This window comes from Sceloporus undulatus, chromosome 2 (genome assembly GCF_019175285.1).
Source record: "Sceloporus undulatus isolate JIND9_A2432 ecotype Alabama chromosome 2, SceUnd_v1.1, whole genome shotgun sequence".
NCBI lineage: Eukaryota > Metazoa > Chordata > Lepidosauria > Squamata > Phrynosomatidae > Sceloporus > Sceloporus undulatus.
This window is the reverse complement of record NC_056523.1, coordinates 285,246,410-285,379,203: the sequence shown is the minus strand read 5'-3', so window position 1 is coordinate 285,379,203 and position 132,794 is coordinate 285,246,410. Positions and strand designations below refer to the sequence as shown.

The following is a 132,794-nucleotide window of genomic DNA, read 5'->3' as shown; positions in this document are numbered from 1 at the left end:
CCTTAGTAAAAAAAATTGTACTAATTTTATTCAAAAAGTATAATTCCCATATATCACTGAATGTATTGGCAATAGTTGTGATCTATAACAACTAACAAAATTAAAGTTAGACCTTTAAATTACAATATCATATGCACCGTCCAAATGCCTTTACATGTGCATAGTTTCATGTGGTTAAAGTGAAAATTTGGTAAGATGTGATGTTTTTAAAGAAAATTTTAAAAGAGTAAATTTTTAAAAAAAAACATCTTGAGGTCTCTCTTTTCTCCACCCAGCGAGTCTCGCTCCACTCACATCATCTATTCTGCTGAGCTTCAGGGTTTTAAAAGGTTCTGGGCAAATGCTACAATTCATTTCATACAACTCAGAAGGCAGACATTTGGGGAACAGTGATATCACCCTTAGAGTATCATCCAGTTTGGCCTACACCTCACAAGTGATGCCCCTGTGTTCAGGAAAAAGGATGTACATGTCACATGACCTGTTTGGCATCTCCTAAACTACCATAAACTAAACTTGCATTGGTGGACATTACAATATTAACATTACTTCACCACCTGTAAAGATTCAGCACATGGGCCAGTCCCTTTCTGTATGTGTACTTTGGGAGTGAACTTTCTTACCTTTTGCCTCTGGGTTGGGTTGGTCCAGTTGGACTAAATCCAGCCATTAGTCTCAACCCGAGCCATTAAATCAACAGGAATTTGTTAAGCCAAGCCTTATGTAACTTCTTGTAAGCATTTGTATGAAACATTGGCATACTGCTGATTGAGTGCCAAGAAGGCCAGTGACACATTTGAAGAGGCCAACATTCATGGCGATGAGTGCATCAAAGCATGGGTTTGTGCATTTGGAATACTGAAATACGCAAGGCTTCATTTGTAGCTCACACCCTCTAAAAATGATTTCTGTGTCGTAAGAGATATCTTGCAGCACCTTTGAGACTAACTGAAAGACTAACTAAAAGAAAAAGCTCATGGTGTCACTCATGGTTCTTTCAGTCTCAAAGGTGCTACATGATATTTCTACATACTGATTCTCCGCACTAACATGGCTATATCATTGAATTCTGCCTCTATGTGGTAGGTAAGACATGAGCTAAGAAATAATATGTTAAAAAGTGTGTTCATAGAGCACTACACATAGTTCTCTAGGACTAAAAACGCAGAGTTACAGACATTAATGTTAATTTACCACCACTACTACAACAGTAGTCAAACTACAAGACAATAGCCTTTTGGCTGAAGAGTGGGGTATAAGTAAATAAATATTATTTTTATATTATTATGGGAACTTGGACTAAGTATGAAAATTAGCTAATTGGGCAAGCATTAGCCAGAAAGTTCTGTGTTACTTTTAATCATCATTTTTATCCTAGTCAAGTTCTGTATTGAATGACAATATCTTTTCTGCCTTCCTACATGGAAATTTGAGTGTAATTTGGTATTCAGTTTTCATACACCTTTTTCTCAATTAGGGATTTTAAGGTATTTTTATGCATTTCAGTTACCTATATTTGCTTGTGTATAATTCAAAGAAGAAAGAACATATGGAGGAGCTATGTTGTATTTGACCTCATGTTTAGGTCAACATTTTGTTTACATACTGGGCATCCAGATGCTCCAATAAGAGGCTTGGAACTGACAAACATGGCCTCTGATACTGAGGGGGGTGGTGTTGATATAGATTCAGAATAATAAAGTTGGAAAGCACCCCAGGGGCCATCCAGTCCCAACCCAACTATGTGGGAATACACAGTTAAAGCACTCCTGAATTATCGTCATCCAACTTCTGTTTAAAGGCCTCTAATGAAGGAGAATCTACCATCACCTGAAACAGCCCATTCCACTATCCAATAGCATTTACAGACAGGAGGTTCTTCCTAATGTTTTTGGTAGAGCCACGTTTTTGAAATTTGAATCTATTGCCTCATGTCCTAGTTGCTCGTGCAGCAAAACTGACCTTGTTCCATCTTCTACACATCTTAATAAGTTGCCACTGGCAGCCTTGTCCCCCAGGAGTTTATCCACTCTCCTTTAATGACATCCAAATTGGCCGTTCTAATTGCATTGAATTTCATAGTTTAGCTAGGCACCATGCATCTACTTATTTTGAATTTCCTACTATTTACTTTCATTTTTAAAAACTCAAAGAAATACTCCTCTTACAAGTCTCAAATCATGGCAGAGGTAGGGCTTTTATATATGTCTCTGTTTCTTGGAAAGATTTGTGCATACTGAGAATCCAGATACTACTTCACAAACCATGGCCTTCTTGGCATTTCTATCTTCCACTGTCATATTTATATGTATAAAACCTTTCCTTGCTGTATAGTTAAACAACATTGTATTACTTTCAGGACTTAACACATAACTTCTGTGAATATCCATGGGCTTTGGCATTATGAGAAAGGAAACAAAGCAACTTCTTCTCCAATTTCTCTAGACCATGCATTATTTTATAAACCTCTATCATGCCCTTCCTTTCTCACCCTTGTGTCTAAACTAAACTGCCTCAAACACTCTGACCTTTCCTCATATGAGAGCTGTTTCCATTCTTTGAGTGTTTGTCCTTTTCTACACCCTCCCCTTTTTTACAATATCCATTTTTAAATGAAATTGATACTTGTGATTCCTTCCCAATTAAGAAACTAGTGCTTTTGATCCCCACCACCACCACTAAACTGCAGGAAACCCAAACAAATACACAACTAAAACCCTGTTCAGCAGATACAAATTGTAAGATAGGGCCTGTAATCTTGGAACCACTAGGGATTTGCACTTACAGCTGTGAATGACTGAATGTGACCTCAAAAACCTGCCTTTACAGCCTAGTAGCATTCCAGCTGAAGTGTTTCTGAGGCACTGTAGATCAGGGCACTGGAGAAAGATGCTCTCCTCATCATGGGGCACAAGAGAAGTAGCTGTGGCAGCTGCCTGTTATCAATGTGCCCCTCAAACAAAAGAGCACTTTAGACACCATTTTCCAGTATCTCGATCTTCAGCACCTTGGAAACACTTAGATCAGAGTGCTGCCAGGATGCAAAGCTAGGTTTGAAAAGTGTGTGTATCATTAGGTGTAACTATGACAATGATGCTCCGTTCTCATAGTTATGTTATGATGCAGGATCTCAGCTGCACATATACTGGTTAGTAATCTCATACATTATTAGATAGCTTTGTTAAAAAAAAATGAATAGTGCAAATTTCTTCTGTATCCTTGCCAAGAGGATTCTAAATTACAAAAACAAACCCTGAATCTTCCTTAGTTAACACTAGGGATGAGTAACTGCTGCAGGTCCAGGGGACAATTTTCTGCCTCTGGAGTATCAACCACCAAAAAAGCCACAAAACAAAAACAAGTGCCAGAAGTCAACTTGTGTGTGTGTGTGTGTGTGTGTGTGTTAAAACAGTATGGGGTGGCTGTAACCTATTTAAAAGGAGAATTGCCACTTTCAAGAGGTTTACAAGAGAAGCAATCTATCCCCTGCTCTCTCTGATTAGAGGGTCTGGAAAGGTTGTGATTATAAAAACAACCTCTGTGGGCCACCTATGGCCCTTGGGCCTCACTTTTCCTGCCCCTACTCTATGCTGTTTGGCTTTCCCTCTTTCCCTCTTTATCCTTCTACTTTTGTGGTGCCCCTTCCAGGTTGCTGTTCCCTTAATTCACATTTCCCTTTGTATCAAGTTATTCCTCTGTGACAGCTTCTTAAACCTCACAATTGATGCAACTCACAGGGATAGACATCAGTACATAGAGAGATCTTGTAGCACCTTTGTGACTAACTGAAAGAAAGAAAGAAATTGGCGGCATGAACTTTTGTCTACTTCCTCAAATGTAGACTGAAGTCTACAAAAGCTCATGCTGCCAATTTTTTTTCAGTTAGTGTCAAAGGTGCTACAAGATCTCTCTACGTACTGATTCTACAGACTAACACGGCTATATCTTTGAATTCTACCACTAGGGATAGACATGTTGGCTTTAAGAGCATTTATTTGCAACTGAGTAGTTGATCTTGTAGAGAACATGGAGAGACAGCTAAACTCTAAAAAAATTAAAACTGTAGGAATGCACATTAACAAAGCTACTGCAAGCCAGCACCAAAGGGCAAAAATACAGGCCATGTTTTACCAGGGCAAGGACCAGAATAAATAGCAGTCTCTCTCTCTCTCTCTCTCTCACACACACACACACACACACACAGAGAGAGAGAGAGAGAGATGTTCAGAAGAAGTTATTTGTGTGATCCAGTGACAATTGCTTCCATTTACTAGGTATTGTCTGTTTCTTAGAAAACTGCAAAACTGAACTAAGTATAATGATTATGTAAGTTCAGACCAGGACAAACCCAGCTAAACGACATCTTAATGATGTGACAGTCTGTTGAAAATAAAAACTGGTTTGTTAGAATCTTTTTGTTCACATCTGATCTGAAGATTTGACATTAGCTATTGCATCCCACATATTTTACAACAATGAGAGGTCAAACATCTCTCCATTAATGGGCATTTACACTTGAGTTTTTCCATATTATGTGTTAAGTTATGAAAGTATTCCAATGCCATCTTGCTGTTTAACTAGACCTCAAGGAAAGGTTTTGTATAGATAAATATATCAGTGAAATACAAAGAGTGCCATGGTTTGCTACGTAACATCTGGATTCTTAGTATACCCAAGTCTTTCCAAGAAGTAGAGACACATATAAACCCTTCTTCTGCCATGCTTTGTGATTTGAAAGGGATTTTTTAAAATGTAAAAAAAAAAAAAAAAAAAAGAACCATGAGATGTCTAAACTAAGAGACTTTAGAAATTATTGCTCTCCCAGTAGCATATGCTAGGTTCAGTTCCACTGCCTCTCTCAATAGCCTAAAGGCTGGCACCTTGTTAGTGACATATGAAGATTTAGCTCCAACCTATGGCCTTTTTCTTTGTCAGAAGTCTCTTCCTAAACAATCCTGACAGAAAACCCACCTTTTTAATGCTGCCCTCCTCCTCCCCCCACCCCACCCCAGCCCAAGACAGGACCTGATAGAAAGCCAAGCATGTCCTATGGACTGTGGACAGAAGCATGGCAATGAAGACATTTTCTGAGACCTTGTAAGTGTCCTCCTGAATTCCTAGAGGTTAACATCATCATTGTATGTCTCTGCACAGAATGTGCCAGGAATGTCTCGGGCATCCCTCATTCTCTACCCAACATTATGAGTCACCGCACTGGACTGCCTTCCTGCCCTCCTAGAAAGGCCTGATCGGGCCCAATCTGGCTAGGAAAAGGGGGCGGTCTGTCGAGCCCCTATGATAACATCTTTTCCTCATCAGCAAATTGCTGTCAAATGCATTTCCCATCAACAGTCTTTTTCTCCCTATGGGGCTCTAGAGGTATAACTCACATAAAATATATCTTCAGGCCTGTAGCAAGAAAAACAGTAGGTGAGGAGACTCTGAGTTGACAAACAGTTAATAGAAAAATAAACACAAGGATCTGCCATTCCCTAAGGTTTCAGGGCCCAAACTGGGGAAAAAATGATTCCTTTTACACTACACAATTATAGCACTCTGATTCCACTTTAACTTCCATGGTTACACCCTGTGTAATCCTGGAATTTGTACTTTGGTGAGATAGCAAATCACAGGGTTCTATAAGATGTTGGCATGGCAGTTGAAGAGGAATCATACGGCTAGAAATGTGTGGTTTGAAAGTTCCCCAGGGACTGGTTCTTGTGGTGTCATGGGAAGAAAACCTCATGGCTTCATAGATGATGGATGCCATAGAGGTGCAGTAGGCATGGGTTGGGAGGTGCTTTGTTTTTGCTCATGGATTAGCTGATTATGGAAATGGGCATGAGGGTAATGGGCCCAAATCTAGGTAGAACCCAGTTGATCAGATAATAAGGCAACCCATATGTTCTGGGGGTGGGAAGCATTTTTAGTGGCCAAGCAGACAGCAAGATACAAGTTACTAAGACTTGCATCCCTCATAGCTTTACCTACAGCACATATAACACAGATAATTTTTTCTAGGGTTCCTGTTGATACTGGGGATTACAGAAGTCTTTCTGGTAGCCCAGGCCCTTTCCCCCTTCTTTCTTTTTTTTTAGTGCTGTGATACTGCACAAGCACAAAACACATGGGGACATGTTTGTGCTGACCTACAGAGCCCAAGAATGGGTGAAGCTTGTTGTATATGCTTCAAGGCTAATTCACATAAAGAATCCAAACAAAAATCCATCAGTAATACCTTTATTGGCCAACCAAAGTGCACAATATACTTGTTGCAAGCTTTTGAAGCTCCATGGGCTTCTTCATCACACAAGAGGTTACAAACCAAACAGGAGAAAAATTAATTGGAGATGTTAGTCAGATGCCTGCATGTTCTTTCAGGCCTTAGTAAAGATCGGATGCTGGGGAGGATATCTTTTGCAGGCAGGCTCATCCTCCTTCTGGTCATGTGGCAATAGGGAGTTTTTCAAAGTCCAGGAAATTTAAAGTCCAACAGGGACCCCTTTTTTTTTTGCAATCTAATATGTCTCCATTCCATGGACCTCTTTATTGGCAGAGAACAATGGATTCCTCAAGAAGTCTCCATGTTTTTGCATCAGGAACATTTTGGTGGTACAGAGGTAAATCATATGAATTTAGTTGAAATTTAAGAAAAAATTGTTTTATCTTGGTTGGAGGTCCCAGTCCACAGGCTACTCTTCATGGTTTCCCTGTTGCATAAAGAATTACATTAAAAATCACATAAAGAATGTAAGCCCGTTGTTGTTGTTGTTGTTGTTGTTGTCCACCCTCGAGTCAATCTCAACCCTGTAGCTCTTTTACTTCTGTGCAATTCATTCTGAGATTTGTTTCCCCTCCTAGAGACCAAGAGGGAGACAAGTATGGTGTATTGGTTTGAATCTTGGAATGGGACTCTGGGAGACTGGAATTCCAATTCCCACTCAACCAGGGAAGTCCAATCTTGGGCAATTTACACTCTTTCAGCCTTAGAAGGAGACAATGCTAAACTGCCTCTGAATTAATCTTACCAAGAAAATCTTATGGCAAAGTCATAAGTCTGAGTTGGCTTGAAAGTACCTAAGAATAACAAACTGGACATGAAGAGAATCAAGCAATTCCCTGACATTTCAGATAGTTTGCCAGATCTTGAGATCTGGTAAACCTTAAGCTGGAACCTGGAGCAGTCTGCATGCAGAACAATGAACTGCCATTTTGTAAAAGCAAGTATTTATTATATGACTTTATGTGTGCCTTTTAAATTCAATCCCACCATAGTTTATAATATAAACTACTATAGCTTAACTTAATAAGACATTGTTTTTCACTCATAGCATAAAGCATGGGAAAGTAAATTGTATCATTTCTATGCTCTCTCTCTCTCTTTTTTTTAAAAAAAAGTTTGTTGCAGTAAAAGGAAGGGGGAGCCAAGTTTAATAAGGAAGTTTTCAAAGACATTGATGGTGTTTTGATTTATAGTGCCAAAGTCTCTTCCAAATGTAATCTCTTTGCATCCAAGGCAAAGAGTGAAAGCCAAGAAACCCTGTAGCATATGGTTGTCATTAGTGTTTAAAGAATTGTGCTGTACAAGTGATGTTTTAGATTTAAAAAAAAAAAAGATCAGCTGCCGAACCATGACTATTAGAAGAATGGTTTAAGTGACCAACTCCTAGCTAGGACATGCTCCAGGAGCTTTTCTTTCAATAGCTTATAGACAAAGGCATATGGGGAGTCACTAGAGATGTTCCATCTTGTCCCCATTCCAGGATACAATTGATTCTTTGGAGCTGCTGTCACCCTTTGCCTAAGGTTTACTCTTTGCTTAAGCTGAGGGGCACTGACACTTTCCAAGCTAATATAAGATCTTGGGCTACATGTGTTTTGGGATAAAGTTTATAGAAGTTCCTCTTTTTTTGGACCAACTCCCAAAATCTGTCGTGGTTGTACTGGCAGGGGGAATTCTAAGAGTTTTAATCCAAACAAGTAACATTTCTAAGCTCTGCTAAAGGGTGTTGTTCGCCATGATTTGGAAGTGATGGATGAAAATAAGGGCTTAGCTAGTGCCTTCCTATACATACAGGCCATGTAGAGCAGGGGAATTTTCACCAGTGCACTGGGTCAGGTTAAGGCGCACCCACTGAAACCACTTTTCACACAGTTGTTAGAAGCATCACAGCCGTTCTTTGCAGGCAGCCATCAGTCTATTTTCCAGCTGGGTGGATTATTTGAAAAGCTGTATCAAAAAGGAGCAGTTTTGGGGCTGGGGGGAGGACAGTGGGATCTTATACATGCCAACATCAACCTTTCCCTGGTCTGTACAATACTACACTTATATACCCTGCAGTTTTTCATCTACAGAGACCTGCCCTGTCCTTTCCCACCTGTTATCTTTCTCACCTGCCCCCTTCTCCAGCTGCCCGCTGCCCAGCCAGACCCAAAAAGGCCTGTCAGGCAGCAGTGAGGGGTACTTTGCCCTGCTCCCCTCCTCACACTGCCTCAGCTGCCCGCCTGAAGCCACTAAACACCCAGATGGCCACTCAGGGCTGCTGGGAGCTGGGAAGGCAGCTGGGCAAGTGGAAGGCAGTGGGAAGAGACAGAAGGGGTGTGTGCTGCCCTTACTACTCCAGTATTTTGTTTCCCTCATCTGAGCGACCCACAACACCAGAGAAGGTGGGAGGAGTGCTTGCATGTTTGCCTCTCCTCCTCCATTGTTTTGGCTTGCTCATCTGAGAGAGCCACAACACCTGAGAAGGTGGGAGGGGTGCTTGCACATGCATTTGGCCCTTTTTCTCCAGTACCTGGGCTCCCTCATCCAAGAGAGCCACAGCAGTGGTGAAGGTAGGAGGAAGGCCCGACTGGTTGTCACCCCTCCTCCTCCTCAGAGGTGTGAGCTGGTGTGGTCTGCACCACCCCATATGCCACTGCAGGTATGTAGAGGAGGGTTGCTCCTCTTCATGAGCAGCATCCTGTGACATAGGTTTGTCTAAGTGTGGCCTGTGCTTTAAAAGGCCTCTTTTTGAACGTGGAGCATGGAGTTATTCTCTAAGTCTTTGTACTCAGTCCAAAGCCTTGCCCTGGCAGCTCTCAAGCTCTGGTGGGATGTGCTGATACTCCTTACTGTAGGAAGGGAAAGGAGGAGGATGCAGTTTGAATGACAAAGGGCTCTGAGGGAAAGGAAAAGAAGGATGTGCGCTATCTGTGTTCCTTCCTTCCTTCCTTCCTCACTGCAAGTTGCAGCAGCAGCAGCAGCAGCAGCAGCAGCAGCAGCAGCAGCAGCAGCAGCTGCGGCCCACCTGGGATTTGTCAGCTGCTGCAGTGGTTTGATAAAATTGAATTGTACATAGGCAAAGGCACACTCTGTGGCACAGTGAAAAAGCCATTAATGCAGTGAGGTGATCTATTGCATATTTTCATTTATTTATTTATTTATTTCCCGCTCTTTTCCCAGGACTGGGACTCAGAGCGGCTTCACAGCAATTAAAAAACAAACAAACAAACAAAAAGTACAATTAAAACATTTTAAAAATAAATAGATAAATGACATGCATTAAACAGAATGATTAAACTAGTCCAACATTCCTGCCTGTTCTTATAGTGAACTCGGGAGTCCTCCCTCCCACTGCTTCCTTCTAGAAAAAATGATTTTGAACAGTATTAAGCTAAGCAGGGTCCATCCTGGTTAGTACTTTTATGGGAGACCACCAACAAATGCCTGGTGCTGTGCTGTAGAGAAAGGAACTGACAAAACCACCTCTGAGTATTCCTTGTCTAAGAAAACCTATGAAATTCATGACGTGCACACATGTGCACATGCACACACATATACACACACTCCACAAACACATCATTCTTCTACAACTGTAATTTGAACACACTACCAGTAGATGTCAGACTCAGGTAATTTATCTGTTGGGAGATCTGTTTCGAGATGTGTGTGGCAGCCTTTTTCTACAGAATGCCTACAGCCTTTTTCTACAAAAATGGTAACACTTTACTGATAATGCTATTTGTAAAGTGTCAGCTATCTCCCATTAGACTAGATATAACATCTTTTGCTAGTTATAAGGGGACTGAAGTCTATCCCTAACATTCCTGGAACCCAAGAAACAGACTATTAGATTCCATTCCCTTTGCAATATCTAGAACCAGACTCTTTCTGGGACCCAAACCTAAGCTTTCAAAATAATACTCTTAATGGGTATAGTTTGCAGCTAGGAGTCAGAAAAAAAAAAAAGAACACTTTTGCACATTTCCCTTCTTTTCACCCCACTTTTGTTACAACCATAGTGGTAGCTCTGTTTATTATTTTTTGATCAGTTGAAACGTTCCAGTGATTAATATAGAATAAAGTATGTTATTTTTGAATGTGGAAGAAGTATTTTAAAAAGTGAAGTCAAAACTAATTTTGTGTCTGGAATTTGAATTTACATGGGTACAAATGAAAAGGGCAAGCTCAGTATGTGGAACATTTTATTCTGACATGATTAATTTCATATTCCATAGCAAAAGAGTATAAAGTGGTTAACCTATAAATCTGATTTTGTATAGCCCTATAACCTTACACAGTTGTGACATAAATGTGTGTGTGTGTGTGTGTATGTGTGTGCGAGAGAGAGGAGATAGGGCTCCATTAATGATGATGTAACCTTTAGCCACATGCCTTTATGTGTGAATATTAAAAGGTTATGTATAAATTATCCAGTTGTGGAGAACAGAGTGAGGCATTAATGGCCTTTGCCTGAAGGTATTGCAGAACAGTATCTCTGTCAAGTAAACTTATAAAATAGCTTTTTAATCAAATCAATAATTTACTGCTGGTGGATAATGTTACAAGAACAAGGAAGCCAGGCATTTTAAGAAGATGAATAGCACTAACTGCTAGACTACGGCTGGTGCTTCAGATGTCATCTGAGATGGAGAAATATAATTTACAGAAAGGTCCTTATTTTCATCCAGATCCAGTTGACGCCCAGTATGAGGCACATTGCTTTTATTTTCAAAGTTAATGCCTATAGAAATGTAATAATTGATTATACAACTCTTAGAGGCCATCAAATACGTTTGCTAAGACATAAATCCCACTGATCTTTCTTTTAAAAAGGAAAATAAATACAGCTAGCATTTTGTTTAATGTTTATGAAATGATAAATCAGACTTAATGGCATTGTAAATATTGCCATTCACATTTACAGTTGTGGCACTATTGTCACGACTGAAAATTTCACCCCAAACCCAGATTAGAACCAACTGAAGGAGTTCTGACATGATGGCCCTCAGTGATGACATGTCCAAGCTCTTCCCACCAGATAGGAGCAGTACAAAAAAATCAGATGCAAAGTGATCCCTGCCACTACTTTTTTGCACAATGCCTTGCTGGTGGGGATGTGTCATCATACTGTGCCTATTTTTCAGTGTCTCAGAGCTTTTTCAATTGGTTCAACCACTTGGCTTATGAAGTGATTTGTGGGGGTGCTGAACTGGGACATAGAGTGGACCACCACCCACTCCCCATGGATTCCAAAATCTGTGGATGCTCAGGTTCCATTATAAACAATGGAATAGTAATGGTGTCTCTTATGTAAAATGTCAAGATCAAAGATTGATTTGTGGAATTAGACAGAGATAGATAGATAGATAGATAGATAGATAGATAGATCGATAGCTAGACTAGCTAGAAGGGACAGACAGCGCTGATTTAGGACCGACGACAGACAGACATTTCAGGCCATGGATGGTTGAATTTGTGGATGCAGAATATGGTGCTGCATTGTTGTAGCTATGTCTGATGATGCAGGATCTTAATATTCCATTCTTGGGCAAGGTTCTGGAGTCGGTGGTGACCTCCCAGCTGTAGCAGTTTCTGGATGAAATGGATTATCTAGATTCATTTCAATCTGGCTTCATACCTGGGACAGAGACAACTTTGGTCATCTTGGTGGATGACTGATGCAGGGAGCTGGACAGGAGGAGTGTATCCCTGTTGGTCCTGTTGGATCTCTCTGTGGCTTTCAATATCATCGACCATGGTATCCTTCTGGGCTGCCTCTCTGAGATGGGACTTGGGGGCACTGTTATGCAGTGGTTTCAGTCTTTCTTGGAAGGGAAAACTCAGAAGGTGGTGTTGGGGGACCCCTGTTCAATCCCCTGGGCATTGGCCTGTGAGGTTCCTCGGGGTTCTGCTTTGTCCACCATGTTGTTTAACATCTATATGAAACCGTTGGGAGACATCCAGAGTTTTGGGATGAGGTGTCACCAGTGTGTGGATGACACCCAACTCTATCTCTCCTACCCTTCTGATTTCAAGGAAGTTGTCTCTGTACTGAACCAATGTCTGTTACCAGTAATTGACTGGATGAGGTCAAGCAAATTGAAACTTAATCGAAACAAGGCAGAAGTGCTCCTGGTCAGTTGTAAGGCAGATCAGGGAATAGGGACCTTGCCTGTGCTGGATGGGGGTACACTCTGCCTGAAATCTCAGCCTTGCAGTTGGGGTGTTCTGGATTCATCTCTCAATTTTGATGCCCAGATCTCAGCAGTGGCCAGGAATACATTTGCAGGAGGAGTGTGTGCCAGCGCCATCCATTTCTTGAGATGTCAGATCTGGCTACGGTGACATGCCTTGATTACATCCCCTTTGGACTACTGTAACATACTCTATGTGGGACTGCCTTTGGAAACTGTTTGGAAACTTCAGCAGGTTCGAAATGCTGCAGCCAGAATGCTGACCAGGGCCAGTCATAGGGAGCATATAACTCCCTTGTTGAAATGGCTTCATTGGTTACCAGTTCATTTCCAAGCACAATTCAAAGTGCTGGTCATGACCTATAAATCCCTATATGGCTTAGGTCTAGATTATTTGAAGAACCATATCTCCCCATATGAACCTGCCAGAACACTAAGATCATTGGGGTCAAGCTTTCTCTTGGTCCCACCACCATTGCAGGCTCACCTGATGAGGACACAAGAAGCTGCTATCACCCTGTGGAACTTCCTTCCATGGGAGGGTAGTTTGACCCCCTCCCTGCTTGCCTTTCAGTGACAGGCTAAGATGATTTTATTCAAGCAAGCATTTAAAACATAAGTAATCCATGGTGATTTTTATATTAAACATGTGCATTGCCTTTTAACCTCTGTTATATTTTAAATGTAATTTTATATTGTTGTTTTAATTATTTTAACTGTTCTAAATTTTATTGTAATGTGTTTAAATTTTTGACTCGCCTTGGGTCCCTTCAAGGCAGCATATAAGTGAAATAAATAAATAAATCATCAGTTTTTGAATACTACTCCCAGTATTCCTTAGGCAGCATGGTCACTGTTCACACTGACTGGGATTCTGGGAGCTGTGCTCCCCAAAGAAATTTTCCCAAGCTCCAGTTCTTGTCTCACATTTCTTTCCATTATGCTTCAGGTATTGGTAGATCTTTGTTCTGGTGTTGCTGGTAAATTGTTGCATATATGTTTGTTGTGTGCCTTCAAGTGGCTTCCGACTTATGGTGACCCTAAGGCTATCATGGGGATTTCTTGGCAAGATTTGTTTAGAGCAGGTTTCCCATTGCCTTCCCCTGAGGCTGAGAAAGTGTGACAAGGTCACCGAGTGGGTTTCCATGACTGAACTGGGAATCAAACCCTGATCTCCAGAGTCACAGTCCAACACTCAAACCACTACACCATGCTGGCTCTCTCATACACACATACACACACACCTCAAGATGAGGCATTCAATTTGTAGCCTGCATAACTTGGCCCAGATTTTATAGGTTCAGAAGCAAGCATGAAGCAAACCCCAAATATAGGCTGTTAGTCCCTCCCTATTTAGTCATATCCAGATCACATGGAGATTTAAGATGCCATATGCAAATAATATTCTGCAATGGATTTTCTTCTTCATTAGAACACACAAAAACCTGCCAAAGATTTGCAACATTCAAAATAGTTCATTACCATCTGATTGCATGAGCAATAAGAGATATGCATGGGTGGTGTTTTAGGTAGTAAATTGGGAACTTTGTCTGAGTTCCTTGGCAAAAGGAATCTTCTTTTACTGTTGTAGCAAAAGCCCTGGGTATAAGTAAGCTGCCAATATGCCATAAATGTAGTTTATGGGCAAATAAAAAATTGTGGACACATAAAGTAGTTTTTTCCTTGTATATATATTTTTATTTTCCCCGTGTTTGCAACTTGTTCTGCATTTATTTATTTTTTTGCTCAACTCCAACCTTTTTTCAGATCAGCAAACAAAGTCATGGAGTCTTATTTAAGAAACATTCACAAGCTTAACATCCTGTCTTACTTTGCTTTTGTGGAGATATTCTGGAGGAGAAACAGAGGTGTATTGTGAAGACAACATAATTTTTTGATTAATTGGTTTTGCTGTGTGGCCATGTGCGCATCATATAAAACCAGCTACAAATGCCAAGCCAAACCATGATGATCACAGCCAAAAATGTCAAGGGAAAGTGTTTCAGCTCTTTTTATTTCCTACCACAGTTGGTCTGAAATAGTTATAGAAAAATGTCTCCTGAAAGTAACTGCAGAAATGTTCTGTGTAAATGTTTTATTTAAGGGTGTGGAGAGGGAATCACCTTCTTCACACACCCTAAAAATATGTTGAGGAAAGTAGTACGTTATTTTGGATGCTTGCTTGAAAATGGAGGACAAAGACACACTGTTACTTTATTTTGCTAGTTGGCTAACTAGCTGGAATAGCTTTTGCCAAGAACAAGTTTATGTAGCTTATTCACTCAATATAAGAAAGATTGTGTTTTCCTCTTTGCTTGAAAACTGTAGGACTCCAAATTGCTTCACTGTGGCTAGATGACTCTCTCTGAAAGTAAGGAAAAACAGGCAGAGATAGAAAGTAACCTTCAAGACAATTAATTTTTGCCTTATCAACACTGAAACTTCTTTGATTCAACTATAGATTAAATGAATATTTTTTTCATGTGTAAAGATGGCTTTTCTGAATTTTTCAACAAACATATATGAAAACATATGAACAGGAAAAGGCTTGAGGCATGTTCCAGAGTTCAACATTCTCTTTATTCATAAATGTATTCATAAATAAACCATACTACACAGATCAATGGCGTTCATAGTGATCACCCAACTAGCAGAGTAATCATTAGCAAGGCAGAGGCTGAGCAATCAGTCCCAGACACATCCACCTCATACTTAAATATTTATCCATATCCGAATACATGGAGGAGAGAGGAGGAAGAAGAACAAAACGTCTTAAGGTTAGAGAGATGCAGGAAGGGAGTGAATGTGCAAAAGCAAACAAACAGGAAGTCCCCAAATATGCACACCAGCAGTTAGAGAGTATAGTTATGCAAAAGTTGCTAACTCTAACACATTTTTAAAGTTTTAAAGTTGGGGGAACTGACAGCTGAAATTTTTTTGACACAGATTGGCATTGTAGTTCTGTGAAAGATGATTTTGTGTTAGAATCATGGTATGCATGCTGTTTGACACCAATCATAGGGCAATAATGGAGAGGAGGGTAATGTTAATAATAATAATAATAATAATAATAATAATAATAATAAGGTATGCAAAATATTCAAAATTTGTAATTTGGACCACCAAATCCTGGCATTTGAACTCTCCCCCCCTTCTTTAATATGAACCCTGTATATGTGTTGGGAAGCCTTTCCTCTCAATCTACATACTGTGCAGTTCATTTATGATAATTCATTGAGAAAGAATGTTATGCAGCACAAATTCAGAAGAACATCCCAAGACATGGTCATATAAAAGTATGTAATGCAGCAGCCTGGGCCATTGCCTGGATGGGAAACTGCCTCTAAATCCTCTCATGTTCCATGTGGGAATAAAGATGCGAGATAAATGAAACTACAAGCCAAGTCTTTTTGGTTTTTGATTTTGGGTTACTTTCTGGCTGAGATTATGCAGTATCCATCTTGTCTGCTTTGGTCAGAATAGTGCTGATACATGCCCATCAGGGCTTTCAGACCCTGGCCAGCTATTTCTGAGCATGACCAAGCAAATCTCTTCAATTTTTGCACAGCCAGAGAGCTCTGTATGGCTCCATTCCCCATCTCACAAGGATAGCTTTTCAGTAACTGCAGCTGAGTTTGGGATCCAGTTCTAAGTCCTGTCCCGTTATGTTTTCATAGGAGCAGATTCTGTGTCAGAGAAACTCATAAAGTTGTTTGGCTTGCAGAGAGGGCAAGATCATCTGTAAATTCAAATATTTGTACTCTCTTATTTTGCCTGCAGCTAGTAATAGAAGAGTCTGGAGACAGCAGCATAGTCAGGGGAAAACACACACATACACATATGATGGTGATGGTGGAGGAGAGACAGATAGACAGACATAGTTGTGACTGTGCTACTTGCTGGAGGGAAGGTGGCTCATTTGAGCATGCACATTGGATCTGTCACTACTTTCACCAGTTTCAAAACTGAGGTGAAGACTATACTGTTCAGGGAAGCGTTCCAAGCATTGTGTGATTGTTATTTGATATTTGATATTGATATTTGTCATTTTTTAATTTGTTGCCTGCTTTTTTATCAAATTCTATCATGTATTATTCTGTTTTATTCTATATTATTTTATATGTATTTTGTTATTATTCTGTAGAATGTACAACACAGGCAGGTTTATTTTTATCTGTTTTATTGTATGTACAGTGCTGTGCAAATCTACAGCGCTATATAAATAATAATAATAATACTTTGCATATTCTCTAGCTCTGGTTTGTTTTTGTTCTTTCAGAAAGCTCTATCCTGGTCAAAACATCTACAATCAGAAAAAAAGATAGTCTGGCATCTGTGTGATTAACAGTCAGTGTGTGTCTACGTATGAGAGAGAGAGAGAATGAGAGAGAGAGAGATTCCATGGTACGGCAATGTACACTTCTGGAGCCAGCCAGCTCACATTGGGCTGGAAACAAGATTACTGGTGTTTTTTCCGATCCTTCTTCCTATCTCATGATACCCCTGTTGAGACTTTTAAACAATACATTATTCTCTTTTGTTGAAATTGAGAGGCAGTACCTCAGCCACTGATGGATTTTATATTTTTGACCATTCTGGGGAAGCCTTTCATGGAACGAGGAGACTTTTCTAATTTTTCAGGTTGTGGAGCATTATAGGTGGTAAAGTGTGGAGCCTGTGAAAGGTAGTTTAATGATAATAATAATAATAATAATAATAATAATAGTTTTTATTTGTATCTTCCAGCCTCTCCCAATGGATCGAGGTGGGATCACAACAGAGTTAAAAACACTTGTAATATTACAAAATTAATTACAATTAAAACTACAGCTAAAAACATAAAACATCAATCATCAATCTTCAATCATCAATCAATCACGGGGTCAATCATGGGGTCAGGTGCTCTCAGTCCGTACCAATGGTCTTCATAAAAGGTCAGGAGGATATGCGTGGAGGAAGAGCTCTGTCTTTACCACCTTCTTCAAAATCTCTAAGGATGTAACAAGGCGAGTCTCCTCTGGGAGTCCGTTCCATAGTCTAGGAGCAGTTATACTGAAAGCTTTTGGGGAAGTGAAAACATGTTTGGATGATGGCACCTCTAACAGGTTCTTCCCACTTGTTCTAAGAGTGTGGGGTGGATTGTATGGGGAGATACATTCCCGTAAGTAGGATGGCAACTCTCAGAATTCCCAGCCCTCCTAGATGTTGTTGCCTCAAAAACTAATGTCTCGGAGCTCTGTTGCAGCAACAGTCATGTCTTTCACACTACACAGCTATACATCAGTTTGGTTCCATTTCAGCTGCCATGACTCCATGCCAAGTTAAGCTGTAGATCTGTGAGGTATTTAGACTTCTATGCCAGAGACCTCTAGTACACTGTCTTTCACTCTTCAGATCCTAGAATCTGAAGAATATCTGTGGGCGGAGGTTATTAAAACCACCGCCTTGTCATGGACGGATCATTTCCTGGTCAAGATGGAACTAAGAGCCTCTATCTGCCCCTCCGGGGGTGGTGGACCCATTAGAATGGTCCGCCCTCGAAGGCTAATGGAACCAATTGGATTCCAGAAAGCCTTGGAGGGTTTAATGGTTGGAAATGCCGGTGACCCTGTCGAAGCTCTGGTTAACACTTGGAACACCGACCTTACCAGGGCTATCAACACGATAGCTCCCAAGCGTCCTTTCCAACCTGCTCTTAACCATAAGCCATGGTATACACCAGAGCTTCAGAAAATGAAGCGGATTGGACAACGAATAGAGTGCATCTGGTGAAAAACTCGACTCTTATCTGACAAGACTTGCCATAGGAACTTTCTTTGGTCCTATCGGGAAGCAATACGTGCAGCGAAGAGACATTTCTCCTCTGCACATACTGCGTCTGCAGAGCCCCGTCCAGCAGAGCTGTTTAGGGTAGTGAGGGAACTGACGCAGGTACCCCCTGCGCAGAACCCTTAACCCAACAACGGCCTACTGTGATGCGTTTAACAACTTCTTTGCAGATAAAATTTCTCAGATAAGAGCCAACTTAGACACCAGTATTGTAACAGAAACAATGGACGAGGTGTCCAGTGATTCCGTTAATGAGATTGTACTGGATCAGCTTCAGTCTGTGAGTACTGATGACGTGGACAAGCTCCTTGGTAGAGTGAGGAAAACAACTTGCCCTCTCGACCCTTGCCCATCATGGCTGGCCATCCGGGTGGGGGGGATGCATTGAGGAAGTTCCTTACAGATATCATCAATGCATCCTTCAGGGAAAGACATATTCCATCTTGTCCGAAGGAAGCGGCTGTTAGGCCGCTTCTGAAAAAACCTTCCCTGGACCCCCTGGATATGAACAACTATAGGTCAGTCTCTTTGCTACCATTCTTGAGCAAGGTAATCGAGAGGGTGGTTGCTCTTCAACTCCAAGCTGTCTTGGATGAAACTGATTATCTAGACCCATTTCAAACTGGCTTCAGGACAGGCTTTGGGGTTGAGACTGCCATGGTTGTCTTGACCGATGATATGTGTCTGAGCATCGACAGGGGCAGTGTGACCCTGTTGGTGCTTTTAGACCTCTCAGCGGCTTTTGATACAATAGATCATGGCATCCTCTTGGATCATCTGAGGGGGCTGGGAATTGGAGGCACTGCATTGCAGTGGTTCTGTTCCTTTCTCTCGGGTAGATCCCAGAGGGTACTGCTCGGGGACAGTTGCTTCAGTAAAAGGGAGCTCACCTATGGTGTCCCACAGAGTGCTATTCTGTCCCCGAGGTTATTTAACATCTATATGAAGCCACTGGGTGAGATCATTCGGAGTTATGGAGCTGGGTGTTATCAGTACGCTGATGACACCCAAATCTATTTCTCCATGTCTTGTTCATCGGCCTTGAATTCTGATGGCGTCTCCTCTCTCAATGAATGTCTTCGGGCAGTAATGGGCTGGATGAGGAAAACCAGATTGAGGCTGAATCCAGACAAAACGGAAGTGCTCACGGTAGCGGCCCCGAAACCAAGAATTGAGTTGCAACCTCCAGTCCTGGACGGGGTCACACTCTCCGTCAAGGACTGCGTTCGCAGTCTGGGGGTGCTCCTTGACTCGTCTCTCCTGATGTCAAACCAGGTAAATGCCAGTCAGGAGCACCTGTTATCAGCTTCGGCTGATACACCAGCTGCGCCCTTTTCTGGAAGTAAGGGATCTTGAGACTGTTGTGCACACGCTGGTAACCTCACGTCTAGACTTCTGTAATGCGCTCTACATGGGGCTACCCGCGTGCTTGGTCCGGAAACTGCAACTAGTACAGAATATGGCAGCCAGAGTAATTTCTGGAACATCCAGGAGGGACCATATTACCCCGATTCTAAAGTCCCTCCACTGGCTGCCCATTAGCTTCCGGACCCAGTACAAGGTGTTGGTTATCACCTTTAAAGCCCTAAATGGCTTGGATCCAAACTATCTTTGGGACCGCCTTCTCCCCTATAATCCTTCCTGTGCACTCCGCTCCTCTGGAAGAGGCCTACTTCAGCCACAAAAATCTAGGCTTTCGACTACCTCCCAGAGGGCATTTTCCATCATCACCCCCAGACTGTGGAATGGCCTGCCGGATGAGATCCATCTACTTACATCCTTAGACAGCTTTAAAAAGGTTGTTTAGACGGATCTCTTCTGGCAGGCCTTCCCAGAATAGAGAACCCGGCCTTAGAAAAACGTCTGGGAAAGATACTGCTGCTCCCACTGATAGTTTGCTGGTGTGATGTTCTTGACCTTCTGGTCAGTTTTTAACTTGTATGTTTGTTTGTTTGTTGATGCTTCTTGTTTGTTTTTTTATATATTGCATTGGATTTAATACTTTTTTAAGGAGGAGAGGGTACCAGGGATTTTATATGTTTTGTATTTTTAACTTTGTTAGCTGCCCCGATTGTTCTCCGAGGGGCGCGATACAAATAAATTTATTATTATTATTATTATTATTATTATTATTATTATTTATTGGCCATGCTGGTGAAAGCTTCAGAAAGCTAAAGTACAAAACAGCTGGAGGATCAAAGTTTGAGAACCTCTTCTCTAGTGCCTCCCCAAACTACCATCCCCAGGATTTCATAGGATATTGCAGTAGCAATTAAAGTGGAATCAAAGCGCTATCATTGTGCAGGGAGAAAAGGGCAGTGCTAGAACTAGGGAGCACTAAGGAGATTCCCTGTGTCACTGGACCCTTCTCTCTATCCCATAGCAGGTCACGGTATCTTAGCTGTCCTTTTAACAATGGAACCATAAGACCACAATGTCAGGGATGATGGGAGTTGTAGCTCTTCACCTCTGGCTCTAACTCACCACCTTGTTATGCACCGGTGCTGACCAGTTTTGGCCAGTGGTTAAAGCTTTGCTCTAAAGCAGCAGAGTTTCAGAGAATAGGCTGAAGACCCTGACAAACTCTCCAAGCCTTCTCACTCTTCCTCCTCAGAAGTCTCCACACTTCTCCAGGATCCTGCTGGCTCTTGTATCTTCACTAAAGACACCAGACAACTCAGTAGTCTTATATAAAAGATCTACTTTATTCTACTATATACAATACTCAACAACTATCCACTCTACTCCACAACTACCCACAAAATACATTGGGAATCATAGCAATTATTATAGCCATTTGATAATTACCACCCACTTAGCCAGTTTCCACCCAGTGGGCGTGTACATCCATTTTGATTGGTTTTCATAGTTCAGCCCATAATTAATGGTTTCATCATTTCACCTTGTCCACTTAACAATTCTCAGGTGCTTTCAATTATACTCTCTACATTTCTGTCCTTGGCATTTAGGACTTGCTAATTACATTAGCTTTTACACCTGTGTGGCTTCTTAATTGCTTTTGCTTAGTCATACTGAAACTCACATACATGTTTTATTTCTCTCACTGTATATCCCATGTTGCATTTTCCTTAACACACAATACTACCATAGACTTAATTTTTTTAAAGACATGCTGCTTTTTTAATGTATGAAGCAAGTAATAAACAAAACAAAGAATTGCTGTAATTTGGCACAGCATTTCTACAAAAAGCAATTGAAAAGAGGGAACTCCCTTTCCAGTAAAGATTCCAGATTCATCATCATCTGGGTTACATCTGCATTTAATATAGCTTTCAAACATCAAGATTTGCCTGGAATCTTACACAGTATATTGTACTGTATTGAGACCTCTGCTTAATTGTGGAGATCATGAAGCCAATGGTCCTTAAACTTATTTCCTAGGGAGAAAACCCCATTAAACATATTGAGAATTATTTATGAGTAAAGATGCATAGGATTTCACCTTAGATAAAGCTAGTCATTTTTAGCAGCTCAGGCAACATAGAATCAGTGGTGTTGTTCAAAACTGAAGCAGGATAAGATGACACATGCCATTTCACAGCATTTGAAGAAAGAGTGGATTGTAAATGGGATAAATAAAGGTATTTGAAAAGCACATGTAGGCATTTCTCAGAGAAAATTCTGTAAACACTTATCACTAGGAGGAGACTGAGAGTCATTTCATTTTTAACTAGAGAAAGACACACAGTAATATTAATGTAGTTGATTATAAAGCGTCTTCTCTTCTAGCTCATGCTTACTTCCAGTGCTTGGAAAAAAGCAGTATACCGCCATTTCCAGATGACTCTAATGGAATACCTAAATAATTTATAAAGGCAGAGCTATGATCGGAAACACTGACATGTGTTGAGCACAGCATTCCACAAGCGTGAAATGGATAGGTAATGGGATATGCTGTAACAAGATTCCTGGATGTAAGATTTCTAGGGCACTAGAAGGGTTATTACTTGGGTAAAGTATCTTTATAAAACACATGAGAGAGAAAAGATTTGAATTAATTTCTCAGAAATGCAAACCAATATTCTAAGGCGGGTTACAAACCGCCATAAAATACGTATTGACTATGTATTAGGGTTAGGAAGAGGCGGTGCTTCCGCACCCCCCTAACCTTAGTACATAGTCAATACGTATAATATGGCAGCGGCCGTTCCACACGGCCGCTGCCATATTGACGTAGCAGACGCTATGCGTCCGCACGTTGCGAGGCACTTATGACATCGCGAGTGCGCCATTGGCGCCTCGTGGCGTCATAACCACGCTGCAGGAAGAAGCTCCATTTTGGAGCTTTTTTTTGCTCCGCAAGGGAGTCACACGGTTTGGCTGCTGCGGCTCCCTCGCAGAGCAAACAGCAGTGCCGGCAGACCGCTGCAAAGCGGTGGTCTGTAACGCTCCATAGTCTCCTGGAATGTAGCGTTAGGAGGCAAACTCATACGGATAAAATAGGCGATACCAGAGTCCAGAGTTCAGTGGGTGATACCATTGTCCAGAAACATTTTAGAATTAATTTTAGGGTGTTAGCCCATGGAATAGCCTTCCTTTACTCCTAGTTGATATCAATTTAATATTTAAAAGGATGTTTGGTAACATATCCACCTAAGGCACCCCAATGCGAGGACAATAGCCTGCCCAAAAAAGGAAATCTGGCAGATCTGGCTTGGATGCACTACCACATATCGACAGGATAGGACCTTTGAAACTGGACTCTGCATGGTCCTTTCACACAGCAGTGTGATGGTGGCCAATACACTGGGTGCTTCCCAAAAGATTGGGAATCAGAGGGCACTTCCCTCTGGAGGTGATACTTCTTTGTGTGAAACTTCCAAATTGATTGCCGTGCCATTTCCACACAACTCTGGATACTCTTTCTCCTGGAATAATCCTCTCAAACTCCTGAGAAACTGCCTCAGCACATGTTTCTTCCTATAAATATGCCCACTTGGGCAGTCCACACACACACACACACACAGGCCCATGAAGGTCCCAGGATGCATGCCAAGCCAGACACTACATCCCCCATGCTTGAATCTGGTAAAGTATCATCCTCTGCTAAACCCTCTGGAATTGCTTTACACTATTCGTTCTTATACATGTGTGTATATGTGTGTGAGTGAGTGAGTGTCTTTCAGTGAAAGTTGATTTCCCTTTGCAGTTATAAATAAAATTAATCTAATTTGGAATCTGCTGTCTGGAATTCTTTGGTTTGAAACTATTTTACCTAGGCTTGAATCTCATCTTTTTAGCGTTACATGAAGCCCTCTTGCTGCTTCCTACTGAACTAAATTAATTGCCCCACTGAATACAATTGTGGGACCTGGGACCCCAATATTTTGGGTAAGAAGTGCAAGTCCACCACATAGATGGATCATCTTTACAAAGAAGAGTCATTTAATAAAACACCCACATCTTTGCATACAAAATCTTTTTCTCCTGTTTCAGTTCAGCAACAATCCTATGAAAAAGGACCACATGATTGCCATTGGATACATGGAGAACGCTGGCTGAAAAGGAATGATTTGGTCAAATCTTTTTGATTTTCTAAAACTAACCTGCTACCTTAATACTGGGTTTTTTTAGTTGTGAGTTCAGATGGCAATAATACAAAGAAAGAGATATGAAACCATCTGCAATGGAAATAGGCAACCTGATGTCTTCTAGTTATTTTTTTGAAGTACACCCACATAATATCTTGCCTTGGCCAATGGTGACTGTCAGTGATGGGAAATGTAGTCTAAAACATGTGGAGGGTGCCAGGTTATGTGCCCTTGACTACAACAGCCTTCCCTGCCTGGTATCCTCCAGATGTATCCAGCTACAACTACCAGCCCCACCAAGAGGACCAGGTCACATGCCAGCTGAGGAAGATTGGAGCAATCCAGGCTGGACAAGGCTGGTCTACCATTTGTTTAATGCAGTGCTTCCCTTTCCCTGGTTCTGATGAATGCTACTGAATCCTGACCTTTGCTTGACTTGCATTAACTAATACGTTTTGATCATTTAAAACTTACAGAAAGATGCATATGAGTGTGAGTTTTCAGAAGGCTGTGTCAAGTTTCATGAAGCACATTTGACTATTTCTTTTTTCAAAAAAAGAGCACTTTGATTATAGCTACAGTAGACTATTTACCTTATCCCGGATTCAAAGAGCTCTCTGTCTGAAGAGAAAAGTCGTCTTCCACATGGCCCTGGAAGGGCCTGGCCGATTTCCTCTTTCAGCTGCTGACATTCTGGATTGCCTCCTAGATTTCTAGAGCAGTTTATCAGTCGGCTGCCAGGGACTGCAGTCAAAAGTCATGACACTGTAGCACTATCAACACTCTGTGTGTGTGTGTGTGTGCGCATGCGCGCGCACGTGTGTGAAAAAAATGGGAAAGAAAAGGTTAGAAATGAAAGGCAAAGACATTCTAACCCTTTGTAAAATTCTATGAAATAATTGTTTAGTTGTATCTGTGGGAAGATGGTGGGATATAAGTAAATGAATTGAGGCATAGCAATTGCACAACCTGCTTCATCTAGAACAAGTAACACCCTGCTTCATCTAGACAGAAAAGCTACTCTAGAAATCTAGGAGGCAATCCAGAATGTCAGCAGCTGAAAGTGGAAACCAGTATAGAAGGTTGGATCTGGTAAATAACTAGCTGTGTAGACTGACATCTGCCATTTTCTCAGCAGATTCATTATACGTTTAGGCTGGATTAGGTTGTTCTGTCACCTGCTTACACTAAAAATACTTCAGTTTCAGATAAGAGAATCAGATCATTTTCACATAAAACCATCTACATTTTCACAGTATGTTGGCTTTGTTATACCAAAGATGTTAGGAATTTGTGGCATCTTAAAGATTAGTGGATTTATTGTGGCATCAGAGGTTTGGAGCTTGAAAGTAATGAGTTACAAATAACCAGTTGCTTTCTCAATAACAAAGGTATAACCAACTTACCTAGTTAAAAACTGCCCTCCTTCTTATAGTTAATATTTCAAAACTAACTTTTCTGGTCTCATCATTCAGCAGTAGAGCATTCTTTAGAAACTCTTAGCATGATAGCCAGTGTGGTATAGTGGTCTGAGTTCTAGACTGTGACTCTGGAGACCAGGGCTCAAATCCCTGCTCAGCCACTGAAACCCACTGGGTGATCCTGGGCAAATGACACTCTCTAAGCTTCAGAGGAAGGCAAAAGCAAAACTATCTCTGAAGAAATCTTGCCAAGAAAACCCTGTGATAGCTTTGTCTTCCAGTCCCCATAAGTCAGAAAAGATTTGAAACACACAACAACAAACTCTTAGTAACTTTTTAAAATATTGTAAAACTGTAAGCCACTGCCTTGCAATACAAAACACACCTAAATAATCAGCTTCCCTCTTCCATAACCATAAAGGCAACTTCAAATTAATCAAAGCAGTTACACTTATGGTTTCAAAAGTGTGATTCTATTCCTCTTTATATTGAGATTGTAGTGTGACTCAGGCTGCATCTGCACTGAAGAAATAATCCAGTTTGACACCACTTTAACTGCCATGGCTGAATACTATGGGATTCTGGGAACTATAGTTTGCTGTGGCACCAGAATTCTCACACAGAGAAGGCCAAATGCTTCACAAAACTAGAATCCCCAGAATTCAATAGTTTTGAGCCATGGCATTTAAAGTGATATCAACTTGGTTTAATTCTGCATTACAGATGTTGCCTTGATGACAGCCTTAGTTATTTGGTAAAGGAACAAATTAGTAACTAGGGCCCGTTACAGACGGGCCTAAAAGTGCGTGCTCCGCGCGTGCTAGGGTTAGAAAGGGGTGTCCTTTCCGGACGCCCCCAATACTAGGACGCGCGGAGCATGCACAAAATGGCGGCAGCCGTTCCACACGGCCGCTGCCATTACAGTACTAAGTCACGACCGCGACACCTCTAAACGGGGCGGCATGGTTGTGACGTAGTGGGGCCGTGCGAGGGCGCCTAGTGCACCCTTTCCGCGGCCCCAGAAGGAGCTCCGTTTCGGAGCTCCTTCCAGGTTTGCGTCGCTGGGCGCAGCCTTTAGATGGCCCCTTTCTCCTCCTCCCCGCTGCTGCGGGGTGTCCTTGGAGCTTGAAGCCCCAAGAACACCCCTTTCCAGGCCTCAGGGAAGCAGCCTTTTGCCTCTTCCCCGCGGCCTGGAAAGCGGCGGATCGGGGCCTCAGCGGCTGCCACTCTGACTGCTGAGGCCCCGATCCGGCGGGGAAAGGGGCGGGTGCAGGCCGCCGCTTTTCGGTGGTCTGTAACACGCCCAAAGGAACTAATAAGGAACTATTTGTAACCAGTTCCAAGCTCTGTCATTTCCTTGTGTTATCTTCTGTTACAATGTTGCAATTCGAGGCCTTCTTCTTTGAGGCAGAAAACACACCTATCCTATGACCTAAAAATATATGCATTTTTAATGCTAGGAAAATTCAGCAAGAGAGTCTGTGCTTCATTAATAATGGAGAAAGTCTTGTCACTGATTTTGTGTGCCTGGGCCATGTGTCAACATCAATTGCCTGACTTGTCAGGTTTGTGTACAAAATCTTATTTTATTTTATTGATGCTTTCTTTAATAGTGCCTATCTGCTAACCTTATTCTTTGTTAAGGCCATTTATAAGATTCCTACAAAATCCCTTTAAGAGGTAGCTAACCTTGCTTTTCAATAGATGCTTTTTTGTTTTGGTTTACATCTCAACACTGGACCTCAAGGTTGGGTTCTACATCACTGAATGTCAAAGTGCATTGCTATGCTCATTGCTTGTAAATGCTATATGCAGTGCTTGTAATTTTACCAGGGATACTGAAGTAAATAAAAGCCCTTACACATGTGCAAGATCCATCTATGAAGTGAAGATCATCTTCAGAAGTCCTGGCATTTACTTCATTCAGATCAGTAGTGCTAAGTGTACACAGCTCAGTGTTGGATTGTGTGATAATGGAGTTTCTGGGCAACTCAGCTCTCTAACAGGAAGTTACACACATATTTAAGGGACACTCAACTCAGTCCAAAGGATGGCCCCAAAAAGGTTCACAATGAACATGATGGATAAGAATAACTGCAGAGAACTGAACTTGATCACAGTAAGGATGAAGGAATTATTCTGCTGCACACATTCTGCAAAGAGAAGAGCAGAAAATGTGCTCATATTTTTTCTCTAGTAGCTGCTGTTTTCTTGGTGTCAAAGAAGGGTGGGGGAAGGAACAAATAAAGAAAACTTGACCAAGGCTGGTTGACTGTTGCCGTTTGAGCAGATGATCAGTTAGGCACATCTTTCACAACCTTAATGTAGGTCATTTGGGGCTAGTTTGTTTTCTGCATTTGCACAATGCCCTTGACAAAAATGGGATGTGATATTTTGTTACAGAATATTGTTCCATGCCATGATTGCTTAGTTTTGTGTTGAATGCTGTATAAACAAATCCAATAACAAATACTCAGGAGCAAATGTTTGGCCCACATGACCTTTTCCAAAGTAATTTACCTTTAACAACTGTCAACTGATATATATTTTTATTACCAGAATGCTGTGAAGCATCCCAATAAATGGATAGACAATTAAATTAATAGAAAGCCTCAGTCAGTATGCCTCAATCAGTTGAAATGCCAATGGCTTAAGACTACCTGTGGCATTTTGTTGATCTTGTTGCTGTTACTGTGTTTCAACTCTAAATTCAACACAAATTATGTAGCTGGGGGAAATGAATATTGCATTAATAAATGCAGGCTTGCAAAATAAAATACATGACTTTATTTAGATATTATCACACAGTTGCAATAAAAGTATTGCTCAAAGTGGTTTAACATGGGAAGTCTGTCATTTGCAAGAGTTAATCAAATTCATCAGTGATCTGTCCTGGCTCCTTCTGGAATAGAACCGGGGATGATAGCTTGCCATATACTTCCATCTACTATCTTTTTTGGTAAATAAGGGCTGCATCCACACTGCAAAAATAATCGAGGTTGACACCATCTTAACTGCCATGGCTCAATGTTATGGAATTCTGGGAATTATAGTTTCATGAGATATTTAGCTTTCTTGGTCAGCATGCTCTGGTGCCACAACAAACTACAAATCCCAGAATTCCACAGCATTGAGCCATACCAGTTAAAGTGGTATCGAACTGCATTATTTCTGCAGTGCAGATGCAGCCAGGATTTTCCCAGACTAGGATTTTACTGTGACAATGCCCTGCCCTATTCACATTAATTTCTGGTGTGGCTGTGTGTGTTTCAATGTGTGTTGAGATTACATCACTCAACATTCATAACCTTTATGTGTTTTCCCACTTTCCCATCTCACTCCTCTCACTACAGAAAAACTGAAAAAGAGATTTTTAAAAAACCCATAAGGATATATGATAAAGCTCCATAATTTCCTCTGAATGGGAGCATTGAAAGCTGTCCATCTGGAAGCAACTTCTTTCAGTGCTGTGAACTAGACATCTCATATATTTTCACAGATCTAGGACAGGGACAGGAAAAGTATGGCTTGTGGGCTACAAACTGCCCTTAAATCCAACTTTTTGTGACACCAAAAGCTCCACCACAATTCCCCCACATTTGAGGGTGTAATTCCTGCTGAAAAATTAAAACTCAGGAGAAGTCAGGAAAACATGCTCCCATACTCACAACCCCCAATCTCTATTTTTCTTAGCCACAAAACTAGGGAGAAAAGTGCCTGAAAGCAATATTGCATTATTTCTGGTCATTATTTTGGCTGACATTTGCAGGGTGGATAAAAGGTGCAGCCATGGCAGGAGAGAGTAAATTGGCTCCTGCTCCCCGTGAAATTGCCTCTGCCCAGTTTAGGAGATGTGGATAGACTGCCTTCCACCAGCAACTTTATAATTCTTTACTTTGCTTTTCTTGAATCCAGGACACTGGCCAATATTGAGATGCAGACTTCAGGGTTAGCTACACACCAAAGAATGCCAGGAGGAGGTTAGGAAAAAGAGGAAACATCTGCATTGCAGTGGAGGTCAGAAAATGGTGCCAGCCTCCAACACTATTCAGAGCACTTAAATGCTTACATCCTGTTCTGTGTGTAATAACTAGCATTATATCAAGGGCTCAAAACCTGGTGTGTATTAGAGTCTCTCACACAATTCACTTAGCCAGCCATCCTTTTTGTTCTTGTAACAACACAGAAGCAAAGAAGAGGAAGAACTTAGAATACAGTTGCCCTCAATATCCACAGATTTTTTTTTTATCCACAGATTCAAGCATTCATGACTTAAAAATATTTTTAACTTACATATAAATTCCAAAAAGCAAACTTTGATTTTGTCATTTTATTTAAGGGATCCCATTTTACTATACCATTGTATATAATAGGATTTGAGCATCCACAGATTTTGGTATCCACAGGATGTCCTGGAACCAAACCCCAGTGGATACCAAGGGCCCATTGTATATCCAGAATCCAGTTGGTTAACCCCAGTTAGAATACATCCATTGAATGAATTGCTGAATAGTGAGCCAACACTTTGATAAATCTAACTTACTGTCTGGATCTGTCCTGACCAGAACAAACAATAGGGTTTAGGCTGATATTGACCTGAAGTCTAGTGAATTATTTCCAACTAGAGTAGACCCACTGAATGAAATATTGAATGGTGAGTCAACACATAAGTCAGTTCTATATGGATCTTCTTCAGTTGGGTTAAACAATACAATTCAGGACATTGATGCTGGCTATTTGTTTTTCTTATAAATTCAAATTAAGGGCAACCATGACACAGATAAAGATTGCATTCCCATTTTAAAGAAAATATTGTTTGCCCATAAAGAAAGAGGTTCTCTGTTTTGAAAAGATCGACATGATTTAATTGTTGCCATTCAAGGACATTAAAATTTAGATACATTGTGAAATACAAGAAAAATGACACAGTGCATTAATCCATTCTTATTATATGGTAATCATTTCTTTCTTTCCCGGAACAGTAACATTGACATAAACCAGTTCTTAAGCATTCCCTTCGGACACCGTCCAAGCACCATTTCCTCACAAAAGAATGCTCTGTAAGTCCCAGTTACATTGTAAAGCTTATGCATTATCATTCATATTAATAACTGTATAAAATAAATATTGTTTTTCTTACTTTGTGTTCATTTTCTTTCCAATGACACTTTTTAATTATTGTTCTCACCCAACTACTTAAGTTGCTTGTTGCAAACTTATATATCAATACTATTGCATCTCTAAGGATACTCATACTTCAGTTAGAATATTTATGAGAAAACAAATCTTCTCTTAAATAATGAGATATTTCCATGGCACAGAAATCACAGTAGTGGTGTTAGTTGGATGGGCTGTAAAGTTGGAAACCACTAATTAAGGATCAAAAGACACTGCAGAAATAATCCAGTTTAAGACCACTTTAACTGCCCTAGCTCAATGCTAGGGAATTCAGGGAACTGTAGTTTTGTGAGACATTTAGCCTTCTCTGTCCAAAAGCTCTAGTGCCACAACAAACTACAGTTCCCAGAATACCCTAGCACTGAGCCAGGGCACTTAAAGCAGTCTCAAACCGGATTATTTCTGTGGTGTGTTTTGGTCCTAACTGTATCTAAAACAGGGGTAGAAGCTGCAGTCTTCCAGCTGTTGTTGGATGGCAAGTCCCAGCAGTCTTAGCCAGCACAGCTTGTGGTAACAGATGCTAGGCATGTCAGTCCAATAATATCTGGACAGATGCAGTTCCCTGTGTTTAATATAAAAGGCAGAACTCAAACAAAATGGACTACATTATTATGCAGTTATTTGTTTCAATGAATACTTGATACTGTAGTCCCTTTACCACAGAAAACCTGAAGACTTGATCTGCAGATTTATCTGATGATGCAATATTGATTTGGCCTAGATGTTCCCCTCTAAGTCCTGTCTCTGTGGCATGGTCAGGAAAGTGCCACTTGGTGAAAATATGCCATGTTCAGTTATGGCTATATATTGGAATAGCCCTGAGTGTCTGTCTAGAGGTTGGTTGGCTTTAGAATTTTGCACTTTTTGCGATAGTGACAGGTTAACAATGGCTGGACAGATCTTACATGCTGCAGACCTTGGCCAAACTCAAAATTCCAAAGAAAGTCAATGTTAGTATTTTTCTAAATGTTTTGTATCTCATCAGTGGAATAATTAGTTTAGGTCGGATAATGCTACACTATAAAATAAATAATATTCTTATGAGAGAAGCTAATCAAAGTTATACATATTATGTTTTCCCCCAGTCTAGTTAAATGTAAAAATTCCACATGGGACTAGATGATTTAGAATTTAGATAGAAGATCATTATTTAGATGCCACCCTACATCAGAAATACCCGGGGGGGGGTAGTGCTACCATAGGATCCCTTTATGACAATGCTGGCCTTATGGGGGCAGCTGCAGACATGACAAGACACTGAAAAATGTAATCTTCTTCAAATTAGTACAATCTAAGCAATTTGCATTGTATGTTAAGTGTCCAGCATCTGAGTATATATTCAAACAGCAGCAGCAGAAAGCTGGCTGTTTTTTCTGCCAGAGGGTTGCTCTTATCAGAGTGTCCAATTTGATTCCTATTCTGTAAACTTGGGGAAAAGAAAAGCCTCAGGCAAGCCGAGATGGAAGATAACTCAGTGTGTAAAAGCTCTGAATGAACCTGTATCTCCATTCATCTTTTAGATAAAAGATTTCACTTCCCTGGCGATTGTTTTACTGAAGCTTGTTAAAGTGTCTAACGAGGCCTATTGCTCAGATTTACAGAGCACCTGGTTCGTGTACCTACCATTTGAACTCAAAACAATATTGACAAACATGCACATATAATCTCATCAAGGTAAAATGAAAAAGAAGGAATACAGTGCAGTACAGGTGCTGGATACTTTGTCATGCCCTGAATATTTACATGGATATCCAGGATGGACAACCTCCAACAGTCATAAGGCCTCATTGCTCTTCCCTGGAACCACCAGGAGCTGTATCCTTCCACTGCTGTCACTACACTGCTTTAGTAGCAGTGCAGTAACAACTCTTATATTTTAAAACAAGACATGCAGTGAGCATGCACATTGTTTTAAAGCTGAATTTAGATTCCTGGAGAAAATGTCAGCTTAAAAATAAGGGCTGAGATCCCACATCATGGGCTGTGATGCATACATTTTGCAATGACAGAGATACTTTGCTGACATGATATGCACCCATGCTTCAGAATTACAGAGCACTATGCTAGAAATCCTGTTGTGCAAGGGATTCTGACCATGCAATGGGGTACCAGGAAAGGTGGAGCCATTTTTCTGGCAATTTCCATGACTTTCCGCTGCTCTTCATTCTGGATTCCCAGTGCCCTGTAGTTCATTGTCCTTTTGCATAAGGCAGCCTTGCTGTGTAAAAGCAGCCACTCCTGCAAAGTGCCTTACTGTTGTGTATAGTAAATGCTGTGCAACAACCATGATGCTTTCTCTACTTGTGCAGTGATCTCAAAAGCACAGCTATGAAAACTCTCCCCTTCTGAGACTATGACTGTTGCACATTGCTGCTATTCTAAACTGTGCCACCCTAAGTTGCTTTGTGATATCACACCTTCCCAAATGGATGCCACATACCTTGTTTTACAGTCAAGTCAGTTAACAGTCTCTGAAATTTCAATTTAAATCAAGCATGCAAAGAACACACACACATTGTTTTTCAGTCAAACCTGGCTTCCATGAGTCCAGGAGTTTAAGCTCAAGATGTGCACTCCCCACAGACCTTGTTCTAAAGTAAAATCATTTTTTTCTTTTTGCTGTGTAATCAAAATTTGACAGCAGTGGGAACTATGAGGAGGAGACAGTGTGTATCCTCTGGACCACATGAGGCCCATTCTTCTTGTAATCCTATATCCAATGTTCGATTCAGTGGGAATTATTCTGAGAGTTACATTGCACAATATAGCCAGATGACAGCATGCAGGTCAGCTTCTCTTTCTTTTCAATGTAAAAGTAAGTACTGGTTCTGACCTGGACTGGGACCACCACACACACATGGGGAGAATTAAACCTTTTCCTTCAGCTGCTTTCTCTCTCTGAATCCCTGCTTCCACAATGTGGGGCTGGAAAAAAAAAAAAGGAAGAAAACCTCCTTTGGAGGTTAAACATTCTCTTTCTTTGGTGTTTGGGTCCATGATTACTGGAAAATAAAAAGGAAAGATATTCATCTTCATGCTACATATTTAATACTTTATCTTTAGCCTTGAGGACTCTGAGTAGACTTATAGAGGATTGTACTGTTCCAGTATAATTATATGTATTTATACTGTGAGACTGAGCAATACTGAGTTCAATGAGACTGAATCCCAGGTAAATGCATATAGAACTGGACACAAAGGGTCATAAAGCTGATGCATTTCCACTAACAAAAACAAAACAAAACAACAAAACAACAATAATAGTTTCTGCCAAATTATTACTGGACCTGCAGAAGATCCCTCCCACAAATAAACAAATGATCTGAATGGGAAAAAATGTGTGTCAAAAGTCCTTATAGTGCCTTTCCATGACATGGACTAGATAATTCAGAATCCCAAAATCTAGGATAGCATTTGAACAGGATATTTCAATCAGTAATATAAGTATGATGCAAACACACCTTGAAACTGCTGCTCTTAAGGAAGTATATGTACCTTTTTCCTTCCCATGACCATCATCTTATAACCGTATACATGCTTAATGTTTCAAGCTGTTGCAAGGATTTGGTATTAATCATTTGTTTGAAATCAGAATATATATATTCTAATGCCTAATAAAATACTTTCACAGCACAACACGTTTCTAATCTACTCATCATTACCTATCCTAGTTAACAGGTATTTGGGTAAGCACCAACTTTCATGAAAAAGGTTAATTTAGCTATTCATCTGTAAAAACTAAAGCTATTATCTTCATACATTTATGGAAATATATCAGGTCTGACATTGCAGAATATCATGCTGTCCCATTTAAATGTGGCACTATTGGCAAATGGAAATGTTGGTCTTCTTAACAATTTGAAGTCACCAAGGAAGGTGCCAGGCTACCAATGAACACTACTAGTACATGCCCACTAAGTAGAATAGAATAGAAAGGAATCCAAAATCACATCAAGGTTCATGTTTTTAACTGTATCTTAATCAATGCAAATTCCTGCATTAATTATTTATTTTGTCTTTCCTCGTTCTCTCTCTTTATTCATAAATCACTTAAAATAACATTCTAATTGGCATGTATGCCTAACAATATCAATATTCTATGACTTCTGTTAATGGAGTTAGGGAAAAAACACTTCTGTGCCAGTGTATTTGTATCCTCTGGTGCCTTCCGGTGAAAGCAACCATGGTCACAATCAGTTAACTGCATTCTTTCCAGTTATTCCAAGGTCATGTTATATGAACATTAAGATCCATGCTCCCAAAAGAAGTATAAACCTGTTGTAATTACTGAAAACTGGTTTAAGTCACATTTATTGTTGTTATCTGCATTCCAACTCATGGTGAACCATCTCCAAGACTTCCTCTCCTCCACTGCTCTGCTTAGGTCCTGCAAGTTCATCCTCATGACCTCTAGACCTTACTCTAGAGCAAGTTAGTTAGAAAAAGAATCCAATTCTATAGCCAATTATTTGAGAGCAAGTCTCCCCTAAACTCAGTGTGACACACTTCTGAATAGTTGTTGAGAACATTTCACTGTGTCCCACTGAAATCAACAGGACTTGAATTAACTGTGTGGTGTTTAATTAGCCGCCTTCCCCAATAGAATGCTTCCTCATAATGTCATAGCACTGCACAATCCATAACAATCTGCTCTGAGGATGATATGGAGGGGGGGGGGGGAAGAATTACAGGGTGTAAGAGGAGAAAGTCCTGTTGCACAAGCAGAAGCTCATCATGATGAACTTCATGCAATAATCCAATAGATTCAATAAGCACTTAGTCACAACTATTTTTGTGGCATTGAAGTCCAAGGCTTCCAATAGCTTCATCCATTGTGCAATATATGCTGCTTTATAAAAAATTTCCATCAGGAATATGTTGGACCAGATAACTTTTCTTGTAAAGAACTGTACATAGTTGGATATCACAGTTGACAAACCGGCCACAGTTGACAAACTAACAAACTCCCAAATCCCAAAGACTGGAAAAGTTCAATTTTTGAACTACAACCCCCGGAATCTCCTTGTCTCCATGTCTGCTGGCCATGCCAGTTGAGGGATCCTAAGAACTCTAGTCCAAAAATATAACTCTGCAGAACCCTAATAGTAATATTTCAAGAAATCAAGACTAAGATGTTGGTACAGTTGATCTTATGCTTTCTGATGCTTATAGTGATTGCTAATAGGCATGAGGACGTCAACATGGGCAAAAATCTCCTTGACTTGCAAGGGCAACCTTATTCACTTCTGTGGAGGCACAACTCCATAGGCACAAAAAGTGGCTGTCTCCACTAAAATGAATGGTAACACTCACAGAAGTGGGTGAGTGAAAACTGGAGTTTACAGGTAGCACTAGATCTGGGGCTACTGAATACACAGACATTTGCCCTAACACATTTTTTCTCCCCTCTTTTAATCATAAGGTGGCTATTATGTTTCAAGATTCATCAAATGCTTATCTTCCACATGAATAACTAAGAAAGAAATATTAAATATTTAAATGTTTCATTTATAAAGACAATAATATTTTAAAAGCTATCATGAAATCAAGCTGCTATATTTAATACATTTGTGTGTGTGATTCTGTCCAGCAGTTCATTTATATATAACTGCCCTGAGTAGATGCTAAATGCTGCTTAGCAAAATGGCCTTTAGGAATACCTTCATAAAGCTACTCAAAGTAATACAATAATTTCAGGTATATTTACTTTGTGTTAAAAACTAGAAGAAATTAGGGTCCACTCTTTAATTATTCATACACACATTTCTACTGCATACATAATAAAACCAGGAATGATACTGAGAAGACTTAACTGTGCTTGTTGGAATGTTATGGGATTACTGAGCAGATCTTTGCTGAAAGGCATGATTTTTAACAGTGAAAAAATTCTCATGTTGTAGACTATAAAAGACTATTGGTTTAAATTGTGTTCACATCTTTGTTTTTAACTGCTCACAAAACCACATAGAATGGCAGTTAAAAAGAGATCATCATAGTTAGGACCTAGAGATCTCAGTCATTATTCTCTGGTCCATTCTAACATGGTGCAAATATGTAAACGTATTCCCTTGAAAAAGGTTTTTGCTTTGAGTAGCCTTACATTCCTTAACTTAGTCCTAGCAATCATCAAGCTATTGCATGCCCCATTCATGGACAAAAAATAAAATAAAAAATGTTTTCTCAGAATGATGTAGCTTAATACGTACACTTCAAGCACATCTTTACCTAGAGCTTCCTTTAAATTATATTAATTTAAAATATCTATTGGATGATTTTTCTGTTTTTTAAAAATAACCAAAACAAATTAATGGGTTGGTTTTATGAAATTGACTCTACAGTAAGTAAAAAAGATTTATCACAGTTTTGGTAACTTGCATGAGTTCATACTGAAACAAACCCCTTCACATGTTCTTGATGAATTGGACATCGTTGTGCTCTAGGTACATTCACTGGTATGATCTGAAGCAGTAGACACCATAGAGCTTGTGCTTTTTATCTGGAAAGCCCACAAAGCGCACTGCTGCTTCAGTAGGACTGCAGCGTTTTCTTGGCCTGGAGATCGGGTACCGGACACTGCCATCAGCCAGCCAGCCAGCATCACAGCGATCATATCCTAGGAGTTTCCAGGCTGCAAACATTTGGCCTACTTTAGCAATCTGTGCACCGTCTTTGAGGCAGGCTTGCACTGCTTCATCGTAGGTCAGTTTGGTTGGGTGAATTAGGTAGTAAAAACGGCCTAAAACAGGAAGAGAAAAATGGGCATGAAAAGGTGGCTAAGGCAAAACTAAAATGCATCACCCCTTGATTTATTAAAGGAATCATAGCTGTACAATTTTTAAACTAAATGTTCAGCTATCTCTCTTTTTTAATTAATATAGTCTTGTCAGCTTCTGTTAACTCTCTCTGTATAACCATTTTGACTCAGATATTCCCTAAAATCAGAGATGTCATAAAAAGCTACATTGTTTCTGTAAAAGCTAATATGAATTATGACTCATAATAACAGAATCATAGTTGGAAGAGACTGCAAGGGCCATCCAGTCCAACCCCCTGCCATGCAGGAAATCTAAATCAAAGCATCCCTGACAAATGGCCATCCAGCCTCTGTTTAAAGACCTCCAAGGAGGGAGATTCCACTACATTCCGAGGGAGTATGTTCCACTGTCAAACAGCCCTTACTGTCAGGATGTTCCTCCTAATGTTGAAGTGGGATCTCTTTTCCTGTAGCTATGTGGGGGTTGTATTTAAATAAAAACCACAAGTCTCTATTCATATGAAGTGATGGGACAGTGTACAGAGATCAAGAACAATTGTAATATGCCATGCAAATATTAACTGCTGTTAATTAAGTATTGCTGTTTTATCTGATTTACTGTACACCCCCTTGGTACTGTACATCCCCTTGTGAAATAGTGGTTTAAAGTAGTCCAAATAAATAAATATTATACGCACAAATTGCACAAACCAGTTTTTCCTCTCCTTTTGCCACTCCATGCTGTGTTTGCTCAGTAACTTCAATGATCTAAATGTTACTATACATATCCTCATTTCAAACCTTGCTGGAGCCTGTGCTATCCTGCCCCTGGTGCTCATCTGAGTCAGTCCCTGGGTTGATGCAGGGTCCAGTGGGTGTTCACACAACCATCCCTGCTCCTACCCAGGACCCACAGCTGCTCCTTACCTTCCCAGGGCACCTGGATGCACCATGTGGCCATGTGCTCTGTTTCTGCATCAGGTGGATTGACTGGGGGGATTCTCAGATGGATCACCCATCTGAGGAGGTGAAAGGTAAGGAGCAAAACTCTATTTTACTACATTGTAAAGGCTCGTTATGAGCCCAATCCTGTCACAGGTGTTTTGGCCTGCATTGTTTGAACTAGATGATGCAAGACCAGGGGAGAGCCAGGCCATTTGGCCCATGTGGACAACCCCTGACTCTGATAGCAAGAAAATTATCTCCTTGTCTGATTTTTGCACTTTTTTCAGGTCTACTATTTGCTATTTTGATTTGACACAGACTCTAAGAACATCTATATTGATTATCATACGTAGTGTCATGACTGTATAGGTTGAGAAGAAGGAAAGCTGTTACAGTTGTGGACATATGATTATGGTATGTTGTGCTCAAGAGAACATTGGATATTAGCTCACATCTATCTTGTCAGGTAGCTGAACCTCATGGTGGGCAGGTGAGTATGTATAAACACAGAAAATTGCAAATATCCAGTCAGTGGATGGTAGCTGGTGATTCCCATGTCAGGTGACAGCAAATCCACTCCTGATTTTTGTATGAACTTTAAGGGGTAATCCAGAGTGATGAATCCACTTTTGGAATAAGTTTCAGCAGTTTGGATAGCTGCTTTAAGTTTGGATAAAAACCAAGAGCATACTCAAAACTCCATTGGCATGGCAGCCATCACCTTTCACTATGTCCAATGTCAATTTCTTCAATTATATAATACATATGTAGGCATATAACAAGTGTACATGGGTATGGGGTATGAAAGAGACAACTCATGAGGTGATATTAATTTTCATTAATGTAAGTCAAAAGCATAGCTTGATAAAATTATTTCAGGAGTACAAATGCCAGAACCCACAGCAATCGTGGCTGGAGTAAATACTGGATGAGGTGTTATGGGAGCTGCAATACAAAATGCCAGTGTTTCCATGCTGCAGAAATTGGCTAGCCCTGTTTTATTCCATGGTGTTTATTTATTTCCTTTCCACAAATTACAGAAAAATGCTTAAGTGGCATAAAATGTGTATGTATCAGTTTAATCAGCCCGCTTTGCAAGAATCAAGCTGGATCAGGATCTGATAAACATTTGCTCAGTGTTTTGGAAATATAGTACAAACTCAGGATTGTCCAAAGCAAAAGAAATGTTTACTTTTTGCATGTTTTAAAGCAAATAAATTTTGTTGTGAATAATGCCCCAAGCATGTATAAGCAAAGAATGGGAGTATCTCTTAGTCTGTGGGCTGGCGGCCAAACATCTGCTCTGTAACATGCATTCAACTTAAGACACATGTGAGAGACCCACAACTGAGTTTTCATATTTAAGAAGAAAGTCTGTTGCCAAAAAGGAGTAGTTTGCTGAACAATGGTCCTGGCCCTCCCTTTTGTACAGGGTAGTCATTTGCAGGCATTAGAGCACGTCAGTTTGTCGAATGATGACTGTGCTATTATTGCATTCTAATACTGAGAAAGAAAGAAAGAAAAAAGCAATTTCCCATCCTTTCGTACCCCACCCTTTCTTGTTAAAGTGAAACTTTCTGCTCAGGCTCTAAAGGTCATACTTTTCCCACCCTTGTATTAGCCCCAAGATTAGGCATGAAGCAATTCAGAATTATGTTTCTTGCTATCTTTCTCTGTTATCTAATGTGCTGAGGCTGCTTTATACCTGCCCCTTCTTTTAATTAAGTTTTGTTTTATTTTAATTTTGTTTTACTTTGAATTTTGTTTTTAAAATCTGGTAACAGCTTCCTGGAAGATGATTATTTTGGCTTAAGGAATTTAAAAAAAAACAAAACCCTGGCTGGAATTCATTTTAATCTGGTTTTAATTTTTTAAATTGTTTAATCTTGTTTTAACTTTTGTACCATGTGAATTTTTAACAATGTGTTTTTTTAACTTGTTGTAAGCCATTGATTTCTGAAATGGGAAAAATATGGGATAGAAATTATAGCAACAAAAACAACTTTCATGATTGTTTTGTATTCACAATCCTTACCTATTCTCTAGTTTAGGGCATACATTTAGGGATCATGAAAGTCCCTCAATACCCACTTACCAGGCAGCAGCCATTGTGATCGAAGGTGGTCTGCTTCCCTATCATTGGAAAGCAGTAGACTGATGTTTTCAGATGAAAAATCTCCAGTACAAAGGGGAATAGCAAAAGGGACCTACTTTTGCCTTTTCCATCAGAGATCACTCATGGAAGAGTTGGGAATATCAGCGAGCTGTTTCCAGATCAACAGGCTCTAATTGATCACAGTGGCTGTTGCCCAGTAAGTGGAAATGGATGTGTATGTCAGCCTGAGAGTCCTGTGTAGCTACTTAAATATGGTGTTTATGCAGCCATAACTTTTTGTTGTTGTTGTTGTGTGCCTTCAAATCATTTCTGATTTATGGTCACCCTAAGGCGAACCTATTATGTTTTTTTCTTGACATGTTTCTTCAGAGGGGGTTTGCCATTGCCATCCTCTGAGTCTGAGAGAATGATTTGTTCAAGACACCCAGTGGGTTTTCATGGGGTTTTTCATGGGCTTTCCATTATGGAAATGTTTCTTCAGAGGAGGGTTATCATTGCCATCCTCTGAATCTGAGAGAGTGTGACTTGTCCAAGGCAGAGCCAGGATTAGAACTGTGGTCTCTAGAGATAGTCCAACCCACAAAGCACTATGCCATGCTGGCACCCATAACTACCTAAGTGAATTCTGGCCAGATATGTTAACTTAAAATGCTAGGGATTTAAGCTGAGGCCTTCTCCACACAAAGTGCATACTTTACATTTACTTATGATCAGATCTATCAAAAGTTACTTTGTTGGATCACAACTCCAGATTGGTTTCTGTAGTCTAATCCAACCTCCCCACCTCAACCCCACAAGTCCAGTTATGATTCCTCTTGAAATAAATAAATATCTGAGGGTTGTGCTGTTCCTTCCCTAAAACACCTAGTTTAAAAAGAGGGAGTCAGAGTTCCTTACCATTAAACTTGGATGTAAAACAGAAGACATCATATCTGCTTAGGTCCTTATTTGAGAAGCCATAGTTCCTGATTCCAGGCACTGTGTTCTTCCCACCACAAGGTTCCCTGGGATTGGTGATGGGATATTGTACCGATCCATCACTGAGCCAGCCTGCATTGCACCAGTCCAGGCCTAATCGCCATGCTTCATATAACTGGTCAAAGGAAGCTATAACTGCATCTTGATCGAGGCAGGCTTGTTGAGCTTCATGGAAGTTTAAGTTGTAGCGACCCAGTCGTGGAAAGTAAGGAAATACAATGCCTAAAAGAGAAAATACAAGGGTGGGACGGGATGTAAACGTCTACTGATTATCTAAAAAATACAAAGATTCCTGTCTGAAAGCTGTTCTAAGTTTTAAGAGAGAGAGACAGACAGACAGACAGACAGACAGACAGACAGACAGGGAGAGAGAGGCCACATAAGAAATATTTCACCAGAAAATGTGTTCACAACTTAGTATCTGAACTGATTCAGTGTCAGTCACTTACAGATTAGAGAACAAAGGCCGGTTTGGTTTGTACAAGAAACAGACATAGCTTCTGAAACACTGAATTCCTACTGTAAGATCTAATGAAGGTTGTTTCCTACATTTCCTTCACAAAACGGAAGGAGGGAAGGCTATGAATGAAAGCAATGAACAAATACTAAAGGAGCAGGCTTCATCTCACTACCACCTCCCATTCATTAGCAGGCCTCAGATACTGTTGGGAATCCCAGATTCCCAACAATATCTGTCCCCAGATTTCCTGACCATCAGCCATACTGGCCAGGGATTTTGAGAATTGTAGTTAATTAGCACTCACAGAGGGGGAAAAACATACTAGAAAGTGACTGCCTTCACACTACGATTTGGTTATGCACCACAGACTATTATGAATCACACGTGCTTCCCTAAAACATATCCAGTATTATTGACATCAAAAGTTAGAACAACAAAACAGGGGTGAAGCAGATGGACATGAAGGAGCCGCTAGAGGCCGCTTCAGCCCTGGTTGTGCCAGGATGACTGTAACCGGCCGCCTTGCTCCCAAAGAGGTCCACTTTTGCAGTCCCCAGCCACGCTGGCCAGGAGTCAATCTAAATCAGCCCCTTTTTAGGCCAGCTTTTCATGGCTTGGTGCAGCCTCACCATGGGGCGGTCATCTGAATGCCACACCTGCGAAGCTGCCAGAAGCTGCTTTATTTGGTGCATCTACTTCATGCCACAGCTTGCAGAGCTTAAAGACATAGAATAAGTAGATATTGCCCCCCAAAAACAAACAAACAAACAAATAAACAAAAACCAAAAAAGCTAAATTAAACTAAACTAGACTAAACTAAAAGGCATGCTCAACCTTTGGGGTATGTCTCCTAATTCCTTTTTTTTTTTAATTGAATCTTTTGTGTGTGTGTGTGTGAATTAGGGTGCAACAGGCATTGTTATTCTTTTTGCATGAAAATTTTTATCTGATTAGAGTGTTTTGTATATGCTTTTAATGTTTTAGCCCTTTGCATTTTACATTTAGCTTTGTGTGTCCAGTATTTTATTTCACCAAGGTAAGGAGCAATCTAAATGTAAAGTCGAAGGCTTTCATGGCTGGCATCCATCCTAAGGCTGGCCATCAGCACAGAACATACACATGCAAATCACTCCTGCATTCCCAGGCTCACACAGTATATATACACCCAACTTTTTCCAGGCAGAGCATTCTCTGAAGATGTCAGCCACAGATGCTGGTGAAACATCAGGAAGAAACTTTTCTGGAACATGGCCACATAGCCCGAAAAACCCACAAAAAACTAAGGAGCGATCCTTGAAAATGTGCAGATTTCTGAAGCAAGAAAGGTCTTTACCACACAAGCAACATTCTTGCAGTGTTGTGCTAGGAAAAAAAGGAACATAGGTGCCAAGATGTCATCATATGTCGGACACATCATGGAAAGCACAACTCATTGGAAAAAACAATAATATTAGGAAAGGTGGAGGGAACTAGAAAGAGAGGATGGATGAGTTTACAGGAACTAAGCAGAACAGTGAAGGACTGGGAATCTTATCCCTGTCTTATCCACAGGGTCGCCATCAGTTGGGATCGACACAAGAGCAGTTAACAAAAATAAATATGTCTTTTAAAAATACTTTTAACTTGCATAATTTTTATTGTTTTACTTGTGTTTTTAAAACAAGAGTTTGATTTAGTTGTTTTAACTTTTGCACTAAAAGCAGTTTTCTGTTTGTAAAAGGTTACATTGCTACCTTGGATCCCATTCTGGAAGAAAGGAAGGATATAAATAAATAAATAAATATCTGGTCACTCATTATTTTGGCCAAGAGCTGCTATTCGTCGATGACCAGTTAAAGATAAGCTATTCTGTATTGCTTTTCCACACAAATGATTGCTGACAGTTAAGTAATGCTAATTACAACTGGAGAGCAACATCAAACATCTGGTTTTCAATGCAGAATGAATACAGGCCTACAAAGCCAAAGACTTAGCTCATACATATTCATGTGCCCTATCCAAAGCCATGCCAAGATTTGAACATTGAGGGATGCTGATGTTCAGCTTTGGAAAATCCGGCTAACACAATGGGTTATTTCATGTAATTCTATCTTTATTCCTTTGGAGACTGAAGTTGCCAGCTGCATGCTCTGACATCTATTTATGCTTCTCAGCATACTGGCAGAAGATTGCTTAAAGACAAAGATGAGTTTTTGTTACTCATGTTGAATAATTAGGTGAACATCTTTCCCCAAATAGGTCTGAAAACATTTTTCCGTATTAATTTCTGTCTTGCAGGAGCATGCGATTTGGTGGAATCCATATGGTTTGGACAACACAGTTTTCCAATGACCAATTTTACTTTTACAATAATCAAGGCCTGGTACAGACCACCCAAAAGGGCAGTCTGTCAGCGCCTTGTTTTGCTCCACGAGGAAGCTGCAGTGGACAAAGCGCGCAGCTTCCTCACAGAGCAAAAAGAACATGCAAAAAGCGGGTTCTTTTTGTGGTGCGATACTGGTGCTGCAGTGCGCCAATGGCGCACTCATGATGTCATTATAGCTAAGCGTCCATCACGTCAAAATGGCAACACCCATCTGTACAGGGTGCCACCATTTTGACTTACGGAATACATGCTAAGGTTGCGGGGTGTCTGTAAGTGACGCCCCGAGGCAACCCTAGCATGTCATCAAGACGTGCCACGAGGCCCGTCTGTACTGGGCCCAAGTTTCAGATTCTAATTGTGATTTTTGTAAAGAGCACTTGAGTGTGATGTTAACACTGTAGTCAATTATTAAGTATAAGAGCAACCACACTGTATTTACAGTGGGACTTAAATTTCCTGTACCATAGGTCCGTGTGGAAAAAAGTTTCAGCCAGAGTAAAGAAATTGGCTTCCTTCAGTACTAATCTAAATAAAAAAATCAGACTCATGACAGCCAGAGTCAACATGGGATACAGAAGAACTTGCTATACACTCTACCATAGTGGAACCATCTTAACCTGGCACAGATATTTGCCCTGACAAGTATTTTCCAACTGATGTCACCTTAATTTTGACAAAGAAAATTAACACATTTCTTCAGAATGTATCACTGTTTCCTGATGTAGATTATCCTTAACCTATAGCCAGGAAATGAGGTTAGGAGCACAGGAAGCTGTCTTACATTAAGTCAAACCATTGGGTGATTAGAAATGGAATAAATATTGGAAAAGTGTAATCCTTGATGTGAATGGATAATAAATCCTGTAGCAAAAAATGATTAACTGCAGTGTATTTTTGTCTCCCAGAAAAAGCAAAAAGACCACTGCTTTTTTTTCATTCTTTTTGTATGTGTGTGTGTATGTGTGTGTGTGTGTGTGTGCAAAAACATGTATTTTGTGGAAAGATATTCTGCATAAAATGTTTTGGCAAAAAACTGTTACATTTTGTACAAAAAATGTCCTGAAATGCAAAAATATATTGGAAAATTCACAAACACTACTGCAATCTCACTTATGAGGGAGAGAAAACTTTTGAAAATTTTCATTTGCATACATGAATTTAAAATGTACATGAATAATTATATCTCTATGGATGACTTGTCTCAGGCCCAAAACAAACTATGCACTTAGCACATAACTAGAAGCATACCTCCTTTAAGAGATAAACATTGCTTGAGAGAAGAGTTTGCTCCACTGCAAATGCTGTTTTTTGTAATCAGTTATCCATCAGTAAGTAAATGTGAGCTTCTGTTTCAAACCTGTTTTCTAAGACCCTGAGCTTTTAAAGACTTCATGGCTGTAGGAAAAATGTTGTAGTGGATATTTATATTAACGTGTCATTTGACACTCAAAATACACCAACTATAGCTCTCCAAATTTTCTTATCTTACCAAGAAATGCTACTGTTTGAACCTGGGGCACTGAATTCAAAGTGTATGCTTTGCTCTACTCAGCTATAGCCCTTTCTCATTCTCTGATATTATGCCAAGTCTCAAAGGCATTTGTTGTTGTGTGCCTTCAAGTAATTTCTTGATGCTAAGGTGAACCTATTATGTGGTGTTCTTGGCATGTTTCTTCAGAGGAGGTTTGCCATTGCCATCCTCTGAGGCTGAAACTGTGGCCTGTTACAGACTGCCAAAATAAAGCTGCTTCGGGTCTCTTTGGAAGTATGCTATTTAAATGATGCATGGGTCCTAAGAGTCTGGAGGTCGCACCAAAGCCACACTCCATTCCTAAGCACGGAGTGCAGCTTTGGTGCAGCTCCGGATTCTTAGGATGCATGCATCATTTAAACAGCATACCTCCAAAGAGACCCGAAGCAGCTTTATTTTGGCAGTCTGTAACAGGCCTGTGTGACTTGCTCAAAGTCACCCAGTGGGTTTCCATGGCTGAGCCGAAATTTGAACCCTAGTCTCTAGAGTCAAACCACTACACCACACTACAACTTTTCTATGTGGGGATGCCCTTGAAAAGTATTTTAATGCTGCAGCTAGTGCAAACTGCAGCAGCCAGATTGGTGTTAGGTGTGTGTATAGGAGAACATATACACGTGTCCTGTAAGAAGTCTGCTGGCTTCCAATTTGCTTCAGAGCTCAATTCGAGGTACTGGTGTCGACCTATAAAGCCTTCCCATATGAACCTGTCAGAAAGCTGAGGAGGAGGCACTGTTGTGTGTTACAACACAATATGAAGTTAGATTGGTGAGTAAATGTAACAGAGTTTTCTCTGTAGCAATGCCTCAACTGTGGAACTCCTTACTCAAGGAGGAGGCACTGTTGTGTTTTAAGCTTCCAGCAGGCTGACAAAACGGTGCTGTTCCACATGGTATTCAGTATCTGAAATTGCTGTTTTAACTGTTTGAAAACTGGATTCTAGGATTGTAGACTGCTTTGGATTATTTTAATTAGCTTTTATTTGATCATTCTCTGAGGAGCCCTTATGGGCTGGGAAGTGATACAGAAATACTATAAACAAACAAAACAAACAAAGATTAATATATGGTTTGGCTTAGCAACACACACATCGTTCTGAAAAGTGAGCTCACTTAGGAATGATCAGTTATTGTGTCCAATTTAGAGCCATTTCTGAAAATAAATGGTTTTGTCAATCTGACAAAAAACATTTTTTTTCAGTCCCAGTATCTAGAGAAACTGAATATTTATTCACACCTTTGTTCCTGGTTTATATTTACTCCATCTACCAAATGAAAGCCTGTATCACATACGTTTGAATGTTCCTCAAAGAAATGGAGGCAATTTTCGAAGGGATAGTTTTGCATTTTGTAAAAAATCTTCATAAGCATGATGAACACACAGTGAAAAGATTTGGGGAAGCATGACCTAACTGGTGTGTTTTTTTCTTTCTTTCTGTACTACCCTGGCTATACTTAGATTTTTTTTTAATGACCATATTTTTCATTTTATATGAAATTAAAAATATTTTACAACATTAACAGTAAATTATATAGCAATGTCTCTTTTCTGTAACCTACTTAATACTCTTACGATTTCTTTTTAAAGTGCCAAAATACCTATGAGATAATAGTGATCCTTGATTCATGTTAAGTATCAAATCGAAGATTTAAATGGATTCATATCTGTGCAAAATTATTGCCAATTTTTCAACTGGAAGAAGCCTAGAGCAATCCAGCCAGAGCTGCAGAGTTAATTCTTTGGCATTTTCTCAGGATCTTGCTATTTGGCCTTAGCAGCTCAAATGAGAATTGACATTAGACTTTATGTGGCACTTTCATTTTTCCCATTCAAAAACTGTCCATTTTAATAAAGATTATGAGACAATGACATTTGCTCTATCATATGTTTAGAATTTGTTCTAAACAGTTTGAAACTTTATCCAAAAATCCATAACTTTAGGGTAAAAGGCCGCAATGTTTCAAGAATCATACACTCCAACATGTGTCCAACATTTTATGAGATTACATTATACATTTCTGTAATTTTTATTGCTTAAATGCTACCTCTGGATTTGTTTTAATTATTAGAGTAAAAGTTGATTCATATGCTAGGGTAGCCCAAATTTTCCTCCAGTTTTTTTTGCGGGAGGTGGGCATTTTATCTCAAATATTACAAATTTGTCTCTTTTCCCAAGTATAAACAAAGTAAAAAAAAGTAGTGAGCCTTATATGCAGAACACAAAAATAGGATTAAGCAGGGGGGCATAAACCATTAAAGTGAACTATGGCGGGATACACACCGCCATTTAGTACGTATAGGATACGTACTAGGGTTAGGAAGGGCGGTGCTTCCGCACCCCCAACCCTAGTACGACCTATACGTACAAGATGGCGGCGCCCCTCTACATGGGCGCCGCCATCTTACGTACTGGACGCACAGCGTCCAGACGTGTTGCGGCGCCTATGACGTCGCGAGTCTGCGCCAGGCGCCTCCGACACTCATAATGCGCCGCAGAAAGAAGCTCGAAATGGAGCTTCTTTTTTGCTCCGTGCGGGAGTCGCGCGGTTTGGCTGCTGCGGCTCCCGCACGAGCAAATGGCGGCGGCAGGGGAGCGCCGCAAAGCGCGGTTTGTACCCCGCCAATATTTTGTAGTCAATTGGGTCTTGTAAGCAAAAAGTAAAATCTGTAATTCTTAGCACCGCCATGGTTGCCATATGGCAGATGATCTAATGGGGAAGCCAAGCTTTATGCACTAAATTGACCAACTCAGCTTTGACCATGGGTTTCCACAATATGGTCTCAGCTATGGAATTCACTGCTATAAATTCATTGATATGGTCACCAATTCAAACACCTTTAAAAGAGATTTAGATAGATTGATGGAAGATATACCTAATAATGACTGCTAGTAGGGAAGGACTAAAGATCTCTTTCTCTTTCTGTAACACTTACATTATTTCATACACAAGTTCATTCTGCTCTCTTTCTGTAGTAGTTTGGCATTTTCTCAAACAAAAATCATCATGTCTATAGGCCATTTCCAGAGTCAGAGATGGCAGGCCTTTGAAGACCTGTTACTGGATAATAACAGTAGAACACTATTAGCCTGCTTTTCTCTAGGCTTCCCATATGTTTTTAACTCACCACTGTGGGAAACAGGATACTAGACCAGAAAGGCCTTCATACTGATCTAGCATGGCTCTTCTTACCGAGTTCTTTTTCCAGTTCTTTTAATAATTAATAACATGTCTGGTGCAAGCAGCTCAAGGAAACCATTTATAGAATCAAAAAGACTGTTTCCGTGCCAGCATGAAGGAACCACATTCCTTCTACTTTGCAGCCACACACTTCTAATCATAGCCTCAATTTTATTCAATCACAGTCCCACCCAACAGGTGGGTCGTGACCCATCACAGCAGTATTGTTGCTACTCTGGGGCTGCATCTGCACTGCAAAAATAATCTAGTTTGACACTATTTTTAACTGCCACGGTTCAATGTTATGGAATTCTGGGAACTGCCATTTGTTGTTGCACTAGAATCCTCTGACAGAGAAGGATAAATGTCTTGCCATACAGTTCCCAGAATTCCATAGCATTGAGTAATGGAAGTTAAAGTGGTGTAAAACTGGATAATTTCTGTAGAGTGGACACAGCCTAGGAAAACTGTTATTCAAGCACAGCACCTTAACCCTTTAGTTCCCACTATTCCACATCTATTGGTATTTTTTTAAAAAAAATTCAGAATCAGGAACAATAGCACAAATTGTTCTTGCACTACATATTCCTTGTAAGGTAGACTGTTCTTCTGGTGTTTTTATTGAGGACAAGCCTAGCATCTGAAAAATCTCAGGGTCAATTCCTGTCACCTAAATGCAAGGCTGGCAAGACTCCTATCTGAAATCCCATGTGGAATACTGGATTATGGTCCACATAGAATCTACACTAACTATAGGTGGGAAACTGGTTTGGGGTGTCATGTAAACTCCCCTCTACCACAGCTCAGATTACATTTGGGTACAACCAGAGATGGCGATTAAGAATGGTGTGTTAGCTCCCTCTGATGACCCTGCTCAAGACCAGATGGCATAAGAGTGCAATCAGAGAATGTCCACGGGCCAAACAGGGCACCCAGCAGACTCACTTGGGGTTGTGAATTGGGCTTTCTCTGATGTACAGATTATTGATTCACATTATCTAATAGTATGATTTGGTACATGGCAAGTTCTTATGTTTTTGTTTCTGTTCAGTTTATTTCATCCTGGTTTTATGTTTGAAGATTAAAGTTACTTGGACATCTGTGCATAGCTGACGTTTCATATATTTTTCCATTTCATTAAAAAATACACTTCGTTTTATAAAATACAAAAATAGCAAGATCAAATCTTCATCTTATTCAGAGTCAAATAAAATATTGCTGCACTATTGATTTATAGTTAGCTTATGCTATACTTACAGAATTGAAAATGAAATGTGTCACACACATGCACTTACGAATAGCTTCCCCCTCCTTTTGTAGTTTCTGTTCCTTAAAAGACATTAGGCAGTGATATCATGGCTAGATGGAACAAGTCACTTCAAGTTCACTTCAGCTTTAGTGAAATAATATGATTTAGGCAGCTAATTCAGAGACTCCAATTCTGTACTTAGTTACCTAGGAATATATCTCATCAAACTCGTTGGGGCTTGCATTTGAATCATATTGAGAATTCCATTCTTACAATGGTAGATATATTAGGTCTTTAAATAGTAGTGGATGAGAATACACTCATCCCTCCATATTTGCAGCTTTGATATTTTCAGATTTGGTTATTCACGGATTTGATTTATGTGTTCTCTCTAGGAATATCTAGGTCCTCCAGTGCAACTCTATGGTCAACTTTAACTAAAAGTCGCACTGAAAGACCTAGAGATTCCTAGAGAGAATATTCTACTATTAGGCCTTTGTAGCTCCACTAGTGCAGTTCTATGGTCAGTGTCTGTCAGACGTTGGCCACAGAGTTGCCCTGGAGGAACTAGAGATTCCTAGAGAGGTGTCCTCTCAGGTAAAAACATGGTGTGTTTGTTATTTGCATTTTTTCCATATTCACGGGGGTCTTGTCCCCCTAACCCTAGCGAATATGGAGGGACAAGTATACTGTAGCACATGTGAAGTGGCCTAGATTGTTCTGGCATGAGTATTTGTAAGCAATGGCCTACTTCAGATGTCCCTGATAAAGTCATCAATTCCTTATCAAAGCTCTTACAACAATAAATGCTTATCTGTTAATGAAGGGGGCAAAACATCTTTTGAAATTCAAGAGAGGAATGAGATCTGAATGGACTTAAATAAGATTCTCAAGATTAAAAATGACAAATTTCCTTTTTAAAAATAGAGCTATCTTTCTGTGCAACGACAGCCTCAAAATTTTCATGTCATATTAAACCATTCTTCCACTGCTCATGTAGCAATCATTCTATTAAGTATTTTCTTTCAAGGCAAGACTGCTTACCTTCTAAATTTAGAGATACAACGGCTGTGTCATCTTCTAGGCCTTCAATAACTTCACATTTATATTTCCCATAATCTTCCAGCATTATATTTGTGATTACAAGAGAAACATCATTTTCAGTGCTTTTCTTTAAGGATACCCTTCCTTGGTAATTTCCATAGCTCTTTTTGTGGTATCCCATTTCAACATAGACGTCCACTTCCTTGAGGTAATCTGAGGTGAGTTTGGTCCACTTGACCCGAATTTTGTGGATGCCTGAGTCAGATGATGCATGTTCACGGTAAAATTTACATGGCAGTGTAACATTGCCACCTCGATGTGAAAAGACTTTATTTTGTTCTGCTTCCACAAGAAGGCGAGGTCCATTTTCTGATCACATATTGGGAAGAAAACACATATAAATTACTATGGAGTGCTGTCCTACATTTCACAGGTGAAAATAGGAACAATCCTGTACACGATTAAGTGGGTGGGTTACAAGTAGGAAACAACAAAAGCAGTGAAGCAGTGAAGTGGTTATCATTAACAACTGATCACAATAGACCTTTGTTATGGATGAGGACATGGAGTTTTATGTCTGCATTTTCATGCATTATTGCAATGACAAATTATGTGAGACAGCAACTTATGGAACTCTTATGCTTATTTGTATTTAAAGTTTAATGAAAGCAATACAATAGTGCTGTTGCCTGAGGTGGAACAACAAATTACATCCACTCCCTGAAGGCAAGGTACATAGTATCAAAAACACCCGAGGCAGAAATATAAGCACTTTTTCCTTTCTTTGGAAGTAAAAATACACCAGTAACTAGCACAGCACTCCTGAGACCTAGATTTTAGGCTGCAACAGGTTAGAAGAGGTGAAAGTGGCCTTCTTGTGTCTGGGAAGGGCTCTGGTTTGAGGAGCATCTCCAGCAGTAGCCTCCAGTATGGTCAGTGAAAACTCCATAGACGTGGCTCTATCACTGCTTTTCAATTGGAGCATGCAGGAAATGTTCTGAGGGCAAACTAAATGTTCTGATGACAAGCTAATATCAAAAGAAATAATTATAACTGTATTTTGATTTCTCAATCATCTTTACATGGAACACAGGAACCTTTCGATAGTCTAAGCAGTAGTGTCAGTACTAACTGGCTTCACTCTCATGGAGGTGAGTTGTGCTTAATTAGGGCAGACCATAGGTTGACAATACAGCCATATGCTCAACTAACAACTTATGGCCCTGTCCTAATTAGGCACAACTCACCTCCATGAGAATGAAACCAATAAGTAGAACATATACGGTTGTCTACTATTCTTGGTATTTGCATGTAGGTTGGGTTTGAAAAGCAGCACTAGGTTCAATGGCCTTGATAAATATTGCAGCAAGCCTTAAACATGTTGAGTTTATTTTCCATTTTTGTCTTCACTATATTACTGTTATATTAACAGTAGATTAATGTTATATATATGAAGATCGCTTATGTTTTTGACAGCTGTTGGTCCAAATGAATAGGCAAACAGAACTGTAGACTTAATATTTCAAATGACCATGTAGATCCGTGGTGACATATGAAGCCAGAGATGGCATGTGTAACCATTTTTCAGGTCAAGTGGGGAAGAGGAGGAACAGGTGCCTGTTCCTCCTCTTCCCAGTTGTCCTGGGCCTTCAGCTGTCTCCAGAGAGGCAGCTGAAGGCCCGGGGGGGGGGGGGGGGGAGAAGTCCTACTCCAAAGTCCCGTCCCACCCCAGAACCAGGTAACATCTGGTGCCGGAATGCCTTTTAGTTTGGGCACTCAGTGCCTAAAAGGTTTGCCATCACGGATGTAGATGGTCTGAACATTCATGTCTTCATTTGTGTAACCAGGGCTGCTGCCCCATCACTCTCCCTTCCTGCCTCATCTCATAACCCTGTGTTCCTTCATTTATAGCCTACCCAACATGCCTTTAGTATTTTTGTATGTTTATTTCTGGTTTTTGTCACAATTGCGGAGCTCTGGAGCCCTGATTTAAGCTTTTTAAAATGATTTTTTGAAACTATGAGATTTCAGATCTCATAGAGACAATGTGACTGTCAAACACGCTAGTGCCCGAGAATGGCTTATCACACCCAGAGTATTGCATGACTGGCAGTTCATTCACATGTTTCCCCTGGAATCAAAGGCCTGTTACAGACTGCCAAAATAAAGCTGCTTCGGGTCTCTTTGGAGGTATGCTGTTTAAATGATGCATGCATCCTAAGAATCCAGAAGCTGCACCAAAGCTGCCCTCCAGTGCTTAGGAATGGAGTGTGGCTTTGGTGCGACCTCCGGACTCTTAGGACCCATGCGTCATTTAAATAGCATACCTCCAAAGAGACCCGAAGCAGCTTTATTTTGGCAGTCTGTAACAGGCCAAAAAGAATGCATCTGGGATGGGGCAGATTCATGCGATCAGCATCACTGATGCCGCTTTCCTCTCAATAAAATCACATTGTGATAATCTCCATAGTGATTGAGAATACTATGACTTGAATGATTGTAACTTTGGTGTCAGTTGTATATCTTTACTCTTTAGGATCTTTTCTAGCTATGATTCTTTCATGGCTGTCACTCCCATTCCTAGTCTTCTTCTTATGTCTTGAGTGCAGTCTCCATTCTGGGCAATGTTTCATCCCAGGTACAAGAAATTTTTGACTATTTCAATTGCCTCATTATTTAATTGGAATTTATGTTGGTATTCCATGGTCATTATTTTTGTTTTCTTTATGTTATCATAGAATCAGAAAAAACCATAAGGGCCATCCATTCCAACTAGCTGATAGAGTAAATCTCTTTTCTGGTAACCGTCTGGTCCCTGTTAACCCACATATTTTTCAAAAGTCTGGGCTACAGATATAACTATTTCTTATAATTACAGATAATGAGGAAGTGCATTACCCAACATTCACACACTGCAAAATAATAATAATAATAATAATAATAATAATAATAATAATAATAATAATAATAATAATCCATCACTTACTGAAGCCTGAACATAACTGAAAAAAACAGTATTTTTTGGCTTTTTATTATTTATTTAAGGGGGGGGGGGGAACTCTGACACATATGGCTCACACATGTTCCACCTAGAAGCTGATTCAAACTGATGTTGAGGGAAGTTTCTTCATTGATGACCTGGGACAGGAATCTAAAGCAGATAGACACTCAATGGGTGTTCTGTATTCTGTTGCAGAGACACAGAGATTGGAGTTAGACAGCCAGATTAGCAAGGAAGCAATAAAAGAGGGCAGGAAAAGGAGTCTTGATGGGAATGAGGGATGAAAGTAGCCTGATTTGTTTGAGGCTTAGATTACAAAGAGTTCAGAACAGTTTCTAAAAATAAGAGCATTCCACAATCCTCAATTCATTGTACCAACACATAGCCATGGAAATCTTACATTTCTGGCCATGATGGCAACTTTTCAGGAGAGAAACAGTAAAGTGACACACATTTACATACTACACTTCTTGCAATGAAAATAGTTAGAGCAATGAAACTTTAAAAATATAGAAATGTATAATTAAAGCCTGACTGGAAAACTGTGCCTGAAGAATCCTGACAAATTAAAGACTGGATTACTGCATCACATTAAAACCATTTCAGTAGACAGTTACATTCTGCATATATAAAAGAGACACTCTGATATGAAAAATCTGCAATCACTTCACAACTTTATATATAGTTTCCCCTGTACTTGTAGATATTTAGTTGGGGAGGGATATGGAGTGAAACACACCCATCAATAGTATACATATGGAATGCATACTTTTATTTCCATAAGAACTCTCTTAATAGAAGCTTTTTTCTTATGACCCTGAATTCCAGGCAAAGAGACCTTCCATATCTTTGGGTCATCTGGATCTAATCTACCTTGGTAGAAATCTATTTCCAGAAGGCACAGAAAATGTTAATAAGCACTAAGAGTAGTATGTCTGTCTTCTAACTCTCTATTCAATGCAGTGGCATCAGTAGAGGTGTGTATGGTGTGGACCACACTTTCTGGGTCCTGCATAGCCATAGCTACATGGTAATCAGAAGGTGGTAGGGGGGAGGTGGTTGCCTTCTTGGTCCTGCATATCAATGGTCCCACAGGATTTGGAAGACAAAGGGCGGCTGAGAGGGCCAATCACATTTTTATATTTAGCTGCTGCAGCAACAAGGTGGGGAGAGTGCCCTTTTGGTCCCACCCCATAAACCCTCCATCCCTGCACTAGGTGACAAGCTTATTCAAGCATTACTCAAATATACGTTCTATGGAATTTATTTGTAGATAAGTATGCATAAGTCTGATGCCTTGACTTGGTTTAATGAAAACATCTTTACCCCATGAAGCTCTAGGGTAGTGATCTCCAAACTTTGGTCCTCCAGATGTTTTGGACTTCATTTCCCATAATTCCTGTCTGCTAGCCAAACTGGTTGGGGCTTCTGGGCATTGAAGTCCAAAATACCTGGAGGACCAAAGATTGGGAACCATGTAGGGATATAGTTCTGTGAATGGGCTGAGAATTTTTAGCAGAAAAGTCTCTACACTCTCTTCAAATCAAAATTGCCAGAATTCTTTGGTAGATGTCATGATAATCAAACTGATGTTAGATATTCACATTTACATTTACAGTGGAGATGTCTTTTATTATGATTGTTTGATGCATATAAATATGTAAAGTAAAATAAAATATATTCGTAGATATTTTTAATTTTGATTTCAGAGAGACAGCAACCATAGCAGAATTTGTGCATTAATATTTTTGCAAGCCAAATTGAGTATTTCAATGATTTTATTTCTCTCTTGAGAATTCTGAAATAGTGTGTATTCTCCAAAACACAAAGTTGTATTATGGAGATGCACATAGTGCCGGAATATTTTAAATTCATAGGAAATAAACTTATAATCTTTGAATCTGAGACATTTTTGTACAACAGACAAAAATAAATATAAAAATAAATTTATTGTTTTCTAATCTTTTTAAAAAAATAATTATAAGCCTGTTGCTAAAATATCCAGCTACAACTTCCATAACAATGTAAAATGCACTTGGGATTGATCAATGATATTTGTTACATATTATAGAATCATAGAATTGGAAGAGACCACAAGGGTCATCCAGTCCAACTTCCTGCCATGCAGGAAATCACAATCAAAGCATCCCCAACAGATGGCCATTCAGCCTCTGTTAAAAGACCTCTAAGGAAGGAGACTCCACTACACTCTGAGGGAGTTTGTTTCACCGTCGAACAGCCCTTACTGTCAGGAAGTTCCTCCTAATGTTCAGGTGGAATCTCTTTTTCTGGAGCTTGCATCCATTGATCTGGGTCCTAGTCTCTGTAGCAACAGAAAACAAGATGGCTCCCTCCTCAATATGACATCCCTTCAAATATTTAAACAGGGCTATCATATCACTTTTTAACCTTCTCTTCTCCAGGCTAAACATCCCCAGCTCCCTGAGTCTTTCCTCATAGGACATGGTTTCCAGGCCCTTCACCATTTTAGTTGCCCTCCTTTAGACACACTCTAGTTTCTCAATGTCCTTTTTGAATTGTGGTGCCCAGAACTGGACACAATATTCCAGGTGGGGCCTGACCAAAGCAGAATAGAGGGACACTATTACTTCTCTTGATCTAGACACTATACTTTTATTGATGCAGCCTAAAATTGCATTAGCCTTTTTAGCTACCACATCGCACTGTTGACTCATGTTCAACTTGTGGTCTACTTGGACTCCTAGATCCCTGTCACATGTAGTCTCCTTGAGCCAGGTGTCCCCCATTCTATAGCTGTGCATTTCATTTTTCCGCCCTAAGTGCAGTACCTTTCATTTCTCCTCGTTCAAGTTCATTTTGTTAGCTTTGGCCCAGCTTTCTAGTCTATTCAGGTCATTTTGAATTTTGATCCTGTCCTCTGGGATATTTGCTGCTACTCCTAATTTGGTGTCATCTGCAAATTTGATATGTATGCCCCCAATTCTGTCATCCAAGTCATTGATAAAAGATGTTGAATAGCACTGGGCCCAGGACAGAACCCTGTGGGACCCCACTGGTCACTTCTCTCCTGGATGAAATATTTGCTATTTAATGTTGTAAGTATTTATTATCATCTACTCTCCAAAGAGGTTCAAAAAGCACAGTTGGTTTACCCCGCGTTCTATTCTGATTTCCATTTTATACTCATAAAATTTTTATGAGGTAGTTTGTAGTAGGACAATGAATGACCCAACATCACTTAGGCCCGGGACAGACCACCCCAAAAAGGTGGGCTGGCGGCAGCCTGTTTCCCTCTGGAGGGATGCTGTGCCTCCGGAGAAAAAAAGAACCCGGAAAAATGGGTTCTTTTTATAGTGCACGGAGCATGTCATGGGTGTGCCAATGGTGCACCTGTGATGTAACAGATGCTCAGCAACGAGCAGCACCCATTTGGATGGGACGCCGCCATCAGGCCGCCACCATTACATACTAGGGGTCTGGACCGTGTGGTTGCTGCGCGGTCTGGAACACTAGGGTCACCAGCGCCACGCCCCTTTCGGCCCGTTTGTCTTGGGCCTAAGTGAGTTTTGCTGCTATTTAGAATTTTCAAACAGATATTGTAGTCATTCGTTAATTTATTCATTTATGTTTATAGACCACAATAGATATTCCCAGTCTTTGACCAGAAGTAGACAAAATGAATTTTTGTTCCTGTGTGCTAACAGGCTAAGATCTGCCAGATTTGATTCCCATGTAAGATTTCTGTGGTTTTTTTTTTGGGGGGGGGGGGGGGGTTTTTTTGGGCACAGTACAAGGTGTTGGTTATCACCTTTAAAGCCCTACATGGCTTGGGCCCAACCTATCTAAGGGATCGCCTGCTTCCATATAATCTGCCCCGTACACTCAGGTCCTCTGGGAGGAATTTATTACAGCCCTTAAAGACCAGGTTGACGGCGACCTCCCAGAGGACATTCTCTGCAGCTGCTCTCAACTTATGGAATGGCCTGCCAGACGAGATCCGTCAAATCACCAATCTAGAGAGCTTTAAAAAGGCCATTAAGACAGATCTCTTCCGGCAAGCCTTCCCGGAATAAAATGCTCAGCCACAAATAAGACTTACATTGTTTAATCTTGTTTTAAGGGGCATTATGTATATATGGATGTATTTTAACCTGTTGTACGCCGCTTTGATTGCCTGGCAAAAAGCGAGATAGAAATAAAAAAAATATTTATTTAATTTTATTGTTTTTTTTTAATGGTCGTGAGGTTATTTAAGTCAATCTATCCCTTTTTGAAGCCTCTTTTGGGGAGCCGTCCTCATTTTCATTTGGGGAATATAGGAATGTGTGGGACAGAAAAAGACTTGTGAGTTGTTTGCATGCCACAGGTTGTACTTGTTATTTCCTGAAATGGCCCAGTAAGGCTTATTAACATGGTGAAAACTGTTCCCCATATCCCCCTGGAGGGCATTCGGGGGCAGAATTTTTTTTTTTGAATTTTGTGGGGTAAAGCAGGGGTAAGGCTCCCAAGGTCTTCTCAGAGACTAATGTGTCCCCCAGCCTTCTCAAGTTGCCAACCCCTTTAGAATATTGATTCCTATCTTTTAGCAACACTATTAAGTTTAGACAAGCCAGTACTGCTGACCCTAGAAAAAATTCCCAATGGTATGACCAGCCTACCACAAGTTTCAAAAGCAGCATAAGGTCTGGAAAAACACATCACATGTAATGTATGCTGTAGATAAGTCTTCTGCTTCCATCTTTTTTCCAGAAGCAAGTAGGCTAGAATAAATGTTCCTTATCCTGTCTTCTTAATTAACTGAGAAGAAATAACACCTCATTTTACCTTGATCTGGAATAACTCCATTCACTATGATTTTGTCTTAATTTCCAAGCAGGAATTAATGAATGAGTGTGTGTGTGTGTGTGTGTGTGTGTGTGTATGTTTGTGTGTTTGTACGTGCTTGTGTGTGCCTTTAACGGTGAATATTTGTGGTTACTATTTAATGTGTAACATTTAATGACATCACCAGAAGTTGTCCTGAGCACTCAGTTTTTGGCGTGGAAACCTCAGGGTCTGGGATGATCCTGTTCCGGCAACACTACCCCCACCTCTTTGGTGTAGCAAAACTGCCTTCTAAGATCAACATTGATACTTCTTCCCAGCTTTAGCATTATGTACAATAACTAATTCTGAGTGAAATGAGACCAACAAATCTCCTAAACTCACTTTCAGACTTTAGGTGTTTAACACACTTCTATGCATGTTTCTAATAGAAACCTACTATAATTTAACTGAGTTCACTTCAAGGTAAGTGGTTGTAATTGCAGCTTTAGTTATCATTCTCGAAAGTCCATGAAGGAGCATGTCTAGCTTGATTTTAATATATGTGTAAATGGTGCTTATATAATGCTGAACCTAGGTAGAGGTATGTGGAGAGAACATGTGGCTTATTTGGTACAGATGAATGGAGGCCACATATGATCTTCCAGTTTGCTACTGATGTCTAAACTCCCAGTTATTTATACATGTCCCCTGGCTCAAAGAATTAGCTGAACAGTGCAAAACATCTAAAAAAGAAAGATTCAAATTCTCCTTCTGGGAACTATTTCAAGAAAGGATGAGATGATAATTTGTTCGGCTGTATTATGTAGAGTCTATTAACCGAAGACGGAGTGATTCAGATACAAGATATATTTATTTCGGGAAAGGTTAATGAATGTTGTAAGTGAAAAGCTTAGAACTGTTTTGAACTATACAACCCAGAGCAAATTTTAAATGACAGTCCCAGTAACTTTTTCAGGCTCTGGTTAAATAAGACAAATGACTCAATCTGCTAATGATTTTGCTACAGATGGTGAATATATGGTATTCAGTCATTTGCCTTAACCATAGAACACACATGGACTGGTTGCAAGATGTTAATTCTTGTACCTCACCTGAAATGTAAAAATCTCTAAGGTGGACCATATCTATGGTTTTCACTTTTTTCTTTGGCCTTCTTTTCTTCCAAAACTGAGAATATTTTGATATTAATTGCATGGTCATTGACAGCATTTTGTTTTCATTTGGGGCATACACTTGGCTCAATTCATTTTTGTCATAAGAAAGAAAGAAATAAAATGTCACAAAATTCTACACCACATTCTCTAAACATGTCACATACAAAAATAATTTTCTCTACAATATTATCATAGATTAATGCCAGATGTGGCCTGCGATAAACACTGTCTTATTAGCTGGAGACAGAGAGGCCAGATGGAAGTTTAAATTAAACAGATCCTATCTGTAAGAACAACTATGGATGGAATATGATAGAAAAAAAATATTACCTTTTCATAGGGTATATTTCATAGGGGGCAAACGGTTAAATTGTTTTAAGTGCTGGGCTATGTTCAACATATATCTTTAAATCTCTTTCTTTAAAGGAAAGTGTACGTATGATTCTCATTTTTTAAATAGTGAAAGATTAATGTGTTCAGGAATAAGATCTTCCCAAGTCAATCTTCTCCAGGGCAAACAGGCTCAGTTCCTTTAACAGGGAATGTGTGAACATTAAGTTTGATATAGAAATTGGAAGGTTAGTATTTTGCACTACAACTCCCAGAGCATCCTGATAATATGGTCATTGTCTATGCTGGCTGGAGGATTTTGGAAGTTACACTCCAAGGAAGTAATATTCTTCCAAGCTCTAGTTTTATACTATTTTTTTTTTTTTTTTTTTTGCATTTGAACTGCAAGCCTATCATTGCCTTATTGCTGAAAATGTTGTCACATGAATACCAGCAGCTTTAAATTTGTTCTTGACTAGCAGCTCTGGAGTGCTAAATTACTACTTGAAGTTTCAGTTCTAGTTTACTGTTTTCTTTTTCTGGGTTGTTTAAACAAGATATTATCAGTGTGTGGTGTTTAGACGCCGCATGCTGTGATGATGCCAGGAAGCCAGCTTGAAGCCACCCGGCTGACCAGATGTAGGCAGCTTCATGACACTCTGAAGGTGTGGCATTTACACACTGCACACCGCCAGAGCACCATGAAGCTGCCATGGGGTGGCAGTGGGGCTGACAAAGCCAGCTTTTCCCTGCTCAAAAAAGTAGCAGATCTTATCCACTCCTTTCTCAGCCAGGTTGGGTGGCTTGGGGCCACGGCATGGGTTTGCCATGGCCCCATCCCTCTTCAGAAGGGGCAGCTTGAAGCCGCCCCTTCTTGCCATTCTGTTTCCCCCATGTATGTTAAAACACAAACACTTTTGTCTTATTTACAAAAACAGTTGTATCCTTTAAAAAGATAACATCCTTTATGCTGCTTCATTAATTCAAAAAATCATAGGATAGCTATTAGTTTTCCTTGTCACAAACTGTAGGGAAACAGTAGTTTACTTTCCACTGAAGTGTCAGTACATTTCAAATAGGCAAAAGTAGGTTACAGTTACAGTTGCCATTTAATTAAAGTACTGCTGTCTGAAAAAGAAGCTCTAGTGCAGTGATGGCGAACCTTTTAGAGACTGAGCATCCAAATGCAAAGGCATAGGACTTCCAGGGGGCAGGACTTCCCCGAACACAGCTGAAGGGCCGGGGGAGGGGAGAACCTCTTCTCTCTGCCCTCCCATGCCTTTACTTGTCTCCAGGAAGGCAGCTGGAGGCCTAGGAGGGTGGGGGGAAGATGAGGAACAAGCACACACCTGTTACCTGCCCTCCCAGACCTTTAGCTGTGCCCAGAGAGGTGTGAGCCTATTCCTACTCTTTCCCAGCCCTTCCATTTCTCTGATTGCCCTCAGAAATGCCTTTAATGTCAGAGAAAGCGCGTGTGCCATAGGTTTGGCACCAAACCCTAGTGTGTTGCGTCTGTCTCTATTGGTTCCTGAAGGGAAAACCATTTTGTAAGTTATGATGAAACATGTTCTGGGCCAAAGCAAAAGTTACACATTGCCATTAACTTATTTTTAAAAAGTCCTGGAATTAAAAAAAATATATTCATGTATCAAGCAATCTTTTATCTTTTGCTGTTATGAAGTACCAAAGTATTGCTCCAAAGGGGCCAATATCAACAGACAATACCAACCAAATCAAGAGCTGAATTCTTAGAATGGACCCCTTAATAATACTCATGCTTTTACAAAGTGAATTTGTTTTCAGTCTAATAGTCTTGCCTCAAATAAACAGTATGAATTTTTTTCTTGTGTCTACCACTCCTACACCAATACATCCCAATTTCATTTTTGACCTTGAAGACAGAATCTGTTATCTGGAGGTGCTAGGCTTTGGAAATCCACACTGAGAGAACTGAAAATGCTGAACCCTTATTTTTATATCAAAGTCTAGCATAGCACACATTTTTGGAAAGTGCACCAGAAAAGTGGCATTGAATGTTCAAACTTCATATGGTACCCATAGGCTGCATAATTTAAGTTGTCAAAATGTAATATATACAACTGGGAGAAGCTCATTGTCTTTTATCCTGCCTGTCACTTTTGCATTAATAAATGCTTTGGCTTGCTTCATACTGGATGACCCTCAGCTGCTGAAGCTGCCTGGAACTGAAAAACAGCTGCATTACACTGCAGCCTCAGAGCTTCATACAGCCAACCATAACCTTAGGATTGAAATGGATATACAGGATTATGCAGAGAGGCTACATATCTTTTTATACCAATGAAAGCTTATCTGGAAAGGCATCTCTTTAGTGAGGTAAGCTACTTTTTATATTGCTTGGGTTGTCCACTGATTTTTTTCAACACTGTCTAATCGGTTATCACTATGTGATATGAAAGGCTTCTACTATATGATATGCTGCATATAATATTAATTCTGCAGTAAGGCAAGTATATCTCATAAACCAATTGCTTATCTACTGGTCTCAATATGCATGCACTTTATTTTTTAGCATAGAGTGTTTCTGAGTGAAAAATCATTGCAGGATTGCACACTGAAGAACTGCAGTTAAAATCTTAAACCACTGCAAGTTTCAGGGTTCAGAATATATGAATGCAACATAACAGCAAAGACAACTAATCTTTAAAGAAAAAGTAGCAAATTTACAGCATCACAGTTGCTGTTTAAATCTTTTACTTACCATGGATGTGAATAATTCTGTCATGCTCCAGTGTGAAGTTGGCAGCATGATCGTCAGCCCAGCAGAAAGAAATCAGCACCAGAAAAAGTAGACTCTTCATCTTTTGTAGTCCAAGAATCTTCTTCACTGTGAGAGCACCACATACAAAGTAGCTGGTGAAATGTGGAAATCTTAACAGTGATGCAGTGCACAACTTGTTACAGCCCCATGATTCTCTCATTGCTCTATGATGATTTAACCCACTCTGCTAGAAAACTTAAAGCAATGAGTGACTTTCAAGGAAAAGTACATTTAAAGATTAGCTTCTTTATCAGGGTGTTTTGCTGTACAGGGTATTAACTGACAATCAGTTGAGACATGCAATAAATTACTTTGCTCATTAAAAGTATACAAAGAGAAGACATGCAGTTGTCTTCTTCAAATCATAAAATGGAAATAGGCAGTCCCTATGGTTCTTAAGTGTTAAATGGTTTTTGGTCTGTTTGTTGGTTCAGTACTCTGAATTTATTCTATTTCTGCCCAACTAACTATCATGGGCCATAACTCAAATACTATATGTATTATAATAATATAGGGATGTTCAAAAACATCCTAGTTTACTTAGCAAAGAAGTATGATGCCTTCATCTGTCTAAGAAGCATAGGGGCTGACCAGCAAAGGCATACTTTATTTGAATACGCTTACCATTTTAGAGTCTAGTCTACAGTAAATGTTGAAAACCATGCACAAAGTAGGTTAGGATTGCATGTGCTACCACTGCAGTTGCCCTGATTGATTTTTCATTCATTTCTATCTAGAATGCTGACGCACTAAATTGTGTGCCAGGTAGGGTCTCTGCAGTCAGCATAGCTGCTGAGCGCTGCAGGGAGAAAACTCTGCCAGCCCTCAGAGTATTAATTAAGCAAATGAAGACACACAAAAAAGATGACAAAAACGAAGGAAATGTTAAGCAGAAGGTTCAGAATATCGGATTCTTTGGAAACGTCATTTTTATTTCACTCTATCTCTCTCTCTCTCTCCCTCCCTCTTTCTTTCTCTCTCCTTTCAAAATGTGCATGAAAATAATATCTTGTGAACAGAGGATACACTGCAGACAAGAATGAATAGGAGTGATATAGAAAATGCACTCTTCCTTCCCCACCACCTTGTTTTGTATTGAAATGTAGGGTGGGAACCAAGCAAAACCAGAGAGCAAAATGGGACCTATTTTTGATTTTACAGGCAGTGTTTATTTTAACCATCATCTGTTCTGCAATTTAATCCATGAGCTGCTGCTCTCACAAGAAATTACTTGCTTAGGAGTAGGTGCAAAAGCTATTGCAGCCACAGCCTCTGGCACTGCATCACCATCCAGAGTCACACCATGATATTGTGCTGCAGCAAGAGCATGCCAGCAGCATTGCTTCCCAGGTAAGCATCACTATAATTTAGGCTAAAAGGAAATTATTGATCCAGGACTATTGGCAGCTTGGCACATGCATTTCCAGCAATGTAAAATAGAGAGACCGTGTGGTGTAGTGGTCTGAACGCTGGACTGTGACTCTGGAAATCAGAGTTTAATTCTCTGCTGCAGCATAAAAATCTGCTGGGTGACCCTGGGCAAGTCACACTCTCTCAGCTCAGAGGATGGCAATGGCAACCCCCCCCCCCCCCCGAAGAAACTTGCCAAGAAAGCCCTATGATACGTTCACTTTAGGGTCACCATAAGTAAAAAATGACTTGGACGCAGACAACAACAACAACAAATACAGATATCAGCATAACCAGTGACGGTACTTAATTTTGGTACTACATGATCCTCTTAAATTGCAGGTGTCAGGCAATGTAATGATATGGACAAACAGCCAACTTGCTATATCATCGTTGTCGTCATCATCATCATCTCCCTGCCTTTTTGCCAGTCTAAGATTGATAATGGCTTACAAAAGTTAAATCAGATACAGCTGGAAAAATATACATCATATAAAATTTAAAAATATAATTAAATGATCCATAAAATTAAAAGGAGTTAAAAGTATAACCAATAAAAAGAACAAATATAAACAACACAGTATTGTAAATGAAAGGCCTTTGCCCCCTGAGCTGTCAGCTCTTAAAGGCCTGCTGAAACCAAAAAGATCTTCACCTGCTTAAGAAAGGAGAGTACTAAGGGAGCTTGGGAGTAGCCATCAAGTAGGCGATCAAGTAGGGACATTTCACACTACACAGTTATTCTTCTATGATTCCACTTTGATTGTTATGGCTGCATTTTATGTAATTCTGGGTATTGTAGTTTGGGAGATATAAGAGCATATACCTCTCACTAACCTGCAAATCTATGATTCCCTAGGATGGAATCACAGCTGTTAATGTGGAATAATAGTGCTATGATTGTATAGTGTGAATTCACCTCTTTTTGCTTCATTTCAGTCTATTTGGGGACCTTTTTCTTTGTTTTCTATTTAAAAATTCAAAAGTAATACATGGCCAATGTAACTTTTTTTTTTCAAAATAACTTTTTACTAAATAGAAAAAATAAGTAGGAATTATCTCTGTCTGTTTATTTGTCTATACCTATGGATGTGAAATAACTTGTTAAATTATTTCTTGAAGACAGTTGCAGAACAATTCTGATGCTTGATTTTGTTTAGGGTTCCAAAAGTTTTGAGTAAATATATATCTCACCTCCAGTTTGTTTTACCACAATGCCTACCTTACAATTTTGTAATGGTTTTTCAGTCTGTAACCCCGCTTCGATCCAATGGGAGAGACGGGGAAACATAAATAAAATTTATCATTGTTATTATTACCTTTCCCTACTCTGTCAAAAGAACAGGAGTGGTCCTCTCAAGACTACCATATGCTACTCAACACTAATTTGTCTTGCGTGATGCTGGTCATATTTATTTTTCCCATTCTCAACTGACTGCTAGTCTAGGAATTGAAACAGAACTGAGAAAACATATTTGGTGGCATACACTGCAAAACATCCTTTTATCTGAATACAAGAGTTCTAAGTCAAGATTCTCTTTAGGAAATGTTTGTTTTATAAATTTGTGTATTGGCTGTAATTGGTTTTGCTTTTCCAGCAGGCACAGTGTTTGTAAGACTTTTTGGTTTCCATTACAGTCACTGATTTTTATGCCAGTGATGGACACAGTGGGTTTGGAACCCAGGAAAAGTTTTGGCTTCATGGACTAAATGAAACATGCTGAGCTAGATTTGTGACAACATATGTTAGTTTAGCATGGTACTGTTCCTGTTTGGATTAGCAATGGATAAGAGCTGTCCAGAGAAATACAGCAAACCTGTCTCTTATTTCTTCATGCCTTCCTGCTTTTCCTCACCATACACTGAAGTATATCATATATCCTTGGTTTTTCAAAACAACCCCTTTCTCTCCTGAAAATACATCTAGTTTGTTCTTGCACACCAGAATGAAGCATTTCAAGTTTTCTCATCACTTAATGAGATTATATTGGTTTTTTGGGGGGAGGAGGAAGAATTTCAGGACTTTTTTGGACAAAAATCAGCTGGTCATTTTAAACAAAGGCAAGCTTTTGTGCAAAAGAATCATTGCACAGAAAACCACTTTCTGCAGAGGTTTTGTACAAAACATGGGAGTGGGGTGGCAGTAGGCTTCCACAAAATAGACCTGGGGCTTCCCACTTACATTTAACCCAGTGTATGATTCGCCTTCTCTACATATGTAAATCGTTTCCACAAGGTCTGTCGTTTCCACTATGAAAGTGGATCTTGTCATCCCCACTTGTTTGCACTGCTTCAAAATGCATGTCAATCATCTGTGCATCATCAGTGATGCAAGTGGCAGCCTGGGCAGCCCAGCTTGGGAAGTTTATATAAGACTTGATTGACTGATTTTGCAACTACTTGCAATCAGTGAGGCAAGTAGTTGCAATCAAATCGTCTATAAGTGTTATTTTTTTAAAAAATCATGTGCCCATAGGTCACACCACAAGCACAAAGGCAGTGCTGGTGGGGGGGGGGGATGGTATATCTATCAAAAACTGAGGAGGGATGGTAAATACCCTTCAGCTATTAGTCCCTCCCCTCCCAAGAATGATGTGATTCAGATCCTTTGCTCCCATTTTTTGAACACACTTCAGAGTTGATTCTCTTCAAAAGAACTGCTAGGAAACTAGTGTCTGAAACACTTGTCTGGGTTTGTGTGTGTGTGTGTTTGCCTTGTTTTATTGTCACAGAAATCGATCAAAGTAGGATCGGAACTGGTTTCAAATGGGAACGATGGTCATATACAGTACCTGGATCAGGAATTCACTTTAAATCATAGTGATTTTTACAATTTTTAGATTGTAAGCTTGAGGGCAGGGAACTGTCTTATTAAAAATAATAATAATTGTAAGCCGCTTTGAGAGCCTTTAGGGCGGGGTATAAATACTGTAAATAAATAAAAAATAAAAAATAGTGGGAACGTGCCCCTGAAATGCAAACAAACAAACAAACCCTTGCTGTGGTTGATTATTTTCTCAATAAGTTATTGCCTGTCAAGAAATCCTTTCTCATTAAGGAGAATAAAGTTTGGAAGTATTCTTTACACATCTAATGGACACTCAAACAGTGGCTTGTCACTATAGGCTTGGGTGTAATATTTGAGACTGCCCATGAATTCAGACCAGGGTTATAATAAAAGGCGGGGCCTTATGGGCTCAACCTGCCAACAGGGAGCAGACCAAAGCTATTTAATCTGTCTTGTCCTCATCAGCCTCTTTTGCGAGATTGCATCCCACCCTCATGGCAGTATGGAAATGTTTGGTCGCTTTGGGCCAGGTAGGAATTTCTCCCCTCTTTCCTGTTTTTTTTTTTTTTTTTTTGCCTACCTCATACTGTTTCTAGGGATGGGTAATGGGCTTAGGGCAGGATGTTAAATAGGTTTCCCCTGGCCTAAATGGGGGTGGGGGAACAATCGGTGTGCACCCAGGCACCCCACTGAGGTGAAACATCTGGATAGGGGCAGCTTTTACATGTCAAGGGCCATGGAGGCTGCTTGTGAAACAGCCTTTGGGGAAGATATGGGGGGGGGGGTTGCCTTCTCTTACAAACTCGAGGGAGTTTGGGAGGGCGTGCCTCATATCTACCTCCCTATGACTGGCTGAGGGTACAATCCGAGGATTTGGTTGCCCTCAGAGTCTGGTGTTTTCACCCTATGGGGAAGGCTGAAGAGCCAGTCTAGGTAAAGACAGCAGAACCCGCATCAGGATTTCACCCTCAGTTGAAGTCTCAAAAGTTTACAGTTATCAGTTGGAGTTTAAATAGGTTTTAGGTCTAATAAAGGCCCATTTATTTACATCCAATTTATGTGTCTGTCCTCTTTATTTCATGGTGGGGGATCAAAACACATTTTCATTTCTATTTATATCTTACATATAATAAAATAGATTTGTCTCAAGTACCTGCTTACATCACATAAGGGGACAGCAGTCCATCACAACCAAGGGACACATTCATATAGGAACAAATAGGTGGTCCATTTCAAGATACAGAATAACAAGTTCACTATCCTTGTAAACAAGGTGATATTGTACTGTCCTATGCCTGTTAATGACAACTGTTATTTCTGTTTACTATGGCAAAGTATCGTGGCACTGTTATTGAGATGTTGGTGATGGGATATTTTGTATACAGAATAAAGCTAACAGATTTGTAGGCTTTCTAAAAATCAAAATTAATCAGGAAGAGGACATTTTGAAAGTGCAAATGGCACTGGATCTTTGCTTTGAAAGGGCTTCTTTCTCAGCTGAGGAGAGTGTGGCTGCCTCCTTGCTCAAGTCAGAAGAAAAGGATTACAATACAAACTAGACAGTCCAATGGGGAGGGGGCATGGGGTGAAGGGGGCATGCATGGGGGGGCCTCCACAGAATCATAAAATTGTAGAGTTGGAAGAGACCACAAGGGCCATCCAGTCCAAACCCCTGCCACGCAGGAAGTCAGAATCAAAGCATCCTCGACAGATGGCTATCCAGTCTCTGCTTAAAGACCTCCAAGGAAGAAGATCCCACCACACTCTGAGGGAGTATGTTCCACTGTTGAACAGTCATCAGTATATCACTGACACACTGATGAACCAATGCAATGTACAGTGGAATATTGCACATGCAACTGTGTGGCCAACTAATGTGGCATCTAGGCAGATATGGGAAATACTTGGAGGTCGCAGGCAGTGTGTTTGTGTGACAGTGCACAGGCAACAAAAAAGTATTAGCCAGCTGCTAATACACTGCACTTGCTTTTTCAATAAATATCGTTTTTTTCCCCTTTTCACAAAACTAAGCATGGATTTTTTTTAAAAAAAATAACTTCATGCAAATTCTCTACATATAATACTTGATTCATAGGTCAAACAATACAAAGGTAAAAGGACGAAGCCAGTTTTTCTACTTATGAGCAAAGTAATTAATACTGACAGCTTTGGTTTCATTTGATGGCCCTGTTATCCCACATCATGATTGTTTGGGGATTTGCCTGCTTAATTATTGCATAAAATGCAACATCATATTGTCCCTGTAAATTTAACCATAGTATGGTAAAGGTAAAAGCCATCCTAACTCCAATATCTGGAGCATATTGTGGTGGAGGCTTTCTCAAGTCCTTTTCTACAGTGAGATTTTGCAATCAGAAAATAACTTTTAATAGCTCTCAGAGCAATAAATCCTTCTTGTGAATTTGAGTAAATAGTTCTAGGACAAGTCATGATTAAATTTAAAGTTAGTTACAGTTAATGGGTTCACGAAAGAGCAAGTTACAGGGATGATCCATTTACATGGAATGTAAATCAGTACTTAGTGTTGCAGCCAGACTGATCCTTCTGGGAACCATTTCATCAGTGTTAAATGTTCTATCAGAATTGACTCTCAGTTCTATAATTGGTACTAGGAGGAAACTGTGCTATGTTTTTATTTGATAGTTTGCATTGCTCTTGGGAATAATAAAAACAGCAGTTCTTATAAAGAATGGGCAATTTTTAAATGATAGCATCATGAGGAATCAAAATGTCAGTTTGGGGTTAGGTGGGAACTTTATTTGGCTACTTAAAAAAAAAAAGGAACCAAGAACTTTACAATATTTGCAGATGTCTTCATTCTTTTGACGGAATAAACTTGAGATTTAGAACAACAAATGTGGGAGAAAGTGAAACTGAAAAATTAGGTCATCCCGGCAGAGGGATTTGAGTGCTCACATCTATATCTTCAGTTTTGTTTGTGGTGCTAAATCCCACCTTTCTCCTGACAGGCTCCTCATCCATATGGTAAGCAAGTAACACATGGGTGTTTCTGATACTAGTGGATTTTTTTTTAAAAAGTTTTCAAAATGTTTGCAGTGTATATACCTGATTGCTCTGAAAATAAAATAAAAGAACTTGTAACATAGTGCAAAAGCTCTGAGAACCAAACATACAAGCAAACAATAGTATCAGAAAACAAATACTACCACCCATCTTTTACTTGGGCATATGTTCCACTGAATATGTGTGTGGGGGGGGCCTTTTGCATAAAAATCTAGGAACTGTAGTATACGAGGTATGTCAGATAAGCTTATTTGCCTTCTCTAGGAAATGCATATCTTTTCAGATTCTGATCTCTGTATTTTAATGACTTTCCTAAGGAATACATTCCATGAAGTGTCTGTCAGTGAAACTGTTGTGTACTGTGTCACTATAGTAACAGCAAAATTAAAGTTGTGTTCAAGGCTGTGGTCAAGTGAGTGAGATCAGCAGAAGAAAAAAAAGATAAAAGACTGTGTTCTGAGCCCCTTCTTTCCATTATATTCAATGACATTCAGCAATACTGCAAGCAAACCATAATTCACTACTCAAACACACACTGGCAATACTATCTAGAATTACATGTTCACTGTGTGTGCCAAGAACTAAATTACGCAAAGAGTTAAAAGGGTTACTTAAAAAAACTTCCATGCATTTTGGAAAATACAGCCTTGCTAATGCTGGTTTGAAGTGTAAATGTTACAGAGCATAGTTCTTTTCCTGCTTATTTTTGTATTTATATCTGCTGTTTGAGTGACTTCTTTATATTTATGAACATTAAGGATCCAAATATCACCATATTGGCGAGATATAGACCGGCGCCATTTGCTCCGTGCGGGAGCCGCAGCAGCCAAACCGCGCGGCTCCCGCGCGGAGCAAAAAGAAGCTCCATTTTGGAGCTTCTTTTTGCGGCGCCTTTATGACGTCGCGAGGCGCCTGGGGCGGACTCGCGATGTCATAGACGCCGCGCGATGTCCGGACGCACAGCGTCCGATACGTAAAGATGGTGGCGCCCGTATGAACAGGGCGCCGCCATCTTGTACGTATTCTATACGTACTAGGGTTAGGGGGGTGCAGAAGCACCGCCCCTTCCTAACCCTAGTACGTATAGAATACGTACTAAATGGCGGTCTATATCCCGCCATTGTCTAATACCATTTTATTGTTGCTAACTGCCATTAAGTTTACTTTGGCTTATGGTGACCCTATGAAAGACTTCCAAGTTAGCCTATCCTCAACAGCCCTGCTCAGATTTTGCAGACAGAGCTGTGGCTTGATTTGCTCTAGGAACCATTTACTATCTGTCTTTTTTGCAGCCCATGGTATCTATAGAATGCTTCTCCAGCACCACATTTCAAATGACTGGATTTTTGTGTCTTTCTTCACTGTCCAGCTTTCACTCCATATGCTTTATATAGCTCTTTTCCTATTTACCTAAGTTGTTTTCAACATTGTATAAGGGGAATCAAATAGTGAATTGAGATTCCCCCCCCCCATAAAATGAAAATTATCTTCCTAATTCTTGTTTTTCAGGAAAAGAAGACCAATATCTCGAATGTTCAAGGAAGAGTTTGAATCATTTAAAGCTTGTTCAAGCTACTAATACACATCCCATTCTAATAAGCTATTAAGCACGTGCATGGAGGGGAATCTTTGTGATTGGATCTCATCTCTTCTGTGTGAAGTTGGAGGTGAACGAGGAGGAAAAGGTCTGCTGCATCTGTGTCATCATTCCCATTGTCTGAAATTCCCTCTAGGCTCTCTTGACAAGGCTAAGACTGCGCACATGGGGAAGGAAGTTTGTAGGGAGACAGTAACCCCACCTCAGAAGACCACTGAGCTTTTACAAGAGGGGCAATACAGCCTGAAACTGTGGACCTTTTCTGCTGTTGTCTTTTGTGTGGTGCAGGCTCCTAAGAAAGCAGTGGGAGAAGGCCATAATGCAGATTCAGAGGAGATGCCTTGCCAGGAAGAAGGAAAAAGCCACAAGGAGATTTGGTGCTAAACAGAACTCAATTGATAAATAAGATAGAGAAGGTTCACTGCATGCCTCATTTCTCCATTTTCATACACCATGACAAAAAAAAATTCAGGCTGTTTTGTACAATATAAACAACAAATTATCTAAGATATATCATTAGTGAGAGAAATCAGTGTCATTGACTTTCATGCTGAAGCTAAGGTGTATAGGTGCGTATGTCAGGGAGGGGGGTTGCAATGTCTGTGGTAACTTAGATTAGTCCGAGCTGCTGTTGAAAACAAAGCTTTCAGGATATTTATTCACCTGATACAAGACTAGTCACCAAATAGTGTTGTCAAGGATGCAGAAAGGTATTTCTTGAGCAAGGAAAAAAAAAACAAATGAGGCAACACAACCATAAAGAGTAACATGTTTTATCTAGCATAAGCTTTTGTAGACTCCATCCCACTTGATCAAGAATTCTTGACCAGGAATTTCTCTTGAATGGCTGTCCACATCTTAGTAACCTGCAGGAATGGCCCCTCTTAGCTTTGAAGAACAATAACTAAGCAGAAGTGTATCTGCGTCAGAGTGAGTTACACTGAACCACAGTATGTAATATTCTGATTAATTCTCTATCCCTGCTCTTGCATAGCTGATCCACTCCAACTTTTTTTTAAGAATAAAGGAAGAGTTCATTTCAGTGGAGGATGCCTTACAAGTTAGTTCAAAACTGGTCAAATGTAGCAGAGAACATGGCACTGATAATAGAGCCTCCATTTATATCCACAGTATAGGAAAGAAAAGTTTAACAGACTCAGCAGTCTTCACTCCCTGTTCATTAGTAAAGCTCCTTTTGTAATCCTGGAAAAATTTAATACCAACTTCGACATTTAGGGCTTGTCATTCAAATACCCCTAAAAAGATATTGCTAACCTAGCAGCAAAAATCAGCATGAATCCTGAATGAAATTTGGAAACATGCTGAACTTTTCTGCACCAGCTGTTTATTTAACAGCTCCTCAATTGTTCATCAGACATCCTAGTCTGATCTTCACATGGTGCTTTAAATCTTGACCAGTAAAGCTAAGCACAAACAAGCATCTGTATTCTAAGTAAATAAAACAGTGACAACCGGGGGGGGGGGGGGAGCAGGATTTGGGGAAAGCAGTGTTATAAGTTGTTGTGTGCCTGCAGGTGAATTCTGACTTATGGAAACCCTAAGGCAAACCTATCATGGGGCAAATTTTGTTCAGTGGGGGTTTGCCATTGTGCTCCTCTGAGGTTGAGGAGCTTAGGGCCAGTGAGTTTTCATATTAAAGTGGGGATTTGAACTTTGGTCTCCAGAGTTGTCATCCAATGTTCAAACTGCTATACCACACTGGTTCTGATATATATGCCTTAATGCTTTCTCTAAGTTTCCTGGGATTCTTTAGCTGCTTGAGTTCTTGGACTCAGCTAAAAGTCAGATTTAGGCTTACTATGAAACCCACACTAATAACCCCCATCAATGCTGACTTCAGAACACCCCACTGGTTCAACAATCTCTATATGAAAATACTGAAACCTTGATTTCTGCTACCTTTTAAAAAGTGAGCACAATCTCAACATTAGTCCTGCTTTCTTAACATTGCATCTTCTGCTATCTGGACCAATACACAATGCCTATAGAAGAAGAAAGTTTGGTTCTCTGGGTGTTCAGGCAAGAACCCCCAGAAGATCTCACATTTGGTGATGCTGTTCGGGGCTCCTGGAAGCTGAAATCTAACATATCTGAAAGGTCAAAAAGGTCTCTGCTCCTGCCATATAGAAATGTATTGATACAGGACTGCCATGATTGTGTTCTCCTAGCATGTTGTGCAAGCTATTACAACAAACCCAACAAAATGACTTCCATCTTCATGGTTAATCTGGGTTCAGAGCTTCATTTTTAGTTACCACAAGTCAAGCATAAGGTCTATTAAAATGAAGCCATCTTGTTTGATTTTGTTATAGTAAAATATATTTGCAAAGAAATATATGGGTGATGATTTGTCAAATTAACAGGATTCAGATTAACAATGAAATAGTCACACAGCTCTGCTATGTCAGATCTCAACTTTTCATCTGAATTTCTGCCTAAATTTTTTCTGTTTCTATAAATTTCCTATGGGATGCTGGCACCTTAAAATGTCTGGAAAATGGAACAAACTCTTGAAGCTCCAGAAGTTTTTTCAGTATTTTAGGCAAAGATCCTCATGTAGACATGTCTGTAAAGAGTAGTTATGTTCAGGCACTAAACGTCTATTTGGTGGATGCTATAACCTATGAATGCTTCTTAGACTATATAAATGTAGCCTACATGCTACATGCACAATCTAAGCATCCTAATGAATGTATATAGGGAAGAAGTAGGCTCTGCCACTCCATCACATGTTTATTAGACATCTTGGAAAAAATACTTTTTTGATTACAGCTCTCATAAACCCACAACTGATTGAAGGATTCTGGGAATTATAGTCCAAAAGTAAAATTGTCAAGCTTTGGTTCATTACATGCTTCTTGAATGCCTGGTAAAGAGCTATTATAAGATATGATTGATAAAGTAGGTTGGTTTAAACATGAGAGAGATCATATAGTGTTGGTGAACATTGTGATGAGAACATTTAAGCCCTCAAGATGACTATTCAATGTCCCACATTAAGGTTTATCACAGGCCACAGGATAGTTGATATTGCAAAAGTTACTGTGTGAGACCAGGATTCTGTCATGGTAAATTGCTCATGCAATGGACCCTGACATGAGTAATTTTACAACCTTGGTGATCATACAAAGAGGCATCCAATACTACTTTGGGCAAATGGAAGGGCAGCATTGGTAGCCATGGTGGCAAAAGGAGGAATCTCTCTTTGTGTAGCCTGTTTCTTGTCCATTTGGTAGAATTCAAAGATATAGTCATGTTAGTCTGTAGAATCAGTATATAGAAAGATCTTGTAGCACCTTTGAGACTAACTGAAAAAAGAATTGGCAGCATGAGCTTTCATAGACTAAAGTCTACTTCCTCAGATTAACTTAAAGGGCTTCTCAGGAATAAGACAATTGGGGTGGAGGGGCTTGGAAAACTGCCTGTGCCTCTAGAGAAAAGTGGGCAGCCCCTTCTTCATTCTACTGCTTGCACTTCCACCTTTTTTCTTGTCACCATGCTCCACTGTGTACCATCACTCTTCTTCTTCCTACGTAACTACACTGGCAAAGAAGAATTTTATAGAATCCAGGTTTAGGTCTTTAGGTGATCAATGGGTCACATTATGTGAAAAGTCGCTGGTGCTGTTCAACTGCCACCAGCAGAATGTTAAGTCTAACATTATTTTACTTATGCAGTCTTTCCCAGAATATGAGTCAAACTGGTTAAAGATGCATCAGAACACCTCAGCTGGCAAAGATCACTGAAGGACAGTGCATCTGTACTGTGTGAACCTCCTGCTGTGGTTTTAAATACTTTTACATGTAGCAAATGGCACCAGCATGAGAAAAATTATAAGGCCCATTTTTGTGGGGTTTTTAGGTAAACAATTCGGTCATACAAAGTTCCACTGAGGGGGAAAAATAAATAAATAAGAAATTTCCTGTCTAGATGTGTCAGACAGAAGAGGACTTACATAAAAATACTAAATGGCTAAAATGAATTTGTGTCCTTGTGTGACCAAAAAGGAGCTTGTAGAAATATCTATTTGAATGTTGTAGCTTAGCCTTAAGACATTTTGAATAGTAAAAACACCACAAATACTGTAACAATATAACAAATTCCTCACTTTTAACTATGCTGTACTGTCAGTATATCTGCATGCTAAACTTTAAGGGGTTTCATTACTATTTTGTCACATTTCCTTTCAATCATAGCAAGATTATACTGAGAAATGATTTGAATTATATGGTGTTCAGTTATTTTCTGTAAAATGTTGTTCATTCATCTCAAGTCTTTTTGTAAACTTTTGTGTGTGTGATTTTTTTTTACTATGCCAACTCAATAAATGCATTCTCTGAAAACCCATTTTCAGTCTTTTGGGTATCTTATAAAAAAATCTGACTTCAATGAATTTCTGTTATCATTTTAAATGTATGCTTCACAGGAATGTTACAAAGTTCAGTGGAAGAAATTAGGATGCATTCTAATTTAATCTAATTGACTCTAGACAACAACTTTTTATCTTAGCGGCTCAGGCTCACCATGTCAAGCAACAATTGCCTCTAGAAAACGAATAGCAAACTTTTTGTATTTGTTTCCCTGTTGATATTGCCCTGCTACCCAAACAACCTATGCTGACAATTTATTGCTGGGGTTAGAAATGTGAATCACTTGCTCTAAGATATTAAAAACAAAACACAACAGGAGAATTCTGTGCACACTGTTTTCTTGGACTAATAAACTCTTTCACTTTGTACTAAAATCTTGGCTAGACACTGGAATGCTGAATACACAAAAGAAGATGTAGGATTAATCTCATTTTCTCTGCCTTAATTTGTCTTCATTCATTTACAATTATGTATACAACCAATATGTGTACAAGATGTACTGGCATATGAGCAATCTGATGTGATAACAATCACACCTTATGCCTTTTCAAAGAGTTCTCAGTCGATGAAGAACATGAGTGGAAGGCATTTGGATCTTACTGGTGGGCTTCCTATAGGCATTCAGTTAGCCACTGGGAAGAGAATGATGGACAAGAACTGCTTTTTGTCAGCTTCAGTGTGTCACTTCTTATGTTCTTATGCAAAGGCCAAGGGCCCTTATCATACATATGGGATATTTATACATTCAGCCCCACCATATTGCTATGGAAGTGGTTTTTAAAAGGGTTTGTGACTTAAATTGGGCAGTATGTATATAAAGCCCAAGTTTTTTCCCCTGAAGTTATTTTGAGAAGAATGAAAGGTAGGACTTTATCTTACCTGGTCATATAGGTATTAATGCTAAAAGGAATTTCTTCTACAAAAACAAACAAACACATTGTTAAGTATTGCATGCCTGCCCCTGTGTGAGTACAGGTGCATTCTCTGATTCAAACCCAGCATGATATTAGGGAGCAGGAGATGCCCCTGAAACAGAACACATGGTAAAACAGAGTTTCAAGGCAAAATATCAAAGAAATTTTGGAACAAAAGACAATGCTCCAGCTTGATGCTAGAGGTTCCCACCAGATGGTTTTTAGGGATGAATTCCAAAATCCATTGGAATGCCTTGAGTCATAATGGCTACATTCCATAATGCAGTAGAAACTATACTTGTGCTTACTCCTGATCAGTCTGATTGGAATCAGCATGACTAACAATTGTTTAAGTACACCTGATTGAAAACTCTGTGGATCACAGTTTTGGGTTCTATATTCATAGTCCTCTTTCTACATTGTTTTAAACCTGGGCACACAGAAAGCGAAGGTCTCTTGCTCAGTGATAGAATGCATAATTTCAATACAGAAACTCCCGAGTTCAATCCCTGGCTTCTCCAGTTAAAGAAAACCATTCACCTGAAAATAGGAAATGCCTCCAGTAAAGACCTGCTTCCAGTTAGACTAGACAGAAGTGAGACATATAGAGCAGTGGCTTCTAGTTCTGCACTCCTAAATAACTAGGGAATAATTCAAATAATTTGAATAAACATCCATACAATTCTGCTATTATTGCAGAATAAGTGGGTCATGCATTTTATTTAGTTGCAATGCATGTAATTAAAAAAAATAACCTAGGGTTTTTTCTGTGTATGCTATGATTAGTTAGCTATATTTCTTGCATTGGTGTCTGAAAAATATTTGTTATTGTAAGCTTGTACAGTGTAGCACTCCGTAAACACTGAACTGAAAGCAGGCAGAAAAGATCACACTGACTGGCCCTATCTTCTGCCTGGTGCAGAAAACATAATAGACTTGGAACAACTACTAAAGAAAATTTAAGAAGAAAGTGCAAAGGCAGGCAGGAATGACCACAGTGAATTTACACAAATTCAGCCTAGACAATGAATAAATCAAAATAGTAAGAGTTCCCATGCCTTGGATCAGACATTGATCAGAATGGGTACTGCAGTCAAGAGATCAGAAGAAGACTAAGAATGGGGAGAGCGTCTGTGAAAAGAACTAGTAAAGATAATACAACTGAGCATGAAAGTGAGAATAGTACAAGCCATTGTATTCCCCATATACCATGTATGGAAGCGAGAGCTGAACAGTGAGGAAAATGGGCAAGTGGAAAATCAATTCATTTGAAATCTGGTACTGGAGAAGAGTGCTAAGGATACTGTGGACAGCTCAAAAGACAAACAAATGGGTCCTAGAACAGATCAAGCCTGAGATCTCCCTGGAAGCCAAGATGATAAAGTTGAGGTTGTCGTACCAGGGACGTAGCTAGGATTTTAGGAAGGGGGGGGGGTGTCCAGACTAAGTGCCACTATTATAATGGGGCTTGGGTGTGGCGGCGCAGCAGCACACACCATTCATTTTTCTAATGGAAGGGGGGGTCCGGACCCCAAGAACCCCCCCCCCGGGCTACGTCCCTGGTCGTACTTTGGCCACATCAGAAGGCACGATACATTGGAAAAGATAATAATGCTGGGAAAGGTGGAGGGAAGCAGAAAGAGAGGAAGACCACATGCTTGATGGATGTACTCTATTAAGGAGTCATGGATATGAATTTGTAAGACCTAAGCAGAGTGGTGGAGGATAGGGTGTCTTGGAGATTTCTCAGCTACAGGGTCACCATGAGTTGAGATTGACTTAAAGGCAGCTAACAACAACAAGAAGCTCCCTTGTTCAATCTTGTTTCTCCAATTAAAAGAGACACTTAATTTGTAGAACTGGGGAAGGCCTCTGTGTGAACACATTGTTCATGCATTTAAAACAACAACAACAGGCAACACCTTTATTAGGACCAATGGAAGTACAATAAAAGCATGCAAACCTTTGAATTCTTCAAAACCGATACGGAGCATTTGAAAGCTCAAAAACCTCTCTCTCTTGCCCAGTTGTAGATTTTCGTTATTGTTCTTTTTCATGGATCAACATGGCTACTTTTGTATAGGAATAGGCAGTGATTCCTGAACTAGTTACCATGTTATGACAAATTTAATTCTCAGCATCATTTGTAAGCTATGTTGATTACATTTTTGAAAAGTAGAACAGAAATTCCAGAAGCACATAGAGAGAGAAAGAGAAACAGACAGACAGACAGGAAGTAAGGAGGGAGGGGGAGAGGAAGAGGGAAGCTAGGCAAATTGCCAGTATCTTAAAATTGTCAAATAACCAAGTGATAGAATCTGATATACCATTTGTTCTTCCTCCATCACAGTTAATGTTGATTGCATTGAAGAACAAGCTGCCCTTTTCTTTAAGAGAATCACCTATTTGCTGGAGGCTATCATAGGCCTACCCTCAAATACATAGATAGTAGTTAATTGGGCCCACTGCAACCCATTTCTCTTCCCCCTTTCTTTGCTGCTCATGACTGAAACCTCAAGGTTCATCTGCTATCTTAATTCAAAGCATAGACATCAAATGTAGCAGAATGACAAACCAAACTTAAGAGGTGTGCAGCAAAAGCAGGTGTGCTTAACTGAACCATCTCCATGTCCAGAGGGTAATGGTGTGTTGCCTTTTTGATTTTGTTTCCCTCCTGCCTTTTCTTGCTAAGAAGGTGAGTACTGCTGCTGCTATATTTTTTCCTCCAGCAATGAAATGGCGTAGTGGTCTAGCAGAACCTAATTTGTCAGTGAATTCCATACACGTCTGCTTTCTTCTACCTCATATTGTTCAGGGAGCTTCCTCTGCATTTTTGCTGATTTTACATTAACCTTGCTTGTTGCATCCACTGCTTCAAGGTGGTATAAGAGATTAGCACAGGTGGAAAACACTGTATCAGCCAGATGTGTCCCAAATGTAAAGAAAATATTAGCTACACAAATTTTCACCATAGAGGATGTAGGGAATGATCCACACTCTGCAAGAGCTGTGCCATATTCCTGCTTGACCTTGAGCAAGTTTGCTCCAAAAAGGAACAAGGATTCTGCAGTGCAACTTTGCACCATTCCTGCTGAATGGTCTTGCCTAAGGTTACAATTTGTAATATGCAGATATTATGGAAATAACATTTATTTTAAAACGAAAGACTTAAATCCCAGTTCACCTCTTATAATTTTTCTATTTATATCCACTACATTACATTTTATTGAGGAAAATTTATGTTGATGCACACACATAGAATAAAGTGTATCTTTCTATTGTGGAATCACTTTTCAGGTTATAGATTCCATTTATAGAAACTCCATTGTGGAATTTATTTTTACAATATGTTTTGTGAAGTATTTCGCAAGTATTTGGAATCAGGAGGTAACCCAGTCGGCCCTTTGCGGATTCTTTATCCAAGGATTCAAACATCCATGGCATGAAAATATTCAAAATAAGTATACATTCCAAAAAGTAAACCTTGATTTTGCCATTTTAGATAAGGGACACCATTTTATCATGCCACTGTATTTAATGGAACTTGAGAATCCACAGATTTTGGTATCTATGGTAGGTCCCCAGCAGATAACAAGGGTTCACTGTATTTGCAGTTCTTCATTTGTCTTACTTGTTAGTCACTACTCTCGCTTGGCAGCAATTCAGAATATATGTCCAGCTCAGCTCTACTAATGTAGATACTTCAGACATTATTTATCTCCTAAACAGAAAACTTCTTCATTTGGGGTCTATATCACACCAGCAAACAGAGCATTTTTCATGCAATGTTTCTCATCACATTCTCAGTGGGGCTCCTCTCATTTAAACTGGGTACAGGACTGAAGGGGCTATACAGACAGGCAACATGTAGCCACCTCTTTTTGCCCCAGATTGGGACCATGGCAATTGCATGCCACGGTCTCCAGAGGACAGAAAAAGAAGCCACGGAAAGCAGCTTCCTTTCAGCATCTTGGAAGGGGCATCATAGGTGCGCCAGCGTGCCATGATAACACCCCTTCCACGCTGCGCCATTTGGGTGCTGCGCCGCAGTGGCATCATCATGGCACACACCGTTTAAATGGGCATGTGCAAAAATGGCACTATGGGGGCAGGGTCACAGTGTCAAGTGTGCAGATGCTATGCCGTGACTCCACCCACAGGCCGGCACAAAGTGCCGGTCAGTATTCCCTCTCAAGTCTCAGCCAACATTCAGAGTATGGCATGAAAAAAGCTTTCAGTTTAAAAGAAATTTAGCTATAGAAACGTTCTCAAGGACCACATTCCATCAATACATAAGGCCAAATTAAAAATGATGAGAACTAAAAATGCCAGTATATTTTAGCTTAAAACTTTTACTGCCTTGAGGCATTTCAACCTTTTACAATGGGGGAAAGACATACAAAACCTGGGACACCATCAAATGATGACAGCATGAAGAAGAGGACATAGCCTTCTGGGAAATCCTTAAGGGGTATGTATGTTGAGACCTTGGGAAGGCTGGATTTTGGCCCAGGGCTGAGGTTCCCAACCTTTGATTTTGACTGTGACACTAATCAGTAGTTTTGTAAAGTATTACAAAATGTGTATTTGTTTATTTAGGCTGCACTTTTGCCTTTCAGAAATGCAAAGTGGCTACCTATTTATTTATTTATTATCTTACCTTTCTCCTATCATGTGACCCATAAAACAATAAAAACAGAAATCCAAGAAAAATGAATTAAAGTTTGATTAAATACTCTGGTGTGAAATTAGGAGCTAAGCGTTGATTCTGTTACTGTTATAGTATCCTTTTTGCAACTGCAGAGAAAGCATGGTTTCACAGTACCCTGTGCCAAGCTAGCTACTAGCATTGTTTTGAAGTGATTGCTTTACATGTTGTTATTCTTATATATAAAGAAAATGTGATGATTTCAGAAGTGTGCACCTGCAATTTTGAAATTGTGCTTGGACATTCCTTGGCAATGCAGCTCCCTTTTGCTCTTTGCTGATGTAGCAATTTCTGCTCTAAGAATGCTTAATCCCACTGGCAAAAGGTCAAAGGGCAGAAAAGGAACTGTATTTGGAATATTACTACCACAACCTGATAAGAAATGCTGCCATAATGTATACTAGCAGTTAAATGGAAATCTGTACTTCAGTGATATCATCATGACCTTTCTAGTCCTGGAGTTATCTATTACATGCAGCCGCATCTCTCTTCCTGCATCATCTGTAATTTAGGAAGAATAAAGGAGGCACCTACACCAGAATCATTGCGAACAGGCTCATTCATAGAATTTCTTTAAGCTGAGCAAACACACCAAGGAATCCAAATGGGTTTGTAGCCATTCTGAACTTAATCCATCCTTGTAAGGAGAGATGCTGCTTTGCCATAGAACAACAACACTGAAGGTCCAAGCCAAAACATATCATTTCAAAGTTGTATGCTAGGTATTTCATGAAATCAGATTCTTTCATGCTATCAGCTCTTGATTCAAAATAAAGTTGCTCATTTGGGCTTTTAAGACTACTATGCATTGCACACCATTACTGTCTCTGTTTATTTTTTTTCTCATGAAAAAAAATACTTTATATACTGTGACTACGACTTTCAGACAGCCAGCATAGTGATATGAGTGCTGGACTCTGGAAACCAGGGTTCAATTCCCAGCTCAGCCATGAAATCCACTGGGTGACTTTGGGCAAGTCACATGCTCTCAGCATCAGGGGAAGGCAATGGCGAACTTCCTCAGAACAAATCTCCCCCTGCAAAAAACAAAAAAACAAAAAAGGGAAAAGGAAAAAAAAAAAGAAACACCAGCCACAACCATGATAGGTTCACATTAGGGTTGCCATAAGTCAGAAATGACTTGAAGGCACATAACAACAACCTGTAATTTTCACATTAGTATCACTAACATGAGGCATAGGCCTAACTCCAAGCTGACATTCACAGTAGCACTGGATTTTCAACCTCTCCCCCTTCCCAGCACTGAAAATCTGTTCTAAAAAGTTTCACCACCCTTTCAAACAGGTTTTTAAGATATTTAGGATTCCGAGGAGGAGGTGGAAGAAAGGAGAGATTATGGCCCTCCTGCTTGCACTCAAGGGTCGAATAACAGCACTGAATTTCAGCCACACATTTCTGAACAGCAGGATCTTTTGCATACTTTCTTTTGATAGAAATAAGGATTGACCATACCCTCTATCCTATACTTCAACTCACTTCATTACAGTCAGCACACCTTATCCATTTTTTTTATCCACAGCTTCAAGTATCCACAGTTTGAAAATCTTGAAAAAAGTATAAATTCCAAATAGCAATCCTTGATTTTCTGTTTTATATAAGGGATGCCATTTTGCTATGCCATTATATTTAATGGCACTTGAGCACTTGAGCAACCCCCAGTGGATAACAAGGACCCACTATATCTGAGACACATTTTCAGTCAGCAGCAGAAGTGATGCTCTTTTCTTTTTCTTGCAACTGTGCTATTGCGCAAATTGTATTTTCACCTGGTTCTTTGTTCATTAATTTGGGGCCTTTTTCAAGAACACTATTTTGCTTTCTGGGCAATTCTGACATTTGTGTCTCTTGTCTTGAAACACCCTTAAGTGCCTTTTTACTAACCAAAATAAAAAAACACACTGTGATGGGATCAGTGATTTCTGCTTTGAAATGCTTCAGCTTTCTTTGGATAGCATCTCCTTGTATCAGATGGTCCCATTCTTTCCCTGACACTGGATGACCATTATCCTGTGTAAAATGCTCAATTCATGTTATGCTACCTCCTAATTACTGGCTGTTGCTGTTGTTGACAGCAGTCCTCTTTGAAGTATTGATAGCTCTAATTTTTCATTTTTCTTTTCCTAGGATGAAATATAATGATGATTTTTGAAATAAAACAAATAATAGAATCGTTTATAATAATGGTGCAATCCAGAGCTAAAAAGTAAGTGACAGAGAGAAGTAATGGTCCATAGTGATCAATAATGCTGTCAATATTGTTGATGCTGAGCTGTTTCCTCCATTTATTGATCATATGATAATAAGTGACCTGAAAGGGCCTTTATTAAGTGAGAGTCTCTGAAGACCCAAATTTGGGAACATGATCCTAGATGTTATTGTAGGACAACATCCATCATCCCTAGCCAGAATGATTTGCAATGATGGGCAATGTAATCCAAAAACACCAGGGGAACTAAAGCTGGGAATCATTCAGTACCTAATTTGAATTTACTATGCTGTCTGAAGGGGAACCTTCATGGGCCTGAAAAATTATAGCTCCAATTCTGTTATTTTCAAGGTTCAAAACAAGGCCTATTTTTTAGCAAGCAACATTTGCAGTCAGCCGTATTATTGCTTTGTTCATCTGTGTAAATAAACAACAAAAAGTATACAGGTTTGGTAAATATTGCCAAAACTAGGTTGAAATGTTTCATACATTGCCAGAAATAACTGGTGAGGGAAATTTAATGGATGGGGAGGTCCTGACTGAACATACTACCATATGTCCAAAGAAATAACTATAGTGTCATAAACAACATTTACAAGAAACTCAGTGGAATAAACATAATGGCAAATGGAGCATGAAATGGGTTCTACCCATGCCAAGTCTTCACTATAATAAAACCTCAAGTACAAATTCCCATTAGACCAATTTACTTTCAAGTTGATTAACTGGTATAGTCATTTCATGTAAACAACTTTTAAAGATTTTTTTTTTTTTTTTTGGCTTCTTGAAGTAAACACATGTTGACTTTTTCCAGTGGATACATTTGTGACAAATTGTTTCTCAAATTAGTCAGGCATCCAGAATGTGAAAGAATACTTTCTAAAAATTCTAAAAAGAAGAGACCAGTAGGTATTAAGGTATTCAAAAGACATATAAATCCTTCTATGTGCTGTTTTTGTTGGTCTACATAGATGGTCCTTACCTTTCATATTTGGAACTAGTTCATGTATATATTTGTTATACAGTGGAAAGGAGAAGCTAGGCATAGTCAGAGATGCGTTCTAGACTTTAGAAAAGTTGATTCAGTAAATTTAGGGAAATATTGGGGGTGATCCTGTGGTCAGGAATACTAGAAGAGAAGGGAGTTCAGGATGGAAGGGAGTTTTTCAAAAGGGAAATACTTAAGGCACAATTTCAAACTGTTCCAATGAGGTGGAAAAGGGGGAGATGTTTCAAGAAACCAGGATGAATGACTAAAGAACTTTCAACTGAGCTAAGTTTTAAATGGGAGATGTATAAGAAATGGAAAAAAGGGGGAAATCACCAAAGAGGATTTCAAAGAAATAGCTAGCATGTGTATTATTATTATTATTATTTATTTATATGTGTACAGGTAAAGTCAGAAAAGCTGAAGTGCAGAATGAGCTCAGGCTTGCTAGAAAGGTTAAGAACAATAAAAAGGGGCTTTTGGGGGTATTTCTGTAGCAAAAGGGGACAGAAGGAAATGGTAGGGCCAATGCGTGGAGAAGACAGAAAAATGATAACAGGGGACAGAGAAAAGGCAGAACTATTGTCTTCTCAGAAAAGGAAAAGGGACCTCAAACTGAGGAAAATGGAGCAGAGGAAAATAGAGGAAAAACAGCACAGAATAAATAAAGAGGTAGTGCAGGAATATCTGGTTAATCTAAATGATTTGAAGTCTTCGGGACCAGATGGGCTATATTCAAGGGTAGTGAAAGAAATGGAACATGTAATCTCAGAGCCATTGGCAATACTGGAGAACAGGAGAAGTCCCAGCAGACTGGAGGAGGGCAAATGCCGTCCCCATGTTCAAAAAGGGGGAAAAAAGAGGATCTCAACAATTATCACTGCATTGGTCTGACATTAATACCAGGAAAGATTCTAGAGTAGCTCATTAAACAGAGGCCTGGTACAGACTGCCCCAAAGGGTTGGCCTGCACCCGCCCCTTTTCATGCTGGACTGGGGCCAGGGCAGCCTCACTGGCAGCCCGGCAGCCCCAAAACATCGTTATCTGGGCCACAAAGAAGCAGCAAAATGCCACTTCTCCATGGTCCAGAAAAGGGGTGTCCTTGGGGCTTCATGCCCCCGGACACCCAGACAGCCAGGAGGAGAAAGGGGCGTCCCCTTTCCCCTCAGGATCATTCCCGTAGCTGTGTAGTTGCTGCGGGAACAAGCCGCTCTCGGAAGGAGCTGCAAAATGCAGTTCCTTCCTGCAACATCATAAGGGCTGTGTTGCAGTGGCCATGGGGACATTGTGCGGCAGCGCCGGCATCATGGTAGCCCCTGTGTGGGCGGGAAGTTGCCATGATGCTGGTGCTGCCATGGACTAGGGTTAGGGAGCGTGTGCTTGGTGTGCACTCCCTAACCCTAGTATCGCTGGCAGCACGCTGCTTTACTGTACTGGCCCAAAGAGTCTGTGAACATTTAGAAGGGGATGCCATAATCACAAAAAGTCAGCATGGGTTTCTGAAAAACAAGTCATGCCAGACTTATCTGATCTCTTTTTTGATAAAATTACCCGTTTGATAGATGAAGGAAATGCTGTGGATATAACATATCTTGATTTTAGAAAGGTTTTTCACAAGGTCCCCCATGATATTCTTGCAAACTGGTAGGTAAGTGGATTAGTAACTGGTTGACCGGCTGAACCGAGTCCTAGTAGATCACAAATTGAACATGAGTCAACAGTGTGATGCAGCTAAAAAGGTCAATGTGATTCTAGGTTGCATCAACAGAGGTATAGTGTCTAGATCAAGGGAAATAATAGTGCCACTCTATTCTGTTTTGGTCAGGCTTCACCTAGAATCCAATGTCCAATTCTGGGCACTGGATTCAATTCAAAAAGGATGTTGAGAAGCTGGAGCGTGTCCAGAAGAGGGCTGTTTAAGTATTTGAAGGGGGTGTCATATTGAGGATGGAGTAAGCTTATTTTTTTGCTACTCCAGATAATAGGACATGGAACAATGGATGGATTCCACCTAAAAATTAGGAGGAGGTTCTTGACAGTAAGAACTGTTTCACAGTGGAACACACTCCCTTGGAGAGAGGTGGAGTCTTCTTCTTTGGAGTTCTTCAAACAGAGGCTGAATGGCCATCTGTGGGGGGGGTGTTTTATTGTGAGTTCCTGTATGGCAGGAGGTTGGACTGGATGGCACTTGTGGCCTTTTCAGCTCTATTATTTTAAGTATATTTTTACCTGGAGGCAGTGCTTGTCTGATCAGTAACCAATGGACACAGTAATACTTAAAACAGGAGATCTTTCTTGTGCAGTGCATCTCTAAAAAGTGTTCAGGGGAAGTTCTGCTTGTGCATGACCTGTAGACTACCACCTGTGGCAGGACTTTCTTGATACATGTAAACCCAGTTCATCACAAAACCATCAGAGGTCTCATTCACACTCACTTTTTTGCATCGAAAAGCTCTGGGGTCTCCTTGGTGATGCCCCACCGAATGGATCAGGGTAACAGTTCCCACTATGTTCAGTTCGCACTGATAGAATTCCTCCTTGAAGTTCACACTGAAAGCGACTTGGCAGCACTGGCAGCAAAGGGAGATGTGGAAGGGGAGCAAGAGGAGGGAAACGGTGGCGGTAGTGAGGGGGGCAAGGAAAAGGAGGAAGATGAAGGAGGAAGAAGAGGAGGAAGATGAAGGCAAACAGCAGCAGTAGCAGTGAGGGGCCAAGGAAGATGAGAAAGGAGGAAGATCCGGGGAGGAAGAGGAGGCAAACAGCAGCGGTGGCAGTGATGGGGTGAGGAAGATGAGAAAGCAGGAAGCTCGGGGAGGAAGAGGAGGGAAGCAGCAGCGGCAATCAGGGGGCAAAAGGAAGAGGAGGGATGAGGATAAGGAGGAAGAGGAGGAAGGAGGAAGAGGCGGCGGTGTAGCAGCGGTGTGGGGGGAGAAGAGGAGCAGGAAGGAAAAGGCTGCAGCATGGCAGCAGCCACACTCTCTCAGCCTCAGAGAATGGCCATGGCCAACCCCTCTGAAGTCGGGGTAAATATGAATGCCTATGAAATAATCTGGGTTCCACACCAGGTTATTTCGTAGTGTGAATGACCCAAGGGTATCTACACATTTATCTTTGTAGTATCATTTGAAAACAGCTGTTTGCAAAATGTGTCAGGGATTAAGCCAATGTTTAATTTGTCTTTGACTGGTACTGTTTGTTTTGCATTTAATGTATTTTAGCAGACATCTGTAATTTATTGTACTAGATGTTTGTAGTTCTTGACTTTGTAATTTTTTGATTTTCAATTTTATGTATCTGTATTTGTTATTTTAACCATGTGTTTTTAAATAGAACAGCACCGCCACCAGACCTTTCGTGCGGCGGTGGTGAGGAGGCAGAGCTGCCACGCCGGAGGCCTCCTCGAGGCCTCCACCGCCGCGGAAGAGCCAGATACTGGTTTTAGAGGCCAAGAGGCCCCAGCACCGATATTCAGCCCTTCCGCGGCAGCGGTGACAAGGAGGCTGGGTGACAGTGCGGGAGGCCTTGAAGGCCTCTGGCACTGCTGCTCTCCGTGCCTCCTCTTCGCCACCTCCGCGCTTTTCCTTTCGAAGAGGAGGCATGGACAGCAGCAGCACCAGAGGCCTTCAAGGCCTCCTGCACCGTCACCTGGCCTCCTTGTCGCCGCTGCCGTGGAAAGGCCAAGTGTTGGTGCTGGGGGCCTCTTGGCCTCCAGCACTGTCACCTGCCCCTTCCGCGGCGGCAGAGGCCTCAAGGAGGCCGGATGCTGGCGCTGGAGGCCTTGAAGGCCTCCGGTGCGGCAACTCTACCTCCTCGCCGCCGCCACAGGAAAGGCCAGGTGGCGGTGCTGTTCGGGGCCAAGAGGCCTCCAGCACTGCCATCGGGCCCGCTATGGCGGTGGCATAGAGGCCGAGGCTTGGCCTCCGCCGCCGCCACCTGGCTTTTCCCGCGGCAGCAGTGGCGGCAAGCGGAGGCCTTCAAGGTAAGTAACAGGGAGGGAAGGGAGGGAGGGAGGCAGGGAGGAGGGAAGGGAGGGAGGGAAGGGAGGAGAGGAGAAGGAAGTTGTCCCTAATGGCGGCGCACGTGCACGCGCGCCAGCACTGGGGACAACTTCCCGATTTGCCATCAGCGTATGGTCAAATCCGCAGATGGCAAATCCACCTATAAGAAGGGCTGACTGTATTAGTTATGATGATTAGGACTGTAGGGAGTGACATGAACATTTAGAAGGTTACGGGTTTTCCTCCCATCATCTAAGTAAATATGTAAATTATATATAAAATATTATTGACTACTGCCCCCTACTTCTTTGCAACTCATTGCTCTGACTGCAGAAAGAAAAGACTGTACAAATAATTATTTGAGAGAAAAGTGAAACAAATTTTAATATTTAATTTTAATACAAGCAAAATAGTTATTTTAAAAAAACAGTGACATAAAGATGTTAAGTACTCATGAGTATGTAGAATTATCATTATGTCCTAAATTGTAATGCAAATGATCTTAAAATTCCCAATTATTGTGCGTGAGGCAAGATGTTCTTTTCCTATCAATTTCTATATTGTGTGAGGCAACAAAAAAGTATGCCACTGGGTGGCAGCACAATAAACACCATTTTGTTGTTTTGTGCCTTAAAGTCATACTATGAACATTAAATGTTCATGAGCTGTAAGAAATACTGCAGTTTTAAACAAGAGACAGCAAGAATTTGAATTTAATTATCACGTTGCCTAAAATCCAATGCCTTAAATCAGTGGCCTTAAATGTGTCTTGCATTACATTTGGTCATACATGAGTGGAGTTTGGCCTGCTGGATTCACACACTTGGACTTCCCATTATGTCCAGGCAGCTAACATTCATTCAGCACTCTATTAACTTTTTAGACATGTGCTTTCTAATCACTGTTGACTTGTGGTTTTTCTTAAGCCATGAATACTCAGATGTGTATTTTCTACTTCCTTCCTCTGATAGGGTATTATTGATTCCTGAGGGGATCCATGCCTCAGTGTATAATTCTGAAAGCTGTGCATGCTGGAAATATTTAATAAAGTTTCTTAATTTTTTAAAGCAAGCAAACAAACAACCCCATCCTCCGAAAACCACTTCTTTTTTCAATTTTAACATGACTTTATCTAATCACCCACTGAATTTATCCTTCCACTTATTATAAAACCCATTTCCATTCCAATGGCTTTCCTCCCATTCGCCATCTATTCCCCAACTTCTGGCAAACAATACACACAATTATGTTTAACTCCCAAGTATAGCTATACAAAATCTGATACTGTGACTTGCATTATTATTCATGAGACTGGTGGTTAAATGAATAGGTTTGCATTGTGATGTGAGGTTTTCGGAAATAAGCTTCAAAACAGTAACAGTTGGTACCAGCCTCTAGCCATGCAAACAATGAGGTACCAGTTGTGAATCAATGGGAGATGATGGCCACTGTGCAAAGAAACATAAGCCAACAATAGTGTACAGCCCATAATAATGAGTTATCAATCAGGGAGAACAGCAAAAACAAACTCCCTTTTAGAACAGTTTGTTCGCAGATAAAATCAATATGCATTTTGTATGTAAATATATGCACATACATGCATATGGTTGGATCATGTATCACAAATGGAACATTTTGACAGTAAAAAACAAAAATGTGAACTGCATTACAAGGATATCAAGAGGCAGAATATATATAAAAGGTCCCATTTCCTTTGCCATCTCCAGACAGAACTGGGAAACTTTCCTGCTTGAAAGTCTTAAGAGCTGATGCTAGGGAAGGTAAACTATAGCAAGCTAGTGCCCCAAATGTCTGGCTCAATATAAAGCAGAATCCTATGTTACTAAGTAGCAGCCAAAAACCCTTAAAATTCTCCACTGCTGCAAACTTGTTTATTCTGAACCCCTTGAGCTCAGAAAAAATGTGGGATGCTACATCTACAATCCTAGTTCTCATTAGATATCCCTAGAAAATGCATGCTTTTTTAAATACCATCCTTTCTTAGCCTTTTACCCTGGAGGAGGCCTTGAAATTATTTTCAGATCTCAGGGAACCCATGCATAAAAATTATATCTACAGCTTGTGTGTGTATGTGTGTCTTGTATAGGAGGGCAACCCTGTATTTTCAAACTATTAATAAATAACCATCTATCCTTCTATCAAGACAAATATAGAGAAACCAATTCCTAAATCCACATCAGTCCCTCCAAAAGGAAACTTGCTAACATAACACTGTGACAAGATCTCTTGCTATGGGATAAAATACCAAGATGACATTTATTTTCTAAACAGGAAGAAAACTTTTCTGTTAAACTGTGACATGTAAGCAATGAAGATTATATCTGCTATAAATATAATTGTTTTGTGTGCATTTAATGGAAAGCTTCATACTGCTCCAGGCTTTTTGGCCCTACAAAAGATCTCCATTCTGCCAGGTAGGAAACTGAAGTACAGCACTCTACATCTCTCACCTGTGAAACCAAATCTCTTTTCTCCACACATGAAATCTGAAATCATATGTGTTGGCTTTATTATCTGCTGAGCTATTTTATCAAGTGCAATTTCAATTTGTAAACTTCACTTTTCTAATGACAGAGGAAATTATTGCTCGCCTCAGCCATTAGCTCATGCATCAGACCAACAGGTTATTAAAGTAATATTTCACATCATTTGGTTAAACAAAATGTTTTCCAAGCACTGTGAACAGTCTTCAGGCAGACCATTCATACTGCCTTTTTTATATGTTTGAGTTCACTGCTGTCAGTCATATTCAGGATTTCCACCCTGTTGTATGAATTAAAGGGAAACAACCTGTTCTGAAGCTGAGTGAAGAAGGCAAAGGAAGCTTTCCACACGGTGTTTCATTTATTTTTTTAAATGAACAGTTTCATTCATTTTTCCCAGCATGGCCTAAATCCAGAATAGATCAGACTTGTTGTGCCATGTGCTTTGAGCAAAGTATCACAGAATTTTAGAGATGGTAGGGACCCTTAGCCTTTGATCTGATCCAATTTCTTTCCCAGAAATGAGAGGCAAAGAACATTTCCTACAAAGCAGTAGAACTTCCATACTGCCTTACCAGCGCTTTCTATTACAGTATTTTCAAAGAAGGCATATTCAAAGAGATAAGCAGGTTCATTTGTTTTAATAGTGAAAGAATCCAGTAGCAGTTTTGAGGGACTGAACAGACTGGCCAAAAGGGCCGATGTCTGGGTGAAGTAGGGGCGTGGCAGCTGCATGATGCACACCCTGACTCCAGCCACAAGCCACCGTCACGCCAGCCAACAAACCAACTGCACGGCAGGCAGCATCACAGCACTACTTTGGTGCAGCGTCCAGATTACACATACCAAAAGGAATGCCAGAAAGTGCCACAGTAGTGGCAAAAGAACCCTTTTTCTGGCTCCAAAAGGAGCAGCATTTTCCTGCTTTGGGGGGGGGGGGGGGGCAAAAAAACACCACGGTGTGCGGTTGCCACACCTCCAATCACATTAGCTTCAAATGGGATTTGCCCATTCTTGAAAAGATGCGGGACAAGCCTGGAGAAGCCCGGGTTGCATAAAGGCTGTATACTGCCCAGCGATAGGTGAATGCGATAAGATCTGCCTTAAGAAAGTTACATCCCAGGTATATGCCGGAAGTGGAGGTAATGCAATAATCTCCTGAGTCTCACACTTGCTGCTGGATTGTTTTATTTCTTTTTATTAAGGGCTGATGATTCTCAGCCAGAACTCAGAAAGGTTACATCTTTGAACTACAAGGTCCAGAATTCCCCAGCTTGTATGCAGGGAATCAAAAGCATCATGATGCAGTTAGCTGTAGAAATTGTGGCATGGTTCATGAACAATAGACTAGAATCACAGAATTTGAGCAGGCTTTTTAAGGATATCTACTTCAACTGACTGCTCAGTGCAATAAATCCAAAACTACAGAATCTCCAACAGATGGCTGTCCAATTGCTACTTGCAGACTTCCAATGAGGGACACTTTCCATTCATTTGAGTGACTGGTTCTACAGTTGAATTTCTTACACTGTTAAAATCCTCCTAATATTCAACCATAATTTAAGCCCAGTAGAATGAGTCCTGCCCTTTGGGGGAGCACAGTGCACTCCTATGGGATTGCCCATTAGATATTTGAAGACTACAATGCCTTCTTCATGTTTCAAGTTAAGCATTCCCAGTTCCTGCAACCTCTTGTATATAGGACTTACTTTTCATAATCTTGATTGTCTTTCCTTTATGCCTGCTCCAGTGTGCACTGTGCATATGTCAAACTGGGTAATTAAAAAAATCAAAAATCAAAACTAGAAAATTGTTAATCCACATACCAATTGTTATCCTGTATACAAAATAGCTAATATGTACTAAGCCAAAGGTACCATTATACTATAATGATTATAGAACATAAAAGGGGAGATGAAATAGAATAATAGAAAAATAGAGATGGAAGGGGCCTCATTGCCATTGAGTCCAACCAGTGGTGTCCTTGAGTGGGTATGGGGAGTGTGGACCACACTAGGTGACACCACATAGGAGGAGGGACACTTTGGTTGGGACCTCCTACCACTGCAGCAGAGTGGTGAGCGTGCCACTCATGGCTTTGCCACAGCCCTGGCTTTCTCCCTCAGGAGGGAGCTGAAGTACTAGTGAGAGTGAGCACAGCGGAGGGGCTAGTGAGCCCCCTATGGCTTTGTCATTAGCCCAGCTTTCTCCCCAGGAAGGGAGACAGGCCACCAATGAAGCCCCAAGGGGCAAGCAGTGGCCAGGTGTGTGTGTGTGCAGGCCTCTGCTGCCACTCCTCCTTGGCAGCCCCCTCCCCATACCAGGTATCACCAAGCCTGGTGATGCCACTCAGTCCAACCCCCTGTTCAATGCAGGATCTCCTGCTAAAACATTCCCAGCAAGTAGCAGCCCAGCATCTTTTTGAAGACCTCCAGAGAAGGAGATCTCATCACCTGACTAGGCTTCATTGGTTAGTTTGGTTACATGTCTAAGTTACATTGCTGAACTGCCGTTACTGTCAATAACTTCCTTCTAATGTTCGATAGAAATCTATTCTCTGGTAATTTAAAATAGTTAGCTCTGGTCCTACCTTCTGGGTCAGCAGGGAAAAGGCTTGCCCCCTCCTCTCACACGACAAGTCTAGAGGTATTTAAAGAGTGCAACCATGTCATCCCTCAGTATTTTCTTCACCAAGCTGAACATTCCCAGATCCTTCAACCTTTCCTCATAACTTTTATCATCACAATATAGCAGCTGAAAAAAAGAAGGAACCAGAAATGCCACCATGGGAGAGGAGCGGAAGAAGGAAGATAAGAAATGAAGAAAGAGTAGGAGGAGTCTAGAGCATGAAAGTTCAGAGACTGAAGGGTCCCCTCCCCACCTCCATTTTGCGCAATGTAGTTTTGAAAACCCTATTGGTATTGGCTGTAAGTGTTGTCATTTTTAGATAGCTGTATCTAAAACCTGATTTGTAACCCGCTTTGAGAGCCTTTAGGGCTTAAGAGCGGGGTATAAATACCATAAAATAAATAAATAAATAAATAAATAAATAAATAAATGCTTCAGAAACAACAAAGGCCAATCAACTGGCTGATATGGTCAACTAATACTACAGTGATTTTTAGAAGGAGGATTAGTTCTTGAGATAATAAAGCTACCATTGGCTATTAATGTTTTCTTAGAGTTAACTGAATGCAAAATTGGCTACAAATGTGTGTATATGTGTGAATGATAGCAGCGAAATACTGTCATATCCACTAGGTGGCATATGATGACCATAGTTAATATATCATACAGCCACAAAACCTCCCATTCATGGCAGAAAGAAAGACTAGCATTATTAATTTATACCATTGCATCCACTCTGCCCCAATATTTGTTTAGCCAGCTGTTTCCTCTAATCCTGCTTAAACACCATTGATTAAAATCCCAAATACATTCAGATTCTTTTTTACCCCAAAGAACATTTTGTTACTTAAAAATTACAAGCTGCTTTTTCAAGTACCTAACTCTACTTGAACTGCTAACTGTGGAGCCAGAATGTCTAATAATTCCTTAGAAGAAACAAGAGAAGTTTGTGAACTGAAAATGATCCACTAAAACATCTTCAGAATTTCAATATTTTTCTGTATATTTTGATAGACTATCTTTCTGATTTTCACAGGAAGACTCCCACACTTTAACAAACTTAAATCAACAAACACTGCCCAAACTGGGACCAGAATTCCTCCTATGTAACAGAACTTGCCATGCATAAAATAGGATGTAGTGAATATGAAACAGCCCTCAGCTGGTGGGGTCTATGTTATGCAGAGCTTAGTTATACTTGATTATTGGAAAAGGAATTAATTTCAAATACTTCACTATTTGCTAGTAGTTAATTACAAGTTCTGCTAGTAGTATGTTGATTTTATCAGAGATGAAGGCATGATCTATTTCTGCAATGGTGATAGGCTAGTCCAGATTCAACCTAGCTGTGTCACCATTCACTCACACACCCTTTTCTCCTCAGTGCTAACTATAGGTGGTCTTATCCCCTGCTCAATATGCAACATTCATATATTGTAGTTCTTGGCTCGGATATCTGCAACAATAGACTTTTGTATAAATACTTTCCCATCTATGAGTTACAGACTTTCTCACAATGTGTTTCATTGATATCAGTGCTGGGAAAAAATCTGGTGGGGAATCTGTCATAATTGTATTGTGTCACCATGGCCAATAACATAAGCTATCAAGTCTGATAGAATCCAGATCCATTAAAATGCTTTGGGATCTGCAAAACCCCGTACCAGATTGCCCATCCCTATCTGATAACTGAGCACCAAACAAGTCACTGCCACATAATTCCATACATTCCACATAATCAGAAAGGAGGTTCACTGCGCTGAGCACCAAAGATAAAAAACAACAAGGGGAGAGATGTAATTACTTTTAGCACTATAGTAATGAAATGCCATCATGTTTCTAATCACAGTCAGCCACACTCTAAATTCTAACTGAATTAGGTCCACACAACTCCTCCTGTTGTTCTTCTGAATGCATCTGAAGAACCCATTACTAATAAACTATGAGAGACCCTCTCCTGCTTTTTAAGCATGTTTTTTTCTCTTGCTTACTTCACACCCTGCAGCTGCTCCAGTCTGAGTGGGGCAGTCACACTTTATTTCTGCCCTGCCTCTTTCTCAGCATTTCAGCTCCCCCAACATCTAGCCCAAATTCCAACCTTTTCCGCCATTTAGAGCTCCGTGGTTCCTGTTATATTACCAAGGCTCTGTAGGCAATTTACTCCATTGGTTTCCCTACTTGCCCTAACTTCTGATTTCTATCAGTCGCCTAGCCCACTCACAACCCCAGGTTGCCAGGGGATCAGGAGAGGAAGGGAAGGAGCATGGATATGGGCAGCAGAAATAAGCAAGCAATCTGTAGGACTAGCCAGAGAATCACCAGTGAGTGAACCAAGCTTGGTGGGAAGCCAATATCCTCCCTCTGGCCAAGATATCAAGCTACTCACCCAAACAACACCAGAGCCCCCTTCACTCTTCCAGTGGTAACTTGCAAGGTGTTTCTCCTTGCTTCTCTACTGGCAGCAGATACAATTACAACTACAGCCCTTTCTCCTCCTTTTCCCTTCCTACTCCTCCCTGTCTTCCTCTACTCTGGAGCTGGTCCAATCCTGCTCACGCTTCCAATGTATCTGGCACTCTACCCATGTTATCCAATTCTCCTGCTGCCAACTTGGATGGGGAGCAACAGTTTGACAGTTAGGGTCACACCCAGCTGGTTTGATTCTGCACCTTGGAACCCAGCAGCAGGGGGGGGGGGTAGGAGGTGTAGTGAGCACTCCTTCTGTCCCTCATACATTTCAGATGTGAAATGGTATGTTACTTTGGCTTAGGAGCCCACTCTAAACAGTCTCATGGATCTTTTCAGTCATGTCTATTTTCACAACTCACCCCCATCAGGTAATGGTGTAGCATGGACAAACAGGATGGGAGTGGTCTTCACTAGAGGTACCAGCTCAAGTCATGCGTAGTTTTTGGCTAAGATTTTGCTGGATGAGCCTGATTACGGATAACATTGGAAAATGTGACAGTGTGGGATTCACCTTGGCAGTTACAGCAGCATTAAGTGAGAGACAAAGAGTCCATTCTTGCTCATCTTGACTCAGCCCTGCTTCTCTTGAGTTTGCTTTACAAATGCCAAAGAAGGTGAAGGTCAGAGGCGTTAGTGCACAACTGCTAATAGTATTACTGTCCAGCCAAAGTCTTAAAAAATAGAGACTTAATAAGGGTTACCAACTGAATGTCAGCAGTGCCACTTTGACTCTGTCTTGATTCCGGTTCCAGATAACCTGGCCCAGATTTGCAGCAAGAGTACCCCACATCCCTCCATTTCTTGTCACAGTTCTAACAAGGATTCTGGACCAGTTCACACACCTACTCTTCTCAGCCCATTCATTGTCATACCTCACATTTGAAATATTAATCACACCTGAAAAATGGTTGTTGTTGTTATTATTATCATTATAGTTTATTTATATAGCACCGTAAGTTTACACCACACCTTCCATAGTCATCAACCAAGATACAGATAAACCCTGCCTACAGCATACAATCTAAAATCAAAATCAGCAAAAATGATAAAATAACAACTTATAATAATATAACTTGTAAAAAATACATAGCAAATGTTCTGGTGTCCTCTCATATCAATTTGTTCAATGAATCTTCAACATGATGATGCCAATTTTATCATCATTACTAAAGTCTTACAGAAATTAAACAACTTACTAAATAGCAATCTTACCGAAGGACAATGAAGTAAACCTAATAATATTGCAAAGGGTGCTACCTTTCTGGTGGGATTTTAATTTATATTCATCATAGCTTATTTTTTAAAACAAAATTATTTGCAACAGTAAACAGATTCCATTACAAGTTATATAACGGAAGTATTATTTATAATAATTGTCTTCTCAGTAGCTTCTGGTTTGTCTTTTTTATAATTTTGATCTCTCCCTCCTGAATCAGAACACACCCACATGTCAGTGAAAAACTTTACAACAAGCATGTTTTTCTCATTAAAACCACAAGCATAAGAACATTATATTTTGTCTAAACCTTGGGCATAAAGGCTCATTAGTAAGACAGACTCTTGGCACACATGTGCCACAGAGCAGATGTTTCTTCATTGTATCACTGAAGGTTTTAACTTTTATTTCTTTGAAGAGAGCACATATTCAGTAATGAATTTAGGCTTATTGTTTATTTTGCAAGTCTTGTCAGTTTAAGAGTACGTAGTTTAATAGACCATGTTCACTGAACTAAGGAGAGCTGTGCCATTTGATGCTGGCTGGATATCTGCCTCCACTAATGGTTCTGAGCTTATGCACATTAACACCGCAAGCTGATTTCACCATCACCCTGATGTAAGATCATTGCTTGAATGTTGCTGAGTGAAAGAGAGAAACCAGGGAGTTTTATTTTGTGTCCTATGTCAGCTGCTTTGAAAAGAAAGGTGATGGAACACAAATGCCTCCTGTTGTTCAAACACTGGATGACTTCCTCACTGCGACTCTGACTCTCTTCTTGGAAAGAAGATTTCTTCAGAAAACTGATTACTTAGAAAAACCCAGCATGACTCAGTGACAAAAAAGTTCCACTTTTACCTGGACAGTTTTGGAGAGTGACCACCTGGAATGTACAACATTCAGAATTTACTGATTTCAATGGAAAAGTCAGGCAAGAAACAAAGGTTTCTTTCCTTTGAAACTAATGGGACCAAAAAGCACTTCATTATGATCAAATTTACACATGGTGTGTTGTTTTGAACGAATGAATTACAATTGTGGGACTGAACAAGAAAAATATTGTAAAGCACTTTGCAATTAAAAAGTGTTTTATGATGCTAATATACAGAACTAAAGGAATTGAGCAGCTGTGACACTGAAGGGACTAACACTGGTTTAAATCCAGGTCCAAAGGTTTAACAGCTTATTCTGTCAACTTGTCACTTTCTAATCATGCAAGATTTAGTTTTAGAAAACACAGTTATCAAAAGTACGGTACATAATGATACCAATTCTTTTGTCTTCTTGGAATGTGAATTATAAGACATACTGTGCCACATCATACAGATTTTTTCCACACAAGAATTACTAAAACTCATTTTGCTACCACCTTCTTGTTTTGATTTTTTTTACATTCACTGAAGTACTTACAGACTGAACATATTAAACTTACAGATAGTTTTCCATTAAGCTTTTGTCATAAATTGTAATGCATGAATAAAGTACAAATATTTTTTTCAGTTATATTTAGAATTTAGAAAGTTCACTTTTATCACAGCCTATTGAAGCTATAATACATGCCTTTCCAACATGGCAAAATCCTTCCAAAACCATCTAAAATATTTTCCAGATACTTTAGGAACATTAACATCATGGTACACATTACCTGCCATGTCTAGCAAAGAAGAATACCACAACTACTTCCCAGGAAAAAGCTGTAATACATTTAACCCATTCTTAAGAAAACGTGCATTTTTAGGATGAGAATTAAGAAATATTTTGTTCTATTTAAATAAAAAAGTCAGGAAACCAGCTCATTTTAGAATTTTGAGATAATGCTGCTGTGGGTTTACTATTATCATCTGTAAGTATTGAAAAATATGTAACATTTCCCCCCCCAGTAAGACCAAACATTGGAGGCTGTGATCTTTTTATGTCCTGTAGGCAAATAACTGATATTACCTGCATGAAGTAGACTGACAGCTGCCAGAAGCACTTGATTCCCTTTGAGCATGTGCGCAAGAGTGTTCATACAGGTAAACCCTGTTTCTGATCCCATTAAACACTCCCAACTACTGGAGACCAACTGATCTTATTGACAGGTTATGCTAGAGCAGCATTTCTGAACTTGTGGGTTGCAACCACTTTGGGGGTCGAATGACCCTTTCACAGGGACCATTGGAAAACACATATTTATGAAGTAGCAACGAAAATAATTTTGTGGTTGGAGGTCACCACAGTATGAGGGACTGTACTAAAGGGTTGCAGCATTAGGAAGCTTGAGAACCACAATGATAGAGGCTCCTATTTTTTCCAAGTTTTTCCTACCCCTATTTCTCTCAAGAGGACCATTATTAGAAAGAATTTATCTGAGAATCATGGTCTCTGTAGCAGATCCCTTTGCCAACAACAAGTTTCAAGAATTGGCATGGAATGGATCCCCAGTCCTTTCAGCCCTTCATCGCGTATCTCCATATGAAGCAAAGGGGGAAAAGAGGACCAGAGGGATGTTATTTTGGGACTTTAGCAAAGCAACTCATCCGGCATAGGTGCAAAATTCCAAATATCCCTACTAACATTTGGCAGTTCTTGTGGTCCTTGCTTTTTCCTATTTCTTTCAAGTCAGCCACTTGGGCTGTCCTTGGTGAATCTAGTTCTTTTGAACTACTCTTCCCCTGCTCTATGCTGTCTAAAGGCCATTGGACGTCTACCCATACACTTTGGAAGGAATCTGGGTTGGGGAACTTGCTCTCCTTGAATAAAGATGCCTCCAAAGATCTTCCTTTTCATTTAAGGATGCTCAGAAACATTATTGCTTCAATTGGTCACTTGTATTTTAATAAATTGTATTATTATTTTTTAAATTGTAAATACTTTGATTCCTAATTTTTTCAGGGGGGGACAGGATAATGATGATGATGATGATGATGAGTGACTAATAAATTTTAGAAATGAAGAATGAATAGGAATTAAGCAATTTGAGAGCCAGTGTGGTGTAGGGGTTCAAGTGGAGACCAAGGTTCAAATCCTGGATAGAGAAACCCACTTGGTTACCCTGGGCAAGTCACACTCTCTCAGCCTTAGAGGATGGCAACAGCAAACCTTTGTTGAACAAATCTTGCCAAGAAAACCCTGTGATAGAAAGGATTTGAAGGCACACAACAATAACAATTTAGAAGGGGAGAGAAGTGGGAACACTTATCACAGAGTTCAGACAGTATCCTGTTTTCACCTCCAAACTCCACCTTGGAGTTACAAAAGGTAACCTGATGCATCAGAGTTATGTATCAAGTGAAAGGTTCCTCAGAGCAGCCATGTAGGGAAAGAAAAACTCAGCTGTGGGAAAAAGAGAGGAAAGCCCTCTCTTTCCAAAGCCCTCCTCAGAGCTTGAGAAAGTTACCTTTTTTGGACTACAGCTGCCACTGGACTACAGTTGTGCCTACCCCAAAGTAACTTTTCCAACCTCTGGGGGCTGCAGTGAAGGAAAAAAAGTCTGTTTCAAGGGGAACAAAAAGTCTGTTTCCAGGATCCCCTCACAACTGAAGAGCATCCCCCAGAAGCTTATTGGCTGAGAGAGTGGCTGGAGGGGAACCCCTCACCTTTGGCTGCCTTTACCTTGCTCACACTGCTCCAAAGCGACAAGTCTCAGGACTCTGGTCCCTCAGTCCAAAGAGAGGGGCTCTCAGCTTCGTCCGCCTCCAAGCTTTCTTTCTTTCTTTCTTTCTTTCTTTCTTTCTTTCTTCCTTCCTTTCTTTCTTTCTTTCTTCCCGCCCGGCTAAAGGTGCAAGAAAAGTCCCGCTCCAAGGCAAACTCTGGAGAGAACGAGAGAGCGCGGGCGCTGGAGTCCTTTCCCTTTGCCAGAAGGAGGAGGGCTCAGTGGTTACAGCTGGAGGGCAGCTCTCTTCCCACAACCGTCCCCCTCAGAAACGAGGGAGGAGAGCTACACACACACCCCCAACACACACACACACACACACCCAGCCAGTGCCCAAGAGCGTCTCTCAGCCGCCTGTCAAGCCCCGAGCCCCAGTGCCTCCCCTTCCCTCAGGAGGGTCTTCTTGCCAGGTGCCCTGCCCTCTTGGCTCAGGCAGGGGAGGACACCCCTCACGCCACTCGGCCCACACCCCGACCCTCGCCCCCAGGGCAGCCAGGGGGCACACCCTTTCCCCCTCTGGGTGTGTGTGACTGTGGAAGGGCTCCCTGGCAGCAGGGCAAGGAGAGAGCCACACCTGCGAAGAGGACATGAGCCCCTTTCCTCAGGCTGGGCTGCTCTGCCCTCCTCCTCCTCCTTTTCCTAGTCCTCCTCCTCACGCCAACCCCCTCCTTCCTCCCTTTTTCTTCGGATGGAGTGTGTTGAAAATCAGTCCAGGGAAGAGAAATCTTCCTTCCCTCCTCCTTTCTTTCCTTCTTTCTTTCTTTCTTTCTTTCTTTCTTCCCTTCCTTCCTTCTTTCCTTCCATTTCTTCTTGGGACGGTGTATGCTGAACATCAATCCAGGGAAAAGAAGCCCTCCTTCCCTTCCTCCTTTCTTTCTTCTTTCTTCCTTTTCTTCCTTCTTTCCTTCCTCCTTTACTTCCACCTCTTTTTGAGATGGTGTGTGTTGAACATCAATCCAGGGAAGAGAGGCCTGCCTGCATGTCTTCCTTCCTTCCTTCCTTCCTTCCTTCCTTCCTTCCTTCTTTCTTTTTTTTCTTCCTTTCCTTCCATCACTCCTTGGGATGGTGTATGTTGAAATCTATCCAGGGAAGAGAACCCTCCTTCCCTCCTTTCTTTCTCTCCTTCCTTCCTTCCTTCCTTCTTTTCTTACACCTCTTTTTGGGATGGTGTCTGTTGAAAATCAATCCAAGGAAGAGAAGCCTTCCTTCCTTCCCTCCTCCTCTCTCTCTCTCCTTCCTTCCTTCCTTCCTTCCTTCTTTCGTTCTTCACTTCCACCTCTTCCTGGGATGATGTGTGTTGAAAAACAATCCAGGCAAGAGAAGCCTCTGGGCTGGGATGACCACACATCCTCCTTTCCCTTCAAATGTCCTCCATTTGGAGCAGGACTAAGAAACATGCACTTCTATTTCTATGAGTGTTTTGAGCTTTGTTTTGGTCATTTTTCTTGAGAGTCCTACATTTTGTGGCATCTTGTCCTTTGCAGTGAGGACATCTGGTCACCCTGCTCCCTGGAAAACCCAGTCCACCTTTCCAGAGAGTCCCAAATCCTCTGGAAGATGAGGGCTGAGGGGGTGCAGACTCAGGCAGCAGTCCACATTCCTCAGTTTGCCTCTGAACTTCAGTGCAAAGGAGATTGGCATTTGTAGGCCTGGGAACTAGTCTATTATGTTGTTGCAATGCTTGGTCAAGATCGCGTGCCTGAAATCACACAATATATATTTTCTCAGCTGTGCCTAGCCAGAGGAGTCCAGGAGGTGACCTAATTGGTGTAGATCTCTTGATACTATCTGCCTAGCTGTGCATGATATGAAACACACATTTGGAAAAGCAAAGGGGTGGTTAGCAATGCTTTTTATTTTGAAAGAGGAGTAGCTGATTGGCGAGGAACCACAAAATAGCAAACCTTTCCTTTCCAATCTATGCAGCAGAGGTTAGAAAAGGAAAGGAAACTCTCCCATGCATCCCAGATTATTACCCCAGGTCCCCCATCAAAAGTGATAGCATATGGGGGGGGGGGGATTTACTACCTCAGTAGGGAGCCTGCGAGAAGCTGAGTAACTCTGAGGATTATTTTCACCCATGTGAACCAGTACTAACTGTGGGAGGAGGACTCCACCTTTCATGAACAAAGGTACAGTATTATTTGGAAATAGGCAGAAACACAAAGTAACAATTCAGTCTTAAGACACCATACAAGGCTAGCTGAAATAGAAGTAAGGAAATTGGATAATGGAAGCTTAGGGTTGTAGAGGAGGTGAAATTTACTAGTCTTGCAGAGGAATCCACAGAAAGTGAGGTGTGGCTCAGATGCATTTGAGGGCAAGACAGTGAGTGAAAGAGACCCTCTGCCTATATAAGGCTACAGCTGGGGCTAATATTTATACCTGATTTTCCAGCCTTGAAGGTTACTTGATACTGTCTTGTAGTGTAATAAAGACCTGATGATTTTCTCAGGGAATCGACAATGCAATTCCAGAACAACTGATGGTTTTAACTTCAGAGTAACAAAAACATTGATTGGATTTAGGACAACCCCAGTGTGGATGGATAGAGAAATGTGCTGGGAACACGGCAGGGGATAGGTAGGAGATACTGTCTTACTAGCTTTAGTGCAACAATTTTTATCTCCAGTTCAAGAGGATATGCACAAAGCCTGGGGGAGGATGGAATGATCAACAAACCCATTTAACCTTTCTTTTGGTACTACCTAAATCTTTCATATGTCTTCAAGTCAATGGTCTTTCCCATGGGAAACTTCCCTAAGTTTCAAAGGTTATTGTGACCTCTTTAAACATGCCTGGCTCTAGATATGAAAATGTAAAGATCCCCATATACAATGTGAGGGTGTTGCATATGGTAACAGGATCCATCCTGCTACTCTGACAGGCTTTCTGAGATCTCTTACCAGAGAAATATTCAGAAAAGAGGCTGTGGCATCCACTCTCTTGCTTACTTTGGACATTGTGGAGGATTGAGTCCTAGGTGGAAAACAGTATGTGCCACCTGCTCATCTGTTTTTCTCTCTTTATTTTCCCATGCACAAGACCATAGAGGACTGGACCCTGGAGGTGTTGCAGCCTTCCCTTCTCAGCCATCTGAAACACATAATGGTGGAGTTGAGACACACCTAAAGCCAGTGTAGATTAGTGGTTTAGGCATTGCACCATAACTCTGGAGATCAGAGTTGGATCCCCCTCCCCCGGTCATGGAAAACCATTGGGTGACCTTGGGCAAGTCACACACTCTCAGCCGCAGAAAACCCCATGATAGGGTCACTTTAGAGTCACCATAAGTCAGAAACAACTTGAAGGCACACAAATCCTTTGTCCCATGCAAGTGTAAATAGGTAAAGGTTATGACTGCATTTCCAAGGAGAACCAATGTTTTCCTCCCCTCACCCTTCCTAGAAGATTAGGCCCAATTCTTCTTGGTACAGAAGCCACAGAAAGAGAAAGAGGAACAATGCATGGGTCCTGAATGTGCAAATCTTCATGCATTTTATTCATATATATATTATCATTTTTCTCCTTACTGTGAGAAAATCATCAACAACTGGACAAAGACGATTCACAATACATAAATGCATTGGAGGGGTGCATACAAAACAAATTTATTGTATAGAAAATATTGTTTCTCTTGAAGAAACTTGGTTTTCACATAGAAATGGATTTGTTGTTGCTGTTGTTTTGACAGGGAACTTGCTTTCTATGCAGAGAGTACAAATTTCTGTGCAAAAAAAAGCATTCTCTCTCTCTCTCTCTCTCTCTCCCTCTCCCTCTCTCTTTCCTTTTTTATTTTATTTTATTGTGCAGAATAAGTCTTGAACTGTGGTTACATCCATCTAGAAATCTCCTCTTAAGGATTTCTCAGTATTCAGCAATCCCGTTTTTCAACCACTTTTCAAATATTTTAAAAATATTATTTCCATTCGTACACCTGATAGCTTTCTATCTGGTTACTTCTTTCCCAAGATATTTTTCAGCCTCTGGTGAAGGGCCAAGGGAAAAGAGAGAGATTGCTATTTGTTGTTGTGTGCCTTCAAGTTGTTTATATCATGGTGTTTTCTTGGCAAGATTTGTTCAAAGTGGGGTTGTCTTCACCTTCTTCTGAGGCTGAGAGAGTATGACTTACTCAAGAGAGCTTCCATGAACAAGTGGGGATTTGAACCCTGATCTCCAGAGTTGTAATTCAGTGCTCAAACAACTATACCACATTGGCTCTCACACTGATGTTTATTGTTAATTTATTTATAGAATATACAAACCACTCTATAGTGAAGATTTCTCTGTGGTGTGCAAGAGACTGAAGCAAATATAGTATATATCAAAAAATTGCAATAAAACCATGCATTATATATTAATACTGTGGACTGTTTGATGACCTTGCTTTACTCAACTGGATGTTTTCCCTTCAAAATAAAACTACATCCTCAAAATGTGACAGTTTGGAGTTAATAATAATAATAATAATAATAATAATAATAATAATAATTTATATTTACCACCTCTCCAAAGATCGAGGTGGGATTACAGCAGTAAGTAATACAAAGTAGTACAAATAATACAAAATATTCATACATCATTAAAAACTAACACTGAATTTACCAATTCCTATTAGTGTTCTAAAACCTATCTTTCCATAAACAAAGTTGAGAGCGGGTTCTTCTCATTAGCTTTCATACAAAGTCTGTTGGGTAAGCCTGCCGAAAGAGGTCCATTTTGAGTGCTCTCTTAAAGGTAATACCACAGATCTCCTCTGGTAGGCTGTTCCATTGTGTTGGGATTGCTGCTGAAAAGGTCCTGTGGGAAGTTGTGATTAACCTGGTGTTACGATGTTCTAGCAAATACTTCCCTGATGTTCTGAGAGTGCAGGGCGGATTGTGTAGGGAGAGGCGTTCCCGTAAGTAACTCGGGCCCAAGCCATGTAGGGCTTTAAAGGTAATAACCAACTCCTTGTATTGCGCCTGGAAGATAATTGGCAGCCAATGAAGAGATTTTAGCACTGGTGTAATATGGTCAAACCTAGATGTACTGGTAACCAATCTGGCTGTGGCATTTTGAACCAGTTGAAGCTAATGGACTTGATACAAGGGTAGCCCCAAGTAGAGCGCATTACAGAAGTCCAAACAAGAGATTACCAGTGTAAGCACTACTGCTTCTAGGCCTTTTGCTCCAGGTAGGGACACAGTTGGCGTATCAGCCGAAGCTGATACCAGGCACTCCTATCAGTTACATCTATATGAGATGACAACTGTAAAGATGAATCAAGGAGCACTCCCAAACTCCGAACTTCATCCTTTGGGGGAAGTGTGACCCCATCCAGAACAAGCTGACAAATCTCCTTTCCCTGACTTGGGGCACCTATCGCGAGTACTTCCGTTTTCTCTCAATTCAGCTTGAGTTTGTTTTCTCTCATCCAGCCCATTACCAAACCAAGGCAGGCCTCTAGAGGAGAGATGCCATCCTTAGTCACTGCAGTAGTCAATGACATGGAGAGATAGATTGGGGTGTCATCAGCATACTGATAACACTGCACCCCATGCCTCCGGATGATCTCTCCCAGCGGCTTCATGTAAATGTTGAATAGCATTGGGGACAGTATCGCACCTTGAGGGACACCCGATATGAGCTCCCTCTTGGTTGAATAGCTGTCCCCAAGCGACACCATCTGGACCCTGCCTCCAATGCCCAACTCCCTCAGGCAATCCAGAAGGATACCGTGGTCAATGGTATCGAAGGCCATTGAGATGTCCAAAAGCACCAGCAGGGTCACACTTCCCCTGTTGATGGCCAGACGGAGATCATCGACTAAGGCAACCATGGCAGTCTCAACCCCATATCCCGCCCTGAAGCCGGTTTGAAATGGGTCCAAAGAATCGGCTTCATCCAAGATAACTTGGAGCTAGGAGGCGACTGCCCTCTCTATGACTTTGCCCAAGAATGGTAAAAGGGAGACTGGTCTGTAGTTATTCCTTGCCAAGAGATCTAGGGAGGGTTTTTTTAAAAAGTGGCTTGACGATTGCCTGCTTTAATTGTGATGGAAATTTTCCCTCCCTGAGGGACACATTAATTATAGATTGCAATAGTATTTTTGTTGCATCCCCTCCCTGGACAGTCAACCAGGATGGGCAAGGATAGAGGGGGCATGTTGTCTTCCTTACGCTACCAAGAATCATCGGTATTTACAAACTCAAATTGATCCAGTCTAACGTAGTCCATAGAGTCAATGGACACCTCTCTTTCTGTCTCTGTTATAATGCCCACATCCAGATCGGCCCTTATCTGAGAGATTTTATCCATGAAAAAGTTGTTAAAAGTATCACAGCAGGCCTTAGTTGGTTGTAGTAGTAGGTTTAGGGTAGGAGGCAATTGAGTTAGCTCTTTAACTACCCTAAACGCTTTGCTGGACGAAACTCTGCAGATGCAATATGTGTAGCACAGAATGAATTTTTTGCTGCATCTATTGCCACTCTGTAAGAAGCCAATAAGGTCTCAAGGAGTGTCTTGTCAGATAAGAGTCAATGTTTCCGCCAGCACCACTCTAGTCGTTGCACAGTCCACTTCATTTTTCAAAGATCTTTGTGTACCATGGTTTTTTGTTAGAAGTGGGCTGGTAAGGACGCTCAGGAGTGTTTATGGCCTTGGTAAGATTGTGATTCCAGGTATCAACCAAGGCTTCAGCAGAATTGCCATCATTTCCCACCATAAAACCCTCTAGAGCTTCCTGGAACCTTTTGGGTTCCATTTGCTTTCGAGGGCAGACCATTTTAATGGGTCCTCCACCCCCGAGAGGGATATGGGTAGCGGCCTTTAGTCCTACTTTGACCAAAAAGTGATCTGTCCGTGTCAGGGCAGAGATATAGGTTACCTCTGCCCATGGATGTTCCTGATCCGTACTGAAGACCACATCGAGTATATTACCAGCAGAGTGTGTAGGTCCCGAGACTAATTGGGACAGGCCCATAGAAATCATGGTATTCATGAACTCCTGAGCTGCACCTGTTGGATCTAATGAGCCAGCCTCGAAGGGGATATTGAGGTCTCCCAGTACAAGAAGACTGGGAGACTCCAATACCAGCTCCGAGTCCAGTTGTGTCAGCTTGGCCAGGGAGTCTGTTAGGGTACGGGGTGGATGGTAGACCAACAGAATCCCTAGACTGTCCCTAGCCTTCAAGGTCAGGTAAATACATACGATGTGAGCTGTTTTCCGGATAGGTCTCCTAGTCAAAGTAATGTTACTTTTATGGACCAAGGCAACCCCCCTCCCCTTTGTCTACTTTCCCTAACCTGCTCCTTAACAGCATACCCGGCTGGGAGGGTTTTAGCCCAGATCGCACTGCTATCCCCCCAGCCAGGTTTCCGTAAAACAAGCCAGGTCGGCATTTTCCTCCTCCAATAGGTAATAGATTATATGACTTTTATTCTTCACCGAACTGGCGTTACAGAGGAGCAGGTTTAGGATCTGTGGGGATGACGCTCGGTTCTCTTGGGTTAACAGGGTGAGTGGAAGGCGGGATAGATATTAAGCATCATTCTCGCCTTCCCTTATGGTTTATTCCCACTCTGTTAACGCTATATCTCTCATTGCCCCACATTATCTCATTTCATCTTGTCAGGGGAAAAAAATACACTCCATCTTCTATTTCACCAGTGGAAGAAAGTGATGCCATCTGGTGACATCATGGATAAGGTATATATCATGTGCAATTTTGAATCTTTAAGACATCAGCTTTGGAAAAGCTCAAAAAGTAAAGCAAGTTTTTTGCATTTCTTATTTCCACTCTCTTGCCATTGGGAAGTGTGGAAGATGAGGAAGATCAGGGATCTCAGGATAGAAATGTATTGTCTACTGTGGTCCAAATATTGACACTCAAATGTTCAAGTGTTGCACTTGTATTGGGTGCCCTTGCCTCTTTCGTGGGTCCATTTTCCAGCTCCCAGATTCAGTTTGGTATTTATTTAGAAACCACATTTTTACTGCCATAGTCTAGTCCCAAATAATCTCCCCCCCCCCCCGTAACAAAGGTAGGTCATTGATATTGGAACACAATATTTATAGTATGTACTGTTCTACCTTGATGTGGATATGTGCTGTTCTTGTTTGGCCAGAAAGATGAAGGACCTTAGCCATGTCCAGAAACAACATTTTGGGCACAAACACCCAGTCCACTGAACAAAAGAGTTCTTTAATAAGCTACAGGTACAGTTTGAAATGTCTGTATATAGATGTAGGAGTAGTTACTCGGCTGCCTCACACCCTAATGTCAAACACACTAGGAACATTCCAAAAAGGTTTGTTGCAACCAAGTCTGGCTGAAAGCAAGAGAATGGGATTTTAGCAGACTAAGGAGTGCCCAAAGATGTAACCTGTTTTAGCAATAAACCTGCTGCAGAAAAACATGCCACATTTCAGGCACATATGCTATCTTTTCTCACTGATCAGGCTCAGTGGAAACCTGTCCCTTGTTTTTCAAAGAAAGCTGGATTTGCTCAGTGTTGACTAGCTAGTCCTCTGGTTCCTCACAATGTCATTTCTGCACTTTTTCATAATAAAACAATGGATGGTATTGACTGGCTGACTTTTGTCAGTCATAGAACCACCTTCTTCTTTCTTCCTGAGGACATCTTATGATTTTTAAAGAACATTTTTGAAAAACTAAGCAAAGTTTTGAGGTATTAAACATGTAAGGTCCAGGGGGCAGGGGCTGTTACTAGACACTCAGGGACACAGCACTGGATCCAGAGGCATATCTAGAGCAAAGAAATAGGAAGCAGAGCTCAGTTCACAGCAGAAAAAAAAAAGCATAATCTTCTGTTTGATGGCATGGTTGCATGCAGTCTAACAATCTTTTGGTTTCACATGAAATGCCCAATTAACATCCTATTTAACGTGTTCACCAAAAGGGTGTGCACCAGAGTATATACCTTAAAAAGTAAGGTATGAATGCAAGGAACAAGTTTGTAAACTTTGTAATAAACATGTACGTTCATAAGGAAATTTCAGTTGGTTGTGGTTTCCCATCAAACATATGCTCTGGTGCCAGAGTGGTTTGCAATGTGTAAAACAATCCTAGTCCTGACTAACTTTTAATAAACAGTGGGCACTGCATGAAAGGAGACTACAGTGAACTCAATACATTCACTTCCAAATTATGTGTGTTTAGCACCAGCCACTTGGTCTGTTTGAAGTTTTACTTTACCTATCTCTAAGAAATGAAGTTATTTGCATTCAATAAATATTCAGGTTTCCAAGAACATCCTTCTACTAAATTGTGCTGAACACTGAAATTAATCCACAGATGTTTTCAAGCATGGCAGTAAAAGCACCTCTTCTTGTATTTATCTCTTGTTGACATGCAAATGTGAATATGAAATCGAAGGCAGAACAGTGTACTTTTAAAATTAAATGTATATTACAGCCAAAGCAGGTTTTATTCTCAAAATATAAGCATGGGAAATGAGCAAAATGCTGGCACGCCATGTGTGATAATGGTTAGAAGAATCCCAATGTTTCCCAGCAAAGTTTGACAATATTATTTGATTTGATGCCGAACCACATGGAATATAATAGAATCATTTCAAGAACTGTTCTGTTGTAAATTTTCTATTCCCTAACATGACAGCAGTGTGGAACAAGTCAGCCAACATTTACTCAAGGCAACATTTCAGACTGTTATCATTATCTCCTTATGCAAATACTGTTGAATCCACATAGGTTAATAGAGTTAAATACTGATTATACTAAGAACTGAAGTAAATATTCTTTTCAACAGACTAGTGGTCAGCTTTCCTGCTACTTGTTTATGTTACTCTAATTTCTTGTCCCTCACAGAAATTTTTGAGGCAGTTTGGGGACTTTTGAGGACTGTAAATGTAATGATTAAAAACTACTGCAAGTTTTTTGGGACAGGATCCAATGTCAGACTGCCACTGGCAGATGGTTGAATACATGGAGCTCAAAAAAAATCCCTCTGTGTACCCCCAAAATGTTTCTGGATGGGCATGTAACCCATAGGGCCAATTTCTAGAAGGCATGGAGGGCTGCAGTATGATGGGGAATGGAAGGAAGTTCTGAATGTTCGCCAGCAGAATATGAGTTTTAACCCCTTATCAGCGCCAATTGCCTAACATCCCCATCTGCATAAAATAAATGGAAGGCATATTTTAATCTTTGCTGTGGAGACCAGAGTTGTACTGATAGCACGCTGCATTCTTTGTTTGCAAGGGCCACACAGTTTAAAACAACATTTTAAGAATAAAATTAAACATATACACAATAGTAGGTCACAGCTCTAATGGGGAAAGGCAAAAACTCTTTGTTGCTGTTAATGCTGGATTAATTCATTAGAACTATATTTGTACAGAAGGGTAACTAAGAGCCCCCACAGAAAAGCAAGCAATGGGGAAAGATCCACATATAATGTAGACATAGTAGGTGATAATGATAATATGATAGTCATGTTCTATACATCGATTACAATAAAAAAATAAATATACTCTGTGAACTGAATGCACCCTTCACAATAAAAATGAAGAAAACATGCCATGTTGTAGCCGTGTTGGCCACTCAGCAAAGCACAATAACATCCCATATCCTCAAAATACTGATAACTTTATTAGACCAACCAAAATGCACAAAATACATGTTGCAAGCGTTTGAACCTACAGTGGCTTCTTCATCAGATGAAGGTGTTAAAAGTCAATCAGGAGAAAGAAAAAATAAAATAAAATGCTGAAGTCACAGGCCGAAATTTTGTCAAGTTAGCCATGTAGGCAAAGGCCATTCTTTCTTTTTGGCCATATGGGCTCTGGGAGACAAAGAATTGTAAAATCAAGAAAATAAAATTTAAACTCTATTAGCAACATGAAAAAAAAAATATTTTTGAGACCCAGGCTGTCTCTGTTCCCTTTCTGAATTTCAAAGTCTCTGTGTTGTTGCATGTGGGAAATTTCTAGAGGCTGTTCATCTGAAACATGCCAAATGCAGTCCCAATTTTTTAAAAAAACTTTTTACCTTTGTTAGCAGTAAAAAAAATTCAAATATTTAATAAAAATGAAGAATATTGTGTTTTCCCAGATTCAAAACATTGTGTTTTGAATGATGAAAAAAGATCACCCCATACCTCATCCCATGTCAAGCTGGACAAAATACACAGATGGTGCTACACATCACATAAACCTTTCTATTCATCTTGAATGAGAAGCAGTTGTACAACATGTTGGGGCTGTTGTGCAAGGGCTGTGGTAAAATCACTACAATGTCATTTGGCCAAGATCATTCTGTCAATTCATTGCTGAGCAAGCACAGGCCCCAGATCCTGGAAACCAAGATTGCACATGTTCATCGTATTAGTTCTTGTCCAGATGAAATTTAGAGTCACATTCTGTTTGAAGGGTTCAGTAAAAACCAATGGGTTGTGATCGGACAGATAGAAATTCAGTACCTATTCCTGCAGCAGGAATGATTGCTCCAGTCCCCGCTGCCTCTACAGCTCAGTATATTCATGCTTGAAGCCACAATCTGCCAACATGAAGGTAATGAAAGTTCAGTGAGTCATATGCTCCCTGGCATGTGTCAAGAAAGATCCAGTCATTAAAGTGCTTACTATGGCTACCTTCACACAAACATTACACAAATATCACAGTTTTTCACCCTTTGGAAAGAGAGTTTATGTGAACAAACTCTGAATGAGAACAAGATGCACTGGGAACAGTCTTTACCTTTTTGCCACTGTAATTTAATTATAATTAATTAATATCCCAACTTTTCCCCAATGTAGGACCCAAGGTGCCCTACAGTGTAGTTGAAAACATGCAACTGAAACAATATATAGTACCAGTTTTATTTTTTAAAATAACCAAACCTGTTTAAAAATCAAGTTTAAAACTGTTTAAACTGTTTAAAATACAAAGTTAAAAGTTAAAAGTCAAACACTGCATTAACTGCCATGGCTCAGTCTTGTGGAATCCTGGGATTTGTAATTTTTTGTGACACCAGAGTTCTGTGACAGAGAAGGCTAAATATCTCACAAAACTACAAATCCAAGAATTCCCCAGTGTTGTGCCATGGCAGTTAAAACAATATCAAACTGAATTATTTCTGGAGTGCAGATTGAGCCTTTTTGATCTTGGGCCAGTCATTGTCTCACAACCTGACCTACTCAAAGGTGTTGCTGCGAGGATTAAAAAGGGCCAAGCACAGCCCCACTATGAGCTCAGTGAAGGCAAAACCAGATGTAAATGTTACAAGTAAGTAAGTAAAATATAGGCCTAAGGATGGCAATGGCAAACCCCCTCTGAAAAACCTGCCAAGAAAATTCCATGATAGGTTTGCCTTAGAGTTGCCAAAGGTGGGAAGGCACACACAACACACACTAAATTGAAGACTTGAAGGCACACACACTAACTCCTGTTGTTAGTTCTCATTACAGCAGAGCAACTGGATCAGCTGGATTTATCTCCATGTTGATTCAATGTTGAACAATTAATTCAATGTTTCTATGACACCTGGGAAAGAGCAAGAGAATTCCATTCACAGGACTGTAGTGTATGGTTGCAACCATACATCCCTTTACCTAGTAAAGTGTAAAGAGAAATGCTTCTGTAATAGGTTGCATCTTGTTGGTTAGTCTCAACTAGAGTAGACCACTTCAATCAATTGTTGAATAGTGAACACAGAGATATATTCAATTTATTTATTGGGTCTACTTTGTCAGGACTAGCAATAAGATTTAGGCCAAAATCCCAATTTTTATCTGTGCATGCATGTGGTGGGCATAAGCTAATTTGTACACAGATAATCATGCTAAGTTCTGACATTACTTTCCCCAGTGCTTGAGAGACTCTAAACAAGTATTCATTAACACAGGAGCAGAAATATCACAAAAAATAACACATAGCACCCAACATTTCACAGATGAAAATTGGGGTACCTGTGCCAGGCAACATCTGAGTGTCTCAAGATGGCAAAAGTTATTAATGAGGAAGATCACACAAGCTGAGAGAGGCTGAGCCTACTCTCTCTCTCTCTCTCTCTCTCTCTCTCTCTCTGTTGTGAGCCTTCAAGACATTTCTGACTTATGACGACCCTGAGGCGAACCTCTCATGTGGTATTCTTGCAAAGATTGTTCAGAGGAGGTTTGCCATTACCTTCCCTTGAAGCTGAGAAAATGTGACTTGCCCAATGGGTTTCATGGCCAAGTGGTCTTCAGAGTCAGAGGGGTCGTTCCCACTTACCTATAAAGTGGGTCATGATCCGAATGTAGGGTGCATCGTTCCCACTGAAGCTCGAATTTAATCTCCATTACCCCTCATTCATTGCCACAGCATCTCAAATTAGAATCGAATTAAAATGTTTAAAACGGATTATCAGCCTATAATTCGGTTTAAAAAAATAGTGGTTTATAACGCAAGTTATTTTTGAAAGCAGGGTACAATTTGCTGTATCCAAATGGGAACAAAAGGGTGTCTGATTCGGGAACCTGGAGATGGGAGGAGCAGCGCTCAAGGGGCTGGCCTGGGGGTGTCACCCTCTTTGGTCTCTTTCTGCATAGCCAGTGCCATTTTCTTCAATTTGCATAGACTTTCCCCCAGTGGATTGCAACCTCCCCTCTGTTCCTCATTCATAGACCGATGTGTGAGGAGAGCCATTGAACACTATTTTAAACTATTCTTTTTTCTTTTTTCACCTCTGCCTGAGCGCCTGAGCAGCAGATGGGCTTTGCAGTGCATACCTGCTTGATCGCCCCTCAGATAGCCCAAGGAGCACTGGGGGAGGCAAAGCGATTTTGGGAAAGAAGGCTCATTCCAGAGGAACTATGGGATGGGCATTTCAGGACATCCCTGCTTGATCGCTCTCCAAACAGCCCAAGGAGCAATGGGGGAGGAAAAGCGATTTTGGGGAATGGAAAGCCTGGACGTCCAGTAATCTGAGGGGGGGGGGGGATCGAACCTTATCTTCTCTCTTCCCCAAAGATTCTCTCTCCATTAATGAAGCCCGCTGCCTTCTCCTCCTTGATCTGATTTGCCAAGCCTCCTTCTAGTCTGGGGAGACACAACAGAAGAGCCTTGGATGCAGTAAAGTTCATGGGGCCCCCACCAAAACCCCAAGACTTGTGACGTCTGAAGCCTACGCACTTGATTGGCAGCTTGTGGACACAAATGGGAACGGGGAGCAGTTAATCCGCTTTAAATAAAGCGATTTAAAATAAATGGGAAAAAACAAGGTTTAAATGAATCAAGGTAATTTGCCCCTTTTGGTAATGGAAACGATGGGAAAAATTTGAATTATTCGGAACATAATCCGAATCAAAATCGCTCCAATATAATCTGTTTTATCTGCCAAGTGGGAACGCTCCCATAGTCCAACACTAAAACCACGCTGGCTACTAGGAAGGGCAGGATCCCATTCCTCTCTCTTCTCCTCCCTGTCGAGTCAATTGAGTGCAAGACAATGTGGCACTCAAAGGCTTTCATGGAAAACATCCATAATTTTCTGTGGGTATTTCAGGCTGTGTGGTTCTGCATTCTGGAATAATGTATTCCTGACATTTCACCTGCAACTGTAGCTGGCAAGATGCCAGCCACAAATGCAGGTGAAACATCAGGAATAAATTCCAGAATGCAGGGCCACACAACCTGAAACCCACAGAAAACTTTGCATTCAGTTTGCAGCAACCAAAGCAAACTGAGGACAAAGAGAGGAGAAGGAGAGAGAAAAAGTGGGACATTTTCAAAGCAGCTGAAAAACACGGGACGGCAGAGGATGAATGGGGACTCTTAAATCAGAGCAATTAGTATGGTCAAAGGTTGCCTCTGCAGGTTGGAAACTGGGATGATGGAGGGGATGGAATAGTAAGAAAGGACTGGTTTCGGGAGAGCTGTGAAGGGAAGGAGAGAGGGAGGCAGGGTGTTACTGGAAAATCCAGGCTCCTAGAAGAGTCAGAGAGCATCCAGCCTGCCAAGCAAACAGGAGCTATTTATTTATAAGTCCGAGGAGCATATATAGGGCCATTGATCCCCGCCTTGAGCAAGCAGCTTTCTTTGGAGAGGAAACGGTTTCCTATTGCAGTAACAGAGTTGCCTTTGATAGCTGGCTGAGGACTAAAGAAAGCCAGAAATAATCTGGTTTGACACCGCTTTCACTGCCACGGCTCCATGCTATGGAATTCTGGGAATGGTACTATTATTAAATTCAGAATTCCAGCATGGAGCCATGGCAGTAAAGTGGTGTCAAACTAGATTATGTTTGCAATGAGATGCAACCTGAGAGGGAGAGGAACATGGAGGGACAAAGTGGAGATGAAAAATACTACAGCTCTCCACCTTCCCAGCCCCCGTGGGATTTGTAGTACAGTAACTTTTCCCATTTGGCTGGAAGGAGGGGGCTTCCTTCATCCACCCTGCAGAGATCTTATCACCTGTCTGCACCCAGGGTGACCAGATTTCCTCAACCACAAAGGAGGACAAGGCACTGCAAAATGTAGGACATTAAAATATATCTATCTATATATGGAGGGTCATGACCAAAGAAAAGCTCCAAACATTCATAGCAATGTCAATTCATGCTTCTTTCCTCCTACTTCAAATGCTTCCTCCTGGACTGGAATGGAGGATGTGTCCTGGAAAAATGAGGAAGCCTAGTCACCCTAACCTGCACCACCAAATGTCATCTTCAGTCCCACTCCTGGGAGCTGTCCTTCAAAGCTATGGAGTAAAGAGTTCGAAATACAGATCCCAGCATGCCTTAAGAGGGAGCCAAGCCTGCTAAAGGCCTCCAAGTGCAGATTCAACCAGGATCTGGAGGAGATGCCCAGATCTCTGAAACCTACTTCAAAACGATCAGAAGACAATGAGCCTATTCAGGCTCTTGGTCTCTAGGTGGCAGTGTTGACCAAACAAAGAGACTTCCATCTGCTTTCTCATCCCAGCTATCTGTCAAAGGAAGAAAGAGACTTTGGTTGTCTTTCTCTGTTCACTTCATGACTGCTGATAGCATCAGCCCAGGCCGACCCAACATCCTGCTTTTCCAGGACATGTCCTACATTTCCACCTTCTGTCCAGGAGGAATTCTCAAATGCCCTTTATTTGGAGCAGAACTAATACACATGCATTCTATTTCTATGAATTTTTGAGCTTTTCTTTGGTCATGTCCTGCATTTTTTTCGTCTCTTTTGTGGTGTTTTGTCCTCCTTTGCAGTTAGGACATCTGGTCACCCTGCACCAGCCTGACCATAGTGGCTCTGGCATAAGAAGAGTTGCAATGCACAAGTCACACTTCTTTCCATGTGCTCCCAAGGGGCTACCTTGGCTTAGAATTTAAGCCGCGAAGTTGGATCTGGAGCCAGCATTAGGTCGTTTGTCTACTCTTACTTGCTTTTGACATAATGGCCACAGGCTCTGCAAGCAGATCTCAAAAGCTAGAGAGATCTTGTAGCATCTTTAAGACCAACTGAAAGAAAGAAGTTGGCTGCATGAGCCTTCGTAGACTTAAGTCTGCTTCCTCAGATACATTCAGTGCATCTGAGAAATGCACCTGAGGAAATAGAGTAAAGTCTACGAAAGCTCATGCTGCCAACTTCTTTCTTTCAGTTAGCCTCAAAGGTGCTACAAGATCTCTCTACATACTGATTTTGCAGACTAATACAGCTATATATTTGCATTCAAAAGCTAGAGTTGTGCAAGTTGACCTCAAGGAAGGCAGGCCTCTAGAAAGGAAAAAGGTGGGTGGATACATGTTTGTGTGCATGTGCACCTTTAAATCATAATTTATGGCAACTCCATGAATTTCATAGGGTTTTCTTAGGCAAGGAACATTCAAAGGTGATTTTTCCAGTTCCTTCCTTTGATATATGGCCTACACCACCTGGTATTCCTTGGCAGTCTCCCATCCAAGTACTAAGCAGGGCTGATCCTGCTTAGCTTCCAGGATCAGATAGTATCTGGTGCCTTTAGGATATTTAGTGCAGATTAAAGCTGTTGGGGATAAAATAGGCTGTTAGGTGCTGACAAGATTTTTGCTAGTTACTGTATTTCAATATTGTGCCTGGATGACCTTGGACAAGTAGCTGTATTCATGGCTTAAAATAAATCTTTCTATTTTTCTATAGCTTGGCTCAGTCATTTATTAGACTGGAGACTGTAAATCCAGAAATCAGAAGGCTAAGATTTGGAAGAGCAGCTGTGAAAGAATTTACAAGTGTAAATATATATCATTGAATACCAAAATCATGATAATCTATGTCATAGTGTTTTTAGTTTCTATATACAGGTGTGAAAGCAGAGTCTCAGACCAAATGACTAAACTGTGGCTGTCATGCTTTGGACATATGAGACTGTCAGGGATTTGAAGGGTTAAAACACAGCACACAGGGAAATGCTTGATGTGTGTGTGTTTGGCCATGAGCATTCAGCAGAGTGGCAAGGTTGAACAGCACAGCTGAAGCTCATTGTGTCAAGGACTCTTCAGTGTCCAAGTTCAGGTAGCCATGGATGATGAAACATGTGTCTGGATTGCAGAGGAGACACATGGCATGGCTACACACCTGAACTCACTGGGTTTGGGAGACCACATGGTCTGGAGTATATATAAACCCAGGGGTTGCAAGGGTGTGGTGTGGGTTTGAAGTAGGATTGGTATGTTGTGGAGTTTGAGAGTTCTAGTTTTGTATTATAGCACTGTGAATAAAGAGCACTTTGGGGATTTTTGTTTCTCTGGTGGTTTATCAGAAGAAGCTACAGCATTGGTTTGCTGTGTGTCCCTGGTGGTTCCTGCATTGCTGCAGTTCCTGGAAGACATCCAGTTGCTGTCAACCCAATTGGACTCTGGGAGCCACACTTTGACTTCTGGAAATTTGCCAGCTCTGTTACAAGGGTCTGATTTAACCCCAGGACTCGTTTGAGTTGCTGACAAGGGTTGTTGGACCCCAGCAGTTGCGCTGACAGAGACAACCTATGGAAAAGATGATAATGTTTTGTACTGAAGGTGATAGGAAAAGAGATGACACATAAGTGGATTAGCTCAATCAAGGAAGTCTACAGCCATGAATTCACAAGACCTGAACAGGGCTATTAATAGCACGGCCTCTTGGAGGTGTTTCATCTAGAGGGCCTCCATGGTGGGAAGCTGATTTGACAGCACATAACAATAACAAACACAAAAATTAGTGAACCTTTAAATGGGTGCAAACTGTGGTCTTCCAGACTCAAAACCAATGTTAAGTCAACAGGGAGAATGGAAAGTTAAATATCTGGTTTTCAGGATAATTCAAGTGCCCTGTATTCAAGTGTAGTAATATTTTGTATTTGTTAATTTCTATTGAACTATTTCAGTGTGTGGAGGATTATGTTTTGTTATCTTTCTTGTCTATACAAACAAAACCCTGCAGGCTCCTTGACCATAGTTTTCTGTGGGAAAAAATAATACAAATAAAGGGACAGTGATTAGGATATGAAACACTAGCTGAAATGAACAACAAACCTAGTCATCAGATCTTTATCTCTCTTCCATGACTTTCATGAAAAAAGCAACACACTAGCACACTAGCAAAAGCAACTTTCTGTTGACTTTGCAGAAAGGGGGAACTCAATTTTGCTTACAGTTTAAGATACTTGTTTTTATCTATAAAGCCCTAAATGATTTGGGAGCAAGGATATATGAAAGACCCACCCCTCCCATATGAACCCTCCTATTATTTATTACCTTCTTGGTATCCTAATACTCATGGGAACCTCAGAAAGGGCCTTTTTGGTGGCAGCATCCTGACTGTGGAAGCACCCAGCTTTGTAGTCACAGTGCCATGCATGTGCTCCATGCTATAAACTGCTTCCTCCTAACTAATGAGGCATGCACCATGATGCTATTCAGGATGGTGTGTGCCGCATTATATCTTGCTGTAGCAAACAAATATCATCATGAAATGTGGGGCCCTCTTACGCTGAATGCTAGTTCAGAGAAGAGGACTGTCAGGTTTGAAAGGACTTGGTGGAATAGACGAGAGGGCAGAGCTCTTAGTTATGCCATTTGACAATTTAATTTCACTTCAGATCCATTTTGCCATGGCTAGTGGACATCCTTCTGTTTGGGAATTGATTTTCTCTATGATCTAGTCTTCAGAAGAATGTGCCAGGAATATCTGGTTACTCTCACTTCCTGGCAATCGGGATTTATTATTCTTCCTTGTTATTCATTTGTCCTTGGTTCCAATTGATTATTTTTCCAAACAGCATTTCCCTCTTGGTCGCTAATGAGTGTGATAAATAATCCTATACCCCCAAATTATTCCCTTCAACAGCCCAATAAAGATGTCCTTTCCATTCTGCCTCTTGTTATTTATTAGTTTATTCTTTCTCTGGCTATAATAACTGAATTACAATCTTTAAAAAGCTTAAACATTAGCCAAGAAAGTGAAAGATCCCAGAAATCCTTAAGTGAATTGTTTAAAAGGGGGAAATTGAAAAATGTGTGGCATTTTGCTTTGTGAGGATGTGGAGGGTTTAGTGTTCCCTGTCTGTTTTGCCAATTACCTCTAAATAATTCTTGTTAGAATGTAATAGGGAGCACTGCGCACATAGCAGTGTTTATAACAATATAGTCAAATCTGAGAAGCAAGTGTAGGGATAAGCTACATGTTAAACCCTAACATACATATAACACAACAGCATGTTGGTGCCTTTTTAAAAAATTTAATTTGTTTGATAAATATTACATACTTGTGAGGAGATATCACTCATATATTATGCAATATAACCCAATCCATTATTTCTAAATGAAGCAAGTACTCCTTATATTGTAAAAGTGCAGGAAGGGATAATTAAATGATATCTCTCAAGTATGGACTTAAATGACTTGTCTTTCCTATGCATTTCCCACTAAAAATAATGCTCGTAAGTTATTGATTCTTGACCTCTGTAACCTTGTTGAGTCTAAGCCATTAAAACCACCAGCAATTGTTACTTCCTTGTCTAAGTTTGTTTCTGCCCTAGTGTCTTTATAAAAAGCCAGAAGCAAAGGTCAGGAGGAGAATTTTAGATCTCAGAAGAAGTGGGAGAGGGTGTGTGTGTGCAACTCTTACCAAATTTTCTGCATATTAAATCATCCCTTTTAATTTTTCAGTATGTGGGGATCAAACTGACATGAGTCCTAGTCAGAGTGTTTGATACTTAACATTTCATATAATTCTTGTATCAGTCTTAAGGTTTCTTCTTTTTAAAAAGTAACAGAAAGTAACAGGAAAACAATGTGGATGAAAAGTAACATGATGAGTTACTTAGTCATAACTGCAATGAGTATAATGGCAAAGGATTATTTTTAGACACTACTGGAACAATTTACTTTGGAAAATGACTTTCTAAGCTTTTAGGAGGTGTAATTAAATTTGGTGAAGAAGAGCGGTTGTAAAGGCAGATCCGAACTGTGATGAATGTGTTGTTACATAAAGGGATTCCAGTTCCTCACCCCAATGTTAAAGATATGGTGTTGTGACTACTCCACTCCTGAAAATTCCAGTTTGGACCTACTTGTAATGAATAACTATCATATGGTTGCTAAAAAAAAAAAAACATTTGTGGGAAAGGGGTTTAAGAGAATGGTTGCCCAGGTCATGGCACTCTTGGTTGGAAACAATTTATTAAATCAATGTGAAGCATCAGTGTTATAGAAACAGTTTAAACAGACAAATCCTAATAACCCATGTGCAACCCTGAATAGTCAGCTTTTCACTGTGGTACACATAATCTGTCAGCCAGAAAGTCTGGATGGAATTCATGTGAACCTGTGTGGGACCGGGTTAGCCTCATGTCCTGGATAGATCATATAATTATCAAGTTAAAAGGGGTCCCATAGGGCATTGTGTCCAACCCCTCATTCAGTGCAAGAAATCCAGTTAGAGCAGAGTGGCTGTTTAGCCTCTTTTTAAAGTTATCAAGAGAAAGAGACTTCACTTCTTCTTTAGGCAATTGGTTCCAACGTGGAATTGCTCTCACTGTCAAGAAGCTCCTTTGAATGTTCAATTTAAATCTACTCTCCTGTAACGTAAAACCATTAGACCTGGTCCTACATTCTGAGGCAGCAGAGAATTAACCTGCACCTGCCTCTCTGTGACAGCTTTTTAGACATTTAAAGAGTGTGATCATGTCAGCCTTCCATCTTCTGTTCTCCAGGCTGAACATGCCCAGCTCCCTCAACCTTTCATCATTGTTTTGTTCTCCACACCTTTTTATCATCCATGTTGCCCTTCTTTGCACTCCAAGTTGTCTATTTCCTTCTCACAATGAGATGCCCAGAATGGAGCTCAATACTCTCGGTGAGTCCTGACAGCAAATCAGTGATCTTTCATGCACCCAGTACCCAGGGCAACCTATGGCCTATGGCCTATGGATAAACTTAGATGTGTTCAGTGATGTTCTCAGTGCTTAGGAGCTGTTGAAAAAACCTAGGAAGTTTAGTCAGTGTCTTGCATGAATGAGGTTTTACCCTACATTATGGTCCTGAATCTGTGTCAGGCTTGATGCTGTTTATCTGTGGGTTTGCTGTCCCAGTGGATATATGAAATGCTTTTTTTTTGGTTAAATTCAACACAGACAACATTGTTTTATTGAAATGGAAAAGGCCACATTTTAATTTGTTGCAGCAGAAGATGTTTAGCTCAGTAGGAGTTCAGATCCAGGCATCAGTCACCCGCCTGCTGGCTTCTGAGTTCAATTCTGCCTCTAATTGTGCTCTGGGAGAACAAGGAATGACAGATGTGGGATTCCACCTGGGCAAAAACCACTGTGCGATTCTCTTGCCACCTGGCAGTAAGACAGATCCAGATGCCCCCAAGCTGGGCATGATTTTGGTAGACTATACTTTCCAGACTCCTTAAGGGGAACCCCCAAAACTTGATTTCACAAGTCCACTAGTCTTGTCTTCCACCAGCTGCATCTCAGCCCCATTTCAAACTGAACAAAGCTATGATGAAATAAAAGCACGTATTAATACTCAGCACAAAGCACAAAGAAAGAGAGGGTGGTTGGGAAGAAAGGATCCAGTCTCAACTATCCAAACAGTGCTGTTTATATGCTCCTGAAGGAGGCTGGAGGAAAGCCCTCAACCAGCTCCAGGCGCCCACTATGTGAGATAATCAGGTGATTCCAGATTGGCTAGATCTTTGTGCTAATCCCAAAACAAGCTAAAAAGCTGCTACAGTGTTTGTGATGAAGAAGCCACACTTTGCCAGCTAAGATAGTGTCCACTGAATTTCACCTCCCTGCCACATATCACAAATAAATCCCCTGTGAAGACAGTGATTATTTAATTTTGATGTTTAAAGTGTTTCCTGGAAAGCCACTGTTTCAGATAAAGCCATGAGTGACTTTAAATTCCATTCCTAGTGCTGTGCCAGACTGCACATTCTGCACATTGGGAATTTGGGGAAATACAGTATGAGAGCAACACTCACTGGCACTCCCTTGGCCTTTGTGATCACAGACAGAACTTCCATATCAACTGAAGTTAACATTTTGTATAATGTCTCAATTGCTAGTCTTAGGCAGAGCAGACCCAGTGAACTAGTTGCTGATTGACAGGTCAGAATTTATATAAATCCCATTTTTCAATTCAAGGTAGCAATTAAATTTGGGTCAATTGATGTTGTTTAAGGCACTCTCTTTCCATCAACCCACTCAATCATAGGGCAGCTACTATAGTAAAATGCTGTGCAGGGCTCTTTGAGAGGAGTGCAGGAAGAACAAATACACACAAATAACTTAAGGAGTTTGCTGCCACTGCCAGTCACAGCTTAGATAGCATTTGAGAAGAAGAATATTGATGAATATGTGTCTAGAGGCAGGCAACCAAACTGGTAAAATAGGGCCGGTACATACCGGCGCGAAGCAGCATGGCGGCAGTGATATAACAGCTTGATGTGGCTCAGTGTCCACATTCACGAGCCCTAATATCAGTGCTGTTACATCATAAGGCTGTGACCCCATCTACACGGGGCACGGCCTCATGACGTAAAGGTGCCAGAGTGCCCAAACAGCTGTAGCCGGAAGTACCATCTTATGACAGTGCAAAAAGGAGCTCCGTTTCAGAGATCCTTTTTGAGCCAGATCATTGCCACAACCGTGTGGTTGCTACAGCAATGATCCTGAGAAGAAAGGGATGGCCTCTGGCCTTCCCTTTCTTCTCGTCTCTACTGCCCCATAGAAACCAAGCCATTTGAGGAATGACTTAGGGATAGGTATGTTTAATTTGCAGAAGGAAAGATTAAGAAGTGATATTAGATGTGTCTTTAATTATTTGAAGGGAAATATATTTCAAAGGATGGAATTGGCAAAATATCTGAATATTCCTTGCCTAAGAAAGTCATATGAAAGTCATGGGGTCACCATAAGTTGGCAGGCGCCTTGAAGACACACAGACACACACACATAGAAGATGAAGCATCTCCCCTGCTGTTCTAGAGATTAATACTTGAACCCATGGGTTCCTGTGGCAAAAAAGAAAAAGAAAATCCACCTAAACATTAGGAACAACCTCCTGACAGTAAGAGGTGTTCAGTGGAACAGACTACCTTGAAGGTCTTTAAACACAGGATGGATGAGCATCTTTCATGAGTGCTTTTGTTGTGTATTCATGCACAGCAGTGGGTTGGATTAGATAATCTATGAAGATTAGAACATTTTAATTAAGATAGGAAATGAATGGTATGTGGAACTGTCAGCAGGTTGAATACAAACAGGGCAATCCTACACATGTCTACTCAAAAGTCATCTTGAGTTCACTGGTTTTCCTAAGTAAGTGGGTTTAGGATTCCACCCTAAGTATGTCTCCCACAAATAGAAGGTGCTCTTTTCTACTGAGAGGATTAACTGGCAGAAAGTGGATTAATTTTTGCTAATTGCTTGCTCACTGTAGTTCTTCGGTTGCAAAGACTCTTTCAATCATGTGGAATAGATTTGAGGAGTGGGGGAGTGAGCAGGTTCTTGCCATTGAAGTGGGAGTGCCCCATCGGCAGAAGATCACATATAAGATACTTCTAGCAACAGAAGCAAACTTAGGATCCACAATTGCTAAACTAGACCTCCTTGTTCAAAGGCAGCATACATTTGAATACAAGCATCTAGGGACATCCAAGAGGAAAGGGCTGTTGTCCTACTTGAAACTTCCCTGAAGCATCCAGCTGGTCATCATTAGAAATGGATCATTAAACCAAGTCACCTTTTCCATTTGATTTAGCAGAATTTCTCTTATGTTCTTATATAAATAAAACTAACTCCAATGTGTAAATATATGCAAGCTTTTCTCTACAGACATTGCATTATCAACAGCTTCCTCAGATATCCTTCATGAGCTCACATCCCAAATGATGAAATGGTCTTCTAATTTCACTGGGAAATGCTTTCTCCAACCTGGTGTCCTTGATGTGCATTGGGACTGCAACCCCCAGCATTCCCAGCCACTGTGGCCAATCAGAAGTGCACCAGGCTGGAGAAAACTGTTTTCAACTGTGAAACGTTTTTGAGACTTTTCTCGCATTTTCTCCTCCCATCTGCACTCTTTTAACCAAGTGTTCCTGCACAGAGAGTTATTAAAGCAGTAAACCTAACATCCTAACATCAGCAATGTGTGTAACTTATAAAATGAAACACTATAAATGTGAACTCTCTCTGCTATGACAACATGAAATTTCAATAGCGTATATATAGTCGTACAGATAAAGGTACGGTATATTTCTTCAGAGGACTGATAACACTTTTACAATCTAGTATGGGCAAACTTGATAGCTGGTGTTTTGAGAAGATAACAGAGATAGCTCTTCTCTACAAAGAAGAAATTGATCTCAGAGGGTGGTCAGTGCTGATGCCTCAGGAATGACCAAATTCAGTCCCCAAAGTGAAAAGGGACTATTAGTTCCTGTAAATGTTTGGTAAACCACTTGGAGAGAAAACCAACTCTATACATTAGTCTGCAGGGCAGCTCAGTTCACCACCACCTTAAGCCCCAGATTTCTCTGATGAAAACATGAGACCACAAAATAGGAGGAGACACCTGAATTCTATTCCTAGCTGAGTGAAAGTTTGTGACTTCAGGCTATGCTTGGATGACAGTAGCTATTTCTTTTGCTAAACTGAGGACATGCTTCCATTCATTCAGCGATGCATTTGAAAAATCTAAACATATTTGTGGGGTTTTATTTTGATCCATTAGACCCCACTGTGTATAAAATAAGAGCATCTTCAACCACGCCATTCATGAGAGGGGCAAAGAGCCTTATAAAGGAGGTTCTTTTTGAGTAGCAGTTCTAGCTCCTTTATTTATATACCAGCACTGCATTCTAGCAGCGATTTTGTATACACACACTGCCCCACATTTGAAATTCAGGTACAGTTAGCCCTCTGTATCCATGGATTTTTAAGCCACAGATTCAACCATCCATGGCCTGAAAATTGTTTTTGAAAATTGTTTTATAACAGGATGCAGAGCAGGGTTTCTTTAACTGTATCACCAGTCAAGCAGTAGTTTTCTCATGCCTTATGAAGTGTTGCTGTAAAGGAAGAATCTAGGCCAAATTCACACGTGCAGCCTCATCAACTGACAATGTCAATGTCAATTGATAATTTGCGTGTGTGAGGCAAGAGCTGTCATAGATTGAACATCATTAGCAAAGTTTTCATATAATTTTAAAAAGTGCAAAATCTCTATACAAACATGCCTGAGTTTTAAGATCTTTGAGAGAGGGCTTTTTCTCAGCTCCACCAACATGAAAGAACCTTCTTAGTGGCTGTTCACAGGCTATGGAGCTCATCATGACTGATAGCCTTTGCTATTGCTATCCTCCATGAATTTATCACTTCAGTTTACAGGCTGGGTCCATAGATGCCTGAGATTTTCAGGGCAGCAATCTTGTCTAGGTCCTGTGAACAGGCATATATAGAGACAATGCAAGAGAAGATCTTCTTGGGGGTTGCTCCTAGGCTGTAACACTCCTCTCCAAAGGAAGCTAGGCTCTTGGTTGTCCTTCCAAAGACCGGAAAATGTCTTTCTATTTAGTAGGCTTTCAGCAAATGACTGGCTGTTGAAACGGGGACTTTGAATGGATTACTTCTGTACCTTTTTTAAAAAAAAACTATAGTTTTAATGGTTTGTTAACTATGAATTTATCTTGTTTTTAGCTGCACGGTATTTGTTTTAATTTTCTTCTGAGCTACTTTGAGTCTCAGTATCGTGATACAAACAAGATGTAAGTCAATTAAATAAATAAAATAAACAAAAGTGTATGCTGCCAAGCAATGTTTTTCTTAAGGTTCTTATTGCTACATTCCACATTACTGATCTTCAATACACATCAGGGTCAATTCACACTACACAGTTATAGTGCTTCTTGGGATTGGAAGTTTAGGGACAGGCATTTAGAAATCTTAGCCAGAGAGCTCTCTCAGCTAAAGAAACTACAGAACCCAGGATTCCATTGGAGGGAAACATGTGGAATCATAGCACTATACAGTACTGGTGTAGTGTAAATTGGCCCCAGTCATCTAACCATATGGTTTGCAGTGCAAGTGAGGAAAACAACAACAGGAATAATGTCTATTTCCTTGTCTGGTCAGTGCACAGTGCAAAGATTTCTAGCTTAGCATTAGAAGATCAAACTGGAATCAAGAAGGCCTACCATGAACTGGCATTCACTGTTTCTGATAATCTTAAAAGATTTTTTTTTAAAAAAAAATTATGCCAGTCCTTGTCATTTTGCCATGCAGTTGCAGCACTTTGGTGTACCAAAATCAGGCATTTGTTAACTGTTCAGTGGCCATAATTTGTTCAAGTATTGGTTCAGCTGTCTGCTTCATTTGAAATCAAAAGAATTGCCCTGGGAAACTTTGAGCAGTCATCACTTCTAAGGAGATATTGTAATGGTGGCTGGTTGTGCTGCACAGGCAATTCACTATCAATTGGCATCATCTTGAGAAAAGATTGTACTGTACTATTTATTTGCTATTGGAGTGTTATGGATTATTTGATTCTCTACAAAGGAAGTTCGCCCTTTGCAAGTCTATTAAATCATTATTTCTCAGGAGCTTTCTTGCTGCTGCATAACCATAACGTAATGTTCCTTTGTTTACAAAGCAATATTTTTATCTGAACAAAGAGTCCGCAGATAATCATGGGAAAATTACCTATTGAGATTAATGATTTCAGGATTTTTATACTCACATGAACACTGGGATTTCTGTGCCAGTATCACAGTGTTTATTAGCACAATACTGAAAGGTAATCTTAATTATTCACACTTCTATGTTTGCCTCTGGGGAAATTACCATGAGACAGAAATATCTTATATGACTTGTCAGGGGTGAAAGAACCATTGTTAGTAATGCTTTTTGAGATCCCAGTCTGTGATTTCTTCTATTCAAAAAATAAACAAAAAGAAACAAAGAGGATTGGATAGGAGGATGAGGGCCTTTTTGCCACTTAGGTATTTTGCAGGCAGAAATCTACATTCTTGTATTGGTGTATCTACATTGGTGTTATATATTAATAGAGAAAGGGGATGTGGCAGAGTCTTGAACTGAGCATGGTAGTATTATATTTAGTCTTATTCACATTAACTGGGTCAAGGCCACTGTTGGCAAGGGTGTGGAGAGCAGCATACTCTTATTTACAGAAGAATGGGACCAAAATGGTAAAAGAGGAGTGGCTTAGGGAGCTGGATATGTTTATCTTGAAGAATAGAGGGTTAGGATGTGATATGATGGCCATGTTTCAATATTTGAAAAGATGTCATATTGAAGAAAGAGCAAGCTTATTTTCTGTTGCTCCAGAAACTAGCACACACAAACTACAGAAAACAAGATTCCGTCTAAATGTTAGGAAGAATGTCCTGATGGTGAGAGCTGTTTGACTGGAATAGGAAATGGAATATGCTGCCTCGGGGAGTGGTGGAATGTCATTCTTTGGAGGTTATTCAACAGAGGCTAGATCAGTGATGGTGAACCTGTGGCACGCATGCCAGAGGTGGCACTCAGAGCCCTCTCTGTGGGCACACATGATGTCACCCCAGCACAGAGTTTGCCAGAGTTTCTTACTAGAAAGCCAGAGGGATGTGGCACTTTACAATAAATAAGTGGGGTCTGGGTTGCAATTTGGGCACTCGGTCTGAAAAAGGTTCACCATCACTGAGATAGATGGTCATCTGTCAGGTGCGCTTTGATTGTGTATTACTGAATAGCAGAGGGTTAGATTGGATGGCACTTCTGGTCTCTTCCAACTCTATGATTCTATGGTTCTATGGTTCTATGACAAGTGGCTCTACTGCCCTAGAGTTTCATATTTCTGGAATGAGGTCTTGTCCACACCAGCAAAAATAATCTGGCTGCAATCCAGTTCAACTCCCTGCCATGCAGGAATACAGTAGGTCCTTGGTATTCACTGGGGTTTGGTTCCAGAAACCCCTGTAGATACCAAAATCCGTGGATGCTCAAATCCCATTAAATACAATGGCACAGTAAAATGGTGTTTCTTATTAAAAAATGGCAAAATCAAGGGTTGCTTTCAGAATTTATATTATTTTTGATTTTCAAGCCATGGATGATTGAATCTGTATATAAAAAATCCATGAATACAGAGGGCCAACTGTACACAATCAAAATACTCCTGAAAGATGGGATATCCAGCTTGTCAACATCATTCTTGAATTGTGGTGGCCAGAACTAGATCCTATAAGCCAAGTGAGGTCAGAACAAAACAGAATAGAATGGTTTATTTTATTTTATTTCTGCTTACTTTTCTGTTCTGTCAGTTAGTGTTGCTATTTTTATTGTGTATTCTTTCCTTATAACAAATTGCCATCTTTTGTCTAATAGGTCAATAAATGTTTATTAAAAAAATACTGTAACAAAAAAACAAAACAAAAAAAAACCCCAAATTACATCAGTGTTTTTTTTTAAATGTATCAAAATGTACATGGAGCACTACAGCATGGAATACTGACTAATTCGCATAAGTGCAAGTGCTACAGCAGCACTTTGTATTCCACTATCAACCTGTAATTTGTGCTTCACTTGCACTTCATTTGGTTTTAACTGAAGAGAATGCAGGAGAGAAGAGCACAGAGTCAGGTTGATGTTTCAGATAAAGATATTGTTGAATTTTTAAAATTCCAGTTTTAAAATATGAACTGTTAGGGGTCCGGATGGTCACTTTAAACATGATGGCAACCATTACAGTTCAAATTCTCCTTTGGATTTGCTAGCTTTCTGCCTTAAAATCACACGTCATTGCCTATCTGTTTTGTTGCTGCAGTCATCCCTGCTGTAGTGGTAGGTATGTAGGAAGAAAGCTAGCCTTGCTATTTTCTCTGGCATGCAAGATACTAGAACCAGACACTAAATCCAGTCACTTGTCCCAGCTATAAGTGGTTAAGTCAACGCTTACAGAAGCTCCATTATTTCAATGAACCTGCAGTAGCTGAGACTAGCAGTTGGATTTTGGCTTATGTCTCTTTTGATATTTGTCGCAACAGGGTTATTCCCTGGGAGAAAGAGGATGGAATGAGATGAACCAAGATCTTTCTAGCACCTTCTCTCATTACTGTACTGCCACTACAGTGGAATAGCATAGAAGGAAAGGGAGGATGAAGAGAAGAAGAACTGGAAAGAAAAAAAACGAAGGGTTGCTGTAGTTCTCATGGCAGGTTTTTAGAGGAAGAAAGTGCTTAAATGGCTTTCCCCTGACCTTAAAATACACAAAGTGATGTCTCCCCCTTGACCTTAAAATACATAAAGTGATGCATGCCACTTCAAGAATTAGTGCTTGAATTTCCTTGTTTTCCTCTTCCCTCCATGTTGCTTTTTGATCTTGTTTCTATAGATGCACATATATTCTCTTTCTCTCTCCCCAGCCTCCAGCCATTCATCCACCCATATGTATTTATGTTAAAATGCTAAAAGCTTCTCTGTAGTGCCTTTGGGCTATAAGAAAGGCACACAAGGCAGTTAAAAAAAAAAACAAAATGCTGCAATAAAATTTTTTAAAAATATTAAAATCACAGGCAGCTATGGTCTTATTTTTTATTGATCTTATGCAAGCTCCTCTGGAAGCTTTTCACAGGATAAAATGATCTAAATAAATAAATATGCTTCCAATGGAAAGCATAAAGTTTATTGTCTCATTAGATGGTTCCTAATAAAAATAAGCTGCATAATGTTAAAAATGTGTAATACGAATAACATCTTTAAATGTAGCAAATTGATAATACATATATAATACACAGAGGTTATGCTATTTCAAAGACTTTGTTCTTCCATATAATCCTGCTACCTCTCTAGGTGTTTGTGGGAGGGCTTTTTCTTGTTCCTACCCCTCTTAGCTGTTGGATAGGGATGGAATAGAAGTCTTTTGTGGTGGCTACTTATAGCCTGTGGAATTCCTTGTAGAGGCACACTAAGGCAAGTCCATCTCTGTCGTTCTTTGGCAGGCAAACATCTTTTTTTTCTTTTTGAAAGGCTTTTGACAATTAATTTGGATTGCTGTGGAAGAAGCTTTAAGTGTGTTGTGCCCTTTCTTTTATTAATATACTCTTAATAGTGTTCTCAGTTTATTGGGCATTTTAACTTTGTTTGTTTTGATCATTATTAGGCACCTTGAGTGTTGTTCTTTAGAAGAACAGAGTGCTATTCTTTAGAAGAAACATTGGCCATACAGTCATAGAGTCACAGAGTAGGAAGGGCCTACACTGGCAAGATTGACAAGAATACTGCCTGTGACTCAAACTCCCTCAGCTTCCAGCCCAAACTTCAGTTGGAGGTGTTCTGCTCAAATGTGTTCTTGAATGTATCATTGGTAACTCCTGAAAAAGGAGAACGGGGTACTGATCTGTGTTCTTGAGGAGTTTTGGTAAGTTGCCAGTACATTTCCCATCTTGTCAGACTGACACAGATGCCTCTGTACCCATGAACATGAGTCCCCAACCACCACCAACTTTCTTTTCTTGATGTGGTTGGGGGTTACCTTGACTCCTTCTTTGGCATATTAGTTGTTGCTAGTTTTCTATTTGACCATCTTCACTGCTGCTATCCTCTTGAACATGTGATGATGATGATGATGATGATGATGATGATGATGATGATGATGATGATGAT

At 40.5% G+C, this 132,794-nt stretch overlaps 1 protein-coding gene across 4 annotated transcripts; it reads right to left on the bottom strand.

The window, feature by feature from the left end:
• Positions 1 to 30,795: 30,795 nt before the first annotated feature.
• Positions 30,796 to 101,745, bottom strand: HAPLN1 (hyaluronan and proteoglycan link protein 1). Of its 4 annotated transcripts, none has more exons than XM_042449744.1 (5): positions 101,617 to 101,745; positions 63,095 to 63,220; positions 51,061 to 51,429; positions 41,152 to 41,454; positions 30,796 to 37,175 (listed from the first exon to the last, which is right to left on the bottom strand). In XM_042449744.1, exons 2-5 carry the CDS (start codon positions 63,192 to 63,194, stop codon positions 36,886 to 36,888), a joined length of 1,062 nt encoding a protein of 353 aa, XP_042305678.1. In that variant the 5' UTR covers positions 63,195 to 63,220; positions 101,617 to 101,745; the 3' UTR covers positions 30,796 to 36,885. The 4 variants fall into 4 exon arrangements, with proteins under 4 accessions (XP_042305678.1, XP_042305677.1, XP_042305680.1 ...); XM_042449743.1 differs by having other exon boundaries at positions 101,633 to 101,745; XM_042449746.1 differs by lacking the exon at positions 101,617 to 101,745 and adding an exon at positions 96,740 to 96,797.
• Positions 101,746 to 132,794: the final 31,049 nt, after the last annotated feature.

What these genes read in the sequence shown, in the direction of transcription:
- HAPLN1 (XM_042449744.1), bottom strand. Translation starts at nt 63,194, where the DNA reads ATGAAGAGTCTACTTTTTCTGGTGCTGATTTCTTTCTGCTGGGCTGAC. An exon ending in TGTATCTCTAAATTTAGAAG is followed by an intron (nt 41,455 to 51,060) that starts GTAAGCAGTCTT and finishes TTTCTCTTTTAG; the next exon opens with GCATTGTATTTCCTTACTTT. An exon ending in TTTTACATCCAAGTTTAATG is followed by an intron (nt 37,176 to 41,151) that starts GTAAGGAACTCT and finishes TTCCTGTTTTAG; the next exon opens with GCCGTTTTTACTACCTAATT.